This window comes from Rhinoraja longicauda, chromosome 2 (genome assembly GCF_053455715.1).
Source record: "Rhinoraja longicauda isolate Sanriku21f chromosome 2, sRhiLon1.1, whole genome shotgun sequence".
NCBI classification, from domain to species: Eukaryota; Metazoa; Chordata; class Chondrichthyes; order Rajiformes; family Arhynchobatidae; genus Rhinoraja; species Rhinoraja longicauda.
In genome coordinates this window covers 64,957,067-65,078,962 of record NC_135954.1, presented here as the reverse complement: position 1 = coordinate 65,078,962, position 121,896 = coordinate 64,957,067, and the positions used below count along the sequence as shown (strand labels likewise).

Genomic DNA, 121,896 nt, shown 5'->3' with positions numbered 1-121,896 from the left:
ATCTAGAATATGATTCATTTGACCTCAGTAATAATAATAATAATACATTTTATTTATATAGCGCTTTTCATATACTCAAAGACGCTTTACAGAGATTTTGAGAACATAGGGAAATTAATAAATAGATAAATAAGTAAATAAATAAATGAACAGAGAAAGGAGACAGTAGGTGAGGTGACCTTCAGTGGTTGAAGGCAGTACTGAACAGGTGAGACTTCAGCGATGTTTTGAATGTGGTGAGTGTGGGGGAGTCTCTAACGGTTTGGGGTAGTGAGTTCCATAGGGTGGGAGCAGCGATGGAGAAAGCCCTATCCCCCCAGGATCTGAGTTTAGTCCGGATGTGGGGGGATAGGAGATTGGCAGCGGCAGAGCGGAGGGTGCAGGTGGGAGTGTGCCTGTGGAGGAGGTCGGTCAGGTAGGATGGGGCCAGGTTATGGAGGGCTTTGTAGGTTATGAGGAGGATTTTGTACTGGATTCTCTGGGGGATGGGGAGCCAGTGGAGTTTATAAAGGACGGGGGTGATATGGTCACTGATCGAGGTGTGTGTGAGTAGACGGGCAGCGGAGTTTTGAATGTATTGAAGTTTATTGATGATTTTTGAGGGTGCGCCATAGAGGAGGCTGTTGCAGTAGTCCAGACGGGAGGTGATGAAGGCGTGGATGAGGGTTTCTGCAGCTGTGGAGGAGAGGGATGGACGGAGACGGGCAATGTTTTTGAGGTGGAAGAAGGCTGTCTTTGTGATGTGTTTGATGTGTTTGTCGAAGGAGAGGGTTTGATCAAGGATGATTCCAAGATTCCGGATGTGAGGTGAGGTGGATACTGGGAGACCATCAATGTTGAGGATGAAGTTTTGGGTGGATTTGGTGAGCATTTTTGGACCAATGATGATGATTTCAGATTTGTTGCAATTGAGTTTGAGGAAGTTTGATTGAAGCCAAGATTTTATTTCAGTAATGCAGTTTGTCAGTGTAGAGTGTGTGGTGGAGGAGATTGGCTTGGTGGAGATGAGGAGCTGGATATCATCGGCGAAGCAGTGGAAGTTGAGACCATGACGGCGTAGTAACTCGCGCCAGAATTCAAAGCTCAGGTAAGCAGTATTTAGTTGGAAAATGGCAAAGATTTTCAATATGTTTGTCTGCGGCCCTTCAGTACAAACTCTTAATAAGAGTTTCCAGATTTCTGGTTTGATAGTTCTGGTGAAGAAATTTAATGCTAACAGCATTACATTTTGCATAGACAATAGACAATAGGTAAAGGAGGAGGCCATTCCGCCCTTCGCGCCAGCACCACCATTCAATGTGATCATGGCTGATCATTCTCAATCAGTACCCTGTTCCTGCCTTCTCCCCATACCCCCTGACTCCGCTATCCTTAAGAGCTCTAGTTCTCTCTTGAATGCATTCAGAGACTTGGCCTCCACTGCCTTCTGAGGCAGTGAATTCCACAGATTTACAACTCTTTGACAGAAAAGTTTTTTCCTCATCTCCGTTCTAAATGGCCGACCCCTTATTCTTAAACTGTGGCGCCTGGTTCCCAACATTGGGAACATGTTTCCTGCCTCTAACGTGTCCAACCCCTTAATAATCTTATATGTTTCGATAAGATCCCCTCTCTTCCTTCTAAATTCCAGTGTATACAAACCTAGCCGCTCCAGTCTTTCAACATACGACAGTCCCGCTATTCCGGGAATTAACCTAGTAAACCTACGCTGCATGCCCTCAATAGCAAGAATATCCTTCCTCAAATTTGGAGACCAAAACAGCACACAGTACTCCAGGTGCGGTCTCACTAGGGCCCTATATAACTGCAGAAGGACCTCTTTGCTCCTATACTCAACTCCTCTTGTTATGAAGGCCAACATTCCATTGGCTTTCTTCACTGCCTGCTGTATCTGCATGCTTCCTTTCAGTGACTGATGCACTAGAACACCAAGATCTCGTTGTACGTCCCCTTTTCCTAACTTGACACCATTCAGATAATAATCTGCCTTCTTATTCTTACCACCAAAGTGGATAACCTCTCACTTATCCACATTAAACTGCATCTGCCATGCATCCGCCCACTCGCACAACCCGTCCAAGTCACCCTGCAACCTCATGGCATCTTCCTCACAGCTCACACTACCACCCAGCTTTGTATCAATGTACATTATATCAATGTACATTTGTATCAATGTACACTACCACCCAGCTTCATGGCAATGTACCATAGGAAAGGTACATCCATGCATGATAGGTCAGCTCACATTTCACATTTTCATTAATTTGATTAGTAGACAGGGGTAAAACTAACGAACTTCTTTTGGGTATGAGTAGGCCTGGCTCGCCCTTATGTGGACATCGGCGGGACACACGAGCATGGAGGAACCCGTGAGCAACCACTGAGGGTGAGGTGAGTCGATGAGGAGTGAGGTGGGCTGTCGGAGAGTGAAGAAGGCTGTTGGAAGCTCAAGACGAGCCTGGTGGAGCCGTCCAAGAGAGGACCTGGCAGCGACTGGCCGAGGACGGGCCGCATGAGTGCCGGAGGTCAGTTGAGGACAAGCCGCCGAGGGAAGAGAGAGGGGGGGAGGAGGGCTCCGAGAGCGGAGGGGCCCATGTTGGGGGGGGGGGGGGAGAACAACGAGGGACTCATTGAACACTTTGTAACTTTGTTGGCGCCCTCTTCGTGGCAATTCTTTGCATACTTTGTGTATGGAATGCGAAACAAAGAATTTCACTGTGACATGTAAAGAATCAATCATATCACAAACATTGCTTATTAATCCATTTGTATCGATTGCATTTGCCAGTGTTTCTTACTGGTGGATCATACTAATCTATAATTACTTATTTTCACCTCTGCCAGGAATCAGCAATAGCACAGTTCAGCAAAAGGAATTCCCAGTCTGACACTTTCACCTGAGTCTGCCTACTAGCAGGAAATGAATAGTGTAAGAAAATAACTGCAGATGCTGGTACAAATCAAAGGTATTTATTCACAAAATGCTGGAGTAACTCAGCAGGTCAGGCAGCATCTCAGGAGAGAAGGAATGGGTGACGTTTTGGGTCGGGACCCTTCTTCAGACAAATGAATAATCACTTTCAACAGAGTAAGATAGTTGAATTAACATATTCCTTTAAAGTGGTAAGATAGATGAAGACCTCAGGTGTTACAGACTGTAATTGATTTAGACTCAAATAAAAAAAGAATTGAACAATTAAGCTATTTTTTAAAACAGATTTTAGAGTAAGAAATACACTACATTTTTAGTGCAGATAATCTTCTGAGGCAACCTTTTCCTCAAGTCACAATGAATTCATAGACAAACCACAACTTTAATGCTGAATATTCCTGCTATGTTAAAATTGCAATTCTGGAATGTACATGTGAAGGCAGGTTGCATCACTGTTTTCAAACAAAACAATTGTAATATTGTAGATGTGAGTTCTGATGCCCTGCTTATTTTATTTTATCCAGTTTCCAAAGAGATTGGTCATATTTAACATTACTTCATTATCACTATTAATAGGAGCAAATTAACTAGACCATTACGTAAATTGTTCTTTCATTTCGCCAGTTGTTTGAGTTAAGACGGTTGCCCACCAATCAAACAATTGCACGTCTCTGTTTACGCCTGTATTTTTATAAAAATATTTGGTCAACCTAATTTCCCTTGTAAAGCCAGCAAACACATCTTCACTATACTAAAACAAAATTCCAGCTAAAACAATTTTGATACTTTTTACAGATGCACACCATTTCTTCTTCATGCACACCTTCTCAACTGTAATAAAGGAGATATTCCAAATGTTACCTCTGACAGTCGGTTCTATTGACATTATCCACCCACATTCAATGATATAGGTTTTTTTCCTTATGGTATTTCGAATTTGAATAGATACTCACTAATTGACGAAGTTTAAGTGCAAAAAATCTATTTTAAAAAATCTGAATCTATAAACAGAGCTTCAATTTAGATTCCAATACATTCTGCTACACGACTTACTGATTTAAAAAGGTTTGTGTGGATATTCAATGTCACGTGTATCTGACCGTATATACAAGTACAACAAACAGAAATCTGGGAATTATACATTAACTTTTGGAGAAAGATTCATGATCTACATGTTTAGAATACTATGAGGAATTCATAACAACGATCCAAGAAAATTTACAATTAAGGTTTGAGGTTAGAATTGGGTTCCATTTGTCTTACCTACATGAAATGAACTCTCAAGTGCATTTAAAAATGAATGTGTATACACTATATCCACTTTGAATGGATATTCTTTAGTTAGAGGGTTTTGAATCTGTGGAATTCATTGCCACAGATGGCTGTGGAGGCCAAGTCTTTGGGTATTTTAAAAGTGGAGATTGACAGGTTCCCGATTAGTTAGGATGTCAAAGATGATGGGGAGAAGGCAAGCAAATGGGGTTGAGGGAAAGATAGATCAGCCATGATTGAATGGCAGAGTAGATTCAGTAGGCCAAATGGCCTAATTCTGCTCCTATGACCTATGAACTTATGAATGGGGTTGGAGGTTAAAAAAGTAAGGAAATTGCAATATTCTCTGAGCAGTTGCCGCCAGGCGAAAGAAGACAAAGAAAAACTGGACACAATGCAGGATAAAAGGTTAGGCAGAAATTCTGTAAATTGGGGGTACAGTAAACATAAGAATCATAATAACATGATCCAAAGCAGTTATGCTTAAGGGCCTGTCCCACTTAGGTGATTTTAAGGTGACTGCCGGCGACTAGGCTGTTGCTGAATGTTCGCCGGGGTGTCACGGGCATGATCGTGAGGAGTCTTCAATGAATCGTAGCGAATCTCGGCGTGTCGCAGAAAATTTTTCCAGATACAAATTTCTTGGCGACAGCTGGCTTGTCGTCAGGTATCGTAGCTTATTGCGGGCGCTGTCGCATGCTGTCCCCAGGTTTGCTAGGTTGTCGCAGATGCATTTAGAAGCACGTAATATTAAATTAAGAAAAGGCATTTGAAGATACCAGAAGATAGTTTTGTTTAACCAATTTATTTACCATCAGGACATTTGACAGGTAGGTTGGAGGCGACAGTTTGACGGTCAGGTAAGCGTGGGAATTTTGCGATGTTTCCGAACAAGGTGTAATCTCTTAGCCAGGTGCTAGTTTCACAAAAAAAGTAACTTGCATCGACCTGACTCAGCATTGTCATGGTCATTGTTGTAGGGTAAAAGAAAATTTTGGCGATCTGCTGCGACTTTGACAGTCGCCGGCAGTCACCTAAAAAATCGCCTAAGTGGGACAGGCCCTTTAGAATGTTCTTGGCTGCCATTAAGGAATCCTAGCTCATCTGACTTAGGTTAAAGCCAAGGTCCCAAATGTTCTATTCCAGTTCATCCCTCCATTCCCAGATTTCCTACTTTTTAATATTAAGAGACCCTGGTAATTCTATTAATGATATTACAATTTTTCTTAACAGCAATATATGGAGGCATGCAACATATTTTTGTGTGTAATCCAAATTTATCATATTAGAGATTCTCAGATGGTCAGACAGCATCTACAATAGAACTTTATTTATCCCAGGAGGGAAATTGAAGAGAGAAAACGAGTTAACATTTCAAGTTAATTTCCTCGAAACTTGAAACATTAACTTGAAATGTTAACTTTTTTTACTGATACTGGCCTGTGTTTATTTCCAGTAATTTTTAAAATTTATTTCAGATTTCCAGAATCTGCATAATTTTGCTTAGAGTGTGTTTAATTGTGCTTTAGAATGCCATTAAAAGCATGCCAAAATGTAAACTTCAAGACAGAGAAATGTGATCATGTATAAGTCATGGCACAATGCAGAAATTGCACATATTCGTATGTCAAAAGATATCCTTTCCAGGTGATCTGAAAGTAATTCACTGGCCTCAGTTGTTTATTACTGTTCAGTTGCAGGTACCAATTCCAACTCTGGGAAACATTCCTGGATCTCAGGATTTCAGGATCTCAGGATTTGATCAGCTGATCAGGATGATTAGATGCTGTAGGAAGTGATAAATAAATATAGATACAATATGGAGAGTCAAGGGTCCAGAAAATAGTCAGTAAAATATTGAAAATTTACCTTGCTGGTAGTATCCAGTATTATATTCAATACACCAGGTGGCGCCACCAGCACTGACTGCCTTGCTAACAGTCTGTCTGTCCTTTCTACTGTTTTTAATTATTTTATGTATGTGTTAAAGTATGTTTTTGTGTTTCTTGGTTTGTTTTATGTGAGGGGGGAGGGGAATTGGTGGAGACTTTTTTCCAATCTCTTACCTTGACGGAGATGCAATTTTTCTCCATATCGTATCTCCGTCCCCACTGCAGCCTAACATCGTGGAGTGGTGTGACCTTTCCTGGAGACCAGCCAGGCACCAAGCCGCGTGCGCGGCGCGGACTTTAGCATCGTGGAGCTGTGATCCTTTGCCGAGGATCGACTGTGAAGAGCTCCAACCGCGGGGCCTGTGGACTTTAACACCATGAAGACCGTGGTCTCTGGTAAGAAGAGGCCGACTCGGGAGCTCCATGCCGCGGAGAGTTTCAATCCGTCCCGACGCCGGAGTTTCGATCAACCCAACGTGGGGGCTTCGGACATCGGAGCGTCGGCAACGGCGACTATGGATGGTTCAACAGCCCCGACCGCGGGTGAACAAAGAGGAAGTTGATTGAACTTTATTACCTTCCATCACAGTGCGGAATGCGGATTCCGCTGTGATGGATGTTTATGTTAAATTTTATTTTATGTGGCTGTGTGTCTTGTTCCTTTTAACTTAGGGTATGTCTGTATGGTAGCTCAAATTTTACTGTACCTTAATTGGTACATGTGACAATAAATTGAATCTTGAATCTGCCAAGCACCTGAAAGAAATGGCAGCAGTATACATGTTACCAGTCAGGCTGGGTTGTTAAGCACTTTTTTCACATCTATGAAGTAACCGCAGCACAGTTGGACTTTGAGGGCCATGCTTTCACTTTAAATTCAGTGCATCAATTGATCACTCAACATGAACACATGAACAACAAAGAACAATGAAATTTAGTAGAACATATTCATTGCTTTTATCAATCCAACACTACATGATCATGTTTAGAATAAAGGAAAATAACTGAGATGGAAAGAAGATGTGGCATTATTTGGCCTGGAAATTCTCCATTCACATCTTCCAAATGTCAGATTAATAACATCATTAACCCTAGAATATAATATGCTTCATTTAATGCCATTTCACTATACTGGAAAGAGTTAAGTTCTTGTTTAAACTTAAAAAGAAACTTAAACCAAAGCACATATGCCAATACAGTCCAAAGGGAATATGTTATTTCTCAGAAATAATAACAACTGTATTTTTGATTTTTTTGTTTTATTCTATTAATCCTCTCTCAAGAGTAGAACTGACAGCAAAATTGTGCTATAACAATGTTATTTCCTGGCTGATTCCTGAAGAATTACTTGAGCAAAAAAAGAAAGAAAAATCTTCAGGCAAAGTTAGTTGGTTGGATAATATTAAAAGCAAGAAATTTAATTGGAAAGATGAATACTACCAAAATTATTTTTGGAACTGTGCAAGATTGGGGGTAAGCACACCAGACCTTATACTGTTCTTTATATTTTATTTAGTTGAACATCTGCTTACATAAAGTTTTATGTGTTTGCTACACTGATTTCTGATATGCTTTCATGCTAACAGATAATGTAAGTGGGGGTACTTTTATTTATGGTTTTTACTTTACAGTGTGACAGTATCCTGCCTCTGCAATTCATAGGATACCACGTAAAATTACTTTTACAGAGTCAACATTGTTCCTTTTGCTGGGATTCACAATACAAAACTACGGCTACATTTTCTGAAAATAACACTGATACTGCCATTAAAATTAACTTATGTGGAAAATTGGGAAATGTTCTCTGCTGCAGTAGAGAGAACTGCTTAATGTTAGGGATTAAGGTACATAATTAGCGCAGCAGATCTCCGTCATGGCAGGAAAAATAAATATTAAGAGTAGACATCGTTATTAATCATACTATGCAACACTTCTGTTTAATGAGCAGGATAAAATTTGGCAAAATGTCATCCACTTTACTTGCTTGCAAATGTTAATGCAGCCAAAAAGGGAATGTTGGAATAGTGTTGATGTGGTGCAGACGACAGGAAATGATATATTTTGCCTTAAAATATGTGCCACCCATTCCTCCACTCCTGAGGTTGTGGGTTTAGGAGGTTGGCTGCAGGCCTGTTGAGATGGAGTGGGGTGCAAGTTAGCGGTCAGGTCTGAAGGATTGGGATTGGCCACGACTGAAAGGGGAGGGGGATTTGGAGAGGGGTAAGTTCAATGCTATCTGGCATAGTTGTGCTACTGTGTGTAGTAGAGCAGAGGGATCTGCAATGCTGTGATGTCAAGGATAGGGGTATGCAGGGGAGTTGATGTGGGATTGAGATACGTCAAAATGTTTTTATCACTTTTGGTGGGGTGGACAGACGGTTTTCACAGGGTGGGAGTTGTGGGAGATTAATGACTGGTAGTTCAGCTAGAAGGATATTTGGGGGTGGGTATCCTGGGGCCTTAGTGGAGGGCAGATGATGGGATTCAGGAAACCATTGCTCAGGAATTTGGCATGTGCATTACTTCCAATGCAGGCCTTCCAATGTGATGCTGAGGAGCATGTGCAGAGAATGACGTTATCTCTCATGGCCCTGTCATTCATGGAAATCGTGTTGGGGTTGCAGATTTGATACAAGATAGGAAATGTCTGGTTAGTTATATGAGTGAAGCAAAACAACAGGGAAATCGCCACAATGGGGAAAAAAATGTTTTATTGCATAACACTGAAAAAAACCCAAATGACAGTTTCAATGGAACAAAATATTTAGTTCAATGGAACTAAATTGCAGAATATCAAGTGCTGCTACAATTATACCTGTTTAGTGTTAATACCCAGAGATAAATTTCTGGGAAATGTGGTATAAATCTTAGTTTTCAAATCGCTCCACATTCCTGCAATCCCACATTCCTCGTACCATTCAAGTAGCTCTCTTTTGTTCCTTTTCTTGAAATCATTCCAAAAATATAATGCCAAGAATTGGCAATGTCCTCCAATATGTAATGTTTTACAACATTTTTACAATAACCTGCTTGCTTTTTCCCTGACAATTTTTAAATATACGAGGGAGAAATTGCCCATCTCTTTCATACCATGTGCATTCCTATTGGGGGAAGATGGTGTTCACGACCTGAGCACCCATACCACGTGGTCATTTTAAATACACCATACAAAGATTCTGATGATATACTATTGGCATTGTTGTTCTCGAGTGTCAGATTGCAATCTACACCCTCATTAATCCTACACAGCTAAATACGGGCAAACAGTCTTGAAGAATCTTTGACTAGTACAACTAAAGAGATCGTGAGCTATTTGCAGCATTAGGTTTTTAAGTTCTGTTTTTTGGAATGCAGACATTGTGAGAAAGCCCAGTACTTGTTACACATCCCTAATTGCCTCTAAGAAGATTGTAATGAGCTGCATTTTTGAACTACATCAGTCTTTCTGGTATGGCTATTAGGGAATTTGAGGAATACAGAAAAATGAGAGGCTTAATGACAATAATGGGATCACTCCTCCAGGATATATTTTCAAGTCAGAATTTCAATGTGATTTGGAAGGGAACCTGCAAGTGGTGGTGTTCCCATGCTTGCTGTCCTGGCCTTGGTAGTCAAGGCTGTGGATTTGTGAGGGGTTATTGGAGTAGTTAAGATAAGTAACTGCAACTTTACTTTATAGATGGTACAATGTCAGCCACTGTGTATTGCTGATGGAGGGAATGAGTGGTGATCTTGAAGGATAGGATGTCATTCAAATGGGCTGATTTGTCCCAAGCAGTATCAAGCATCCCAATTGCTGCTGAAGCTGCAATTATCCAAGAATATGGAGACTATTCCATCACACTCCTGACTTTTGGGTATCAGGATGTGAGGAATTGCTGCAGGATATCCAGCTTCCGGCCTGATCATAAAATCACGGTATTTGAGTGGTTGGTCCAGTCAAGTTTCTCCACTAATGCAAGTGAATGTCAGGGGAAAGTGATCACACTCTCCTTCCCTGACATTTATGACACAAATATGACATGCCACTTGTTTGCCCAAACCTGAATGTTGTTGAGATTTTGTTGCAATGCAGCATGGATCTTAAGTGATTTAAATAGAAACAGAAACATAGAAACATAGCAAAATAAGTGCAGGAGTAGGCCATTTGGCCCTTTCGAGCCAGCACCGTCATTCAATATGATCATGGCTGATCATCCAAAATCAGCTGTTCATTCCATGTCTGACACAAATTGGGCATCTCAGAACAAGTTACTTGTGAGTAATGGCCACTTGATATAACTATCAACAATGTCTTACATCATTTTACCGATGACTGAGAGCAGATTAATTGGGCAGAGATGAGGTCTAGTTGAATTTGTTCTGCTTCTTGCAGACACAAAGCAATTTTCTATCTTGTCTGGTAGATACCAATGTTGTAACCACACTGGAATAGCTTGGCTAGTGATCTGGGTAGTTCTGCAGTGGGTTTTTAGTGCGACAGCCAGGGTGTTATCTGGTCTCATGAATTTCACTGTATCCAGTGTGTTCAGTCCTCTCTTGACATCACTTGGAGTGATATAAAGCAAATTGTGAACAAGGAATTCCATTATATCCTTATGTATATGTTTATAAACTAATAGTAAATTGAATCAAATTGACTTAAGATTAATTTCGTAATGGCAGGAATCTCAGATAGAAAGCACGATAATCTATTCATCAGACTGCTGACTGAATGCTTGAAATGCAGCATGGATCCTAAGTGATGCAAATAGAATTAAAGGAGTGAACCCCATTTCTGAGAGGAATTTATGAACTAGCTAATGACATTTGGGCTTGGGTCACTATTGCTAAGAGCCTCTGCAGTGATATCCCAGAGCCAAGATGATTTGACCCCCAACATCCACAACCACCTTCCACTGTGTATGGTAGGAGTCTAACCACTGGAGATCATTGAAGTCAGTTTTACCAGGCCTGCTTGATGTCACACTTCACCAAACATTAACCACGTCAAGGACTGAAAGCTTTTCATTGGACCACGGTACACATGACAATAAACTAAACCGAGAACTGAGATTCTCAGCTCATCTCTGAAATGCAGCTGTTCATTCCATGTCTGACACAAATTGGGCATCTCAGAACAAGTTACTTGTGAGCAATGGCCAAAGAGTGGATATGGAGAGGATGCTTCCACTGGTCAGAGAGTCTAGGACTAGAGGTCAGAGCCTCCAAATTAAAGGAAGTTCTTTCAGGAAGGAGGTGAATTTTTTTTAGTCAGAGGGTAGTAAATCTGTGGAATCCTTTTGCCACAGAAGGCTGTGGAGGCCGTCAGTGGATATTTTTAAGACAGTGATAGATTCTTGGTTAGCACAGGTGTCAGAGGTTATGGGTAGAAGGCAGGAGAATGGGGTTAGGAAGGATAGATCAGCCATGATTGAATAGTGCAGACTTGATGGGCCGAATGGCCTAATTCTACTCCTATCACTTATGACATAACATGGTGGCAAATGCTACATCGCATCTTCAGCACATATGCTAGGCCTCATCATCATGAAAAATGGAGACCTGGAGGTCTCTCCTTCAGATAGTCATTTACTAGTCCACCACCATTCGTGATATGATGTGGTGGGAGCAAAGGGCTTTGATCTGATCTACTGGTTATGGGATCACTGCCCTCTGTCTTTTGGATGCTGTCATAGCTGTTAGAATGTATGTAATCTTGCACTGCAGCTTCACCCGGTTAGCACTTTATATCTAGGTCAACAAAATGCTCTTCTAGGCACAACCTTTGCCATTCATCCTTGAATTAATGTAGTTCATCTGGCTTGATTGTAATAGTAGAATGAGGGATTTGCCAATATGATGATAAAAACTGTGCTAGGATGCAGTTCTGCTGCTGAAGGTCCACATGGACACTCAGCTTCATGGATACGCTGTTCTGAGTTACAGTATCTGTTATAGTTCAATTCCATTCAGCATAACAGAAAACACAACACAATGAGGTTGTTCTCAATATTTGTCTCCACAAGGACTGTGCGAAGGTCGGCATGGATCAAGGTTCGTCCCTTGGTCTGCCATTGACCCAGTCTCACAAGTATGTCCACTGGAATTTAACATGCCTCAGTTAGTGATGATACGACCATGCCACTCTTGGTAATGAGCACTATTGCCCCATGTATGAGACTCACTATATATTTGATGTCAGCTTTGTAATACACCTTGGACCATTACAATAAACTTAAAAGAATAAAGTGTTGTGAATGACTAGCTGATTATACATGCATCAAAACACTGCTGAGAAATGCATGCAGTGCTGTTGAATGTAATCTGCCATCATCCCAAACAAGAAGGAAACCTCCATTGCACCATTTCCTCTCAAATTATATTTTCTATTTGAATGTTTGCTCTGCATTAATCACCAGACTTGTCTGCGATTATAAAACATGTCCAACAACTGAAGTAACTTCCTTGCTCCCTTTACATATCAACTTTCAATGACTTATCTCTCCAAAGGACCCTTAACATTATTTTCCTATATGGAGACAAATATATTGTTTAAAATTACATTTATTGAATTGCAATTTACGCATGATGAATATTTGTTTATTATTTGAAATGGCTTGCTGATTTTTGAAGCAAATGATTGTGAAAAGTCTTCAACAGGCTGCGTTTATTTTGTCATTAGTAAGGAAAATTTGCTACATACATACCTGTCCCTTATTCCATTTATCCAGAGAGATCGAAGAAAATGGTATACAAAATAAGCACTATAAAATTTCTCTGCTAATTAATAAACCTATGAATGTATAATTTTGCTTTGTGATTTTGTATTAAAGATGTCACAATTAAGTCAATTAAAGACTGACACACGACATTTTTAAGAAACAAAGTTTATCCTGCTTGTCTGCAGTAACCTGCGGTGAAAGGTCCAAATTCATTTACCTCTTCAGATTTACCTGATGACTATGACGGGGGATTAGGATTAACCCCACAAATAATTGAACCCATTGGCTGAAATTTGCTCTTCACCCTTGCACCCTTCTTTCACTGTGATCATGGCATTGTCTCTTTCTTAGTTGAAACTCCCAAGAAATAACACCAGCAGATCCCAGATGATGAGCTAATCAAGACACCATCTCACTCTGAATGGCAATCACATCCACTAGGTCAAATCCTGCATAAAGAGTAATTTAGAGGTTGGATCTGCACATAGAGAAGAATTAGAGAAACAAAATTGCAGGAGTCCTGTCTGAGGTAAATGAATAACCGTTAGATACAGATGAGGTGCCAGATGACTGGAGTAGAGCTAATGTTGTGCCTCTATTTAAGAATGGCTGCAAGAAAAAGCCTCTGAACAAAAGACTGGTGAGCCTAACATTTGTGGTAGGCAAGTTACTGGAGAGGATTCCGAGAGATAAGATATGAGTGCACTGATGCGTGGTGTGCCTCTTGGATTGGTGCTGGGCCCATTGCTGTTTGTGGTTTATATCAATGATTTAGTTGATAATAGACCAAGTGGACCCGTTGGGCCCAAACCTCTCCTGCATTGGTGCAGCACCCTCTCCCCTCCCCTCCCTCCCTCCCCTCTCCCCCACCCCTCCCTCCCCTCTCCCCCACCCCTCCCTCCCTCCCCTCTCCCCCACCCCTCCCTCCCTCCCTCCCTCCCTCCCTCCCCAGGAGATAGATTTAAACTTTAAAATGTGAATAACTTTAAAAATATAACACCGATTTCAATGAAACTTCTTCCATTAGCACCAAAGGGGAGAACGGTGAGTAAGGTGGGCCTAAAATTGTCGCGCTATCATGTACCGTTTTGGCTGTAGTTCAGGAACAAACAAACAAGAGTTTTAGTATATAGATGTCTAAGGAACAATTAGTATGTTTGCAGATAACACGAAAGGAGGTGGTATCAAAAACAGTGAAGATAGTTATCAAAAATTACAGCCAAATCTTGATTAGTTGGGAAAGAGAGTTGAATAATGGTTAATGGAATTTGATGCACATAAGTGTGAGGTATAGAATTTTGGGAAGTGGCACTGGTGGTTTTCAAAATGATCCCTATGGTTTTGATTGTAAATCCCCCCTTCAGCACTTCCGTCTCCTGTCCAGAGTGGGGAATCATGGAAACTGGATTAGTATCCGTCTTTCCAAAACTTCACTTCTAATGGTACAGAACCTGATAAGAGGCATGCACACCAGTATTGCTCAGGATGAAAGAGTTATGCAAGCTTCCCAGATGTGTGGCATTGACCCAAGGATGTACTGGCAGTATTCACACACTCTCAGCATATTCAGAGAACAACTATTTTTGCAGTTGGTCAACACTTCTAGGTTCACAAAGCAGTTTTCCTACCCCAAATCTTTGGAAAGGCATTAATATGGGAAAGTTTATGCCAGTGCAGCATGATGACCTTTACTTCAATGGTGACTATTTGTACTATCTATACACAGAAGTGAGAAGAGGCAGATGTCAGCCACTACCTGGAATGCTCAGAGGTTAAGAGGTTCTGAGTGATGGTCATCTGAATGGACAGTGATAAGGCATTTTAGCCCAAAGGGCATGCAACCATATTTATATTTCTTCCCTTAATGCTTTTTTTTTTTTTTTTAAAGACTCAAACCTGCTGGACTAATATTGTGTCCAAATACAGTCCAAAAGCCTTCCCATAAAATTAGATAATTGTTTATTGGATAAATAGACTATTACCATTTACAGAAATTAATCATCACAAGCAACTTATAACCTTTTCAATCTGTCAGTGAAATTTGTGAATTCTATTAATATCTTTGTGCTTATTCCTAGTAAAATATTAGTAATGCTGAAATAGTTGAATAGCAATCTTAATTTTTAAAAACAAAAATCAGGAAAATGTATCAAGTCCAGCAGTCACATTGGATGCAATTGGGGTTGGGAGAGGAAGCACTGTGGTGAAGGTTAAAAATGATACACAAATGCAAGTACCTAATTACAGTGCATTCAGAAAGTATTCAGACCCCTTCACTGTTTCCACATTTTGTTGTTATAGCATTTTAAAATGGATTCAATTCATCTTTTTATCATCAATCTACACAATACCCTATAATAAAAAAGCGAAAACAGGTGTTTAGAAATTTTTGTAAAGTAATTAAAAAGAAATAACTGAAATATCATATTTACATAAGCATTCAGACCCTTTACTCAGCACTTTGTTGAGGCACATTTGGAGCGATTACAGCCTCAAGTCTTCTTTGGTATGACGCTACAAGCTTGGCAACCTGTATTAAGGTAATTTCTCCCATTCTTCTCTGCAGATCCTCAAGCTCTGTCAGGTTGGATGGGAAGTGTCAATGCACAGCTACTTTCAGGTCCCTCCAGAGTTGTTCGATTGGGTTCAAGTCTGGATTCTGGCTGGGCCACTCAAGGACATTCACAGACCTGTCACGAAGCCACTCCTGCATTGTCTTGGCTGTGTGCTAAGGGTCGTTGTCATGTTGGAAAGTGAACCTCCGCCCCAGTCTGAGGTCCAGAACTCTCTGGAGCAGGTTTTCATCAAGGATCTCTCTGTACTTTGCTCCGTTCATCTTTCCCTTGATCCTGATTAGTCTCCCAGTTCCTGCTGCTGAAAAACATCCGCACAGCATGATGCTGCCACCACTATGCTTGACCGTAGGTATGGTATTGGCCAGGTGATGAGTGGTGCCTGGTTTCCTCCAAACGCGACGCTTGGCATTCAGGCCTAAGAGTTCAATCTTGGTTTCATCAGGCCAGAGAATCTTGTTTCTCATGGTCTGAGAGTCCTTTAGATGCCTTTTGGCAAACTCCAAGTGCGCTGCCATGTGCCTTTTACTGAGTGCTGCACATATGGTTGTCCTTCTGGAAGGTTCTCCCATCTTCACAGAGAAACTCTGGTGCTCTGTCAGAGTGACCATCGGGTTCTTGGTCACCTCCCTGACCAAGGCCCTTCTCCCAGATTGCTCAGTTTGCTGGGTGGCCAGCTCTATGAAGAGTCCTGGTGGTTCCAAAGTTCTTCTATTTAAGAATGACGGAGGCCACTGTGCTCTTCGGGACCTGCAATGTTGCAAAAATTGTGTAATACCCTTCCCCAAATCTATGTTGCGACACAATCCTGTCTCAGAGGTCTACAGACAATTCCATCGTCTTCATGGCTTGGTTTTTGCTCTAACATGCACTGTCAACTGTGGGACCTTATATAGACAAGTGTGTGCCTTTCCAAATCATGTCCAATCAATTTAATTTACCACTGGTGGACTCCAATCAAGTTGTAGAATCATCAAGGGTAATCAATGGAAACAGGATGAACCTACTCTGAATTTTGAGTGTCATAGCAAAGGGTCTGAATACTCATGTAAATGTGATATTTCAGTTATTTCTTTTTAATTACTTTTCAAAAATTTCTAAACACCTGTTTTCGCTTCTTCCTTCTGGGGTATTGTGTGTAAATTGATGATAATTTTTTTTTAATCCATTTAAAAATAACGTAACATAATGTGGAAAAAGTGAAGGGGTCTGAATACTTTCTGAATGCACTGTAAATCTGTTAATCTAGTACCGTGTCCACAGAAGATGCTGGAGTGGGGGGAACATGGCTTAATATCTGCAGCGAACATTTGGCTTTGACTGCACATCCAACAGTAATGTCCAGAATGGAACGGAACATGAAAAGCTACATTTATTTTTGTTTAGTTTAGAGATATGGCTCAGAAACAGGCCCTTCGGCCCACCGGGTCCTTGTCGACCAGCGTTCCCAGCACATTAACACAATCCGACACACACTGGGGACAAATTTTACATTTACCAAGCCAATTAACATACAAACCTGTACATCTTGGAGCGTGGGAGGAAACCGAAGATCTCTGAGAAAACCCACGCAGGTCACGGGGAGAACGTACAAACTCCGTATAGACATCACCCATAGTCGGGATCGAACCCGGGTCTCTGGCACTGCAAGCGCTGTCAGGCAGCAACTCTACCACTGCGCCACCGTGCCGTTCCGCCCTTTTTAGTGAGGGTTTCAGTGGATTATTCACTAGAAGTAATTCAACTGCACCATTATATCTCACAAAATCAAAAAGAGTTATCTTGTGTTTACATTCTGTTCTTTTTATTGTGTCATGAAGAACAAAACCTCATATCAGTCACTTATTGTTCAGATATTATGTTTTGTAATAACTTGCCCTTTGTGACATTTTTTCCAACGTAACACTTTGTCTATACTTTTCTTCAATACAAGTTCCCTGTTGACTTGCAGTAGTACAGGCAACAAAGGAAAACTGACAATAAGTTGCTTTATGATTTAAGAAATGCATCAGTAAGACTGTTATAGGGATTTTGTTGTTGCCATCTAGTGGCTGGGACAGTACAGCTGCAGTTTGTCTTCCTTCCTCACCAAACAATTTGACTTGAAGGTTTTAAGACAAGGTGGGAATGTGTTCTTGTAATGAAAAAGTGCCTCAATTTCAGAATGCTCCAGCCCTGATCTAATTCATGTAATTATTTCCAGATATTTTTAGCAAAACCAGGAAAGCAATAAAAATGTATCACAACATACGAAATAGGAATATGAATAGACCCCTTATATTTGCTCCACCATTCAATAAGAGCATGGCTGAATTTATTTATTTTCTCTGTGCCATGTTCATGCACTAATCCCATAGCCCTTATTTTCATTAATGCCAAAAAAAAAGTCTTGTCTTTGCATACACCATCCTCAGCAGCCTGCCTGGGTGGTAAATTCCTCAAGTTCACCACTCTCAGGATGCAAAGATTTCTTCTCATCTCAGTACTGAATGACCTCCATTTTTGAAATTGCTTCTAGGCATCATAGCTAGGGGCACATGTACTTCCTTAACGAATAAGACTGAAGAATTATTAGCAGCCCAAAGTATGAACATAGTAATATGAAACATAATGTTCAATTGATTACAATAAGAGAAATAAAGAGGAACATACAGGGATAGAGAGAAAAATATATCTGTTAAAGCTTCAGCAGCAACTAATTCTGAGACATTCGACACTTGTAAAAGTTAGTTTCCAGGGTTAGAAGTGGTCCAAGCGAATTTAAGGCTCACCATGTCATTAAAGGGGCTATCGATAAGCCCCATATTTTTCTGATGAATTCAATACCTTTATCTGATTTCAAGGCTCTATTTAGCCTCTTTTAGACTTTTCAATACAGGAATGGTATTAAGACCATCCTTGTCTTTGGATAATCTTCAAATTTTTCCAGATACCATCTGCAATGAAAAGATAAATGATATGGCTTGAAAATATCAACAGAAATATTTAATGACAAGAATTTCCATTATTTGGACTATATTTTGTGTTTTCCTTAAGTGTTGTAACCCAATGATTCCCAACCTTTTAGAATGAAAGTTCCACTTCACATATAGTTAAATATACCTGTACTTCCCAAATAAATGCTGACTGGTGTCAAAATCAAGATAGTCAACATGATCAAGGACCAACTTCACCCTGGTCATCCCCTCTTCTCCCTTCTCCAGAAAGGTGAAGCTACAATTGCTTGAAAGCATGCACCACCTGATTCAGGAATAGCTTCTTACCCCTGTCATAAGACTACCAAACAGTCGTACCATAAACTAGGGTGTAGTCCCAATCTTTCAACCTACCATATTGCAGAAATTGCACTTTAAAAACAATTTGCACTCTCAGCAGCTGTAATACCATATTCTGCATTTGGTATTTTTCTCTCTGCACTCTCATACTTTTTATTGTATTTGTGTATAGCAGGTCTCGACTGTTATAGTACACAAAGGAAGGTTTTCGTTGTATCTTAGTACACCTGACTAGAATAAACCTATACCAATAACAATGTCACATGTCTAAAACAAAATAGAAAAATGCTGGAAATACTCAGGAGGTCAGACCGCATCTGTGGGACAGATCGGAGACCACACGACAGAACTGAAAAGACAACAAAATAAGCTTGTACTGAACAGCTGAATATTTCCAGCATTTTCTTTTTTTTTTAGATTTCTAGCATCACAGCTTTATTTGTTGTTATATGCTTGTCCTTTCATGGTGTTGGAGGTATCTTAGGAACAAGAATAATTAGCTGCCCAACTTGACATCAATAAACCACTGGGTGCAATGGCAGCCTCGCCAACAGTCTGTCTTGTCCTTTTCTTTCTTTGTTGTTTTTAGTATGTTGTTAAATGTATGTTTTAGTGTATCTTTAGCTTTGTATTATGTGGGGGTTGGGGAGGGGGGGGGGGGAGGGTTGGGGGAAACTTTAAAAAAATCTCTTTCCTCAACGGAGATGCAATTTTTTTCTGTATCGGATTTCCGAGCGCTCTGCGTCCTAACATCGAGGAGCTGGCAGCCTCTTGCTGGGGATCAACTTTGGGAGCTCCAACCACGGGAGCCTGTGGACTTAACATAGTGGAGTTCGCGGTCCCTTGGTTAGGGACCGACTTCGGAGCTCCAAGCCCAGGAGCTTCAACTGCCCTGATCGCGGGAGCTTTGATCGCCGGCTGCAGGAGCTTCGATCACCCCGACTGCGGATGGTTTGAATGCCCCGTCCGCGGGAGAATAAGGAGGAAAGAAGATAAGACTTTATTGTCTTCCATCACAGTGAGGAACGTGGGGGAGCAACTGTGGTGGATGTTTATAATAACTTTTATGTAGTTGCGTGTCTTGTTGCTTTATTTCTGGCATGACTGTATGGTAAATCAAATTTCACTGTACCTTAAACGGTACATGTGACAATAAAGGACCATTGAACTGCTGTGAGAACTGGTAGTTCAACTAAAAAATATATTTATGGTCTTTCTAATCAAATAAACAATATTACAGGTCACATGGATTTCCTGTAACATGTGCATCCCTAAATTACTCTACTTTTCACTGAGCTAAGCTGTAATTTAAAGAGGGAGGCAATTGCTGAAGCCATGTCTTCTCCCTCTTAAGATGCCATCTGCATCTTCTCACCAAGCTGCAGCTGGTTGCTTCCTCATACATAATGTTATACACACAAAATATGTGTTCCTGTCCATTTTCATTACCTGGCATTTAAAGTACGTTAAATTAAGCAACAGACAAGGTAATGATTTTAAACTGAACCTACCGATGATGTTGGGCAGCCCGAGAAGCGAGAATGAGAAATGTAAATATAGCAAATGCTGCACTGGGCAGTGACCAGCATGCTACAGCAAAGCCCATCCATTCCACTATTTCTCCAAGGAAGTTGGCACCGGACACGTATTGAAACATTCCTCCTTTAAAATGTTTCAAAGAAGTTATTTGGAGATATTAAGTGCGAGTTTCTATCAAAGCTAAAAGGCACAATTGATATTTTTCATTAAAAATCACTCACTCACCTCGTGGAATTTTGTATCCTGTTTCACCAGGATTTCGTAGGTTTCTGAGGATATGGTCGGAATGCAGGTTCACTAATAATCCGAGAAACCAGAGTGCTGAGCCTAAAATCAAGAGCTTAAATTTGACACTAACTTCATCAATTTCGCTCAACTGCCCACAGTTTCAACATTGGAAATAAGATTTGGTTAGCAAGGAAAGGTTATGTGCTTTTCCATGTAAAAATGTATCAAGAGAATGAAACCATATTTGCTTTGCAGTGCTAAGAGTAGTCAGAAATTAATTAAAAACTGATCTGTTATTTGTACTATTATGAGTAAAATTTTGGGCTAGATGTTTTTGGACAATACTGTGGTGGCTTTCTGCGGTCATCTTTCTCGTTTTCCCACTTTCACATTGCATGTCAGAAATGAGCTCGAGGTGGGATGTGCCGGACTGGCCCATTAATCTTGAGATTTTTTTCAACGTTCAACTTTATTAAACGTAAATGAGAGAGCAACTGCTAGCAGCTGCATTCAAGCATAGAAATCAAGAAAGTTTCATTCCAACAATGTTGAAACACACCATTCAAATGCAAGGCATGCAGTTAGGGTGTGATTGCCAGTAAATATTATGGAGTGTCGAATTAAGTGTACTGTGTGTGAATTCTGATAGTGTTATATCAACTAACTACTGCCAACTAACATCTGTCATTAAATATTTATACTTAAAAATATGCAATCTCATTCCTTCAGATTTTAACCATTATTGGATGTTTTTAAGAAAACTATTTTTCTGTCTCTACTTTAATTCTCTGCTAATCTTTCTGCTTTTATTTGACATGATTTTATATTGAATTAAATATTTCAGCAGAACTTCCTACTTTACCTTTTGTGGCCCTCATATTTACTCAGCTAAGTGGTGGGAGGGAAGGACTGATAAGGCAAGTGAAATACTGAAATGTACACATCAGCAGCATTTTGATACAGCTACCATAAAGGCACTTTACCTCTGGTTTTGATGCAAATTGGTTGTAGTCAATGTGATATAATTTCAATAATATTTCCAATCTGAAGTTGGAATTTGCCAGAGCTCGAAGTTGGAAGTAACAGCAGTACTACATAGTCAGAGAGAACATAAGAAACCAGAAGCACAGAATAGAAACGGAACAGAAGGTTGTCATATTGGAGGATTTTAACTTTCCCAATATTGACAATAGACAATCGACAATAGGTACAGGAGTAGGCCATTGGGCTCTCTGAGCCAGCACCGCCATTCAATATGATCATGGCTGATCATTCACAATCATCCCGTTCCTGCCTTCTCCCCATATCTTGGAATGTCACAGTACAAAAGGTTTAGACGAGGTCAAATTTGTTCAGGATAGTTTCCTCCAGCAATATGTCGAGATCCCCACTCGACAGAGGGCAACGCTTGATCTAGTCTTGGAAAATTGGGAGGGGAAAGTTGATGGTGTTTGTAGACAAGCCTTTTGGGAACAGCAACCACTGTTTTATTAGGTTTAAGATATTTATGGATAGAGACAGGGTGGGACCACAAGTTAAAATTCTAAATTGGGGCAAGGCCAATTTTGAAGCTATTAGACAGGAACCCACTCAAGTTGATTGGAACTGGTTGTTTGAAGAGAAAAGAACATCAGGCAAGTGGGATGTTTTTAAAAGTGGGCTGACAAGAGTACTTGACATGCATGTTCCTGTTATAGAGTGTAGGGCAGGGCAGACAAGCATAAGGAAGCTTGAATGATGATGGCCGGTCAAATGGAAGAAGGGGGCATGGGGCAGGTACAAGCAGCTGGGATCAAGTGTAGCCCTGGAGGAATTTAGGGAACTGAGGAGTAAGCTTTAAAAATAAATCAGGAAGGCAAAAAGGCAACAGGAGATGGCGCTGGCAGATAGCATTAAGGATAATTTTTTAAAGTGTTATAATTACATAAAGGGAAAACCAGAGAGAGAACGGGACTCCTCAGGAATCAAAGCTGTCAACCCCATGTGGATCCACAGGAGATGGGTAGGGTCTTCAATGAGTATTTTCTCCTCTGTTTTTACACGAGGACCGAGGAACTTAGGGCAGTCAATGGAAGTGGCTTGAGAGCAGTCAGGATTACGATCACGGAAGTGCTGAAGGTCCTGACGTGTATGAAAGTAGACAAATCTCTCGGGCCTGATCAAATATATCTGAGGACACTGTGGAAAACCAGAGAGGAAATTGCAGGTGCCGTCGCTGAGATTTACAAATTAACATTATATTTGGGTGAGGTGCTGGAAAACTGAATGGTAACAAATGCTGTGCCTCTATTCAAAAATGGCTTCAGGGAAAAGCCTGGGAACTACAGGCCAGTGAGCTGAACATCTGTGGTTGGAAAGTTGCTAGAGAGTATTCCGAGGGATATGATACACATGCATTTAGATGAACAAGAGCTGATTAGGATAATCAGCACAGTTTTATATGTGGGAGGTCGTGTCTCCCAAATCTGATTGAGTTTTTTGAAGATGTGACCAAAATGGTTGACGAGGGGAGAACTATAGAAGTTGTATATATGGAATTCAGCAAGGCATTTGACAGGTTCTGCATGGTAGGCTGCTCTGAAACATTAGATTTCATGGGATCCATGGAGAGATAGTTGAATGGATAGAAAATTGGTTTTATGGAAGGAAGTAGAGGATGATGGTGGAAGGTTCTTTTTCGGACCGGAGAACCTGTATCTAGTGGTATGCCACAGGGTTTGGTGCTGAGCCTATTGCTGTTTTGTCATCTATATTAATGATTTGGATGAGAATGTACAAGGCATGATTAGCAAGTTTGTTACTAAAGTGGGCAGTATTGTAGATAGCGAAGGTGGTTGTCAAGAATTGCAGCAGGATCTTGATTGGTTGGCCAGGTCGGCTGAGGAATGGTTGATGGAATTTAATGCAGAGAAATGCGAGATGTTACATTTTGGGAAGTCTAACAAGGGCAGGACCTACAAGGTGGATGGTAGGGTTCTGAAGAGTGTTGTAGAGCAGAAGGACCTAGGAGTGCAGGTACATAGTTCCTTGAAAGTGGCATCACAGGTAGATAGGGTGGTCAAGAAGCCTTTCATCAGTCAGAGTATTGATTATAGAAGGGAGACACAAAATGCTAGAGTAACTCAGTGGGCCAGGCTGCATCTCTGGAGAGTAGGAATGGGTGACGTTTCAGGTCGAGACCCTTTTTCAGACTGATGTCAGGGAAGTGGGTGGGACAGAGATAGAATGTAGTCAGAGACAGTAAGACTGGTGTGAGAATTGGGACGAGGGAGGGAATAGAGACAGAGGGAAAGCAAGGGCTATTTGAAGTTAGAGAAGTCAATGTTCATACTGCTGGGGTGGAAGCTACCCAAGCGAAATATGAGGTGCTGTTCCTCCAATTTGAGCTGGGCCTCACTCTGACAATGGAGGAAGCCCAGGACAGAAAGGTCAGATTGGGAATGGGAGGGGGAGTTAAAGTGCTGAGCAACCGGGAGATCAGGGAGGTTAAGGCGGACTGAGCAGAGGTGTTCAGCGAAACGATCGCCGAGCCTGCGTTTGGTCTCGCCGATGTACAGAAGTTGACACCAGGAACAACAGATACAGTAGATGAGGTTGGAGGAGGTGCAAGTGAACCTCTGCCTCAACTAAAAAGTCTGTCGGGGTCCTTGGATGGAGTCGAGGGGGGAGGTGGGAGGATTATTGATTATAGAAGTTGGGAGGTCATATTGCAGTTATATAAACTGATCATGATCTTAGAGAGATGTACAAAATCATAAGAGGATTAGATCGGGTAAATGCACTGTCTTTTTCCCCGAGTAGGGGAATCGAGAACATAGGTTTAAGGTGAGGGGGGAAAATTTAATAGGAACCGGAGGAGTAACTTTCTTTTTACACAAAGGGTGGTGGATCTATTGAACACGCAGCGGAGTAGGTGGTTGAGGCAGGTACGATTTCAATGTTTAAGAAACATTTAGACAGGTACATGGATAGGATAGGTTTAGAGGGGCCAAATGCTGGCAGGTGGGACTAGTGTAGATGGGGATTTATTCACAAAATGCTGGAGTAACTCAGCAGGTCAGGCAGCATCTCGGGAGAGAAGGAATGGGTGACGTTTCAGGTCGAGACCCTTCTTCAGACTGATCATGTGTAGATGGGCATGTTGGTCTGTGTGGGCAAGTTGGGCTAAAGGGTTTGTTTCCACACTATATGACGATAACTCTCTAAGCAGGTGAAGACCAAGTGGCTCAGTGCCTGCTTTGCCATTCAAGAAGTCCATGCCAATCTGTCACCTCATTGTCTCTTTCCAGCATTAACCCTTGATTCCATTAATATCTAAAGGTCCATCAACCTCTGTCTTGAATGTACTCGTCCAACAATTCTGCAAGTTCAGGTGACTCCAGGTTCTAGGCTTTTCAGCCAGGTGTAACATTAACTCTGCATCTATCCTGTCAAGCCCCACAGAACGTTGAAAGTTTCAATGAGATAATCTCTTATTTTTCTGAAGAAGGGTCTCGACCCAAAACGTCACATTCCTTCTCTCCAGAGATGCTGCCTGACCTGCTGAGTTACTCCAGCATTTTGTGAATAAATACCTTCTTATTTTTCTAGTCATCCTCTATCTTTGGAATTTGTCATACTTCAATCATCATCCTATTCCAAGAGCTGCCTTAGAGAAATGAAGGCATTTCCTCACCTACTTCCTCACCTCCTCACATGGGAGCAGTCAGGACATAGTGAGGAACACTATTTCAAGTGGAAAGTCATGATGGCAATATACCATACAGCAATAGCTACCATATCAATTGGAAGCCACACTAGTTTCATTTAATATTGTACAGAATGATCAATCTCTAGTCTCCACTGTGCCAGGAGTTGAGCTCAAATATAATAACAAAGAACAACTTCAACCAGGCATTGTCCTGTAGACACAGCCTGTAGAAGTTTTTTTCTTCAGCAGCAGTAACAACATCAACTATTTACCTTACCATCACAGAGGCTCAAGTCAGGATACACAGCAATTAGCAAACAAGATTCAGCATTATGACCTCAAATGTTTATAATCTATATTTGGATGAAGAGTTGGCATGTTGTAAGGCGGACAGAAAGTGACTGCAAAGGAATATTGATGGGTTAAATGAGTGGGCAGAAGTTTGGAGACAGAGTATAATGTAGGAATTATTATTTAAACAGTGAGGCTGAAAACCTTTTGGTACAAAGGATCTGATGATCTTAGAACTTTAAAAACAATAAACTAGCATGCAGGTACTGAGAGTGATGTGGAATGCTAATTGAACGATGACAGATATTGAAAAGATTAAGAAACATAAAACTTGGGAGGTTTTGACAGAGCATGATATTGGCAAGATTATACCTTGAGCACAACATAAAATATTTGTCTCTCTATTAATGGAAGAATCTGCTTGCACTGAATGTCCACCAGGTCGCTTTCTAGAATGAAGGGGTTGACGTATCAAGAAATGTTAAGCAGGTTCAGCATATGCATTAGAGAATAGAAAATCAAGAATAATGTTACGTAAATATCAACAATTCTGAAAGGAGTTGAACAAAAACGGATGAGGAGTGAATGTTGGGTGTCCAGAACACAGGGAGGTGGTTTTAGGATAAGGAGTTGTCCATTTCAGATGGAGTTGGGGTATTTTGTCTCTCAAGGGGTCATGAATCTTTGACATTTTCTATCCCAGAGAGCAATGGAGTCTGATTCATTGAATAGATTAAAGATGGAGACTCACATGGGGAGAGAGTAGGAGAATGGTGTTGAGGCCAAGATTGGATTAGCCGTGATATGACTGAGTAGCAGAGCAGATGCAACCTACATCTTTTATTTTAATTGGAAGAAGAGGGTGCAGGTAAATGAGCACATTAAAGTAGCATTCAAAGTCAAAGGCAGAAAATATTGCGGGTTGTATCTAAAAAGGGTATCTGGATATAGAAACATAGAAAATAGGTGCAGATCATCCAGCTCAATAACCTGTACCTGCCTTCTCTCCATACCCCCTGATCCCTTTAGCCACAAGGGCCACATCTAACTCCCTCTTAAATATAGCCAATGAACTGGCCTCAACTACCTTCTGTGGCAGAGAATTCCACAGACTCACCACTCTCTGTGTGAAGAAATATTTTCTCATCTCGGTCCTAAAAGACTTCCCCCTTATCCTTAAGCTGTGACCCCTAGTTCTGGACTTCCCCAACATCGGGAACAATCTTCCCGCATCTAGCCTCTCCAACCCCTTAAGAATTTTATGTTTCTATAAGATCCCCCCTCAGTCTTGTAAATTCCAGCGAGTATAAGCCTAGTCTATCCAGTCTTTCTTCATATGAAAGTCCTGCCATCCCAGGGATCAATCTGATGAACCTTCTCTGTACTCCCTCTACATATGTGCACATTGTCACCTACAATTGTTTCTGACCCTCATGTTTCACTTTGTTCATGAGTGCAGAGTGCTTGTTCAGCACCAGATGCTCCTCCAGAAGTACACTTCGTGTGCCTGGACAAATATCTCAGAAGTTCATTGTTCCAGACAACAATTGCTGTTACCTTCTCATGAAAGAGAGAGGTTAAGGTGTTAGTGAATGTTTCTTAATGCGCCCGTGGGACATAGCTGCTACGATGGAATAGCTGCAGATATCTGACACCCAGGAAAAGAGTGTGGAAAGTGAAGCTTTGGTGAGCGTACAGGTGGAGTGCAACAACAAGCAACACGAGGACCAGATCTGCAGTACCTCACCCACAGCATTAATTTCTCTAGTGGTACTTAATCTCAGCAGCAGGGTAGTGCCTGCTCTCTACCTCTGCAGCCTGGATGTTCAGGTCATTGTTGTTAATCCAGGGTGTTGTTTGGGAAATGCTGGTGTTCCCACTTGGTAGATCATTTGTAGCAGTTTGTTCAGCCCAAGCTAATTGTAGTTCTCCAGTGATGTTTGACCAGTGGTTAGCTTCTCTTTAAGAGATGGAGCTCTGATGTCGATTACTGTTAGTTCAGTTCCACAATTGCAGGAACTGGGGAAACAATGTGTTTAATGTGCATTAATCCAATAATCAGTACCCCTATGTTTTAAATGCACAAACACTCACTCTATATCCTCGAAAAATCCAGGATAAAAAGCACCATTTTATATGTAACACCACGTTTACAAATATTTTTATATGGGTGAAAGAATTTCAGCCCACTCAGTCTCTCCTTCAACTGCAGATTAATTTTGCAGTCTCTTAAGCAGCGCCTACACTGGCAGATTTTTGAGCACAGCTATCAGATTGTTTAGCATTCAGATCTATACAGCTTGTTTCCAAAAGCTCCCACACTTCCATCTTCCTGATATTAACAATATTTCACCACAAATTATTTCTACAGTAAAAAAAACTACCATGATAATACCACAATTTAGAAAAGTGCCTTTAAGTTAACTCTAGCCCAAATGATCTGACATTAGTTTTAATCAATTGCAAAAGTGTTGAAGTGAGCTCAAACTATGTATCACCAACATTTTTTTAAAAATCAGATTGAACATTTAACAGAATAGCATGTTGAGTCTGTGTTATGACTGCTACATGGTTGAGAAAAATGTAAACCATATTCTGAACTTGTAAGACCACCAAGTCAATAATAATGGTATTTACATTTTGCTAAAAGTGTGAAAATGTCAATAGATACAAATTTTAAATTAGCAAACCAAAGCCCAAATCATTCCTGCTGTGCTGTAAATATCTTTTATTTCCTGTTATCCTTTAATGGCTATGGCAACATTGTCATTGTCCTCAGTTTTCTGCATGGTCCATTGTGTTGTAATGGTAAAATAAAGAAAACAACAATAACATCAATTGGAAAATATGTGGGATAGGTACCAACATTCTGCACTGAATCACTCTCATTTTTCCTTCCAGCAAAGTCTGCAATTTTGATCTTTCCTGTGGATATTGCAACAAATCTCTCGGCAGCCCAGCACAAACACAACCCTACTAATACAAGTACCATATCCCATACTGTAATTATTGGCTGCTACCTTATTACACTCACTGGCTTTTGAGCTAACAGCAGAAGCATCCGTGAAACAGATCTAATGAGAAAAAGTTTTGCAAAATGAGGAACTAAGAAATAGTAAAAGTTACAAAGGCAACAATAAAAACAATATTTGCAAGTGAATGAATGAGGGAATGGCGAGTAATAAAAAAGATTACAAGAAAATATTAAATGCAATTTTCTCTGTAAAACTTGCCATGAGAAATAGCAATTACATAATAAGGTTATGTTTAGTTTAGAGATAAAGCATGGAAACAGGCCCTTCGACCCACCAAGTCCGCATCAACCAGCGATCCCTGCACACTAGCACCATCCTACACACTAGCAACAATTTTACCAAAGCCAATTTACCTACAAAATGTGGGAGGAAATCGGAGCACCCAGAGAAATCCCACAGGGAGAACGTACAAACTCCATACAGACAGCACCAATAGTCACGATCGAACCCGGGTCTGTCGCGTTGTAAGGCAGCAACTCTACCGCTGTGCCACCGTGCCGCACTTTAACCAGGGTATGGCGAGTCTGGAGGCTTGTACTTTGTTAAAGAAGTTTATTGCGGCAGCAATATTCAATTACAGAGGATAACAAACGAGATTACAGACGACCATTAACTCAAACTGTTCACATCGAAGTTCTCTTCCCACTGCCTGGTTTTTGGGCCCCAAAACCACCACCTGACCTAGCTGGCCAATCAGCGGGTTCAACTCTCAGGACCAATCACTATGGTCGCACCACCATGTGACCTTGCTGGCCAATCCGAGGGTTCGACTCTCAGGACCAATCCCTATGGCCGCTACAAGGGTTAGGAAATGAAGAACTATTGACTTTTGCATTATAACCTCTGCGGGAGACTTTGCAACAATCATTTGTAAATTGTAGAAACAAAGACAGGTAATAAGCAGATGATTAGACAAAGGCTAGAGATAAAAAGACAGAAGGTGTGAGGCAAAAGGAATGAAGTTCCGAAGTGTGAAGCTAGAGGATGTAGGTGAAAGGGGAATGGGAGGGAAAGGTGGAGAAAAGGTGCGTTCAGGTGGGGCAAAGGGAAAAGGAGGTGCAGGGGGAGAGTTTTGCAGTTACATATAATTGGAGAATACAATGCTCATTCCTTTGGGTTAGAAGGCTATCCAAGCGGAATACGAGTGTTGTTCCTCTAGTGTGTGTGTGGCCTTACTCTGGCATTGGAGGAGCCCCCAGAGAGAAAGGTCAGTATGGGAATGGGAAGAGGAGTTAAAATGGGTAGCAACCAGGAGATCCAGTAAGCCTTGGTGGACCAACCGCAAATGTTCGGTGAAATGGTCATGAGTCTACACTTGGAACCTTATCTTCTAATCATCTGTGAATTGTTGCGATTGGCTAGTAGGTGGAAACAGGAACTGGCTGATAGATCATCTATGATGAACTCAGTTTGAAAGCTGATCAGGGGTCAAAGAAAATGTAGCTAAGATTTCCTAAAAATTCTTCATGTATTTAAAAAGAGTTAAAAACAACATCCAGTTACATTTCTAGGGTCTCTTCTATCCCTGGTTCCTCATCGCACTGGGAAAATTAGTGGAGAAACTATAACAAGTTAGCTTCTCTAGATTGTTTACATTTCATCAAGCCAGTTAATGTAATTAGAGCCCAAAGTAAAAGAACGCCTTAAAGAATGTTCCTACTGCTCCATGTCAGGCATCAAATACAGTAAATCAGACAATCCATTTAATTTGAAACTGATAGGCAAATTACCATTACCATATTTTTGCGAACTCTAAAGGTTGGTCACTAGGGCTGCCAACTGTCCCGTATTAGCCGGGATATCTCGTATTTTGGGCTAAATTTGTTTGTCCTGTACGGGACCGCCCTTGTTCCGAATTAGGCCGGGGGGGGGGGGGGGCTATGGACCTGGACACTGTAGGAAAAAAAGTGCAGATGCTAGTTAAAATCAAAGGTAGACACAAAATGCTGGAGTAACTCAGCGGGACAGACAGCATCTCGGTAGAGAAGGAATGGGTGACGTTTCGGGTCGAGACCCTTCTTCAGACTGAAGATTTTTTTGTGAACTAAAATACTTTATTTCTGAGTGTTATTTTGCACAAGCCAACCTTACCCTTCCCTCCCCACCCTCTCCCCAGCCCCACGACAGTCCCGACTGAGATTAAACGTCCCCTGTAACGCACGGCTCAGTATGGGCACGGCGATCTGCGGGTGCGTCTCGGTCCCCGGCGCTGTGCAGGCCGCTCCATCCCAGCTCAGTGAAGCTTCCAGTCCGGGCTCCGGCTTCTCCTGCAGCCACTCCGCCTCTTGCTCCCAGGGGGCCCCCTGACGAAGCCCCAGTCCTCGCTAATGGGCTGCCCGGCCAGCTCCAACCCGTTCAAACCCTCCATGGCCGCCTGCATCTCCTTGTAGGTCTCGTACTCCACAGAGCGTAGCCCTTGAGGTAGCGCTGCGCCGGTCCAGGTTGAGGTGCAGGTTCTTGATCTCACCGTACTCGGCAAACTTTTCATGGATGTCATCCTCGGTGGCTTCCTCGCGGACCCCGGTCACAAACAGGATCCACCCCTCCACTGAGCATTGAAGGCCTGGTTCGTCACCATCTTGCTCCACGGAGTCGACCCTTCTTCAGACTGAGGAAGGGTCTCGACCCGAAATGTCACCCATTCCTTCTCTCCTGAGATGCTGCCTGACCCGCTGAGTTATTCCAGCATTTTGTGTCTACCTCCAGACAGTGTAGGCCCAGAGGCCCGGGTGCCGCCTAACGGAGATTGCATAGCAACCCGCCTCCCGGCCCAGGTGGTCACCATTGGTGGAGCGAGAGCACATGGCCGCTGGCTGGGTGAAGTCACGTGGGGCATGGGGCGGTGACGTCACCTTGTCCCTTATTTGGGAGTGAGGAGGTTGGCAACCCTATTGGTCTCCCTCAGGCAGTAACAGAGGAATCTACATACTCAAACTCTTGTTTGTTGTTTGTTTGTTCCTGAACCACCGCTAAAACGGTACACGATAGCCCGACAATTTTAGGCCCACCTTACTCACCGTTATCATTTTGGTGCTAATGGAAGAAGTTTCATTGAAATCAATGTTATATTTTTTAAGTTATTCACATTTTAAAGATTTAAACTATCTCCTAGGGAGGGAGGGGGGGAAGGGAGGGATGGAGTGGGGGGGGGGGGGAAGGATAAGGGGGGTTGAGGGGGATGGATTGGGGGGGAAGGGGGGAGGGGGATGGAGTGGGGGGGGAGAGGGGTGTGGGTGGGAGGGGGGGAACGGGGGGGAGGGGGTGACGGGGAGTGATGGGGGGCAAGAGGGGGGCAAGAGAAGAGGGTGCTGCACCAATGCAGGAGAGTTTTGGGGAACGGGTCCACTTGGTCTAGTACGTAGCTAAAAGGGGGCAGTGCAATGGCAAGTCATTGCAGATCAAGTGATAAGTTTTTAAGTAAGTATTCTTAAACAGTTTTCTCATTTACACAAAATATCTGTCAGAATCACACTACATCCTTTTTAAGCTGCTGCTCTGCTCTTTGCTACAAGTTCAGCTACCTTTTCTCCGACTGTTCATAGAAGCATCCAACTGATTAATATTCCGAGAGACGCCTAACATTGCAGACAGAGTTTAGAACGTAGAACAGCACAGCACAAGATCAGGCCCTTTGCCTCACAATGTCTGTGCCAAACATGATGCCAAGATAAACTAATCCCATCTGCTTGCCTGCGATCCATATCACTTCGTTTCCTGCATATCCACGTGCCTATCTAAAAGCCAGTCAAATACCAGTATCGTATCTGCTTCCACCACCACCAACAGTGCATTCCAGGCACCCACCACCCTCTGTGTAAAACAAACTCGCCCTACACATCTCCTTTAAACTTTGTCCCTCGGACCTGAAAGCTGCGCCCTCTAGTTTTTGACATTTACACCCTGGGAGAAAAGCTTCTGACTGTCTACCCTATCTATACCTCACATAAATTTTACATACTTATATCGTCTCCCCTCAACCTCCAATGTTCCAGAGAAAACATTCCAAGTCTACCCAACCTCTCCCTCCAGCTGAAACCCTCTAACGTAGGCAGCATTCTGGTAAACTTCCTTTGCACCTCTACAAAGCCTCCACATTCTTCCTGTATTTTTTAAATGGAGAAAATAAAAGCTTAGTTTATCGTTGATAAGTTGTTCACTGGCAACAAATGGATTGGCTACCTAACCATGAAGCTGAATATCCAAATTAACAGAAGTAAACATTTACAACAGAGTAAGATTACCTGTGAGGAAGCGTGGATCAGTTATCCAGTTTGAGGTGTAAACAGCATAGTTGATTAGGTACCTGGCCTGCAGATATCCATTATATGCGCAAAATGTGAAAGCTATTGCAAAAGCAATGAAGGGTGATGGTTTTCCTCCTCTGATTAAAAACGGGAACAACAGTGACCTGCAATGACCAAGAGAATAGTTCATCACTTTTTCTCCCCCTCAAAAAAAGTATTGCAGGGAAATGCTAATGAATCTAGCTAATTAACATATAATTCATGATATTGATGGGCGATATCTATTGCTTCTCATTTTCATAAAGTAATTTTACTTAAAAAATCAGATTTGTCCATTTTCTAACAGGCCCGAGCCCTTGAAAGGTTAAGCCTATTTAAATGTAATATCAGAGCAATACAGCCGTTTCCAGTAACCCACTCTCTCCTAAAAGCCCTGCACGTGGTTTCATTTTTAATAATTATATTAATGCTATTCAATATCTTGCGAATTATGTAATTGAATCTGTCTGCACTTTATAATGCATTCCAGACCATAACCACTCATTATGCAAAAAAATTAAAATCCTCATGCTAGTCACCCACATTCCATGACCTTTCCTAATTCTTGACACATCTGACAACCGGTAACATTTCTAATTTTTCACATCCTTCAAGGTTTTAATCACCTCTATAATATTCCTCCTACCTCAAAACATATTTTGTTGTGAGAACACCCCAGGTGCTACATCTACCCAAATAACTGAAGTTCTGCCGTCCTGAAATCATTTCAATTAACCTTCTTTGCAGTTTCTCTAAAGCCTTGGCTCTTCCACACTTGGTACTTTATAAGTCACATGTGTTAGGTTATTGGTTCCTCAATGTCTCACACCTGCATAGTTGTTGATCAAAGTGATCCCCAAGAAGGTCTAAAGCAATCACATAGAGTTTATAGGCCACAGGGCTATTGAGGGTAGGTCAATGATCACTTGTAGTCTGTTGGCCATAAGTTGTGTGGGTTGTTGTGATCAATGGAAAACTGCAGATCATGGCTGCGATAAGGAGGTTCAGAAAGAACACTTTTGGGGCACTCCTACTGGAGTCAACAACTCCTATCTTCATTCTCTGCGGAATTTCCTAACCAACAGGAAATCAATCTATCATCTTTATTGTGGGTTTCTGATTTGTAAGTCGTTTAGGAAAGATTCCATTGTATATTATTTTGAAACAGTTTCGCTCTCCATTGGTGCTGTCTACTATGATGACAGTTTTCAGCATTTTCTGTTTTAATTTCAGATTTCTAGCATTTGTGTCTGTTCCTGCTTCTTTGTGGCACTTGTACTGCACTCATGAGATGACAACAAACCTGGACTAGTCAGACTGGGGGGGAAATTGCACATCACAGTTTCATACCAATTGGTGGGCAATGTGGATTGATTAATTACACATCTTCTATAACCATATACTTTTTCAGTAATGGAAAATGAGTTACTTACCACCCACTTACTAAGTCTTAAATAAAATATGATCACTATCGACTCAATGTGGTCGGTCATTATAAATTCATTATGACCTTGCATTTATACACTTGCAGGCTGTGCCACTTAATCTCCTGGTTAGCGCCCCCGGCACCTTTAAAATGTTAGAATCGCTTAGAACATATTCACAAACTTATCATTCACCCATCTGATATCTGGAGGGAGCTTCCCCTTACATTCCCAATTGTTTTTGAAGCAGTATCCGTGCCACTGTGGTATCTGCATACTATGCCGAATATTACTATTGACCTACACATTTTCCGCCAGCATTGTTTGGTAACGACACACGCAGGCTTACCTGTGGATGTAGTGGCAGATGAACATGCCGAGCAAGAGTTGGTTGGGAAGTTGCACGGGTTTGTTGCCAGCATTGATAAACAACAAATACAGTGGGATTGCCAAGGATGGGATCTCTTGGATAAACCAAGCAGCCTTCACATTGACCGAAAATCCGAATTTACTAGATGTATATCTCCCATAAGGCATATCAATGAACTGCATGGCCAAGAAAGAACAACCACCCATAAGGATGATTAGCCATGACATCGTTTCTATGAGCAACTCGCCTTCATTGTTCACATCCAGAAGAAACTGAAACATAGCTTGCGAGAACATGATGGATAATTATTGCCAGTTGCTAAGCCTTTTATTTACATGGAAAAATATGCCCACAATCAGTCCAGCAGGACTGACATTCTACTGCAAAACGTAGTGCTGATGAACTGAATGTTGTCCCGAATTAAAGGGCGGTTCTTAACCCAGCTCACTGGAAGGGGAATTCCGTCTGAACCATTCAAGGGCGGCCCTTCAATGGTTTGAGGGACGCTGCGACGACGTTGCTTTGGCAGTGCCCCGGAACAACACAAGTGAGCGAATGGGAGGGGGACGGCAAGCAAAAGAACCATTCACAGTAGAGCTATATGTTCAGCTTCCCCGTCCAAACTCAGGGACTGACAGAATGTTTATTGCTCTCGATAAGCTGCGAGGCATGTTGGCGCTTTTAATTGAGACACAAGGAACTGCAGATACTGGTTTACAAACAAAAAGACTCAGAGTGCTGGAGTAACTCAACTGGCCAGGCAGCATCTCGGGAGAACATAGATAGGTGACATTTCGGGTCGGGACTCTTCTTCAATGTGATAGGGAGGGAATTGGGGGGAGGGAGGGCAGAGGACGTGCAGGGCAGTCTGGCAGGTAATAGGTGTAAGATCACCTGGCAGGTAATAGGTGAAAGATCACCTGGCAGGTAATAGGTGTAACTGCAGATGCTAGTTTACGCCGAGACACAAACTGCTGGAGTAACTCATGGGAATGGGTGACGAATCGCGTCGAACCCCTTCATCAGACGGTAGACACAGGTAGAGGGGTGGGGGATGATTGGCAGATGTTTGTTCAAAGGCCAAAGAAGAAAAGACAAAATGTATGAGATAGGGATAGAAGAGTTGAAGATTGTGAAGCCAGAAAAAGGAAAATAGTTGGATGGGAGAAATGGATGCAAATCCAGGTGAGGCGCGGGGATTAGCAGGGGAGAAACCCACAAGTCTCTGGTATGTTAGAACACCTGGAGGAAATCCATGTGGTCACAATGAGAATGGAGTCAGGGGGTATGGGGAGAAGGCAGGAACGGGGTATTGATTGTGGATGATCAGCCATGATCACAATGAAGGGCCGAATGGCCTCCTCCTGCACCTATTGTCTACTGTCTATTGTCACTTATTCCAAAAAAATGAGTTTTACAAAATAGTCATCTTCGATCCTGACGAACTGTTGAAGAAGAAATAGAACGGCAAATTGCCGCAGAAAGTAAAGGTGTGGATATTGTGAAATATGAGAGGAACATTATTTTCCCAGACTTTGCTGAATATTGGGGGTGCTGTGCCGGCAGCTGTGTGCAGGAGGTCTCCGAGCATGCGCAATGCCGGCGGTAGAGCGCCGCCAGCTGTGTGCGGAGGTCTCCGAGCATGCGCAATGCCGGCGGTAGAGTGCCGGCAGATGGGTGATGCGGAGGTCTCGGAGCGTACGCAATGCCGGCTGTAGAGCGCCGGCAGCTGGTTGAGGCGACCTCGGAGCGTGCGCAATGCCGGCTGTAGAGTGCCGGCAGCTGGGTGAGGCGGTCTCGGAGCGTGCGCAATGCCGGCGGTAGAGTGCCGGAGTCTCGGAGCATGCGTGGTTGCGAGCGTCGGCCTTCCTCCCCCCAGCGGTTGCTCCACTCTGGTGCCGAGCTCTTCTCTGACTGTTGGTGAAGGCGATTCCGTCTCTTGTACTGAAGTTGCACCGGGCCAGCGGGATCAGCACGTTTCCTCGGTCCATTGCTCTGCTCCGCACGATGGGGAGAAGGAAGAACAGGCCCAGAAACCGGGAACACACGGACCACAAGCCCATAGCCGTAGGTATTGTATTAACCCAGTAGCCCGGCCCAACCCAGCCCGGCGCGGCGACCCTTGCTTCAATCCGCCCGGCCGGGACACGCTTGATCTGCCCCCAACAACTTTCATAACGGTTCCCTCTAAACCTCCAAGTAAATCGACCCGCAGACAATAATTGGAGATTACAGTGGCGTATTTTATAAACTAAATTGTTTGGACTCAAGGTGCGATTTGGCTGTCTGCTTTAATGCAAGAGCATGTGCTTTGCCTAAACCTTTGTGGTCGATGTATATTTTAATATATTGGTCATCTCTGGTGCCATGCAAAATATGTTTTACACCATGACTATGATATGGTAAAGATTGGAGCATTTACTTTGTAATTGAAAATAATTGCTATTTCCTTAAAGTTGGCGATTCTTTGATTCTGCAGGGTTGGGGAGCAGGCTACCAAGAAATTATTAAAGAAAATAAGCTATATGAAGAATATTACCAAGGACAAAAGATTGTTCCTGAGGGAGAATGGGATCAGTTTATGGCAATCATGCGGGAGCCATTGCCAGCCACTATTCGGATAACTGGATACAAGAGGTAACTGAATAGAAGATAAATCACCTGAATTTTGCAGTTGCATTAGCAGCAATGCTATTAGTAGACACTATTATTAAATTAGGCTGGATGTCAATACCTGCATCCTGTGCACACTACGTTAATAGAAAATCAATGTTTCTTTCTGTGCTGGCCTGCTCTGTCAAAAGCAAAATTACACATGCTCAAATTCTGTAATCAAAACACTGGGCGGCATAGAGGCGCAACTGGTGTAGCAACTGCCTCAAACGCCAGACCTGGGTTGTTCCTGACCTTGGGTGCTGTGGAGTTTACATGTCCAAGAACTAGTGTGAATAGGTGATTGATGGTCAGCCTGGACTCAGTGGACTGAAGGATGTGTTTCCATGTGTAGGAAAGAACTGCAGATGTTGGTTTAAACCAAAGATAGACACAAAAAGTTGAAGAAGGGTCTTGACCAAAAAAGTCACCTATTCCTTTTCTCCAGTTGCTGTCTGACCTGTTGAGTTACTCCAGCTTTTTGTGTCTATGACCTGTTTCCATGTGTCTAGGACCTGTATCTTTCAATTAACAAAATGCTAGAAGTATTCTGCAGATTAGGCAGTATTTGTAAGAGTGGGAAACAAAGTTAACATTTCATTGACTTGATTGCCTTCATTCCACATAACCTTCTGCAACAACATTTGCCCAGGGCATTCAGTGGAGAGTGTCATTTTAAATCCAAAGTCGAGTTAGTGACAAGAAACTCAGGTTAACGGTCAATCAGGAACGATGGATAGGCTAGTTATGTTTTTTTTTGTAATAGAGGAAAATTATTTGAAGTGTATAAAATTCAGACCAGATGAAGTAAATATGAATGGCATAAGGAACTGCAGATGCTGGAATCTTGAGCCAAAACACAGAGCGCTGGAATAACTCAGTGGGTCAGGCAGCATCTGTGGAGGGAATGGAAATGGATACTGTAGGTTATCCATTCCCTCCACAGGTGCCACCTGACCCACTGAGTTACATCAGCACTTTTTTGTTAGAGTGAATGTGAATGGCAAGTTTCTCTTTGACAAGGTGACAAAAGTCAGAGGGTGTGGATTAAATTCAATTGCTATCATGGTTAGAGGGGAGATGACGAGGATGTTTTCACCTAAAGGGACTGGAACGTTGTCTGAAAGAGTGATAGAGACAGAAAACCTCACCACCTTTCACAAGAATTTTAATGTTCAAATGAAGACCACTAACCTGTAAACTACGAACATAATGCTGGAAGGTATGGTTAAGCTGGGGCCATTTCATGAACAAGTATAGATGGGGTGGACTGTATTGACTGAGTGTCCTAAATTTTGTACGATTCTGAGGACAGTTAAAATCATGGACATTTTTGCAACTGTTTCAACATTTTTCTCTATTCCTCTTTAAAGTCACGCAGAGGAGATTTTGCATTGCCTCAAAAACAAATACTTCAAAGAACTGCAAGATTTAGAAGTGGAAGGGCAAAAGATTGAGGCTCCACAGCCCTTGAGCTGGTAAGAAATGTACAAAAATATCAGTGCCATTGAACTTGTCCACTTGAGCAAATTGATTAAAATGAAAATTTCTCATGCAGGTATCCCAGTGAATTGGCTTGGCATATGAACATTAGCAGGAAAATGCTGAGGAAGTCACCAGTCTTGGAGAAGTTCCATCAATTCCTTATTAGCGAGACTGAGTCTGTAAGTATTCAGGAATTATTCACTTCACTAAGATGAAGGGCAAGTGTACAAGAGAGTGAAATTTTCAACGATCCTGCAAAAGGTATTGGGGTTGGATTCCAAAATAACCCTCTTAAAAAGGTTGAAATTGAATACACCAACATCTTGCTTAGCTATGCACAATTAAGCACTGATTTGTTATATAAGAAAATAACTGCAGATGCTGGTACAATTCGAAGGTATTTATTCACAAAATGCTGGAGTAACTCAGCAGGTCAGGCAGCATCTCAGGAGAGAAGGAATGGATGACGTTTCGGGTCGAGACCCTTCTTCAGACTGATTTGTTATAGCACTCTTGATATTGTGAACTGAACAATCACTGGTATGTAACTCCTCTCCCATCCCTTCTCACCTATAATCGAGTGTAGAGTGAGCCATAAAGCAGCGTGCAGAGTTTGAGGACTGGGGTGAGAGATGCGGGAATCAGTGATGCAGCCTGGCTAGCAGTGAGTGCCAGGAACCGACAGCGGCTGGCTGCTCCATGTACTGACAAATCTCTTCGGTCCTGCATCTTGATGGAGATGACAGAAACTGCTGCTCTCTAGCATTCTATGTTTGGCTGCAGGGCTCTCTGGCCCAGAGATATTTTGATTGTAACACGCTCAACAATGATGAGCTCACCGTTTATTATTACTAGTTTTATTATTTTGGAAGTGCTAGTCGAAGGTGGAGCCCTTACCAGACGCATCTAGAATGATTGAGCAACTGGGGCAATATGCAATGGCTGCCTCCGAGCGATGATGTTGGGATTGGCTGGGAAGTATAGTGTGGCTCCACATAACTAAGATGTGTGGTTGAGGCTGGCACTCTTACTGGCAGAATTAATGGCCATTGTGGTGGACTGACAGTACTTGCCCTATGTGTTGCCAGAAGACATGGGAGAGCTGTTACAGTGCCAATTGTGTGGACCTGTGTTCCTTCTCATTTCTGGGAATATACCCTGAGTGATAAGTGAAGTAAGTGTATACATGTGAAGGGAAAATTGCAGTATTATGGAAAGGAACACTGACATGTGAAACACATTGTGCAAATTTTACAAAGAACTGGTATTGCTTTCCTCTGTGATTTTTATAACATTGCAACATTAAATATGCATGGAGTGAAGTTAAAAATGTCGATATCCTTTCCAAATTAACTTAATACCGTATAACCTTGATAATGTACCTCTTGTCTTTTTAGTTAGTTGAGTGGATCTTAGATTGTAAAATGTTTTCATTAAGATAATTGTTGCCTTCTTTCTCCAGGGAAATATCAGTCGGCAGGAAGCTGTCAGTATGATCCCTCCTTTGCTGCTCGATATCAAATCTCATCATAAGGTACGAAGGATGGAATCTCTCGGCTCAGAAAGGAACCCTTTGGCCCACCTGTCTGTGCCGACCATCACATGCTTGTAGACAATACAATTTTTTCCTTTTAAATTCCAATCAGCTACCATTCCCTGGCCAAGAATCTCCCATAGCCAATTAACCCAATAACCATAACATCTTTGAAAAACAGGAGAACATCCAAATACCCTTTCAATAGAGAGCTAGATAGAGCTCTTAAGGATAGCGGAGTCAGGGGGTATGGGGAGAAAGCAGGAACGGGGTACTGATTGAGAATGATCAGCCATGATCGCATTGAATGGTGGTGTTGGCTCGAAGGGCCGAATGGCCTACTCCTGCACCTATTGTCTATTGTCTACCCAAATCAGTCTCACAGCTTTGGAGCCAAGATGCAGCAGTGCTAACCGCAGTGACAATGTACTGCTTTTTTTGCTGTTCTGGAACACCTTTATACAGTATAGAACATAGACCAATACAGCACAGGAACAGGCTCCACTGCCCACAATGTCCGTGCTGAACATGGTGCCAAGATCAACCCTTATCTGTGAAGCTATGACACCTATGGCCTTTTCCACGTGCTCTGTTCAGTTTGATCAAATAGCAATCTTATTCTAGTTTGGTCCAATTTTAATTTAAGAAGAGTGGTCAGCATTGAGAAAATTTGCTCCAAATGTATTGCTGTTAAGTTGCATTTACCTTGGTTCGTAACAATGTTCCTGGTTATGTAAGAATATGTAGCAATGTGCAAAACATCGCTCTTGCATGATATAGTTGCTAACTGGATATTTGCTCCAAATCTGTTCTGAAATTATTGACACGATTCTACAGGTCCGATTTCTCAAAGTGATAATAGTAAAACTTCCCCAGGATACGTCAAGAAAAAATGTTCTCTGTTCTACAAAATATTTATTTAAAAATGTAAATTGTTGCATTGTTTTTGTGCATACCTGTGTATTTGTGTACACATTAGCTGAATTATTTTGTAAATTCATTCTCGTGACACATATTTGTTCTTGTTAGATTCTTGATATGTGTGCAGCACCTGGATCAAAGACTGCTCAGCTGATTGAGATGTTGCATTCTGACATGAGTGTTGCTTTCCCAGGTAATAATTTTATGATGGCTGTTGGTTCAAATTTCACAGAAGTAGGAAAAATCTAATCCTAAGCAATAAACAAACCGGTGGAGCTCAGCAGGCCAGCCATCATCTGTGGAGGCTGTCTGACAGGATGAGTTCCTCCAGGTTTGTTTATCTTTGCTCCAGATTACAGCATCTGCAATCTTTTATGTTCCTATTTTGAGTTCTAGATTAACATGAAAAGGCAAATTTTCACAGCCGCTTGCATTCCAAAATTTAAGTTTAATTTTAGTGTTTGTGCTGTAGCTTATAACACACATTGATTTTATATTTCAAAAATTGCATTAAAGTTGTCATTTTTAAAATGGTTACAGTACAAAGCCCAGCGACAAAAGGACAGTCAAATATAAAATGTTTTTTGTTCATGAATTAGAGTAAAATCACTGGAGTTTAGAAGGATGAGAGGGGATTTATAGAGACATATAAAATTATAAAAGGACTGGACAAGCTAGATGCAGGAAAAATGTTCTCAATGTTGGGGGAGTCCAGAACCAGGGGCCACAGTCTAAGAATAAAGGGGAGGCCATTTAAAACTGAGGCGAGAAGAAACTTTCACCCAGAGAGTTGTGAATTTGTGGAATTCTCTGCCACAGAAAGCAGTGGAGGCCAATTCAGTGGATGAATTTAAAAGAGAGTTAGATAGAGCTCTAGGGGCTAGTGGAATCAAGGGATATGGGGAGAAGACAGTCACAGGTTACAGATTGTACCTCCTGCACCTATTTTCTATGTTTCTACGGTCCTGGCGCAGGTTTCAGCTGGGGGATTGGTTTCAACCACTTATGCCTAGCTGCTTGCAGCATGTGAACTGTCGCAGGAGGAGACAACCTGTTGTTCTCACAGAACTGCTTTGATACCCAGTACGGTATTTATTCACAAAATGCTGGAGTAACTCGGCAGGTCAGGCAGCATCTCAGGAGGCCTCCAGCATTTTGTGCTCCTGAGATGCTGCCTGACCTGCTGAGTTACTCCAGCATTTTGTGAATAAATACCTTCGATTTGTACCAGCATCTGCAGTTATTTTCTTACTCTTGATACCCAGTAAGGCCCAGTGCTCAGGTTCATCAGCTGTCAATGTTACTAAGTGTGTGGACACCGTTTACATTCACAAACATTTAGAAACATTAGGAATCTGTTAATAAAACTTTGTGTTTTAAAAATTGATTTTTATTGATTGGCCATAAAGAACTACTGAAAATACTTTCACACTGAAAATCATAATTTTAAAAAACTCCTCGGTGGGGGCGCTGGGGAGCAAATTGGAAAATAACGCCACTTTCTCATGGCAGCCACTTTGTCCATTTTGAACAAGGATTGTCATACTTGGGCAGTTTTTGCCTGATGGAGGCTTTCTATCCTGACATATGGGAAGCCTGTGTAAGCCTATTGGACGACATGAGGTGTCCACTGGAACCGCTTCAACAGTGGCAAGGTGCACTTAGCACAGTTGGAAGGCATGAGTTGCGGGTGGGCTCCTGGGAAACTCCTGCCAGAATGGGTTCATAAGATCTGCCACAATGAATTTTCAATGAACATTGTTTGCTGTATTTCACATATAATGTAAATTGCTTTAGTGAAGCAATTGTTGATGACTGGTGGAAATATTAGCAGGCCCTTGCGTTTCCAGAATAATTATCCCTTCCTAATGCTACTATTAATAAAATTAGTGATCTTGCTGTCAGAATATTTCCGATATTGCTATTTTATTGTGCCTGGGAATGTAAACGGGGGAAGCATAAAGTTAAAAATTCATGCTGAATCTTGCCTGACAATTTTCAGGTGTAATACTTTCAATAGTTTCTAAGCACCCCATTTTTGGTATTGCATTGCGTTGAATGCTTTGGAATCTGACACTGGAATAATGTTGTTGGGAATGTTTAAAGGTTGGAATAATCAATGGAGCTAGAATCTGAAAATATAAATCTTGAACAGTTTATTCAATATTTGCTAACTTGTAATTGTTCAATCTTGGCAAGTATGGGAAGCTTCTGCTATTGTTTCCTTTTTGTTTTTAGAGGGTTTTGTAATTGCAAATGATGTGGATAACAAGCGCTGTTACCTGCTGGTTCATCAATCAAAGCGATTGCATAGCCCTTGTATTATGGTAGTTAATCACGACGCATCAAACATCCCAAGGTTGCATCTGGTAGATGCTGAAGGCCAGCGAAACATTCTCTTCTATGACCGCATTTTGTGTGATGTCCCATGCAGGTACTTTTATATGGTTTGAATACTATTAATCTTTTAGTCTTCCTGTCTGAGAATGATACTTTCAGTGCAGCTAAATATCTATTCTAGTGCATGTCATGTAAAAAAACTTCCTGTAATGATTTATTTCTCTCAGAACCTCATCTCTGCGTATGCTAATTACTTCTCTTTTATGAGATGGAAGAAATGTGTTAAAGTAGATTTTGGCTACTATACCTTGCACTTTTTATAATGTTTCAAAATTGGACATGAGTCCTTATAAAAGCATGCTTGCTTTGGATGGTGGAGTTTGAAAGTGAAATTCCAACTGAGGCAATGATGCCAAATAATTAGTTATTTATGAATGTTAAAGGCCATCAGTGGATTGTTCGTAGGTAATGGAGAGAGGTGAATAAAGGCAAAAACTCGCCCTCTAAATATTGTACCAGATATTGACTTTACTGTGGTGCTGAACAGAGTTTTCATTTCCCATTAAATTATATCTCTCTCATCCTGAAGAAAGTAAAGCAGTCCAGGTAGATAAAGTAGTTGACAAATTACGCAAGCTGCTTTCCTTAATTGGACAAAGCACAGAATATAGGAGGAGGGAGGATTTGCTTGAGTTGTATATTGTGTTTTAGGCTGCACTTGCAGTTGGGTTTAGTTTTGGACACCATATTACAATAAAGTTATTTCGCTGAATTGGATATGCATCAGTTTTCTTTGGAACAGAGGAAGCTGGGGTCTGCGTAATCGAAGTCTAAAATCATGTACTGCTAGAGCAAATAGGAAAACGTCCCTATTTCTTTTAGTTGAAGATCAAAACTTGGGGCTGAACTAACTAGTAATTGTGAGAAGGGGGGGTGAGTTTTTTTCCACATCTGAAACACTGCTGGAAAGAGTGGGAGAAATCAAGAACCCTCAGCACATTTAAAAAGTGCAAAGATTTAGAACAATGAACTTCAAGGTTGTGGCCCCAGTATTGGAAAGTGCAATAGGCTGGGTAGAATTTATTCCTTCTGGCATTGAAATAATGGGCCAAATGGCCTCTTTAACCTTGTATGATTTTTTCAATTTGTATATTTTGGTAGAACTTGCTCACTTGAGTGGAATTCAAATAATAGTTTTAAATTTGGGTTTCTGCACTTGTGTGTCTGTTAACAGTTCCTTCTGAATTTTGAGAATACTCTTAATGATTACAGTGGAGATGCAACCTTAAGAAAGAATATTGATGTGTGGAGAAAGTGGACAACTAGCAACAGTCTACAGCTGCATGGGTAAGGCAGCTGCCTGTGAGGAGCAGCTTGATTCATCTACATTTATTTCTAAAATAGTTGGGCTCTTCAATCCAATACATTAGCACCAACGACAATTGTACAAAGTTCTCTGAGGATGCAGTTATCTGTTTTAAATATGTCACATCATATTTTGGTCTTTGGAAGATCATTCTGTGCTTTCAGCTGATCTCATGTACTCTCCTTACAAACGTATGGTTAAATGAAGATAGCTTTTTTACCCATAGTATATGCTGTTGTAAATTAGACTAAATAGGACTCACTAAAAACAACGGTTGCTTCGCACAAAACAGTTTTCTTCCCTGGATTATGTAAAATAACACACTTGGATTTTATAACAGCAAGCTGGCTTTCAGACGTGTAAGTTATAAAAATCATTTATAACCAATTGACAGATTCACCAGCAACACTAACTACATTAGGGAAGCTTTTATCTTTTCAAAAAGTCGTAATTCTGCTTGGATTTTGTTTCATGCTTTATGTATTGATCCTTAATTTTTGTATGCTTCAATCGGGTTAATGGGTAATTCGTGAAGCAAAATTTTTAACAGCTTTTTTTTAACTTGCTGTCCAAGTTTACAGCAGAGAATTGTAATCCGTGGTGTGGAACAGTTGACAGTTGGAGGAAGGATGGTCTATTCTACCTGTTCTCTGAATCCTATTGAAAATGAAGCTGTGATAGCAGCTATTCTTGAAAAGAGTGAAGGTGAGCTTTTCCACTGTTTATTGGATTTCATAGTACAGTTGTGAAATGTAAAGTTGTGGACTGGTCTTGTCAGCTAAAATTCTGTATTCGAGCTCAACTTTAAAATTGGTGCAATTTATCTGAAAAGAATACTTGCATGTAGAAAAATATTATAACTCCACAAATTTAAGTTTTCCTTATTCAGTTCTTAGGATCTAGAACCGGTAATTAAACATATTGCATTATTAATGGCTTGAGATGAGGGAAGAGAGCTTACGTGTTAATTTTTTTTCAGGTTTTGTTGGGAATATCCATCATTGACCTCTGATAACTGTGTTTATAAAAAACAAAAAATGCATGCTTAATGATGTTTATTTAATTTGAGAGATCAGATGACAAGTGTTATTTGTTACAGGGACTCTGGAGTTGGTTGATGTTTCATCTGAATTGCTAGGATTGAAACGAATGCCTGGTTTAACAACATGGAAGGTAATTCTACAGAGCTGAGAATCTTTCTTTCCCTATTCAAGATGTGTTAAAGCAATATGGCATTTTTATGTAAGCTGTGAAAACGTTGTGGTCATTAATTAAAGCTGGGTTCAGTGAATATTGGAAGGCAATGTCTTCTAAACTTGCCACTGATGAGAAGGCTTACATTTGAGCTCCATTCTTGACTGATTGGTACTTGCTTATTCTTAATGTTCTTTCACCGTGTTGGCAATGGGGTATTGGGAGAGAATGGGTGGCGGGGTACGTGTAAATGAGGAGCATGGAGGCTTTGTTTTTGTTTTATTTTATACTGGTTCACACATTGAGAGTTGTTTCTTCGATTGTATGATCATAAAATCTATTTGCTGTCAGGTAATGACAAGAGAAGGTCATTGGTATGCTGAGTGGTCAGACGTGCCAGAGAACAAACACACCCAGATCCGCCCTACAATGTTCCCAATCAAAGACCCTCAAAAGCTCAAAATAATGAATCTGGAACGATGGTTAGTTGTGGCCAGTTCTTATAATACTACAAGTACAATTTATACAATATTTAAACATGCATGTAAAATTATAACTAATTGAAATTATAATATCTCCTAAGTAGGATGTAATTCATGTATTTATTTATTTATTTGAGCTTGAAACTAACCCTGGCCATGTCCATGATTAGCAAAAGCTTCAATCACATTACAAAAATTAACAAGGGGTTTTCATCCACCTTGTCATTGCTTTAAAGTGAATATGATGTAACAGTGCATTAATTTAAAATAAGACTAATTTAAAATACGGCACTATATGGAATCATCAATTTTTAAATACTTTTGAATCACGTACCTAAAGCTGTTAACTGTTCATGCCATTTGCTAATTTCTGTTAAGTTAAAAATCACATGTATATAAATTAAAACATTACCCTGGTCTTGAGTTTGCCAAAAATGTAATTTCAATATTAACATTTTGCTGTAAATGCTTGAATTAGATTTTGGCATGCATTGCCATGTTGAAGAAAACTGAAATTGGACAAGTGAGTGAATGTTTTTGTCAGACAGAATATCTAAAACTCCATGGTTCTTTTCTACTTGATTGGCATTTTGATTGCGTGAAGATCATATGAAGTTTTTGTTTGTATGTTTAAGTATTAGCAAGAACTTTGAAAAGTTTTGCATAATCATTGGCTTACATTAAATAAATCGTGGAGCCAGATTCAAATTTCACTTATCCAATAATTCAATTTTCTGGTAGCATTAGGATTCTACCTCATCATCAGAATACTGGAGGCTTCTTTGTAGCTGTTCTGGAGAAAAGGGCGCCAATGCCATGGAACAAGAGGGAACCAAAGGTAACTGTTATCTCTTAGTTAATCTTGGAGGCCATTTACATTTTTTTTTAATAACTCTAGTCCAGCTTATACTGATCCACTAAAATGTCCTTTGCTTACCATTGCTGGACAAAATGTTTTGCAGTAAATTATAGTTACGATTTTCCAATGTTCCCAATTAGAGGAAACTTTCAATCAATCAATGTTACTTGTTAGACAAGCAAATGGGAAGTTTGGAGTTGGTAGAAAGTTCAAGAGAAGTGACAGTGAGGTAGTTTATCATCACAATGTTTGTGGAAATTGACACTACTTTTCGATGATGGTAGCTTGGGACAGCATATCATTGGATGATAGGAACCAAAAATTGATCTTTAGAAACATCCCCTGTAATGTTATTGCTGATGATCAACTGGCCGCAGCTGGTTAGAATGGAGTTGAATCTGATGAGTATGTTCCCATTCACCGACAAGATTGAGAAGTGTTGGAATAGAACGTTTTGTGCAATGTTTGAGATGTTATATGCAGGTTGAGAAGTACGAAGTGGGATTCATTACTTGTGTCACAATATTTGCTCTTGGTATGATGCAGTTGTTGGAATTGCAAAGAAGGGTGGAATTTGGATTGGAGCGATTCATACAAGTGGTTCTTAATAATGTGGGTGCTGATCTGAGGACATGAAGAGGAAGAAGAAAACATTTGTGGTTTGATGATGGCTGACAGGGTAGAAGTTCTACATTTTGGTTTTGAAAAGTACAGTGGTGACTGCACTTTGAAGCAGATGGGAAGCAATACCTGAGGCCAGAGAACCTTTTGCAAAATCTGCTGACATGAAAAGCAGCCAGGTGGTCAGTAAATTAGTGGGAATAAGGTTGAGAGAGTAGAAAGTGGGTTGAAAACAAAATGAGTGTCAAATAGGCAAGAGGATAATTGGAAAAAAAAACAAAGTTGCAGGATTAATATTGCAGTTTGAGGTTGAGTGGGTAATAAACATATATTTTTTAATTGTCCAGTATGCCAGGGCCAGGAAAGGAAGTGACATGAATTCATTATTAGTGACAGCAATCCAAGAGCTCCTCATACATGTAATTGGGAATGGAGATAGAGTAGATTGATATTTTAAAATAAGTAGGGAACTCAGCAATTCCAGATAATCCTGAAATGGCAGTTTGGGAAGATTGGACCAGAGATGAGTTGTGCATTGAAGCCCAATGAGAGATGACTGAGTAGAGGAGCATGTTGTCTGATATATTATGAGAGTGATGATGAGGCTCGCGAGGCATGATGACAGCCAGAGTGAGAGCGAACAATCCTTCAATAAACTCTACTGCAAAAGCTTGAAATTTTGGTCGCAAACAAAGGCCACGAGAGATTTTTGAAAGTAGAAGTTTATATCAATTAGAGTGATTGAGTCATACAGCATGGAAACGAGCCATTCAGCCCAACTAGTCCAGGCCGACCAAGATGCCTCATCTAAGCTAGTCCCATTTGGCTCGTATCCCTCTAAACCTTTCCTATCCATGTACTTGTCCACGTGTCTATTAAATGCTGTTATTATTATACCAGCCTCAACCTTCTCCTCCGGAGCTCATTCCATGAACCCACCACCCTCTGAGTGAAAAAGTTGCCTTTCAGGTTCCTGTTAAATCTTATCTCGGTAAAAGACTGTGCATTTCCCCCTATCAATTTCCCTCATCATTTTTGTACATCTCTAAGAGCACCTCTTAGTCCCATGCACTACAGAAACTGGCCCAACTCGTCCATGTCAACCAAGATGCCCCATCTAAGCTATTCCCATTTGCCTACATTTGGCCCATATCCATGTACTTGTTGAAATTTATTTTGAATGCTGTTATAGTATTTGCTTCAACTACTTCCTGTGGTTTGCTCGTTCCATCTCCCCACCACCCTGAGTGATAAAGTTGCCCCTCAGGATTGTATTAAATCTTGTACCTCACACCTTAAACATCTTGTTTTTGATTCCCCTCACGGTTTCATAGATATCTTTAAGATCAACCCTCGGCCTTGTGCTCCAAAAAATATAGTTCAAGTGTGCACAATATCTTCCTAGAGCTCAGGCCCTCAAGTTCTGGCAACATCCTCGTAATCTTTCTCTACACTATTTCTAGTTTAATGACATCCATCCTATAGCAGGCTGGCCACAACTGAACACAATACTCCAAATGCAATCATAGCAGCTTCTTGAACAACTGTAACATAACATCCCAACTTCAATACTCAATACCCTGATTGGTGATGATCAATAAACCAAAAACCTTATTTACTACCTCTCTACCTGTGATGCCACCTCACACTTGTCTGCATTCAACTCCATTAGCCATTCTTCCACCCACTTGCTCAGCTGATTAAGATCCTACTGTATATTTTGATAACGATCTTCACTGACTATGCTACTACCTACTTTGGTGTCATCTGCAAATTTACTAATCTCTACTTACTAATCTCTACTAACTAATCTACCAACTTGCACATTGGCATCTAAATCATTGATATAAATCACAAACAGCAATGGGCCCTGTACCAATCCCTGAGGTACGCCATTAGTCACAGACTTCCAGTCTGAAAAACAACATTCCAATACTGTCTGCTGCTTCCTTTCATGAAGCCAATTCTGTATTGAGGCAGCTAGGTCTCCCTGGATGCCATGCCATCAAACCTTCCTGGGTAGCCTACCATGCAGAACCTTATCATAGGTCTTGAAAATTCCATAGACAACATCTACGGCCTTGCCCTCATCAACTTCTTGGTTACTACAAAGTTTTTGAGGGGTTTTTAATGATCACATTCAAAAATAAATAGGATTGGTATGTGGAAAGAGGTGGAATATATTAGGAAATGTTGCTTGTGATGAATTCCTCAGGCATTTTGGAGGAAAGAAGAGTGACTCAAGCAATCTACATGCTTATCTAAGAGGGTAGAAGCTGGAGAAACTAGGCGTGCATGGGTGTTGAGCATCATTCAAAATTTTATCCCAAACAGTTTAACATGTTTTTGTTTTTATTCAGTTACGACAAAAAGTAGAAATGGTTAATCCTTCAGCTGAAGGTGCTGATGAAAAATCTGCAGCAGTGGATAAAACTGAAATAACTGATGGTGAAGTATCATTGGACAATAAAGAGAGTCTTTTTTGGTAAGTTAGATACTGGCGCATGGAATTAATCAAGCATTTTGTTTCAGTGTCTATTTTGTATGTTTCAATATTGATTAGAAACATCGCACAGTATCTGGAACCTTTTAAGCACTGGGAAACATTTGTACTGACGTTGAATGATGTGATATTGTGCACTTTCAATCTGAGCTAACTCGTCAACTTTACATCGGACAGAGACAAATCGTAGAAACTTTTACGGTGTTAATAAAAGTTAGGGTGAAATTCTTTAGCTGCTTCTTTGTAGTGGCTTGTTTAAGAATATTTTTCAGGTAATGCATCCATGTTTGCGTTTATAACTTCTCATTTTCAAATATTTTTAACTCCATATGCTATTTGAGTCTGCAGCCATTTTAAATTTAATTTATTTAAAAGGATTGAAAAATGAATCTTTGTTCACGGTCAAAGGAATAAACTGGGAGATAAAACTGCAGATTTTTAATAAATATCTCAGTATAATGCCTGTGTATTTTTTTACTTTTTTACTTTAGTCCACCACCATCAAAGAAAATGAAATTGTTTGGGTTCAAAGAAGATCCGTTTGTCTTCCTGAATGAAGATGATCCAATATTTCTCCCAATACAGTAAGAATCTTTTGAAAACTGTAGTCCTGTTTTACTGAAAAGAATGGGCCAGTGATTAAATTATTTTGTTTAGAGTCACATTGCATTTTATTTGTCCATCTAATTCACTTTCAACTGGTATAGTTCAAAATAAATTGATGTTTTGGTGAAAGGTCATCAAATTGAAAAGTTAACTCTGTTTCTAACATATAACATATATAACATATAACAACTACAGCATGGAAACAGGCCTGTCCGGCCCTACCAGTCCACGCCGACCATTCTCCCTGACCTAGTCTCATCTACCTGCACTCAGACCATAACCCTCCAATCCCCTCCTATCCATATACCTATCCAATTTACTCTTAAATAATAAAATCGAGCCAGCCTCCACCACTTCCACCGGAAGTCCATCCCATACAGCCACAACCCTCTGAGTAAAGAAATTCCCCCTCATGTTACCCCTAAACCTTTGTCCCTCAATTCTGAAGCTATGTCCCCTTGTTGGAATCTTCCCCACTCTCAAAGGGAAAAGCCTACCCACGTCAACTCTGTCCGTCCCTCTCAAAATTTAAAAAACCTCTATCAAGTCCCCCCTCAACCTTCTACGCTCCAAAGAATAAAGACCCAACCTGTTCAACCTCTCTCTGTAGCCTAAGTGCTGAAACCCAGGCAACATTCTAGTAAATCTCCTCTGTACCCTCTCCATTTTGTCGACATCCTTCCTATAATTTGGCGACCAGAACTGCACACCATACTCCAGATTCGGCCTCACCAATGCCCTGTACAATTTCAACATTACATCCCAACTTCTATACTCGATGCTCTGATTTATAAAGGCAAGCATACCAAACGCCTTCTTCACCACCCTATCCACATGAGATTCCACCTTCTCTCTCCACAGTTGCCACCTGGCCTGCCTATTTCCAATATTTTTTGTTTTGCTTTGTATTTCCACCATTCTCGGTATTTTACTTTTGAAATGTCATCAGCATTTAATGTGATCCATAATGCATTGGACTACTGGGGGGAAGAAATTAGGCCCAAACCTAACACCTGTTGAATCTACTTCACAGCTCACTTAGATCATTCCCAATCTAGTTATCAACCCATTTTCTCGCCTTTGCTTCATTTGGCTTGACCACAGACATGCATCAATCTTTTGGGGAGATGAGGAGGGGAGGCACTGAAGAGAGAGTTCCAAATTCCTTTGATTCATCTTGGGGAGAAATCACATTTTGACTTTGGACAGCTTTTCGATTTCTATATATACTGTCAAAGGTCCTTCTGAAGTGAATATAATCAGCAGACTAGGCATAGCTGACTAAACATACTGAGATATAATTGTCTATTTCAATTTTGCATGAAGTGATTTGAGTGAGCCATGGATAGGTTTGTTTTATGTACTGGTGCCCTGATGGACTATTTTAAGAAAAATATAAACATATATTTGTCAAAATGTGATTTTTAACAGGAATTTTTATCAAATGGATCCGTCATTTCCAAAGAAGAATGTCTTCACAAGGACACATGAAGGGAAGAAGCGTAATCTGTATATGGTTTCCAAGGAATTGAGGAATGTGCTTCATTATAACAGTGAACGAATGAAGGTTTGTTTGCAAATTTTCCAGTTTACTTTAAAATTCAGCTTGCATTGCACTGGTAGCCTTTGGAAGATTGAATACTTTAGTTTGCCATGGCACATTTCTGTTTTTAGTGTCTTCATTTGTCTGGTGTGTCTGATGTTCGACTAGAATTATTTTAAGACTTAAAACAAAATAAATTGCTGAAATCGATCAGCAAGTCAGATGGCATCTGTGGAAAGAAAGATGGAGTTAATTTTCCAGAGCAAGCTGCCTGATTGTTGTTTCAGATTTCCAGCACCTCCAGATTCTAATTCAGTTATTAATTTAAAGCCCATTTTAGATGTAATAAATTATAAATGTAAGCCTAAAAATATTAAATTAAATCTTGCAAATTTACAGTTTAAAAAGGGCCATTTGGTTCCTGAAACCCTTACTGTCTGGAAACACTTGCAGTCTAATCCACCCCTCCGACTTTTAACATATAGCATTAAAGTGCTCATTAAATCTTCCTTGCTGCCTGACAGAGTTCCAAGTCTCCACCTCCATCTAGAATAAAACTAAATTCTCCTTGTGCATTCTAATTCTTCTGTTAACTGCCTTAAATCTATGGCCTCTGCCATTGACCTCTCTTTGAATAAATAAAAATAATTTTCCTTCATTTCAATTTTATGCATCTTAATTAAATCTCACAACCTCATTTTAAAAAAAAATGTAACTGTAACTAACACATTTCTCCTCTGACTAAAATGCAAACACACTTCTTAAAGTTTAACTTCTGTGCCCTTTATTCTATGCCTCAGCCAACAAAGCACAATATCTCTGTGTACCTGGTTAACCACTCTAGAGTCATAGAGTGATGCAGTGTGGAAATAGGCCCAACTTGCCCATACCGGCCAACATGTCTCAGCTACACTGGTCCCATCTGCCCACATTTGATCCATATCCCTCCAAACATGTTCTATTTATGTACTTGTCTAACTGTTTCTTAAATGTTGGGATAGTGCCTGCCTCAACTATCTCCTCTGGCAGCTTGTTCCGTACACCCACCACCCTTTGTGTGAAAAAGTTACCCCTCAGATTCCTATTAAATCTTTTAACCTTCACCTTAAACCTATGTTCTCTGGTCCTCGATTCACCTACTGGGAAAGAGACTCTGTGCATCTACCCGATCTATTCCTCTCATGATTTTATACACCTCAATAAGATCACTCCTCATCCTCCAAGGAATAGAGTCCCAGCCTTGTCAACCTCTCCCTATAGCTCAGAGTCCCTAGCCCTGCTGACATTCTTGTAAATCTCTGTACCCTTTCCAGCTTGACAACATATTTCCGACACCATCTTTCCTACAACATGGTGCCCAGAACCCACAAGACCCTGTGTTTGTTGGCCTTTTTGCCTTCTGGGGTGTGTAGATGTGCGCTCCCTCTGCTTCACTACCTCAGTACTTATGCTTGGGTGTATTTGCTTTTTCTGCCAATCAATTTTTCAAATGGAATTCCATTAGTTCCTTGCTGGAGTTTGCAGCTTTTCTCCTCAGCATTCTGTCTGCTCCTCCCCACTTGTATCGACAGTAGATTAAAGGGGAGTTGAGAATTTATTTCCTCTGAGTTATGCACGCCTGGAACTTGTTGGTTGAAAGTAAATGCAGACAGCCCTCAACACATTTTAATGTGTTTATAAAATGTAAAACTAGTAAAGGGAAAGATTGACAAGCATAATTGAAGCATATTCGTTGTTTGGACTTTATGGCTAATACATGAGTAAAACTATTCCTGATGAGTTGTTTTCTCATAAGTTTTCTTTGGCATCTAAAAGTTGAAAATTCAAACAACTTTCTGTTTTCCCCACATAGTATCTACATGCGTGCGTTTGCATTTTTAAGTGAGCATTCAATTTTTAATGTTGAGCATGCTGTGATTTTTGCTAGGTGATCAACACTGGAATTAAAGTTTTGAGTCGCAATAATGATGGGGAGGAGTTTGGCTGTGCCTTCAGATTGGCACAAGAGGTATTGTTAATTTGTCATGTTTTAACATTTCTGTGATAATATTGCTATTTTAGAGATTTTTTAAAGCTGTGAATGACAACTTTAACATTGAAATATTTAGCTTGTCGTGTATTATCAATACAGGTTGGGTTTTAAATTATGATTTTAAACTTTTCTAAAATCTTAACAGAATAAAAAATTTGACGTGTACTCGTGTACAATTTCAACTTCTCTGTAACCAATCTTTGCAATACCTGTAAATGGTGTTATGATTGTGGTTTTAATTGCCTAGAACATTACATTAATTGCTTCATTGGTATACCCATAGGTCTACCATTTATCCTTCTCCCTAAATTCATTCAATATGTACTTTATGGAAATAAAAGAATGACTTAGGATCTTTGGCAAAGTAACAATTGCATGACGAGAATTGTCTTTTGGTCTTGATACTTCAAGTTTACAATCTATAAGAAATTACAATGCTTGTTGAATTTAAATTAGCGATAGTGATAATAATGTTAGATGTAATGATTTCCATGTAACCATGTAAATTTTCAAATAATGCTGTAGAATCTTCTAAATTAACCAAATAATTTTCAAAGTTAATTGTGCCTCAAAGCAAAACTCGGCCGTATTTTCTGTGGTGTCTGATTCAATCCTATAATGCTACTTGGATTCTAGCCAAGGTTTGCATTTGTGGATCTATTTTGTACTGTGAACATAAACGTGATGGGACATGGGCAGAGATTGCTCAATTTCTGGCAAGGAAAGTTCCTGCATAAGGACGATTCGAACTGATGATCAGAGTTTCAAGGAAACCATGCCAGAGAGTCATCAATCAGTATTAAGCTTTAGGAAGGCTATGAGCTCCAATTTGAATGCATTTAAACATTGACCCTATCACCTTCATTTTATGTTGTTACATGTTTGAATTGCACTATTGAGAATGTTATGTTACTAAGTGCCTCTGACTTGCAAGTTACTGACAAATTGACAATTGATGTAACAAGTTCAGTTTTGCCTGCAGTTTAGCTGGTCAGATAGAGGATGTTAGTTCCACTTAATTTTCAGCACAATGGCATCACATGACCAAAACTAACAATGAGATTGCAACTGTCCAATTTGTAGCTTGAAGTTTTATTTCAGCTTTGTTGCTCCTGAAGCTGATAGTTCAGTCTCATATGCACTTGTATGTTTTTTTCCATCCTGTTTGTTTTAATCATTTGTAGGTGGACTTTGGAAAACTACTTTTTATAATGTCATGTAGGAAAATAACTGCAGATGCTGGTACAAATCGAAGGTATCACAAAATGCTGGAGTAACTCAGCAGGTCAGGCAGCATCTAGGAGAGAGGGAATGGGTGACGTTTCGGGTCGAGATGTCATAATGTCAATTTATAATGTCATTGTCTGCATTCTGAAGCATTCAATTCTGTTGCCATCTGCAACCTGCCTTGTGTAGCTCTGACTTCTATTGTTCAGAGTGTTGTATGATACAAAGGAAAATCTGTATAAATAAATCTAGAGTAAGAAGAGCTAAACATGACTTTTGTTTCTTCAGGGTATTTACACTATAAATCCATACATTAATGGAAGAATCATTAAGATCTCAGTTGAAGATGTTATGGTATTGTTGACACAAGAAAATCCATTCATCGGTAAACTTACAAGTGATCCCCAAAAGCAGGCCAAGAAGCTGAGTATGTTATTTTGGCAACTTCTCTTTAAGTGAGAGGGCATTTATTTAAGATTATAAATAATTGTTCTGGTCACATATGGAAGAAATAAGTGAATGGGTATGGTTTTGCTGCTGTTTGCATTTTTGTTTTTGCATTACTCGCATGTTATAGGCAATGATTAGCTAAAATGTGACATGGGCCACTGCTTGCATCTTACAGAATATACAGTCAGTTGCAAGCTGACTGTTCACTCTTGTTCTACAAAACTATTTCAAATGTATCCCTATGCAGTTCCCTTGGCAGGAAGCTGCTGACAGAAGCTGGAATGTATCTTGGTGATGAGGCTCCCCAAGTCAACTATGCCGTCTGGGAAATGGAAGAAGAGAAAGCACAAACACTGTCTTCAACAACCCTCCATGGTCTTGAGCTTGCCTGTTGCCAGGATCTCTGAATGTTTCTCACATTCGCTATTTGTTATAAATTAACTCAATGTCAATTTTCTATCTTTAAACGTTCAAAGAAATATGGAAGCATTTGAGTAGCCATTTAAAAAAAATCTAAAACGTTACCATTTAACTACAAGTGCCTAACAACTGTTCTCCATTGATTTCAATGGACAAGAAATCCATCCGAGATTGTTAAATCCAATCCAAGATTGTTAAAATGAATTTGTTACATTAAATGGTGGTGAATCGCAGTCAAGCACCATGTATCAGTGTTTCTCTGCAAAATCAGACCCAATGTATGTAAAATTTAGATGCTTATTGAGGAGAAAATGTCAAGTGTTCACTCACAATGAGGGAGCTTACATGCTGCTAATTTCTTTGAATAGAATAAAAATGTATGCAGTAAGGGAAGCCAATGTGCTAGTGAATTATTGACATAGAATCCAAGACATGCTGATGGAAATTTAGCACGTTTGCAGAATGCTGCTGCTTTTATCTTCTGTCTCTCACCAGTTTATTACATTTTATATCACTGGTTTTATTGTAGCAATGCAATTCAATGCATTAAGATTCGACACAATGTTTATTGATGCTAAATATCAAAAAGAAAATGTAACCTAATGGAATTAATACGTGCCAGTAAATATACAGATAATCATGTAACTATTTCTTTGTTTTATAAAACAGGTATGGGAAGCATTGTGCTGAAATATGACCCCGATCCTTTGTAAGTTTCTTTTCTTATTGGAACTAAATTATATGTCTTTTGATATGTTCAAATTCTCCTCTTTTACTGTTGTTGAGGTAGGATCTGTGTACATCTGCAACATGTCAAGTTAAGTTTATTATCATATGGCACCTAGACTCATTGAAACACAAAACAAATTCTACATAAATTAAGCAAGTTCTAAAAGAAGCCTGACAGTACAACAAAAGGCATCAGTCCAAAAAGATAATTAGAAAACAAACAAGTCCATGGTAGTGCAAGAGGTGGGTTGTGGTGTTCCACTGTAGTCTTTCCTGAATCTGGTGATATAGAATGGATGGCATTCGGACCTCCTATCCAGTGGTAGCAGTGAGAAGTAGACATGCCTGGATGGAGGGGATCCTTGATGGTAGGTGCCACTCCTTGAGGCAGTGCCTCATAGATGCTTTCAGTAGAAGGGAGGCTGTCCACCAGTCTCTGCAGCGTATGGCATCACTGTGTTGGGCTTGCCATACTAGGCCATGATGCAACCAATCGGGATACTTTCTACATTACATTACAGTATTTGGAGGCATACTAAATCTCTGTAATCTTCCAAGAAAGTAGAGAAGCTGGGAAAAGCTTTTCACTGTACCTTAATAAACTAAACTCCTTTTTCATGATTACTTCTATGTGTTGGGTCCTGGGCACGTCAATGGAGATGTAAATGCCCAGGAATTTGAACTTTCTCCACCACCAACCCACCAATGCACATGGTCTCCTGACTTCCCTTTCTGAAGTTAGTGATTAATTCCTTGGTCTTGGTGACATTGAGTGAGAAGTTATGTTGTGACACTATTCAACCAGATGTTCTATCTCCATCACCACCAGTGATTCAGCCAACTACAGTGGGTTGTTGGCAAATTTACAGATGCCATTTGAGGTGTGCTGAGCCACACAATTGTGGGTGCAAAGAATGCAAAGCATGGTCCTAAGCACAGGGCCTGGTTGGTCAGTGAGGGGATATTATTACCAATCAGTATTGATTGAGGTATACTGATGAGTATGTTAAGGATCCAGTTGCAAAGGGAGTTTCAGAGGCAGAGGCCGTGGAGCACAGTGGTGGGTTTGGAGGGGATGATTGTGTAGAACGCCAAGCTATAGTCTATGAACAGCAGCTTGGCGTCTATTCCTGTTATTCAGGTGGTGCAAAGCAGAGCCAGTGGCTTGGCACAGTCATAGTACTATGATCAGAATGACAGGTGTTATTCATTGGAAGACAAATGGTGACAGTTGGATTTTTAAAAATGATTGTCACATTTCCTTATTTTGTTCATTTGCAACTTGAAATTCACAACCTGCAAGAGAGGAATTTGAAGTAGTAATCTCTGCTTTGCTGGTTCAGAATGTTAATCAGCCTGCCATAAATACTGGATGAATTGAGAATGTAAATTGGCACACTCCGCTCCTGTATTCCCATCCTTCTGTGAAATATTGGCAGGTTGCATCAATAACCCTGTGTGCTACCCATCTCCCCCCCCCCCCCCCAATTAAAAAAAAACCCCATAATTGCTGAGATCTTTGACAGTCTCAATGAATGTGTGGTGCAAATCTCTGATGTTCTTGCTGGTTTCTTCGTCCTGTCTTCCCCTTCCCCACATCCATATGATACAGATTACAATTAATCCAAAATGACACAGTTCATGCGTTTACCTGCACCAGTGCCTCATTTTGTCCTTGCTCAGATTATAACCCTACCAGATCTATTTCCAATTTATTACCTGACTTTAACTGCTTGTTTACTGTGTGTCCTACTATAGTTATTTACCCTGTGTGTATAACCTCCAGACAGTTGATGCTTGTCATTAAGCTTATTCCTTGTTCCATCCCTTGGAAAATTTCTCTACCTTCTAACCTGCTTTGATATATTTCCATAACATGATTTGCTTTGACTATTAGCTATTATTTTTAAATTCTTCCTTCCTCATTCACCTTTATGTGAAACACTGATTTTTATTTTCTCTCTCTGCTGTGTTCACATGTATTTAGCATGGGGGCTTATCTCTAACTTTTGGCAAAACTGCAGATCAAATCTGCAATGATATATGTGGAAGGCTTAGACTTTGTTCAATCACTCTGTTCAAGTTATTTGAAGCAATGTTAACTTCTATCATAAAAATAAACATTGGGTCAAAAGTGTTTGGCAAAAACTTATTCCTCTTCCAATGAACCATTCAGGACCTAAAGACTTATTCCCTCCCCCACACCCTCCCTTTTCCTGCTCTTACTTCAGTATTTTGGAACCTGTGTACTGGCCTTTTAATTTCAACTGTCCCATTATTAGAAATGGTGAGAAAATCCCTTTATAGATATAATAACTAATATGGGGTAATTCCCTCCATTACCTTCTGCGCAACCTCACCACGTGGAAAATACAACTTGTCCTTTAGACCGACTAATTACTTTTCCCTTTTGATATTTTCTCAACAATTCTGTCTGCAGAAACACGGAAGGTCCAGAGTGCCCGATTGTATTGTGCGGCTGGAGAGGAAAGAACTCGATCCGTGCTTTTGTCGCCAGGAATGAACGTTTCCATTACCTACGAATGTTGGGAGTGGAGGTCTTCCGAGATGGGAAAAAGGGTGAAGGATCTAAAAAACTGGTTGTAAATTCTGAGAAAAATGTGGAACCGATGGAAGAAGGCATATTGAATGTACAGGGAGAAACTGAAAATTTGAAACAAGATACTGAAGGCTCACAAGAATCTGATAAATATGATGAGATCTTGGGTGTGGAAGAACCTGAACAAAAAGAAGTAGAGCATGTACAGATAGAAATTAGTAATTCACAAGTAATGCAAGCATCAGAATGTACTGATCCATTTTCAAAAATTGAGAAAACTGGAAATGCTACTGTGACATGTCCTGATGAAGAAAGACCTGAGGTCGAGTCAAAGCAAGTGATAAATGTGGACTGATGTAGATTGCAGGACAAGAAAGCTAGCTGCCAAATTGTTTAAAGAATATATAATTTACATGCAATCCACACTTTAGTATTTGAATGTCCTCACATCTTTAATTACTGGATATAAAAGCTTAAAAAATTGGTTACACTTATTCAAGAACTCTAAATCGACCTCCTGACATAAATATCATAATTTCTGTTGTTCCGTTTGCCAGAAATTTCCTTCATGGGAAAAGGATGAAGCAAATGTGTTCACGGGGAAAAAGAGCTGTTTCGTGTTCAAGGTGATATCATTTGGCGGGTGGGGGGGGGGGGGGGAAACGAATGAATGAATTTCAACTTCATGTCTTTCCAAGTAGTTTAACAACCCATTCTCATGAAAGCAATACTTTTAAAATTAAGTTTTGTGATGTGTTTGGTGTCATTTTTATTATTACCTAGATGATGTGGCAATTTTGTTAAGTGTTCTGTGAATCCCATTGTTACACGTTATTTTACATTTTTGATGGTTGAATTGATAAATATGAATTGCTAAATTTATTTTAGTGTCCTCAAGTTTTTGGATAATTATTCCCATGACTGTTTGGATGGTTATATGGATGGAACAGATTGCCTAAATTTTATTTTCTCGCAGTTGATTCCCCAAGTGATGAAGATGATAATTTCTCCCTTTAATTCAAAAGTTTTTATTCTGCAAAATATTTACTAAGGGAACAGTTCTGTATTTTTCTTAAAAATGGTTACATATGTCAAGACGGTTGATTTTCAGTTAAGATGCCATATTTTGTCTGTTAAATAATAAAATATGATAAATTTTCATTGTCTGGGTGTTGGCTTGTTCTATTTGATTTTGTTCACTAATGGTTCCTGGTGACTATCCACAAATTGACACTTGCTGAGATACCAACCTTACAGGTGCGTAACAATATAGATCTTGGAATCTGTAATCCAATCTTCTGAAGTTTGTTCACCTAGTGCACTGAAGACTGCTTGGTTGTTACTGCATTAGTGTTGAATTACTGTCATATGTTGAAAGACTGGAGCGACTAGGTTTGTATACACTGGAATTTAGAAGGATGAGAGGGGATCTTATCGAAACGTATAAGATTATTAAGGGGTTGGACATGTTAGAGGCAGGAAACATGTTCCCAATGTTGGGGGAGTCCAGAACCAGGGGCCACAGTTTAAGAATAAGGGGTAGGCCATTTAGAACAGAGATGAGGAAAAACTTTTTTAGTCAGAGAGTTGTGAATCTGTGGAATTCTCTGCCTCAGAGGGCAGTGGAGGCCAATTCTCTGAATACATTCAAGAGAGAGCTAGATAGAGCTCTTAAGGATAGCGGAGTCAGGGGGTATGGGGAGAAAGCAGGAACGGGGTACTGATTGAGAATGATCAGCCATGATCACATTGAATGGCGGTGCTGGCTCGAAGGGCCAAATGGCCTACTCCTGCACCTATTGTCTATTGAATTGGAATATGTTCTTTGTTTACATTTTAGTCAAAATACTTCAAATATAGGGTGCTGAGTATGGGCACTAAAAGATTTACCTTCATTGCAGGATACCCTTCAAGATGGATAAGGATGTTGTAAAGTTTGATTTGAGTGGGTGCAAAACTACACTTTGGGATTTTTGTAGAATGTGATTTGGGATCAAAATTAACATTGACATTTTATTTATTTATTAAAGGAATTAATAAAAAGGTTAATTAGAAAAAGGTCAAGCTAATTTTGTCAAATATTCCTATGATTTGGGCAACCACACAATGTTACAGAAGGGTTGCAGATTTAAATACTGGATAAAGGTGAAGATGAAAACAATGTTTTTAATTTTATAGTGAACATGTTGCTATTCAGTTCGTTTTTCAGTCTGCAGCTATATAAAGAGGAGCCCATCAACCTATAATCTAATTTCCCTTTGTTGTTTAGCTCTTCCCCTCCATTAATCTGTTCTGTGATGGAACCATTGAGGAGAAGAGAAGGAGGTGGCAAATAAGTTTCAAGGTGAATGACAGAAGGAGAGGAAAATTAAATGAATATTGTTTATCAGTGCATCTGTTTACCTGATTAAAAAATATATATAAAGCCAAAATAGATATTTGGAGAAATGTCTTAAGATTTTCTCTCACATTTGTGTCCCAGCTATTTTGTTTTTACAAATTTGTAAAGCAAAGCAAGTTATTTGATTTTTCTCATGGTTACCTTTAAAGCAATATACCATATGTCGCTGGCGTGTGGCTATTCGGGGCTACCATGGACATATTTTGAGCACATTAATGGTATCCACACCACAAACTGCAGTAAGGTCTTTAAATGACATTGTAAAATGGCAGTCTAATAGCAGCTTGCTAGTTGCTCTGCTGCAATGTCAAGGTGAATGCAGCTTTCAAGTCATCTGGTGTCTGTCATGCATTTGATGACTATTGCTGCTGCCGCTGGTAATTAACTGATTGAATAAACGCATAGTTGATTTCTATCCCCTGCCTTGTACAATGATGCAGCTTCATTCTACATTAACTTGCAAAAATAAAATACTTTTTCACTCAAGGTTCGAAAGTTGAAACGATGGGTAATATAGCTAGAATTGAAATTCTTTATGAATGTAGCATTACTCTTGTAATGTTTTACAGCAATGTACATCATGCTGAATAATGCAGAGCTGTTTGGCACAGTTTTAGTCAGAAATGAACTGTCGTGAAGTACATAAAACCAGGGATTTTTACATGTCATTATGCAGCCAGCTAAATTTGATATTTTAAAAGGTAAAATGCATTTGACATTTTCTTTTTGGGAGGGGTGGGTTTATTTAATAGGGAGTTGATCTTTGCTTTTAAATGATAGTTGATCTGGAAATATAATTCCAATGATCTAAGTTGATTAAAGTGGGCAAGTGTACAATTTAGTACTTGATTTATTTTAAAATATCCAAACTCATTTTGAGGATTTGTTTTGAAGATGAGTGCAAAATTACAAATTGCAATGGTCAGTACAGTTTACTCGGGTGAGGGATCTTTTGCTTCACTGGTAGCATTCCACTGAATCGGGATACATAGGTTAATTTGAGGGAGACATTTGTCCTTTGATGTGGGTGCATTATTCGATTTATGTCCCCTCCTTCATGAAAATCATCCTGGGACTGAACTGTTTTCTAGTGCAGTACAAAGATAGCTGTGATGTTAACGCCTATAAAAGGAAGCTTGTGAAAATATATACACACTGTCACACTAGGGTGCATCCAGCAGGGGTCAGCAAATAGGCGGAAATACAGCTGGTTTTACCCCTGTCCCCTAATGTATGACGTTCAGTGTCGGTGGTCACTGTCTGCCGTTGATCAAGTTGAAATCTGCTTCAAACAAATGGGACTCAAATCCACAATGTACTTAAAATAAATACATCAATATTTACAGATATAATTGAGCTACGATTGGGTTCCATGTAATCTTTCATTCTGCATGGAAAACTTGGAAATTGTGCTTTTACAAATCCCTACTAGTGATTTTATTTGCTTTTTTGATTGTGCATTAATGGCATGATCAATTAAACAATGCAAATGATTTGGGACTACCAATTTGCTTTGACGTATAATGGGATGACAACTTCATTTCCCAAATTAGGAATTTGTCATTATGTTTTCACTCCCAAAATATCACTGAATCTAAACCAACTCCAACCCACCCTACCAACTTCTCTAACCTCCTTTGTAATGCAGCAAAAGGAAACAGATTAAAAAGATCTGGTATATAAAGCCAGTCACAGAAATAGTCAGCGCATTGGGTAGCGCAGTGAGAGGAACATTTTCAGATCAATAACCTTTCATCTGAAATTAAAAGAGCCCTGATGAAAAGTTACTGATCCAAAATGTTAACCATTGCACCTTAGACTCAAATTGACCTGTGTTCTTATTTTGCACCATGCAGGTCTTTCATTTCCATCTTACCCATAGCTTGTTCCCCTGCTGACCATCCTCCAGCAATATATCAATTCCTTGTTGTCAGCAAATTCTTAAATAGACAGCCTCTACTACATTGTTCACAATCCAGATTAAGAAACAATTTTATTAACTTTGAATAAAAATAATGTGCATTATTTTTCTTACCCAGCTCATTGCGTTGGACAGTTGACGCAAGTCTAATTGTGTTTTGGAATTAGAAACTTTAATTGTTTAGAAAATGCTACTTATCAAATGAGGTTTGTATTAGGAAAAAAAACTGCAGATGCTGGTTTAAATCAAAGGTAGTCACAAAATGCTGAAGTAACTCAGCGGGTCAGGCAGCATCTCGGGAGAGAAGGAATTGGTGACGTTTCGGATCGAGACTGAAGAAGGGTCTCGACCCGAAAGGTCACCCATTCCTTCTCTCCCGAGACGCTGCCTGACCCGCTGAGTTACTCCAGCATTTTGTGTCTACCTGAGGTTTGTATTAGGATGATTTGCATACACTTTTCTAAAGTATAAATGGAAGACCACCTTAATAACCAGGGGGTGCCGCACGATGGCTGCCTCGCCTACAGTCTGTCCTTTTCAAACTCTTTTATTATTTTTGGTAAATTTTAAAAGTTTGTGTAATTGTTCTCTGGTTTGTTTTATGTGGGGGGTTGGAGAGGGGGTCGGGGGAGACCTTTTTTTTCAATCTCTTACCTTGCCGGAGATGTGATTGTTTTCCGGATCGTATCTCTGGTCGCTCTGCGGCCTAACATCACGGAGCTGGAGGTCTTGCCTGGGACTGATCTTGAGTCCCCACAGGGGCGTGGACTTATCATCTGAGCCTGCGATCCCTTGCCTGGAATCGACGCTCCAATGCAGCCTGCGGACTTTAACACCAGGAGCTCGCTGTCTCGTGTTGAGACCGGTCGGGAACTCCAAAAGCTGCACGAGGTTCGACTGGTCCCGAGCCGGGGTAGATCACCGGCGCGGGGAAGCTGAGATCACTGGCACGATGAAGGAGCTTGATTGCTCCCAACAGGAAGGCTCGCCGCCGGCTGCAGGATTAAGATCATCCCGTCAATGGAAGGTTAGAGCCCCCGACCGCTGGAGGACAATGAAGGGAGAGATTGAACTTTTTTTTCACCTTCTATCACAGTGAGGAATGTGGAGGAGTCACTGTGGTGGATGTTCATGTTAAAATGTATTTTGTGTGTCCTGTTGCTTTTTATTGTTATGACTGTATGGCAAATGAAGTTTCTCGTATGTCGCACAACATACTTGGCTAATAAAGTTTTATGGTGATTGTGATAACCTGCACATGTTCTGTTCTAATGGCTGCGTCTTCATTCAGAATAGGGCGAATGGCCTTCAACTAACCTCCAGCTACAGCTTGGCTTCAGTTTGGCTGAGCTCCAGCAAAGCTGATGTACTTGGATCTTTCTACCAGTATTACATTTCTGTTTGGTTGAAGTCTTGCATGCATAACTGTAATTACAGATGGGACCTACTGAAGAATTATAGGATTTTTTAAGATAAGAAATGTTAGAAGTGTTTAAGATGATAAAATGTTTGAGACCAATGGAGTGCCTGGAATCAATGCCAGGCCCATTGCCGTTTGTCATCTATATCAATAATTTGGATGTGTATGTACGAGGCATGAGTATATATAAGACATGAATAATTTTGATGGTGAGACTAAAATAGGTGGTGTCATAGACAGTGAAGATGATTATCAAGAATTATAGTGGGATCTTGATCAGCTGCGCAAGTGGACTGAAGCATGGTTAATGAGGGTTAATTCACATTAGTGTGAGCTGTTGTATTTTGAGAGAATAAACCAGGGCACAACCTTCATAGTGAACAGAATAGAGCCCTGGAGAGTACATAGTTCTCTGAAAGTGGCATTGCAGGTAGGGTGGTGAAGAAGACCTTTGGCATGCTGGCCTTCATCGGGGAATTGAGTATTAAGTTGGCAGTATATATCACAGTTGTATAAAACCTTGGTGAGTCTGCAAATACGAGAGGGCATAGGTTTAATGTCAGAGGGGAAGGGTTTAATAGGGACCCCGAGGGGCAACTTTTTCATGCAGAGGTGGTGAGTTTATGGAATGAGCCGCTTGAGGTAATTGAAGCAGATACAATAACATTTGGACAAGTACATGGATAGGAAAGGTTTAGAGGGATATATGGGCCAAACATCGGCAAATGGAACTAGCTTAAATAGGGCATCTTGGTTGGCATAGACAAATTGGGCCAAAGGGCCTGTTTTCATGCTGTGTGACTCTGACTCCATTGACTGGGAGGGTTGATGGCAGAGGTGAATATTTTGAAAACTTGTTAACAAAATTTGAATTGCATGGGATGGACTGGACGATATGGACACACAGATCAATAAGGATGTGGGAATATAGGTGGAGGTAGATTCACCTGTAGAATTCATCTATATATATTTGAAATGAAGGACTTTGTGGAGCTGTGGGATGATAACATGTGAGTGGGACCATTTGTAGTATTACATGGAGAACTAATGGATTCAACAAGCAGAATTACTTCTTTCTGTGTATTAACCATTCTGGGGTAACTCATCGGAGAAAGGAAATGGGAATTCAGTTTAATATTTCATCTAAAAGACAGCACCTTGATCAGTACAGCACACGCCTTGTTCTACATTTGGACTCCAGTCTGAATGGATCTGAAATCAGAACCCCCCTCCATTAATATGCAGAGGAATATGAGATTCAATGAGAGTGATCATGGACCTTAACTGTTTGTAGGAGTTGTGTTTTTATGGTTGATTTTCGAAACTTATGGCCACTGGGCAGCATAGCCATATGGAGCTTAATCATTAGAAAAGAAAAAATATCCACATGGAAAAGCTATGGAATTTTAACCAATCCAGTGGAGTTTTGAACAATCTTTGACCATCTGACATAATGCTTCTTAGACAATAGGTGTAGGAGTAGGCCATTCGGCCCTTCGAGCCAGCACCACCATTCAATGTGATCATGGCTGATCATTCTCAATCAGTACCCCGTTCCTGCCTTCTCCCCATACCCCCTGACTCCACTATCCTTAAGAGCTTATGCCAAATGGTGTCCATGTCTTCAAACTAGAGGAGAGAAAGGACCAAGGGTAGTACAGCGTGGAAACACCCCCTTCGGCCCACCGAATCTACGCTGACCAACGACCACCCGTCCACTAGTTCGATCCTACTCACTAGGGACAAATTACAGAAGCCAAGTAACCTACAAACCTGTACGTCTTTGGGATGTGGGAGGAAACTGGAGCACCTGAAGAAAACTCACGAGAGTCGCAGGGAGAATATTGTTAACTCCGTACAGACAGCACCCATAGTCAGGATCGAACCGGGTCTCTGGTGCTGTAAGGCAGTAACTCTACCACTGCGCCACTGTGCTGCTGATAAACATCACATGCGAATAATAGGCTGCCACAGGTCGTGCCTGTGAATTTTGAAATAAACACATTACTTACCTGAAGTGATGGGTTAATTGGCAGTGAGTGAGGAAAAGCATAATGCAGCAACTTGTCTTCACTACCAGTTACATTCTCACACACAGAAAGACCAAGTAAAAGGAAGCTAAAATTAAAATTGTTGTCACCATTTGATCATTTAAGAGGGCACTCCACAGTTGTGCACATAACTGTGATAAATTTAAACCAGGTAATCCTATTTGTGCACCTCATTATTCTGCACAATCTATATAATTACCAATGGGAAATCATGAGCCAGACTGCAATGTGAATATTGTAAAACGATCAAGGTGCTGGAGTCAAATAATAAAATTCAGTGAGTCTGTTCAAGCAACAACTTGAGTGGAGATCATCATGTTCAGAGCCTATTGGAACAAGTTCAAGATGCTTGTGATCCCCTGATCATGCATCTGCCAACTTATTCAGTTCTTGTGTGAGACTGCATTAAATTACCAGTCAGATACATATGCTGAGCTTTTGTTTGCATTTGCAGCAAAAGGTTACACACAGCAGGTGATCTGGATCCATCTGATGTAATTCACAATCGCTATGTGGTCAGACTTGCTGAGCAGTTGAACAAAGCAATGGTGAAATGGTCCCTGTAAATAGCAGGGTCTGAGGAACTGAAATCACTCAATATACTGGCAGACTTTGTCGGTGTGATTTTAACTATTTACTGATGAAGTCCAGACCTTTCACATGTTTTACTATCATTGTCTGCAATTAAGGACGAGGATCAGAAGAGAAGAGAGTCTAAGAATTCCCCACTGAGATGGTCACATCAACTGGGCGCAACAGGAGTTGCTGCCTTACAGCGCTTTCAGCGCCAGAGACCCGGGTTGGATCCCGACTACAGGTGCTGTCTGTACGGAGTTTGTACGTTCTACCCGTGACCGCGTGGCTTTTCTCAGAGATCTTCTAGTTTCCTCCCACACTCCAATGATGTACAAGTTTGTAGGTTAATTGGCTTGGTATAAATGTAAATTGTCCCGAGCATATGTGTTGGATAGTGTTAATATGCGGGGATCGCTGGTCGGCGATCCCTGATCCCTGTCGAAGGGCCTGTTTCTGCGCTGTATTTCTCAACTAAACTAAACTATCAACTCAGGACTTAGTGCAAATGTTAATGGAAATGATGGGATGGCTATCACCATCTGCAGTTGATGGCATTAACTCAGTTAAATGACAGAGTCCCAGATCTCCAGGCACTGTTAAAAGCATCAGTTAGTTACCTACAGATGGCTTTGGAAGGCTGGATCCAGAAACCAACAGTGGAACTTTGTCTTGGAAATGCCAAACAATTACCTCTCAGGTAACCGGGCCAGGTTCAACCTACCATTGCCTGGTTCTATAAATTTTATGCCTAAGAATGAAGGAAGCTGCAGAAAGTAGTGGAAGTTGCCCATTCCAACATGGGGACTCGCCTCCCCACCAGTAAAGTGATCTACAGAAAGAACTGCCTCGAGAAAGCAGCTCATATCATCAAAGATCTGCACCATTCTGGCCACACCCTCATCTCATAGATACCACAGAAGGTACAGGAACCTGAGGACCGTTACCTCCAGGTTAGAGAACAGCTTCCTCCAATATCTATCCTGCTGCAGCATGTTAATCTTCATCACTCTCCACACCACCAACACCTTTTGTGTTATCTGCGGACTTACTAATCATATCTCCTACATTCACATCCAAGTCATGTAGAACTGGGGTCTCAGCATTGATCCCTGCAGTACACTGCTGCTCACAGACTTCCAATCAGAAAAAATTCCTTCCACTCCTACTCTCTGCCTCCTATCACCAAACCAATTTTGGATCCAATTAGCCAGCTTCCCTTGAATCCCATATGTCCCTTGACCTTTTGGACCTTCCTACTATGCAGCATCTTGTCCAATACCTTACTAAAATCGACAGACATCATCTACCACCATGCCTTCATCAGTCCATTTTAACAATGTCCGTTGCCTTGTCCTCAATCATTTTTGATATTTGAATTTTCAAAAAATAATAAAATAATTGACTAGGAATTCATATAGAAGCAAGGAACAGTAGATGCCGGTTTACAAGAACAGCACATAAAGTGCCTGAGTAACAGCTGGTCAGGCAGTCGCTCTGGAGAACATGGATAAGTGACGTTTTGGGTCAGGACCCTTCTCATCTACATGCTATATGCTAAACATATAGCATTCCTCATCTTTGGAATCATTTTTTTAATAAACTCCTTCTACGTCATCTCTGAAGCCATTACATTTTTCCTAAACTGGCATCCAGAACAGGATAAAGATATGATTGTGGTTCCATGCACCTCCATGCCCCAGCATTGCAAATGATGATCAACCTATCTGCCAATTCCATCAGCCTGTTCGCATCTACTTGAAGGCTATTACTGACCTCCTCACAGTTCATTCTGCTTTCAACTTAAGTGGTATCTGCGAATTTCAAAGTTGGAATGATTGTATATATTAAGAAAAACTGTGGTCAGGGGCCAAATGTGTAGAACTCCATTGTACAATCTGAAAAACAATGTTTTAGTATTGTTCCTTGTTTCCTGTAGCTGAGCCAGTTTTCTACTTACACTCATGCAATCTATTTTTATTCTATAGCCTTCAGTCTTGTTGACAAGAATAATATGTGAAACCTTCTTAAATTGCCTGTGCAAATTTATTTGTAGCACATTTCCCTTGTTTACCCTTTCTGTCACTTCATCAAACAAAACACAGTATGGTTAGTTGAGCATGATTAGGCTTTAAGCAACTCTACGAGACTTTTCTAATCAATGCATACTTGTCCAAGTAACTGCCAATTCTGTCCCTGATTACTGTCTCTTGAAATTTTCTAACTACTATGTTTAAACTGAATGGTCCATAGTTAAAATGTTTATTGCTATAATTTGTTTGAAACATTTGCAATTTGCTGGTCCTTAGACACCAATCCTGAAACTAATGATACTGTGAAGACTGAGAGTCAGGAGAGAGGGGAAAATGGAGATATGGAAGGGTACAAAGAGAATGGAAAGTGTGAAAATGACAGATTAAAGCAGATGATGGTCATGGAGAATGGTTCATTGTTTGCTGATGAGAAGGTGATATGAAGGCATACAAACAGAAAAATTAATCATGAGAGAAGCTAATCGGAGAACGAGGGTGAGGGAGCAACAGAAAGAGAGGAAAAGCAAGGGTTAAGAGAAGTTAGAGAAATCAATATTCATCTGAGGAAGGGTCTCGACCTGAAAGGTCACCCATTCTTTCTCTCCAGAGATGCTGCCTGTCAAGCTGAGGTACTCCAGCATTTTGTGTCCATCTTTGGTGTAAATCAGCATCTGCAGTTCCTTCCTACATGGCACTGTGAAGACCGTGGACAGAGCCTTTGCCATTTCTACCCTTTCTTCCCTTAACAACACAGCATGTATTCCATTTGGACAAGACAATTTCTCGACTTTCAGCTCCTCTTCACCATGAAATCTCAACGACATCCTCTTTTGCTGAGACATCAGCAACAACTTCCCCGATGAAGGCACGTTAGCATACTGATTCCCTTTTTGTCTCTGATCAGCCCCATGTTTCCTCATACAACCCTGTTCCTGATCATATGCCTACAGAATATTTTAGGATCCCCATATATATTTGCCGCTTCGGTTTTCTCCTCTTTCCTATTTTACCACCTCTTAAGTTTCTGTACTTTCTTTTCATGATGCTTTTATTGTAAGATCACCAAAGTTCAGAGGAGATTGGAATGTTCCTCGGTGGGTCTAACTGCGACTGGGTACGTTCACTTCAGAATCCACTCTGCGCACCTAACTTTGGGGTTGGGTCTAGAACAGTACCCCAAAAATTAGAACAAAAAAATAGGAGCAGAGGTAGGCCACGTGGCCCCTCAAAGCATAGCATAGCTGATTAGCTTCATCTCTTCTGTGCCAGTTCTCCATCACTGTAAATTTCCTGATCTTTCAAAGATTTATCTAACTCCTTTTAAAACATCTCCAATGGGTTTTGGCTTCACAACCCTCCAGAAATTCCAGAAATTAAATACTCTCTTTGTTTGAAGTTCCTATGCATCTCAGTTTTAAATGTGCAGCCCACTATCTTGTCATTCTGTCTTCTCGTTCGAGATTCTCCTATTAGTGGAAACATTTTGACATCTAGAGTCAAGAACCAAAAGTGTTAATTGTCATATGTATTGACAATGGAACAATGGAATTCGTACTTGCATCAGTTTAACAGGGCCTTAAATGCCATGTACACAGGTAAATGTAATAATAAAAAAATCAATAAATTAGTAACCATGATACTAGTGCAAAAAAAAACAAAGTTCATAGTGCAACCAGAGACAGTCCACAGAAGAACATAGTTGTTGAGGTTAGTTTTGTACAGTGTTATAGAGCCTGATGGTTGCCAGAAGGAAGCTATTCTTAAGCCTGGTGGTCATGGTTTTCAGTCTCCTGTACCTTCTTCCCGATGGGAGGGAGGAAATGAGAACATAACTAGGGTGGTATGGGTTTTTGTTGATATTGGCTGCCTTTTAGAAGCAGCACATCCTGTAGATTCCTTCGATGGTGGGGAGATTAGTACCTCTGATGGACTGGGCAGTGTCTACCATTCTCTGTAATCTCTTTCATTCCTGGGCATTCAAGTTACAGAAGCAGGCCAAGATGCAACCAGTCAGTATGCTCTCCACTATACATTTGTATAAGTTTAATGGGACATTCATTCACTTACCTAATTTCTTTAATCTTCTAAGGAAGTAGAGAGACTAATGAGCTTTCTTAGTGATTGCATCAAAGTGCTGGGCCCAGGACAGATCTTCTGAGATCAGTGTGGCGGCACAATGGCGCCGTGATAGAACTGGTGCCTTACGGCGTCAGAGACCCGGGTTCGATACTAACTATGTGTGCTGTCTGTATGGAGTTTTTACACTCTCCCTGTGACTGTGTGGGTTTTCTCAGGGTGCACTAGTTTCCTCCCACACTCCAACGATGTACAAGTTTGTAAGTTAATTGGCTTATGCAATTTGTAAATTGTCCCTAGTGTGTACGATAGTGCTAGTGTATGGGGTGATCGCTGATCAATGTGGACCCGGTGGGCTGAAGGGCCTGTTTCTACATGATTCGCTAAAGTAAAAGTCTAAAGGTATGCACGTTAAGGAACTTAAAGCTATTGCCTCTCTTTACAGCCGTCCTGTCGATGAAGATAGATTTGTGGGTCCTCACCTGTGCCCTCCTGAAATCCACAAATTGGTCTTGCTGACATTGAGAGAAAGATTGGTATTCTGGCATCATTCAGACAGATTTTAATTTTCATTCCTGTGCTCGAACTCATCATTACTCATTATTGTCCAACCACAGTGGAATTGAGGGCATATTTAAAGACGACTTTGGAATTGTGTTTGGTTGCACAGTCATGGGTATAAAGTGAGGGGAATGAACACGCAGCCCTGAGGTGCTCCTATGTTAATGATAGTTATAGAGGGAGTGTTGTTGCCAATTCTTCCCTCATGTCCCCCTTCGGATCCTCTAGTTTAAATAAAATCACACCTCCATCTTCTAAATTCCAAAGAATGTAAATCTAATTTCTTCAACAGTTTGTCATAAGTCAACCCGAACATCCCAGCAATTAGCCCAGTGAATGTTTTAGGGATTACCTCTAAATGTGGTCTGCTACACCTTTTTGTGCCAATGGATATCGGCACCAAATGGGATCTCCGTGAATGCAATTGAAATCCTTAAACTCACCTGGAATGTCAAGGGCAGCCTCTCATAATGATACCAGAGCTCTGCAGCACAGATGTCTGGCAATACTACTGCTGCTGCTGCTGTGAGGATCAGGAGCAGGGTTGTTCAAGGAACATAAAAATGGTGGGATAACTGACCCAGCAAGTGGTCGCAATGAGAGTGACATTAACATCTACATCAAACCAAAATGGCGGCGCTGCCCTAGCAGCTGCGGCTCACCTGCGGTCCATTTGTCTTTGTGTTTTTGTTGTTTTTGTTGTCTTAATTGTAGTTGTGATGTGTTGTTTTTGTGTTTGTGTACTATGTGTGTATGTGGGGGGAGGGGGGGAACTGTAACATTGTAAATATGTGTCCCTTCCGAACGGAGACCCGACCTTTGTTTTCTGGGCGGTGTCTCCGTTCCTGCTGCAGCCTACCATCGGCCCAACTCCTGGAGCTGTCGGCCTCCAGGGCTCTGGTTCGCAGAGCCCGCGGATCGGACTTACCATCACCGGAGCCGGCCGTCTTCGGAGGCTGCGGGAGCGGCTGCGACTCGCCTTAGGCTCGGGCCGCGTGGATGCCGACATCGGGAGCTCCAGCAGCGGCAGCGGGTTCGCCCGCCCCGAATCGCGGGGCTTGGGCCGCGGACATTTCACCGTCCGGCGCGGCCTAAGATAGGCCGCGGGATATTTCTCTGCTGGGCGGGGGCTTCAATGTCGGGAGCCACGACCGCCCCGACGTGCAGCAACAGCGGCAGCAGCGTGTTCGCCCGCCCCGGATCGGACTTATCATCGGCGGAGCCGGCCGTCTTCGGACGCTGCGGGAGCGGCTGCGACGCGACGCGCCTTGGGCTCGGCCCGCTGTGGACCGTCCGGCGCAGCCTGCAACCACAACAACCTGACTGCGGGCGAGGACAGCAGGAGAAGGGAAAGACATTGTGGCCTTCCATCACAGTGAGGAGAGAGAGGACTGGAGGAGACTCACTGTGATGGATGTTTCTTTGATGGATGTTTCTTTTTTGTGTGTTTTTGGGGTTGGGTAATTTGAATGCCTATTTAATGCTTTTATTGTTGGACTGTGTTTTTGGGGGTTTTTGGGGTTGTGTAATTTGAATGCCTATTTAATGCTTTTATTGTTGGACTGTGTTTTGGGGGTTTTTGGGGTTGTGTAATTTGAATGCCTATTTAATGCTTTTATTGTTGGACTGTGTTTTGGGGTTTTTTTGGGGTTGTGTAATTTTAATGCTTATTTAATGCTTTTATTGTTGGACTGTGGGTGACTGAATTTCGTCCAATATTGGATGACAAATAAAGCTATCTTGAATCTTGAATCTTGAATAACTGTTTTGCCTAATTTAAGACCCAATGTTGCTGATTAGGTACAAATGTAGTAGACACAAAAAACTGCAGATGCTTTAAACTGAGCAAAAAACAAACTGTTGGAGACACCCAGCGGACCAGGCAGCATATGTGAAGGCAATGAAGACATGATGGTTTCGGTTGGGACCCCTTGTCAAAGTATAATAGACATTTGGTGCAGGGAAATAAATCTCATCTCATGCTTCCCATAACACATCTGCTCCATAACACTTCTGATAAGCAGTTCTAACACAAGGTGAGGAACAATCACAGGTGGCGGCAAACATAAAGTTATCACAGCTGTTACATTTAGGATTGTATTGTGAAATAAATATTCCGATCAACAAGCTAGTTACGTTCCTGTATATAAATTCTTGCTGTTTCTTGAACCCACATGGAAGCTGCAGTGTTCAAGAGGAAGATACATTGATGAGGGAAAACAATACCGATCTCCAAACAAATTCCCCAGCAACTCTTCCTGTCGCAAATGCAAGAATCTAACTTCAGGAAAGCATCAGATGTGCCAGAAGGATGAGTGGATATGTGTGTTATCAAGTAGTAGGTATATTGTGCATATTTTTGTCTTTCAGGAGGAGAATTGGCAGAGATTGTGTGCTTTAAGTCAAGTCAAGTCAAGTTTATTTGTCACATGCACATACACGATGTGCAATGAAATGAAAGTGGCAATGCCTGTGGATTGTGCACAAAAAAGAATTACAGTTACAGCATATAAATAAAGTTACTATAGTGTAGACAAAAATTTAGTCTCTGGAGTTATAAAAGTTAACAGTCCTGATGGCCTGTGGGAAGAAACTCCGTCTCATCCTCTCCGTTTTCACAGCGTGACAGCGGAGGCGTTTGCCTGACCGTAGCATCTGGAACAGTCCGTTACTGGGGTGGCAGGGGTCCCTCATAATCTTACTTGCTCTGGATCTGCACCTCCTGATGTATAGGTCCTGCAGGGGGACGAGTGTAGTTCCCATGGTGCGTTCTGCCGAACGCACTACTCTCTGCAGGGCCATCCTGTCCTGGGCAGAGCTGTTCCCAAACCAGACTGTAATGTTGCCGGACAGGATAACACAGTGTGTTATAAATCTAAAGCATTTGTTTTGGGGAAAAAAGCCCCACATTTTGATTTCAGGCATGCCAGTGAAATTCACAAATCTGGAAGAATTTTACCTGGAAGAATAAATTAAGAAAGGCACTAAGAAACTGCAAATGCTAAAATCTTGATCAAAACACAAACTGTTGGAGAAGCATAGAGGGTCAGGCTGGGATCAGTGTGGGATGTACTAATCCATGAAATCCAAGGTGACATGATAGTTTGAATTCAGATCTGGCTTCCCCTCTGATGATAGTGGTGGAAGGGTGTTATTCTGGCTGGAGGTCTGTGAGCAACAATGTTCTGCAGGGATCTGTGCTGGGACTTCTGTTCTTTATTATATATATAAATGATTTAGATGTTAATGCAGATGAGTTGGTTAATAAGTTTGCAGACGACACTAGGATAGGATTAGTGTAGGAAGTGAAGAAGGACGCAGCAGGATATACAGTAGATCAGTTACAGAAATGGGTGGTGAAATGCAGATGGAGTTTAATTTAAGCAAGTGTGAAGTGCTTCACTTGGGAAGTCACATGTAAGGGGAAAGTATACAGTTAATGCATGGCCAATAACAGCATTGATCTCAGAAGGATCTTGGGATTGAAAACCACAGCTCCCTGAAAGTAGCAACACAAGTAGATAGAGTGTTAAAGAAGGCATATGGTATGCTTGATGTCACTGGTTATGAAATTGAGTGTAAAAGTCAGGGCATGTTGCAGCTTTATAAAATGTTGGTTTGGCTGCTTTTGGAGTATTGTGTGCATTGCAGGAGGATATGACCGGTTAGAGAGGAGGTTAAAGACGATGCTGGTTGGATTATAGGGTATTACCTACAAGTAGAGGATGGACAGACTTGGATTGTTTTCTTTGGAGTATTGAAGGCTGAGGGGAGACTTGACACTATTGTGCTACAATGACACTATTGCAGGACATTGCCCATTTTTTTCTTACTTTCACTAGATTTTCCACACTTTAGCATAGAGCCGACTGAATCCATAGCTTTCAACCCTTATTATTTAATAGACTTTCTTAGTCGCATCTGTTACATGGAAGCTGTTTGAAGCTGAGCCTAAGCATGTGCCCTAGTCTTAATATGAACCTCATCGATCATCGGAATTGGGTGTCTTTCTCTGATTATTGCCTCATTGGCTCTCCTCATGTCCACGCACAGTCTGATATCATTATTGGGTTTCGGCACTATCACTACTGGACTCACCCATGGTGTTGAATATTCAACTGGCTCAATAATGTCCTGATCAATCAACTCCTTGATTTTAGCTTCTACTTTTCCACGAAGTCCAAATGGCGTTCTCCGTACCGGTTGTGCTTTCGGCTTAACAGTTACATCAATGGCTAACTTCACTTGCCGGCCTTTCAAGTTTCCAACCCCTTGGAACACTGAGGGAAATTCCTGCCTCATGTCATCATATGACTGTACTGAATTGACATGCACTCCAATGTGAAGCATTCCCAGCTCTCGAGCTGTACTTCTACTGAGCAGAGGTTCTCCTTTCTCTTCTATCACCACGAATTCTGCATCAGTTTTTCTATCTCCGACTTCTACTTTAGCCGTGAAACATCCAATGGTCTGTAACGGTTCAGTTGCGGTGTATGGATATAACTTCCTACTACACCTCCTTGACCTGCACTTGATTTTCTGCTGTTTCAAGCATTCCCACAGTGATCTGTCGAGTACGTTGCAGTCGCTACCAGAATCTACAATCACTGGCACTAGAATACCTCCGATGGTCACTGCAACTTTCTCCAGATGGCTATCATTCAATGCAAACTGATAATTCCTTTTAATAGCATGCTCACCGTCCTCATCACTTCCGAAATCATCTTCTACGTGACGGACGTGACTCTTCTTTTTCTGCCACGGTCTGTCTAATTTGTCACTGGACTTCACTTTCACCCTTGCCTTAGAAGATTCACTCTTGTAATCACTTGTATTGTCCTTGGCTTTACTTTTACATTTCTTTGCAAAATGTTCTTTGCCTCCGTATTTCCTCCATGTTCTACCTATTGCCAGACAACATGCATCTTTCTCTACGTGACCCATGTTGCCACACTTGTAACACTCAATCTCACATTCAGGCTTACTTCTTTGTCTCCCGTGGGACAACCAATTAACTTGCCCAGTCTTGGAATCTTTCAATTTCATGCTGTGAAATTGTCCCTCAACAGCTTCCAGTGCTGCCGCAATCGACAAAGCATCATTTAGGTTTAACTTACCACCTTTTTCTAGCAGCCTTCACCTCAGCTTGCCTGACCTGCAATGCTGGACAACCTGATCCAATATCTGGTTCTCCACATCAGCAGCCACATATTTGCATCCTACAGACACCTGTCTCGTCACAAATTGAGCAACAGTTTCGCCCTCTTCCTGGGTTGTTTTGCGGAATAAATGGCGTTGAAATGTAGCATTCGGTACCACCACATAATGACTGTTCAATGCATCAACGGCTTTCTTATAGTCATCCTTCATTCCGGTGTCAGGGAATGTTTTTAACATTTCTCGAACTGCTGGCCCCACGGTGAAGAGAAGCAACGTTCTCTGCTGTGCCTTCTGCCCCGGCGTACTCTCATCAACAAAGAGCCCGTGACCGTCGGCGTAGGCCTCGAATTCCTCCAGCCAAGCTTTCCATTTCACGCTGACGGTACTCGCATCGCCCGTCGGATCGAAGTGTGGAACTCCGCGAAGTGCTAAGAAATCAGCTCCTGCGACTGCCATTATGACCTTTTTCTAGCCTTTTTTTCCACAGGTAGTCACGGATTCAGAATCCAAAATATCCAGACTATCCAAAATATCCAGACTATCCAAAATATCCAGACTATCCAAAATATCCAGAATATCCAAAATATCCTCGTCGCCAATGTCACATCTCCGTCTCAGATGTGTAATAATGAAGCAGACACAATCTGTGGGAGTTGCATGACTTAGTTTCTGTGTTTATTGTTTCTCCTGACTGCGACCTTCCAGGCCTTGCAGCATTCAGCACACACAGCAAGCACACCTTCCCGCTCTCCAGTCACCTGATACACACGTCACAATATTTGCATATCAACACCATGACTCATCGTCATGACACTCCTATGAAGTGCCTGAGGATATTTTAATACATAAGAACTCATGCGCAGCGGTAGAGTTGCTGCCTTACAGCGCCAGAGTCCCCGGTTCAATCCTGACTACGGATACTGTCTCTACGGAGTTTGTACGTTCTCTCCGTGACCTGCGTCGGTTTCCTCCCACACTCCAAAGAATTACCGGTATGTAGGTTAATTGGTTTGGTGCACGGGCCTGTTTCCTCGCTGTACCTCTAAATTAAACTAAACAATAAAAATCTGTTATTTTCAGTCAACCAAGCTGTCTTCTTGTGCAAAAATCCAACTACTGGAGGATCTCAGCGGGTCAGTTTAGAGATACAGCGCAGAAACAGGTCCTTCAGCCCAATGAGTCCGCACCAACCAGCAATCCCCACACATTAACACAATCTTGCACACTAGGGACAATTTATGCTTGCACCGAGTGGAGTGTGGGAGGAAACCGAAGATCTCGGAGAAAACCCATGAGGGTACAACGTACAAGCTCCACACAGATAGCACCTGTAGTCGGGATCGAACCCGCAAGGCAGCAAGGCAGCAACTCTACCGCTGCGCCATCTGTAGAATCTGAATGTACTCCCCCAATTCTGGTGCATTGCTCAGTTCTGTGCTCCCTCATTTCTGGTGCATTCCAGACAAGTAGCATCTGGACAAGAAAAAAGACAGACAACGTTTTGAGTCAGAACCCTTTTTCAGACCGATGGAACAGAGGGAATGTAGCTGGTAAAAAGAGGTGAGGGAAGTGGTCGGGAAAGTGCTAAATGGAGAAGATGAAAAGGTACAAATGGTGGAAGTTGAGAAGAAATGTGCAACCAGAGGGAAGAATGATAGCGGGGGGGGGGGGGAGGAGAGGGGAGGAGAGGTGGGGGGGGGGGGGAAGAAATGGTGGATCCTGAGTAGGGAGGGGTGGGCAATGAGTGGATGGAGATGGAGAAAGGAACTGGGTGGTAGAGGGAGAGGGAGGGGGTTACCTGAAATTGGAGAAATCAATGTTCATGCCATTCATGTTGTGGCTTATTCAAACAGGATGAGGTGCTGTCGTTTTGTTACTCATTTAAGATGGTGTCTGCTTCATTATTACACATCTGAGACGGAGATGTGACATTGGCCATGGAGATGGTACCACACATTGGCATTGAATGCTCCAGGGCAAACAAAGTCATGGGGAATGCAGACGCAAAGAACTGCAAATCGGAGTTGGGAGAACAATTTTTTTGTGTAGGTTAGTTATCTGAAATTGGAGAATTCAATGTTCACGTGGAAGGTAGGCACTATGATAAACAATGTTTCTATGCAATAAACAAGTTGATTTAAAAACTTGGTTTGAGAATTTTAAGAATGTATAGCTTTCATGTTTTGCATTGGGACCACTTGCTGTTAGGGTCAGTAGTTGAGTGCAGGATTGTGGTGAAAGAGATATTGGCATCGCATAACAAAGCCAATTGTGCTGCTTCAGCACAGAAAAGGAGAGACTCCCTGCAGAAATGTGAATGTGAAAACGACTAAAATTAAAAAGAGAAGGAGTTGGAAATTATTGTGCATTTGAAAGGGCGTATTTCAAAGCCAGCTGCTGGCTGTCAGCTCGAAACAGAATGTGAGAAGCACTCAACTCCAACAACTGGCTGTTGGCCAGTTCCAAAGGGGATACTTTGAAGAAAAGCAAATAAGTAATTGTGCATGCTCTGTTTGTTGGTTTATTCCAAAACAGTGTACTTGTAGATAGGAGCATCAGACTCAAGCGTTAAATACATTTCATGCTTGTAAACTACACAATCAACTTTGTCACATACTAATCAAATGCAAAACTAATCAGAGATGATGAAACTATCGGTGTCATCATTGCCCACACTAAATCAACTTCCATCTGAATAACAGAGATTTTTTTGACTCCACATGATCTTTTTATAGAATATAGAACAGTGCAGCACTCTTCATCCGACATGTTGGCCTTGCAGTAATGCCCAGATCCTGAAAATGAATCTGGTGAAAAAACACCCTATAATCCACTTTGAATGTAATACAATTTCACTTGGCATCCATTTGCCAAATTTACTTAACTGTATCTTCTTCTGTTATTTAAAATTCTCCTTATAATTAATCACACCTCTACTTTTGTTTTCAATGCAAATTTTGCTGTGGTGTCCCATATACCCATACCTCCATATCTCTAGACCCTGAGCAATTTGACTTTTTATTTTCCTTAGTCATAGAAGTATCAATTACCAACACATACTATACACTTCAGAATTCATTCAGAACCAGGCAAGCCAAAATGTATAAAAATACCCTTTAATAAAATCTGACAATGTGCACTTTAACCACATGTGATTTTTTCTATTACAAATCTCAAATTGTGGAGTACAGAGGCAAATAAATAAATGAAGGGTCTTTGTCCCAAACATTATGGAGAGCACTGTAGCTCAAGAAATCTTTGTGAAACAGGAGCATTTCTAAAACACATTTTTGAATGGGTTCCAGAATGACTTTCAGATCCCTACTGGCATATTAACAGTGCATAATGATATTTAAAGGCTGATGGTTCAATGGTTCAATGGTGCATTATTGTCACATACCCAAACATACAGTGAAATTCTTTTCATACATACAATTCAGTAAGTCATACTTAAGTACAGTGTCCAATTAGAAAAGTGTACCGAAATGATCCACTGAAACTGCATGCATGTTTGGGCTCCATTTTCAAAGTCCAGTCTGCGTAATAAGTCTTATGAACAGCGCCCGAACCAGGCAAGCCCCAGGCTGCTGCAGAGCCTCCAGCCATCACCTTCCTTGGATGTCTGGATCGTCCAGCGAGCCAATGTCCCTCTACTCACCCAACCACCTGTGCCTCTCACAGATAACGTTAAGGGTGCAGTAGGCCAGACCTTGGTTCCCTCTCCTACGGGCCCATCTCCTCATGTCCCTCACATCCCCAAAGGCAGCATCGTGGGGAAGCTGTAAAGTTGCTGCCTTACAGCGCCAGAGACCCAGGTTCGATCCTGACCGGGCGCTTGTCTGTACAGAGTTTCTACATTCTCCTCGTGACTTGCGTGGGTTTTCTCTGGGTGCTCTGGTTTCCTCCCACACTCCAAAGACGTAGAGGTTTGTAGGTTAATTGGCTTGGTATAATTGTAAATTGTCCCCAGTGTGTGTAGAATAGCGTTAGTGTGCGGGGATCGCTGGTCAGCGCGGAATTGGTGGGCCGAAGGGCCCATTTCCGCACTGTATCTTTAAACTAAACTAAAATCTCCAGGCTCTGAGCAGAGGTCGGCTTGGCAGCTTCTCCCTACAGGCCATGGCCCACGGGTCTTGTGCGCCCAGCTATACTGCTCTGGTGATGCTGCTCAGATAGCTTTGCTGGCTCTCCTGGATTTGCCTCAAATGCTCAGGAATTGAATGCTAATGTCTATAACACAATTGCGAATGAACCAAGAGAAAACAAAAATCACAGAGGCTCTCATAATATTTTTACTTATTAGCTATTATAATGCTGGAGTTGGAGAAACAGTTTGTTCACTGGAAGGCAGCACATTTCAAGAACACTCGATGCTGGGTGAGTGAGGGTGAGGAGATTGGATGCTAAAAAAAAACATGCAATAAAATCTTGAAGGATACATATAATCGGAGTTGGTAAATCTGTTCACTGGTACGTGAGCCAATTAACTAGGGCAGCAGCATGGGCAGGAGGTGAGGGGGTGGCAGGATACTTGTGACCAGACCAGGTATCCCCAGAATGACAAGTCTGACTTTGAGTTCAAATCCCACCATGGCAGCTGTGGAATTTAAATTCTGTTTACAAGCTGAAATTTTCTTTACAAAAACATGTCATTAGTAAAAAGAACTGGATGGTTGCACACACTTATTTGGTGCCTGCATAGAAAGAAATCTGTCGTCCTTACTTGGCCTGGCCAAAATGTGACTCCAGCTCTACAAATGTAGTGGCCCAGCAAATCACTCAGTTTCAGGGGAATGCGAATGGAAAAAAAACGCTGGGCACCCAGTGACACCCAGATCCCAATAAACTAATTCATGATCTCATTTTCTAAAGCTAGTCATGGACTTTTTTATGCTTAGTTTTAAACGAAATCATTAATACCATAGCGGAGAAGCATAAAAATTCTTATTGCTCATATCTGTCACAGAACCTCATGGCGTTCAGCAGAAGAAGTCAGCTCATATCAGTCTGACTTTGTGTGATCTGCTGTGCTGTGTGAGCAGCCAAGATGTGTTGTCCATCTTAAGATGTCACAATGGAAGACGTATGTATAGGAAGGAACTGCAGATGCTGGTTTAAACCGAAGACAGACACAAAATGCTGGAGTAACTCAGCGGGACTGGCAGAATCTCTGGAGAGAAGGGGCAGCATCTCTAGACCTAAAACCTCACCCATTCCTTCTCTCCAGAGATGCTGCCAGTCCCACTGAGTTACTCCAGCACTTTGTGTCGAACAATGGAAGAGCTAACTCCTTCAGACTCACAGATGGAGCTTGGCTACATTTGAGACATGGAACGCTGTGCTTTTGCAATTCATTTTTTAATTATGCTGTCCATTAATAGGCATTTTTTCACAATTGGGACCAATCAAAACTAGAAGTGAATCATCCTATGATTTCATTTGCAAAAATGATCCTTCTGATTTGAGGAAGGAAAATAGGTTCAAGGATAAGATGTGCCAGGAACATTAATCAGATGTCAGATTTGGATAATTAATGAGGATGATCAATTAATTTATGAGCTGCATACTATTCATAATTATCAATCTTACATTGAGTTGTGGATTTCTTGTCAGACAACATTAATAAACCTAATTACATTTCTAAAAGGGATTTTTTTACCACGAATAAAATTAATTGAGAAATTAGCATTATGTGAAATGTTTAAAATAAATTTAAATAAATATCTTATAAACAATAATAATGGAGATCTGTGCACAAGGCAATGTGTTGATGTAGACTCAGTATAACACATAATATTTAATCCACCTTTATAGCACAGCTTCTGAAATAGAGTTATACCTTGGATTATATATTGCTAAAGAGGGGGCAAATATTCATTTTCACAACAACAATAAAAAAAACGGCGAAATCTGTTTTGCTTTATCAATATTGCTCGTCCCTGCAAAATACATTTAAAATACATTTCAGTGTAAAGCAGTTGCCTCACAACTCTAGCAACCTGGGTGCACTTCTAAGTCCGGGTACTGTCTGTGTGGGGTTTGTATGTGTTCCCTGTAACCATATTGGTGTCCTCCAGGTATAGACAAAGTGCTGGAGTAACTCAGCAGGCGAGGCAGCATCTTTGGAGATAAAGCATGGGTGACATTTTGGGTCGGGACCCTGAGTTCTTTGTACTATTGTCATAAGGTCATAAGTGATAGGAGAGAATTAAGCCATTCGGCCCATCAAGTCTACTCTGCCATTCAATCATAGCTGATCTATCTCTGCCCCCTAACCGCATTCTCCTACCTCCTCCCCATAACCTCTGACACCTGTACGAATCAAGAAATGTGTTCAATAATATAGTTATTAAAATAAGAGTGTCTGGTGTGGTTAATTGTGTGCTGAATCTAAGTGGCAACAACATGATATTTTCTGTACTGTACTGTTCTCTGTGGATTGTCACTATGTGCATTTCAAGCCTCTATTGCATTCATGTATTGAACCTCTCTGATGGTATGTTTAGCCACTGATAACGTTAGCAACGAACAGGCCGTGGACTTATCTCTTCTGCTTCATCTCTGAGCAGCAATATTGATTTTCCACTCTGTTGGATGCAAATTTCAAACCATTTACATAAACATTGGCCAGCCAACATATCAAAGATAAAGTGAGTGAACAATCATTGGAATACAATGTTAATCATATTGTAAAGAAAGATTATTTGTCTAATGCAGTAAGGTGATCTGGAACCTAATTAAAGTATGAGTGCACTTCATCCCCTGCTGGTACTTTCATTAACAATAGAATAATGGACAATTCTAAATGTGACACAGTGCTATAAAGCAATCATAGAACCATGGCAACATTGTTGGCTGTAATAGCGAATTTCAAATGATTTATGAAGTCGTCTGATCCTGCAGACTCTTTTGGGGCTTTATGGTGGACAAAGACATTTTTTGTGTTTTGATGATTGGCTTTATCTCTGCTGCTGATTATTCTTGCTGTTTGGTTTCTGTTCGGAGCGCCTCAGTATCACATGACACTAATTTTCTGTCAGTTATCAGAGAATTCTTTCTTCTTACTGCATTAATTTCTTGCAGGAACACAATTATATTACTGAAATCTTTGCAGAAGTGTAGAAACAAGACATTGTGTTCTTGTACATTTAACACTATGACCCAGAAACCAGGATATGTGGCACCATTTGTAACATGCCATGTGGCTGTTGTGATGAGTATCCAGTCACTCAGTAGTGGCACTTACGCTTCGGAGTCAGAAAAGGATGGGCTCAATTTGCATTCCAGGCTTTGTGACAGATAAATATTTGAATGAGGAATAGAGGGTTATGGGGGAGTGGACACCTGCACAGATCAGCGGGGCCGCTTTGAAGGCCCAGGCTGCCTGCTCCTGATCACGTGTTCTTGTCCAGTACTGAGTGAGGGCTGCATTGTCAGAGGCACAGACTCCAGGTTGAGGATATGAAATCAAGGCTCCTTCTATTAGACTTTACTTTTGACTTTAGGGACATAGCACGGAAACAGGCCCTTCCGGCCCACCAAGTCCGCACCACCCAACTGCCACCCCGTACACTAGCACTATCCTACACACTAGGGACAATTTGCAACCATAGCTAATTAACCGACAAACCTGTATGTCTTTGGAGTTTGGGGGAAACCGAAGCACCCAGAGAAAATCTACGCGGTCACAGGAAAAACGTACAAACTCATTACAGACAATATTCGTAGTCAGGATCGAACCCAAGTCTCTGGCGCAGTAAGATAGCAACTGTACCACAGCGCCACTGTGTCATCCCTTAGTCTTAGTTGGATATGAAAATGCTTGTAATATTGGAAGGAAGGCAATGTTTTTATTTCAAATGTCCCGTCGAAAAATAATCAACATAACTAAAAAACAATTAATTTGGTCCTTGTCACTTATGTGTGTTCTATTGCGTTTCCAATGTTAAAATAATGGCCACCTTTTAAAAATAAATTGCAGTAAAGTGTCTAACAGCATCCCGAGGTTGTGTAAAGCATTGTGTAAGTGGAGCTCCTCTCTGCATTGAAAACCATTTTGTTTGGACTCTATAATAAGCATTTAGTGCTTTCTTGAAGTGATTGGTATCCCCATTCTCTGGGTCATAAGGGAAACTAATAATCTTTTCCAATCTTTTGGATTATGACCGAACGCAAAAGTCATGTATGCTCCAGCAAGTTCTTTCAAGGGAACAAGTTTCATTAAGTTAAAATGACTGTTGGAACTTTTGCAGAATGTGAGAATGCTGGTCTGGATATTGTGTCCAATGTGATAAAATAGCACTGCAGTCAAAAGAAGTGCACTTGGTCATGTCCATAAAAGATGATTACCTCAACCTTTATTTGAGATAAAGATTTGAGATACACACACAATTCCATGAGTGTGTAGTTATCTGTGTGCTTTAAAGCGATGCAATATTTCCAAATGAGAACTACTGCCAGAAGTCGTGTGAGGATTTGCATTGACCAAAGCTAGGAGTGGTACAAAGGACATGGAGCAGCCACTCTAGTTATCTGAGGCTCAATTTACCTGGATATTGTTATGGAGGCCTCCAGATGCCAGGATTGGTGAGGTCAGTTCCCTGCCACAAAGACAGTTGATGCCCTCTGATGCAAAATGTTGGCACATCTGATCCATTAATGGATTAAAGAATAGTCCACTGTTTCATTAGATTCCCTCCCAGAGATTCCAGGATTATCCTTGGGGAGTTGGAGGGAAAGATGTGCAAAGTTACAAGCGGCCCAATGTTGACTGACCTTGATCAAGCTGAATGGGTTCTGGGAAATAGTTTGCACCATCTAATGTATCGCAATATTGCGTGCATGGCTTCTACATAAATGTAACGGGAATTAAAAAGGATGATAATAACTTTGGGATTTTTTTGGTTTAAAGGAGCCTAAAATAGCTGCTGGATTTCCAATGTTAAAATAATGGGGACATTTTAAAAATAATTTGCAGTCAGACTTCATCCACAAGAACAAAGATTCAGAAAATGTACCAGGAACTTCAGAATTAAGGGACAAAAGTTTAGGGGTAACATGAGGGGTAACTTTTTTACTCAGAGGGTGGTGGCTGTATGGAATGAGCTTCCGGTGGAAGTGGTGGAGGCAGGCTCGATTTTATTATTTAAGAGTAAATTAGATAGGTATATGGATGGGAAGGGATTGGATGGTTATGGTCTGAGAGCAGGTAGATGGGACTAGGTCGGAGAAAGTGTTCGGCATGGACTAGAAGGTCCAAACTGGCCTGTTTCCGTGCTGTAATTGTTATATGGTTATATGGTTATATATTGGAAAATGTGTTCCCATTTGTCAATCAGTTATTAAGCAAATCCAATTCATGTAATTTCAAACCCAAATTTGCAAAGTTAAATTGAAATAGGTCATTATTTTATGGAACGTTGACACCTGTATTTGTTTTTTTTAAAAGCATCTTGCAACATTTAGTTGAAATCCAAGAGTTAAAATGACCTAGTCTGACATTGTGATACCAAAAACAAAACTAAACACTGGGGATATTCAATAGGTCAGGCAGCATCGGTGGAGAAAAAAATCAAATTAATGTTTAGTCATTCTACCTTTCTGACTAATCTACTTAACCTTAATGATTAATCAGTTATTTGTCATAATAAATGTGTAGTTTTATACCATTATGCAAATTTATTTGAAATGAATATAGCACCATCTTGATAGATGCAATAACAGATTCTTTACCAGACAAATATGCTTGAGGTCTGGATTGATAACATGGCAATTTGTGAACGTGAATTCATTTCAACAAGTGTACACATTAAACCGGTTATCTGTAATAACAGTGCTGAAACGGAGCGTTCTTTAGGGAGTACATTCTGCTTTGTTACTAAATTTCTATTGCATTTTAGCTGTCTCTTAATCGTTCTTTGGAGTAGCCTGCAAGATATTCAGTTACGTCACCAGCTAGATGTAACTGAAAAATAAGTTAAATAAGCAGGTACTATCATAGAATTTAAGAGACATTTGGACAGGTACATGGATAATATAGGTTGAGAGGGTTATGGGCCAAGAGCAGATAGGTAGGACTAGTGCAGATGGGGCATGTTGGTTGGCCTGGGCAAGTGGGGCCGAAGGCCCGTTCCATGCGATAACTCTGTCATGCTAACCAACACTGTTATTCTAATTGCTAGGTTTGCAGGACTTTTTAAAAGGCCAAGAACACTTCATATCCTGAGGTCTGTCTGAAAAATGAAAATGATTTTGTATTATGAATATAATACAAAACTGGGTGGCGCTGCGATGGCAGCCTCACCTATAGTCTGTCTGTCTTTTTTTGGTTATTTTTAGTATGTATTAAAAGTAGGTGTTAATGTTCTCTGGTTTGTTTTATGTGGGGCGCGGATGGGGGGGTCGGGAAACTTTTTTTCAACCCCTTACCTTGCCGGAGATGCGATTGTTTTCCGGATCGTATCTCCGGTCGCTCTGCGGCCCAACATCATGGAGCCGGAGGCCTTGCTTTGGACTGACTTTGAGCCCCACCGCGGCCACGTGGACGTACCATCAGAGCATGCGATCCCTTGCCTAGGATCGACACTCCAACTGCGACCTGTGGACATCAACATCGAGGAGCTCAGAGTCTCGGGTAGAGACCGATGTTGGGAGCTCCAAACGATGCAGAAGGTTTCGACCAGCGGGGGAGCTGAGATTTCCACCCGATGCAGGAGTTTGATCGCCCCGATGCGGAGGGCCCAAACGCCGCCGGCTACGGGAGTCAAGATCATCCCATCAATGGAAGGATTGAGGCTCCCGACCGCGGGAGAACAAAGAAGGGAAGAAATTGAACTTTTTTCTCGCCTTCCATCACAGTGAGGAATGTGGTGGAGTCACTGTGGTGGATGTTTATGTTAAAATGTATTTTGTGTGTTCTGTTGCTTTTTATTGGTATGAATGTATAGCAAATGAAATTCCTCGTATGTTGCTAATAAAGTATGATTATGATTATGATGATGAATCATACCATCTATACAGTTCAAGATGAGAGTAAAAATGCAACAAGAGAATCAACTTACACGGGAGCAGATTAAAAAGAGCATTTATTTTCTGTCCAATATGATATTTTCATCCATTCTTCTTTCTTTCTTTCTTTGCCTTTTACATGCCTCTCCAAATACTAGGTCACTAAAGAACTGTACATAAGCGTGATTGACCCCCCACATAGACACTTATCAAACTTGGTATCTTGAAGATTTTCCCCTTCAGTCAGAATACCCGTCACATGCTCAAAAGGCTATGCATTTGGCAAACCACAAATAAATTAAACAGAAAAACACAAATGCCATTACCGCTTGACAAAATGTAACAGCTCTTGACACAGAACAAATGACAGCAACATTCTTTCAGCAAACTAGCAACCACTTATTCCTTAAACATGCAGATACAGTAGGAATTGAAACATCTGAATCATTTAAGACATTTAATTAATGCAGGAATTTGAATTGTATCTCTGCATTGTCTTAAAAGCTACTCCTCTACAATCTATCAAGAGCATGTTGCTTTCCTTACTCCCACACACATTTGATGTACAATTCTACTATTTACTGTGACATTATTTACCACATAGGCACATTAACCCTGTGAGATGTCAGTTTGAATGAGAGGTGACCACCCTTGCTAAAGACTGTTTTTTTTAAGAATAAATAATGTACAGTAGTGCCAATCAACAATGATGCTGAAACATGTTAAACCTTCTACTTTCATCTCACCGGATTTGAAGATAGAACAGTTCACTTTCAGTGATCAATAGCCAGCTACAAGACATAGAATTTAAATTTTTAGCAACAATAGAGCACAGCTCCACACAAATTACGATCTTCAAGTTGCATTGACAACTGACCTGTGAGAAACAGCACAGCAAAATGTCAACCTATGCTTGCCACCTGGGTATTAAATATTAACGGCGTCATTTAAATTTAAATTAGTAGAACGGCGAAGAATGCAATACATGATGTCATTTGTTTATCGTTAGCATGGTGAGAAGCACACTACCAGGACGGGCAAATGATGCAAACATGATGCAGAAGAACCAAATTCACGTGAACTCAATTCCAGCAACAAGCACGTCATTCCCCCCCTAACCCCCCCACCCATAACCCCCTCCCCCCAAAAAGGAAATCCCTTTAGGCTTTTATCCGTAAACATTTCTTTTCATAAATAATGTAAATGTCTCCTTTGTGTTGCCATGTCTAATTGAAGCTGAAATAGAAAGAATGCATCGTAAACAGCACTGAGAGGATGAAAGTGTTTTTGGGTTGGAAAACATTGCGAGCTCTGTGGCTCAGCCATCGGATACAGGGGGGGTGACCCAGCCATACTTCTCGTGCGTCTTCACCAGACTTTTAAATGTCGCTTCGGCTTCTTTGCGAGTGAAGGCTTTCTTTGTCTTCCCCACTTTTCTGCAAATTCGACCCTATGAAGGAAACACAAAATAAATTACACCAGCTATTTATTTCACTTTGTTCATCCAACAGGTAACAACCAAAGATCGCACAATGCTACGTGGGACACTCCCACTGTGCAAGTCTGCCTGTAAACAAAACTTAACCAATCACTTTCTCCAGGGTATGGTGTCCTTTCAGGCCTCACCACAGACCCAGAGGACCTAAGGACCTTGGCATTCATTCAACATTGGGATCCAGTGAGAGGGGCAAATGCACCATCCTTAGGAATTGGACCGACCAAACAACATGTTATTTAACTCAGCGAGACAGGCAGCATCTCTGGAGAGAAGGAATGGGTGATGTTTCGGGTCATGAGAGTTCTTCAGTCTGAAGAAGGGTCTCGACCCGAAACATCACCCATTCCTTCTCTCCAGAGATGCTGCCTGTCCCACCGAGTTACTCCGGCATTTTGTGTCTACCTTCAATTCTGGAGTTCTTTCCTAAACATGTTATTTAAGTTTGACAGGTGATCTGAGCATGTTGTTTCACTGGCAAAGAGGATGACCATACATGGAGAATCTTGCAGGGTGAGGGATAGGCTAATTGGTCGTGGATGTATGAGGACTAAAACTGGGGGATTATTTAGTTAATAGAATAGACATTTCATAAGTAATCCACACTTCAAGATTACATTCTAGAGTCACAATAATTTCCCAATGCAGTAAGGGTATCTGAACATAATCAAAATAGGAGTGCACTTCACCCCTGCTGGAACTTTCATTATCTGCAACTAGAAGCCTGGAAATCTGGCAAAAATCTACCAGCAGGGTTTTATCAATATCACACCTTTAATAAAACAATATGTCCCAAAGATTCACTGGAGCTTTATTAAACAATAAATTGTTCAGCAATACAACATAAAAATATTGGAGCAAGTAATGTCAAGGAAATAAGCTTAGAGAAAAAACGCTATGGAGAAATAAAAACTAGGGAGGTGGAGAGATTTAGGGAAGGAATTCTTTTTTGGAAGTGCCGACACAGCTGCCAATGATCAAATAAACAAATCTGGGGATTTCCAACAGACCAGAATTGGGGGAGCACAGCTTTACCAGAGGGCTGTGGAGCTAGAGATAGTTACAGAAATAAGGAGGGGCAAAACTATGGAAGATTTCAATAAAGGTGACAATTTAAAAATCAAAGCATTACATGATTGAAAACGAGTAAAGCTCATTGTTGATTGGTACAGGTTTGGAGACAGTCAGCCAAGCTTTGGAAGATTGTATCATTCGGAGAACTGGGAAGGGGTAGGGGTGGAGAGAGAAGGAAAGCAAGAGTTACTTGAAGTTAGAGGTCAATGTTCATACCGCTGGGGATTAAGCTGCCCAAGCGAAATATGAGGTGCTGTTCTTCCAATTTGCACTGGGCCTCTCTCTTACAATGGAAGAGGCCCAAGACAGAAAGGTCAGTATGGGAATGGGAGGGGGGGTTAAAGTGTTTAGCAACCGGGAGATCAGGTGGGTTTAGGTGGACTGAGCAGAGGTGTTCAGCGAAATGATCGCCGGGCCTGTGCTTGGTCTTGCCGATGTATAGAAGTCCACACCTGGAACAATGGATACAGTAGATGAGGTTGGAAGAGGTGCAAGTGAACCTCTGCTTCACCTGAAAAGACTGTCGGGGTCCTTGGATGGAGTCGAGGGGGGAGGTATAGGGACAGGTGCTGCATCTCCTGCGGTGCAGGGGGAAGTACCTGGGGAGGGGGTGGTTTGGGTGAGAAGGGACGAGTTGACCAAGGAGTTGGAGGGAACAGTCTCTGCGGAAAGCGGTGGAGATGAGAAGATGTGACTAGTGGTGGGATGGCATTGGGCCAGCACAAATTGGAGAAACAGCACCTCATATTTCGCTTGGGTAGCTTACACCCTAGCAGTATGAACATTGAATTCTCTAACTTCAAGTTACCCTTGCTTTCCCTCTATCTCCATCCCTTCCTCTTCCCAGTTCTCCGCTCAGTCTTACTGTCTCCGACTATATTTAATCTGTTTGCTTTGTTGTTACCTCTCAGCTAACAATGATCTAGAAACATAGACAATAGATAAAGGAGGAGGCCATTCGGCCCTTCGAGACAGCACCGCCATTCATTGTGTTCATGGCTAATCATCCACAATCAGTAACCTGTGCCCAACTTCTCCCCATATCCCTTGATTCCACTGGCCCCCAGAGCTCTATCTAACTCTCTTAAATTCATCCTGTGATTTGGCCTCCACTGCCCTCTGTGGCAGAGAATTTCACAAATTCACAACTCTCTGGGTGAAAAAGTTCCTTCTCACCTCAGTTTTAATTGGCCTCCCCTTTATTCTAAGACTGTGGCCCCTGGTTCTGGACTCCCCCAACATTGGGAACATTTTTCCTGCATCTAGCTTGTCCAGTCCTTTTACAATTTTATATGTCTCTATAAGATCCCCTCTCATCCTTATTCTACATTTTCCTAATCTATTCTACATTTTCCTCAATCTTCATTCCCTTTGTCCTGTTTTCACACCTCCTTATCTATGTATCTTTCCCTTCCACCTGACATCAGTCTGAAGAAGGGTCTCGATCTGAAACGTCACCCATTCCTTCCCTCCAGAGATGATGCCTGTCTGCTGAGTTACTAAAGCATTTTGTGGCGATCTTGTTTAAACCAGCACCTGCAGTCTTCCTACACACTTAGCAGATTAAACTCTTTTACGAAGTTAAAATATCATTAAATGTTTCCACACAATTTGCTACTCGCGTTTTCCTCTTTCCTCTTCAAATCCTGCAATCTCCATTGAATCTTAGCATACTTGGGCATAGAGTCGTAGAGTGGTGTATAGGATGTCCACTATGGTTCACATTACTTTAATAAACTATTCTTAATCATGTCTTACATTGTTGAATGATTAATTAATGACCTACAGACTAGATAAGATAACCAAATAGATTCCATCAATGTTCCTGTAAAATGTAGCTGAATACTTGGAGAGGTATTATACTTGAGGTCGGAGCTAATGATGAATTGTCAAGCACTCTGCTTCACTCTGAATACCAACTTTATCTGTACAAATAATTACACTCTCCCTCAGAAAAAATCTGTTGGAAGCTTATACCTGCATGGGAATATGTGAACTCATAATAGTGAAGGCGTAGAAAGATACTGACCTAGAGTGTATAATTAGGATTAATATAGATGGGGACAAAGGTTTGCATTAACTTGGTGAGCCTTAAGGCCTATTTCTGTGCTGAACAACTTTATGATCTAACATTTCATGTTAATTTCATTTTATCTTTTCTGATTTTATTGTGAACTCATAAAAGTGAAGTCAAGGCCATACTTCCAGTTAGATATAGATTTCAAAGAATAAAACTGTCTGCTGCTTATGATTATGTTTGTGACTTGTTTTTCTTTTAAACTCCCAATATCCCTGGTATTTTAATTAGAACATTGACCAGCACAGCACAGGAATTGTCATTCGGCTCACCTTGATGCCAATATAACTAATCGCATCTGGTTACACATGATTTGCATCCCTCCATTTCCAGTCCATTCAGGTGACTGTCCAAATGCCCCTTAAATATTTCCATTTATATCTGCTTCCTCACCTCCCTGGCAGTGCATTCCAGGCACCTATCTCTCCCTGTGTAGTAAAATAAAATAAAAACTTGCGCCCCTTATCCACGGACACCTCACCTAATAATTATAGATAAATATAATATTCCCACCCATAGAAAGTTATACTGACCATCTATGCCTCTCAATTTTATTCTTCTATCAGGTCGCTCCTCAGCCTCTGATGCTCCAGAGAAAACAATTCAAGTTTGCCTTATCTCTTTTTTTACCAGTGACTAAGTAGCTGCTCCTCTAAATATATATTTTTAAATATAGACAGTCCTCAAAGAAATGTTATAAAGAATACAACTGATTTCTGCAACATTACTTATCACTTCCTTGTGATAGAATATATATATATTGAATATTTGCAAAATTTCAGTTTATTTGTCCAATAAATTAAAAACAAATGTTAGAAACACAAAAAAAATTAGGGCATGTATTTTCCAGTCCTCAAGAAAAATGCCAGTGGAGTCAACTTGATGTGATTGCATAATTCTATAATATTTTCACTCCATTTTACAGGGTGAACAAGCAATAGAAGTAATTAAACAACAGATACTCAAGAGGGTGAGTGATGTAGCAGGTCCATCATGATACACGAGTACTAATAATGAAGTAAACAACATATGCTAGATCACAGCACTAAACTGTTCAGTCTCCAACTTGAATTCCCCACCAGGAATCTACCTGCTGGGATCACATATTGAAGATGTACACACGCACTGTGCATGTCTCTTTTGAGTCATTTATCGTTTGTGTCATATGTCTGGATTCCCAACAACTATTTCTGTTGATCAGAACTCTCAAATGTGAATACGTCAGAAAAATGGTGCTGTTGAAACCATTCACTCATTGGAGAGAATATGTTACTCTTGGGCGGCACGGTAGCGCAGCGGTAGAGTTGCTGCTTTACAGCGAATGCAGCGCCGGAGACTCAGGTTCGATCCTGACTACGGGTGCTGCACTGTAAGGAGTTTGTACGTTCTCCCCGTGACCTGCGTGGGTTTTCTCCGAGATCTTCGGTTTCCTCCCACACTCCAAAGACGTACAGGTATGTAGGTTAATTGGCTGGGTAAATGTAAAAATTGTCCTTAGTGGGTGTAGGATAGTGTTAATGTGCGGGGATCACTGGGCGGCACGGACTTGGAGGGCCGAAAAGGCCTGTTTCCGGCTGTATATATATGATGATGATGATATGATGATGCAAAATGGTTATCATTTTGGTTATACATCATTATAGACATGTTTTTGCTCCTAGCCAGCAGAGTAAATTTGGAGTTCTGAGGGAGAATTGCTACAAATTGAACACCGTTAAAATAACTACCTTCCTATATGGGAGGATGCAAAAAAATGTATTGGTGACAGCTGGAGAAAAGATATTTGGCCCCTTTCATCACCATCATGAAAATGTAGGGGGGTTGAAGAAATCACCTATAGACTGGTAGGCCTGGTTGTTAGGATGGTTGGGACAGATCTTCCACAGATTTGTGTCTGGATAAACTGAAGTATCCTAACTCCTTTCACAGTGTGAGCTGTGAAAAGAGTTAGTCCCAATAGCTCTTTCTTGGGTGGCATAGACACAAACATTTGGTACCACTAAGAATAAAGGGGAGGCCATTTAAAACTAAGGTGAAAATAATTTTTTTCACCCAGAGGGTTGTGAATTTGTAGAATTCTCTGCCACAGAAGGCAGCGGAGGCCAATTCACTGGATGAATTTAAAAGAAAATTAGACAGAGCTCTAGGGGCTAGTGGAATGAAGGGATATGGGGAGAAGTTGGGCACAGATTACTGATTGTGGATGATCAGCCATGATCACAATGAATGGCGGTGCTGGCTCAAAGGGCCAAATGGCCTCCTCCAGCACCTATTCTCTATGTTTCTATGGTGCTGTGGATTTCTATGATTCTCAGTTTGTACTCTACACATATTGTGAAATGCTGCAGTCGGATGAGATCAACATTTTCCCAAGTTTATACCTCATGTCTCCTCTCAACATACTTCAGCTAACAAAGAGTGCCTACTCAGCCTTTTGAGTCAATGCTGATTCTCTAAGCAATCCATCAATCCTATTTGCTCACTTATTTCCTGTAACCCACTTTCTTCCATGTCCATTAAGACCTGCTCAATTGTTCTACCACTCTCCTACACCCAGGACAATCTGCTGTAGCCAATTTACCTACCAACCAGCACATCTTTGAGATGTGGGAGAAAACTGGAACACCCGGAACAAACCTTTTCTTGTTGAGGTGCAACACATCTGACTTGCACAGTTTTCCATCTCCCCAAGAAATGATCCTGATACCTCTGGAATCTAATGCCGATCTTCTTACATCATTTATCCAGCCACACATTCATCCATTTCATCTTCTTACTCCCATACTCAACAGCATGTATATACAGTGCCCTCCATAATGTTTGGGACAAAGACCCATCATTTATTTATTTGCCTCTGTACTCCACAATTTGAGATTTGTAATAGAAAAAATCACATGTGGTTAAAGTGCACATTGTCAGATTTTATTAAAGGCCATTTTTATACATTTTGGTTTCACCATGTAGAAATTACAGTTGTGTTTATACAGTCCCCCCATTTCAGGGCACCATAATGTTTGGGACACATGGCTTTACTGGTGTTTGTAATTGCACAGGTGTGTTTAATTGCCCCCTGAATGCAGGCATAAGAGAGCTCTCAGCACCTCATCTTTCCTCCTGTCTTTCCATCACCTTCAAAGCTTTTATTGCTGTTTATCAACATGAGGATCAAAGTTGTGCCAATGAAAGTCAAAGAAGCCATTATGAGACTGAGAAACAAGAATAAAACTGTGCCAAACAAGCTTACCAAAATCAACTGTTTAGAACATCATTAAGAAGAAAGAGAGCACTGGTGAGCTTACTAATCGCAAAGGGACTGGCAGGCCAAGGAAGACCTCCACAGCTGATGACAGAAGAATTCTATAATAAAGAAAAATCCCCAAACATCTGTCCGACGGATCAGAAAAACTCTTCAGGTGTCAGGTGTGGATTTGTCAATGACCATTGTCCACAGAAGTCATCATGAACAGAAATACAGAGGCTACACTGCAAGATGCAAACCACTGGTTAGCTGCAAAATTAGGGTGGCCAGGTGACAGTTTGCCAAGAAGTACTTAAAAAAGCAACCACAGTTCTGGAAAAAGGTCTTGTGGACAGATGAGACGAAGATTAACGTATCAGAGTGATGGCAAGAGCAAAGTATGGAGGAGAGAAGGAACTGCCCAAGATCCAAAGCATACTACCTCATCTGTGAAGGGTGGGGGTTTTATGGCCTGGGCATGTATGGCTGCTGAAGGTACTGGCTCACTTATTTCCATTGATGATACAGCTGCTGATGGTAGTTGCATAATGAATTCTGAAGTGTATAGACAAATTCTATCTGCTCAAGTTCAAAACTCATTGGCCGGCGGTTCATTCTACAGTAAGACAATGATCCCAAACATACTGCGAAAGCAACAAAGGAGTTTTTCAAAGCTAAACAATGGTCAATTCTTAAGTGGCCGAGTCAATTTCCCGATCTGAACCCAATTGAGCATGCCTTTTATATGCTGAAGAGAAAACTGAAGGGGACTAGCCCACAAAACAAGCATAAGCTAAAGATGGCTGCAATGCAGGCCTGGCAGAGCATCACCAGAGAAGACACCCAGCAACTGGTGATGTCCATGAATCGCAGACTTCAAGCAGTCATTGCATGCAAAGGATATGCAACAAAATACTAAACATGGCTACTTTCATTTACATGACATTGCTGTGTCCCAAACATTATGGTGCCCTGAAATGGGGGGACTATGTATAAACACTGCTGTAATTTCTACATGGTGAAACCAAAATGTACAAAAATTGCCTTTATTAAAATCTGACAATGTGCACTATAACCACGTGATTTTTTCTATTACAAATCTCAAATTGTGGAGTACAGAGGCAAATAAATAAATGATGGGTCTTTGTCCCAAACATTATGGTGGGTACTGTAATGAGATCCTTTGAGGTCCAGCAAGGACCTGCTTTTTTTTCCCTAGCACTGATCTCTGCTTACAAGACTTCATCCCCTTTTCTACTTTCTACTAATGTACTTTTCCAGTTTAGTTTAGTTGAGAGACACAGCGCAGAAATAGGCCCTTCAGTTCACAGTGTCCGAGCCAACCAGGGACCAACCCGACACTAGTATTACCCTGTACAGAAGGGATAATTTACAATTTTTACCAGCCAATGAAACTACAAACCTGTGCATAGAAACATAGAAAATAGGTGCAGGAGTAGGCCATTCGGCCCTTCGAGCCGGCACCGCCATTCAATATGATCATGGCTGATCATCCAACTCAGTATCCCGTACCTGCCTTCTCTCCATACCCCCTGATCCCTTTAGCCACAAGGGCCACATCTAACTCCCTCTTAAATATAGCCAATGAACTGGCCTCAACTACCTTCTGTGGCAGAAATTCCACAGATTCACCACTCTGTGTGAAAAAAAACGTTCTCATCTCGGTCCTAAAAGACTTCCTTCCCCCTTATCCTTAAACTGTGACCCCTTGTTCTGGACTTCCCCAACATCGGGAACAATCTTCCCGCATCCAGCCTGTCCAATCCCTTAAGAATTTTGTAAGTTTCTATAAGATCCCCCCTCAATCTTCTAAATTCCAGCGAGTACAAGCCGAGTCTATCCAGTCTTTCTTCATATGAAAGTCCTGCCATCCCAGTAATCAATCTGGTGAACCTTCTCTGTACTCCCTCTATGGCAAGAATGTCTTTCCTCAGATTAGGAGACCAAAACTGTACACAATACTCCAGGTGTGGTCTCACCAATGCCCTGTACAACTGTAGTAGAACCTCCCTGCTCCTATACTCAAATCCTTTTGCTATGAATGCTAACATACCATTCGCTTTCTTCACTGCCTGCTCCACCTGCATGCCTACTTTCAATGACTGGTGTACCACGACTCCCAGGTCTCGTTGCATCTCCCCTTTTCCTAATCGGCCACCATTCAGATAATAGTCTGCTTTCCTGTTCTTGCCACCAAAGTGGATAACCTCACATTTATCCACATTATACTGCATCTGCCATGCATTTGCCCACTCACCTAACCTATCCAAGTCACCTTGCAGCCTCCTAGCATCCTCCTCACAGCTAAAACTGCCCCCCAGCTTCGTGTCATCCGCAAACTTGGAGATCTTTTTGAAGTGTCGAAGGAAACCAGAGCAGCTGGAGAAAACCCACGTGGTCACGGGGAGAATGTACAAACTCCGCAGAGACAGCTCTACCACTGCACCAATATGCCACCCTCTGATGAAACGTTAACTGTTTCTCTTCCCGCAGAGGCTGCCTGATCTCAAATCAAATCCAATCCTGCTAAGTATTTCTATCATTTTTGTCTTTGCTTCTGCCGGCATTTATGATTTCCTGTCAAACAAATTCTTCTATTTCATTAAAGTAATATTCTGTAGTTTCCGATTGTTGTTGCTCTTTGAACAAGCTGTCAACTATTTCTCTCCACAAGCAAAACATGAAACAACCTGTGCAGGAGCTTCTCCTCCCCCCTCCCCCCTCCCCCCTCCATATAACCAAAAATTCAAGAACCATTTCTTGATTAGGTGAACTTCCTATTTTTGTTCTCCAAGTTGGCATATCCAAAGCAAACTAAGAGCCCAGTGCCTTGGAGCAGGCAGGAATTTAAGCTGCTTTAACTTTGATAACTGCTGTTGAGGTCTACTGCCTGCTGTCTGTAAACTATGATCAAAACCAATTTTGGTCCAGAGAGATTACAAATGGATTGACTTTGCCCCTGTTGTGCTTGTTATCCTTGGACAAGATGTAGTGCATAAGATCTAAGAGTTTGTGTGCTCTTTAAACAAGAGCAAAGTTTGGCAGAATTTAGCTTTTCTGCTTCATGGCAATTTTGAGCACCACAGTGACCTGCTGTTCGGTGCCCTTGAAATATGTGTTCCACACTTTAAAGAAACAAAAAAATACTTAACGCGGCAGGGGTTGGTCACAAAAGGCGGACTATTAACATAATTACAATCTCCAGTTCTTCTCTTTAACATGTTAACTAGTTTTTATCCGTCTTCCTATTGATCGACAATTTGCATGTCTAAAGGCAAACTCTTCCCAATAGAATCCTCAGCTTCCTCCACACCAGTATCCCTCGCCATTTGTGCCATGTCTAACACAATGCCTCCAAGCACATCTTCCAGCAACAAATAATCCAGTAGAGAAACTCAGAGGGTTGAGCAACATCTGTGGATGGAAAAGAATGATCAACACTCTTGGACAAAACTTTGCACCAGGACTAAGAGTGGAGAGGGAAGATAGTATAAAGAGAGGGAGTGGCGAGACAAGTGAGAGGTGACTGGTGGACCAGTGAGAGGTAAAATATATCAGGCATATGGAGCTAGATAGGGGAGGGGATGGATAAAATTAGGAGCAGTGCCTGGAGATAATGAATAGAGCCAGACAGAAAAGAGGGAGAAAAAAAAGAGGCAAATGGGGTGAGAAGAGGGTGAAGGTAGAGACTCTTGCTGGTAGGTGATATGCTTCACCCCTCCCAGTCCACAATCACCTCTCATTTCTGTCTTACCGCACCCCCTCTCCTTTTGATACTGGACATCTTCCCTCTCCACTCTTAATCCTAAGAAGTTCTTCCAGCACACTATTTGTTGCTCCATTGTCTAGCATCTGCAGTCTTTTCTCTCCAAGCATAGCCCTCCACTTTTGATAAGAACTACTTATCCTACTTAGCACAATATCCTGGATTACTTATCCGTTATTCCATGTCCTGCTCTCCTGCTCATTGTCTCTTCCCCTGCTAACAAAGCAGATGCAATACCTGTCCTTTCACTTCCTTTCTTTCCACTGTCAGGACTCCAGCATCTTTGCAAGAGAAACCCGATACCATGCCATATTAAGAGCCTGTCTGAAGGGTTCCGACCCGAAACATCACCTATTCCTTTTCTCCAGAAATGCTGCCTGACCCGCTGAGTTACTCCAACATTTTGTTTCTATCTTCGATATAAACCAGCATCTGCAGTTCCTTCATACACCCTTCTGCATTTGTTCATCACTGTGCTCCTCTTCATTGTTTTGTGATTGGATCCATTCAGTCTGCAAGCATGTCTGTGAGCTTCTGTTTGCATGTTACCCACTCTTTTTATCCCTTGCATCTTCACAATGAAATTCAAGTGAAGATTAGTGAATAGCACTTGACGTTTCATTGTTGTTTTATTGATTCAACAGTGAGGCTAGCTGTTAACATCTTCTCCCTCCATTTTTTCCTCAATAACTAGGTATGGTAATGGCTCCTCCAAATTGACCTTTTGGATCTTGTCAAAAAAGCACCTCATTGTTTTCCCTTTCGTCGTCAGGTTTATTGTCACAATCATTGCCTAAATGCCTCCTATTTCATTCATCCCATTGATGCCTGCTTTCCTGTCTACTTATGTAAAACCCGTCACCTATGCATTTCTTTCTCTGTTGGGAACAGATCATTAGTTGTTTCTCATTCCAAAAGCTTCAGCTGAGCATTTTCAGTTTATATTCCTTCTCCGTGTCATTGGTATATAATTTTCGAGCATTACAAATATTGATCAACATAATTTTAATGAGTTTTTGATCTGCCTCCCTGATCTCCGTGACATTCTGTAATACAGGAGCAGGACAAAAGTAAAAATTCTGCTCATTTTGGGGAGGACCAGTCTAGGGTCCTTCCACTACTGGACATTGGGGGCCTGAACCTGGAGAGGACATTCAAACAAGGGAAGAAATATCAGCCCAGGAGTAGCAAGGGTGTGATGTGTACAAAAAAGGGGAGGTGCTGACACTACTGAATATATTGAGCGTTTTGTCCACCTTCTCCATGCCTCCTATAATTCTAGATTATCTGGATGCCCCTCAGCCTCCACTGCTCCACAAGAAATGTCCAACCTCACCCTATTTCAGGCAACTTGGTACCAGACGATTACTTTGGCTTGAACTCACTGTTCTCACACCTATTCTCTATCACCCTAGCATAATCATTCCAGCATTACCCACATAAGGCAGAGACTGCTGTGTCCTTTTGTTTCAGTGAAATGTGGCTCAGATCTGACTTACCTGACCCTGCTATACAACCTGAGGATTTCTCTAATTATTGTATGGACTGTATGGAAAATCTCAGGCTTTTTCATCAGTACTTTGTGGGGTACTGATGTGACAGACTTAGCTCAATTCTATTCCTTTGACCTGGAATACCTGATATTTAAAAACACCTTTTTTTATCTACTGAGGGAATTCACCTCTAACGTTTTGTTGACCATCAACATACCATACCAGCCAACGCCAAGATGCTACTGGACAAGTCAACTCTCTTGAGACAGCCAATCCTGATGCACTATTCATCATTACCGACGACTTCAAGGAAGTGGCGGCGCTGTGCAGCAGCTGTGGCTCACCTGCAGTCCGTTTGTCTTTTGTGTTTTTTTGTCTTAATTGTAGTGTTTGGATGTGATGTAGTATTTTTTGTGGTTGTGTGCTATGTGGGGGGGGGGGGGGGGGGGGGAACTATTAAAAATTCCATACGGTCTCTTCTGAACGAAGACGTGACCTTTTTTCTGGGTCGTGTCTCCATTCCCGCTGCGGCCTACCATCAGCCTAACACATGGAGCTGGAGGCCTCCAGCTGGAACCACCTGGGGCTCTAGTTCACAGAGCCCACGGGGAGCTGGCTGCCTTCGGAGACTGTGGTGGCACTGCGACTCGGCCTCGGAGGCTTCTGCCGTGGGCCGCTTGGACGTCGGAAGCTCGCAGGTCCCTGGGTGGGGGCCGACTTCGGGAGCTCCAGCAGCGGCAGCGTCTTCGTCCGTCCCGAATCGCGGGGCTTGGGTCGGCCTGCTGCGGACCTTTACCGTCCGACGCGGCCTGGAATAGGCCGCGGGGTTTTCTCCGCTCTGCGGGGACTTCAATGTGGGGAGCCCCGACGTGGCAATTTCAACAGCCTGACCACGGGAGAAGATGGCAGGGAATAGAAAGACATTCTGGCCTTCCATCACAGTGAGGAGGTGAATGGAGGAGACTCACTGTGATGGATGTTTTTTTGTTTTATGTTGGTTTTGTGATTGTGTGTTTTATTGCTTTATTTTATTTATTGCTTCTTATTGTTGACTGTGGGTAACGGAACTTTGTCCAAAAACATGTTTTTGGATGACAATAAAGGCTATTCTATTCTATTCTCTTCAACCAAGCAAACTTCAAGAACATATTCTGCAAATACTAACAGCAGGTCTCCTGCACCACTTCTACATAACCATCTTGCTCCATCCCATGCCCTCATGTTGGCCAGTCTAATCATCTGCAGGAGCTACTCCTGCTGCCTTACAAAGATTGAAGCACAAGGTACCAATGAATTGTAATACAACAGCAATCCGTGGATGCCAAGGGTCTAATTCATGACTGCCTCGAGTCGGTGGATTGGAACATGTTCAAGACCACTTCATCCAGCCTGAATGAGCATATCTCAGTCATCACCGGTTTCATCAAAAAATGCGTTGACAATTGTGTTCCGATGTGGTCTATCATAACCAGAAACCCGAGATGAACATGGGGACTAAAGTCCAGATCTGAGGCTGAAGATGGTTGACCCGTACTTTACAAGAAAGCCCAGTATGATCATCGTAAAGCTATCGGGGATGCCAGGAGAACTCCAGAATAGGCTAGAGGCTCACTTCAAATACGCAATTGCCAGATAACTGTGGTAGGGTCAGTGTATCATGACAGACTACAAGCCAAAATCAGGGGTGATCTCTGGCAACATCACATCTCCACCAGATGAGCTCAATGCCTCATGTCCATTTTGAGCAGGCAAACAAAGTTCCACCAAGGTGTATATGACAATAAACTAATTTGACTGAAAAAATCCTGCAGATGCTGGAAATATAAAACAAAACCAGAAAAGGCTCAGTGGGTTAGCCTGCATTTGTGGGGAAAGAGTCGATGTTTCAGGTTAGAAAGATTTGCCTTCTTGTAACTCATTAAACCTGTAACTGTTATAGTACGTGTATTTTTGGACCAAAACTTGACCAATTTCAATTGCAGAATTGCTTTACTTCCAACCAATGGTATGGATTGGCAGGTTTAGATAAACCCTTTACCCCAAAAACTCTTTATATTTAAAGCATTCCAAAGAAAAGGTAAATTGCACAAAACAGATATGATATAGTTCTTCAAACTGTCTTTTCTAGATCTCCCAACAATTTGGTTTTGACTATACTGCCCACTGCATATTTATTTTATTTTAGTTTAGTTTAGTGCTACAGCGCGAAAACAGGCCCTTCGGCCCACCGAGTCCGCGCTGACCAGCGATCCCTGCACATTACCACTATCCTACACACACTAGGGACAATTTACATTTATGCCAAGCCAATTAACCTACAAACCTGTACGTCTTTGGAGTGTGGGAGGAAACCGAATATCTCGGAGAAATCCCACGTGGTCACGGGGAGAACATACAAACTCCATACAGACAGCACCCGTAGGCAGAATCAAACCCGGGTCTCTGGTGCTGTAAGGCAGCAACTCTACTGCTGTGTCACTGTGCTGCCCTTGTTCATTTTCCTTCAGAAATCCTTCAGAGAAATTGATGCTACTAAGTACATTAATTTAAGCTCCCATAGAAATGCGGTTCCATGTTTAATAGCTTTGTATTTTGCATGTTATTTAGGTTTATTCTCCAGTTTTTGGAATTTTATCGGTTCTTACCCTATCCCATGTACACTAATTTACATTTTACGATCAACAAATTATGGGTACAGTCCACAGCCTGTCACCCCCACTCTGTCCTTCAATAAATTCATGATTGAACTCTGTGCAACCCCAACACCACCTCTCAGCTTACCCCCTGCATCCATCTGTACACATGCATAACAAGAATATCTGATTTTGCAGTTTCTGCATTGTTGCTCAAACACTGGTACATTTGTTCGACACTGATCATTGCTACAATACTGATACTGCCAGCATGAAGCTGCAGAGATCAAACTTCGCAGCCCGACGGGGAGCATAATGTGCCAATTGATTTCAATGCAACTTCCACACCCATGCCAAAGTGCCTGCTTATTTAAAGGTTTCAGAACCCAGGCAGCACAACCCACATTGTAGACATTGAACAAATCAGCAGGGTGTTGATACCATTGAGTGGCTAGATCCGGTTAAAGCTAGGCCTAAATATTCAAAGCTAGTAAATATTAATAGTGGAGCTAATAAATATTTAAAAGCTTAAGTATTCAATATCCCTTAAAGGAGAATTGCACCATGGTTTGTCCAGTTGTTGACAACCATCCTACAAGAGGTGAAGCTGAACAAGCAGGCTGCAGGTTTTACTTGTATAACAGACAAAACACCAAGACGGAGAGATTCTTGTATCTGCATGACATCAGAGGACACTTCAACATATCCCACGAGGGCAGAGGAAGCAGACTGCAGAGGAAGACAATCCCTGAGGTTAAGCCCTCGACGACCTAGCTATGGTATCACAAGAAGTTGAATGACCTCACTAGAGTAGAACAAAAACAGATTCCATTAAAAACAGCCAGCGGGGCAGACTGCATCTGTGGGAAAAGAAACAGAGACAATGTTTCAGCCACAGACCCACCTTTAGAACTGAGACAAATTAATTCCTGACCCGAAACGCTGCCGATCCATATTCTCCAGAGATTCTGCCTGACCTGCTGAGTTACTACTGCAGTGTTTTTTGCTCAGGATTATCTGGTCAGTGAATGAATGGGAGCAGTTGTAGGGTGAGAACATAAACAAAATAATATGGAGTTATGAAATACAGAGCTCCCAATGGCGGCAGCGGTAGAGTTGCTGCCTTACAGCGAATGCAGCACCGGAGACCCGCGTACGATCCCAACTACGGGTGGTGTCTGTACGGAGTTTGTACGTTCTCCCCGTGACCTGCGTGGGTTTTCTCCGAGATCTTCGGTTTCCTCCCACACTCCAGACGTACAGGTTTGTAGGTTAATTGGCTTGGTAAATGTAAAAATTGTCTCTAGTGGGTGTAGGATAGTGTTAATGTGCGGGGATCGCTGGTCGGCGTGGACCCGGTGGGCCGATAGGGCCTGTTTCCACGCTGTTCTAAACTGAACTAAATTTAAAAATAAAGAAGCAAAACTGACATGGACCATTAAATCAAGTTACCTGCAATTGTAGAATTCAATGCTGAGCCTATAAGTCTGCAACCTGCCTAGGGGTAATGTTCCTCAAGTTTGCATGGCCTTCACCGTTACAGTACAGTAGGCCACAAACCGATAGTTCAGTGAGAGTGAGATGAAGGGCTAAAGGGGCAGGCAATGGTAATTTCAGTGTCACTCTTGCAACTGAACACAAATGTTCTGTAAAGTGATCACTCAACTGCATTTGGTTTCTCCAATAGAGATTGTTCACCACAATGCGAACACCAAATGCTGTACACTAGCATCGAGTTATTTTGACCTCACTGGACTGCCCAGTGCACCCCTAGACTCAGATGTAGCTCACCTGTTTATGATCTCCACCTATCAGGACACCTGCCCATGATCTCCATCTATCAGGACACACACCTACTGTTTACATTCTCCCCTCAATGACACACTTGACTATGTTGCAGGCTTCACCTACATCCAGGTTTCACATCCGGCCAGCTAACCACCCAAGGCAGCATATCACTTAAGCAGACTGCATGTCACACAATCATCTATCTTGCAGGACGATATTTTTAGCATAAAGTTCAATGGCGGTAGGTTCATAGGCCTATTTTAATCTCGGTGAAGAGGACAGTACTGGCCTTTACTGGACAATGACTGCAGGGTCCATGGTCTGGAATTCAGTTGAAACCATTGAAGATGATGGCACCCTCCTTCTCCTTACATTCTAACATGACCTCGCAATCCACATCCTCTTTGATTAATACGATTCAGATAGTGTAATTATGCGTTTCTAACCTTCTTATATACTGGCTCTGCAACAAATTACTTCAATGATTTTAATAAGGCAGCTGGTGAAGAAGCTGACTGTCATTTACACTGAAATATTTGGTCCACAATTGGCAGAAAGGCTGGGTTCAATTACAAGAAAAATGGAGGGAGGGATCTGGCACCAACCCGACACTGGGTTTAGGATCGGAATGGTACTCATACTTTCTGGTATCTGATGCTTGTCAGCTCACACTTCCAACAGAATGCTACCATTATGGCTCTGGATTAGAGTGGAGAGTGACGCTTGGAAGGGCAAGGTACAGGTCAGACAGGATTTGTTGGAGTCGAGGTAGGGTACGGTTTTTAACTGATTTAAGAGATAAAATAAGGAACAATGGAATGGCCTGCAAATTCCTTTTCTAAATACTGAACAAAATGGTGCTGTGCAGTTGAACGTTGGTTTAACCTCGAGTAGAGCAAAGCTGCATTCATGCTGGCCTCAATAAATGGCAGAAAATTTGTCCCGCCTATCTGGTGGGGTTTTGTTATTGCTCGGCAATGCGATTCTGGGTTGAGGTTTCTTCAAGTAGCACCATTAGAAGAGCACCAACTTAATTTTCATCTCCAGAGTAATTTTCCACCTCACTGGACTGAAAAGCGACAGTTCTTGTTTACTCTCAGAACAACCAGCTTTTGTTAACCAGTTTCCATGAAATGGTGCCACTTAAAGAGCCACCAACAAAACTGCATTGTTTTCCAGGACTGCTCCACAGCACTCTTTAATCCCACCGCTCACTCTAAAAACAGCTCAGGCTTAGGACTAACAGCATGCCTTACACCTTCAATGAATTTTCTGCACACAAAACTACCCTTCCCCTTGTTGACAGGGATATAGATTAATTATAAGTCCCAGGTACGTCACAGGCAACCACAAGCAGATCATGTGGGAAAGGCATTGAGGGTTCATTACTCAAGAACCTATAAACCCAGAGATTACAGGGACCCATATTCATTGCTAGAACTCTCCAGAGGAGCTATGTCTAAACATACTAGACTTCACCAAGTATGTGAATATTTGGTGAAGCCAAGATCACAGATCTGTGACCTCACATGCATCAGGATTGTTTTGCCCTTGGAGGTCAAGGCCATTGTCATGCTCAGCCTTCTAGTCTCAGAATAATGTCAGGCTTCTACTATTGATCCAAACTACACAGCTTGCTGCTCATTTCTGCTTTAATGAATCCACCAAGCTTCAAATGTCGTCTGTTTTCACTTCCCACCTGAAGCAAGGGTAGCAGGTACAGGGATTTTCTAATATTGTAAGGTTCATGGATTTGGGACTGCGTTCATGCAGTATAACTCCTTGGAGAGAGCACTTGGTTGAAGGCAAAAAGGGTCTTTAGACTTTTGATGTTAGAGATATACAGCATGGAAATAGGCTATGCTTGGGCAGTTCAATTTACACGTCACAGGGAGAACGTACAAACTCTGTACAGACAGCACTCGAAGGCAGGATCGAACCCAGATCTCTGGCACTGTAAGGCAGCAACTCTACCACTGTGCCAACTCTACAGTCCCATCTTTTACACAGAGCGTGCCACGTTATGGTGGTCTGTGTAGTTCCTTAAGAGGGCCTGGGAACTCTCTACTTCCCTTCTGTGTCATGGCAGCATGCATTCTTGAAGCATCAACTCTCTCCATTAGCTGGCAGAGTGTCACTTGTTTATGTCCCCGTATAGTACCTCAAGGTGGCAGCTATGAAGCAAAGTGCTGGTAATTGCAGGGTTTTGAGGCAGTTCAAAATAACTGTACAAGCTGAATCTGACACAGCTGGCCCCAACAAAACTGCTGTAAAATCCACTCATTGGACAAATCACGAACATTTTGAGACTTAAGGATAATTTTAGCATGACATAAAACACCATTTAACTGCCATCAGAAAGCAGAAAAAGAATTTCAAAGCCAATTAAATGCTGCATATGTCAATAAAATTTATTGCAGTATATTTTTCTTTAAAATATAATGGTTGATATGGTTAGCAATTAAGTAATATTGACAATTTTAAACACAGAGCCATAGATTGCAAAGAAATGAAGGAGTTAAAAATATTTCAGTGAGCTGCTAATTTCCATTGGGAGGAAGTCTACTCGCCACTAATTATGTCTCCATTATTTTAAATAAGTGCTGTCGTCATTCCTTTCCTTTCATAAAAGAGAAAATGTCGATACACAATGTTCTTGCTGCGTTACCCTTGAGGAAATGATTGCAAACACAGTAGTCATGAACTGACAATGGTGATTCTAAATTGTCAAGCAAGTCTTCAGATCAGAGATAAAAATGTGAATCAGTGGATTCATTTATTTTGCTGCATGGATGCTCCACCGTGACATGGCACTATATTGACTTGGTAATCAGGCCTTATTCCTTTTGTTTATTTTGTTAAGAAAATCAATTAAGCAGGGAGTGGAGAGATTTAAGTCATTTCGTCAGTCGTGAGATAAGTCTTGGGATAAGATTCAAATTTTCAACCACCATTGCTATGGTTTACTTTCCTGGAATTGATAATGTAGACTTTTAGTGCAAGAGCCATACAATTCAAAATGATAATAATCAGTCTAAACTTTATCATGCAGGTAATATTTCCATAATCACATTCAAAATTAATTTCAGAAAAATCTGATGAATGAACTTGTTCAAAATGTCTTCCGAAATTAAAACGTAGTTCCTTCAACGCGTGTCATGTTGTTCGGTCGCCTTCCTGAGAATTATTCTCAAATCATAAACATTGATGGGCAGTCTGGAATACAAACTCAAATCCAACAGAATAGCAAGAAAGCTAGCCATTTCTGTGACTTTGATTTAGTGCTCTTCAGATGCAATGTTAATGCTTTATTGCCTGAGCTACAGGATGTAAGGAAACACCAAGGAAAACAAAATTGATGGACGTCATTCTGGGTCAGGACCATTCTTCCCACTCAGAGAGCTTCTCCAAAGTGGGTTTACTTTGAGAAGATTTTGCAGTGGAGCAGAAAATGGAGACAGAAGAGATTGTAGATGATGAAATTGTGATCAAAAAACCAAACTGCTTGAGGAATTCAGTGTGTCAGGTAGCATCGGTTGAGGGAAATGGACAGCAGACATTTCAGGTCCTCAGAGTTCATCAGATGCTGTCTGCCCCACTGTGTTCCTTCGGAAGTTTATCTTGTTTACTCAAGGTTCCCATATCTACAGTCTCGTGTGTGTCTGCAATATGATACGTAACAGAGGGACAAGCTATTTGACCTAATCTGTCTATGCTGGCGTTTAATCTCCCATTTTTCTTCATTTAAGTCCATCGACATCACCCTCTATTCCTTTCCCTCACCTGCGCCTGCCCAGTCTCTTATGTTTGTATATCTTGTTTAATCCACTCCCATCCCTGAAAACGTTATTTAACTAAATTCTTACAATTCATTCTCCCCACATTTAATCAATAATGTATTCTAAATGTTATACTCTATGCGTGTCTGTTAAAATCATGAATGGTCTACTTTTAATATTGTAAATTCAAGTTATTCACATCTTTCTACCTCAGAAAACAGAAAAGGTCTATATTTAATAATTCAGATCCCTTTTAAAAAGATATTCCAAAGCTTTATTCATTTAACATTTTTCTATTTGCAATATTTCATCATTTTTCTATGTAAGCATGGAATGTTGCCTGCTTCTGATCCTAACATTGGCATTAACATTATTCAGTCATGTTTACATGGAGTTTCGTGATTCAGGTCTGTATATCTTAACACAGCTCCTTGTAATTATGCCAAAGGAAATTCCATGAATATATCAGTACCTTCTTTGTAAAAACAAAATCCAAAAATATTTCTTATTCACATAAAAGTATGTTAAATGTTGTGAACTTTAAAAAAAATATTGATTGCAACACTGCCAGGTAGTACCAAAAATAAATGAATATATCTGCATCATCTACCATTTTTGTTGAGGGCAAATTTGGCATGTAGGTTTAGGTTTGTGTTTATTACTGCCACGTGTCAAGAGGTGTAATGAAAAGCTTTGTTTTGCATGCGATCCAATAACAGTTCAGTGATACCACACATAAATACTATCTGTGACCTACATAGTAAAATGATAATTAGCTCGTCAAACTACATTGGTGGTTTTGAATTAAGCCAAGATACTGAGAAAGGCACCAAGAGAAAACTAATCTTCTTCAAAAATTATCAAAAAAGCAGACAGTGGCACAACAAGGCAGCTCCCAAGTGAGATAAAGTCAAGATCAGGAGCTGTAGCTGCTTTATCCACTGGAGACAAAATGTCACTCAGTTTAAAAAAAATCATAAAATAGAATTAAAAATCCTTTAAAATAATAAATACAGTCCTGCTAGTATATTCATGACCATGACTACTCACGCGAAGCAATAATCACTTGCAAATCTATTCAGAAATTAATGAGAAAATTATCTGCATGTTAGGTTAAGAAGGATGGGTGCATCTCAATAGGAACAAAAACTTTCAATCTGATCAGTTTCTTGCAAAGATATTAGTGGTGGACTTGTTGAGAACCACCAATCTCATGGAGGTCCTGATCCTAGTGGTTATTGCAGGTCAGACCATTACATATTTGCGTTGGCCTCTGTAGAAATGTATTTCTACTCCCATCACTTGAAAGGTCAGACAAGGTGGGACTGGAGGATGAGGAAACATATTCTCATCAATCATTGATGATCACACGCATATTAGAATCTTAAGGTCATAAGTGATAGGAGCAGAATTAGGCCATCCGGCCCGTCAAGTCTACTGTCATTCAAGTGGCTGATTGATCTCTTCCTCCTAACCCCATTCACCTGCCTTCTCCCTATAACCCTTGACACGTGTACTATTCATGAATCAATCTATCTCTGCCTTTAAAATATCCATTGATGGCCTCCACAGCCTTCTGTGGCAAAGAATTCCACAGATTCACCACATTTTTACCAAAGAAATTCCTCCTCATCTCCTTCCTAAAGGAACGTCCTTTAATTCTGAGGCTATGACCTCTAGTCCCAGACTCTCCCACTAGTGGAAACATCTTCTCCACATCCACTCTATCCAAGCCTTTCACTATTCGATAAGCTTCAATGAGGTCCCTTCTCATTCTTCTAAACTCCAGCGAGTACAGGCCCAGTGCCATCAAACACTCATCATATGTTAACCCACTCATTCCTGGGATCATTCTTGTAAACTTTGTCTGGATCCTCTCCAGAACTAGCACATCCTTCCTCAGATATGGTGCCCAAAATTGCTCACAACAATCCAAATGCGGCCTGACCAGCGCCTTATAGAGCCTCATCATTACATCCCTGTTTTTGTATTCTAGCTTCTTGAAATAAATGCTTGCATTGCATTTGCTTTATTGATCATATTTACATTGTCTTGGATTGTATAGTTAACGTAATCATTCAATGATTTATTGATAGATTATCAACTCTTGTCTAAATTCACCTCCATTGTTTTATCAATCCAAACGTGTGTATATTCAGAATATACCATAAAATAATGTTGGAATATCAGAGGTTTTGACAGAATAACTCCCCTGTTTCTCACATCCATCTGTCAAAACCTAATCCTAATAAATGCATAGCTTTGTAAGACCTGGCCAGTGTTTTCCCCACTTAAAACAATGGCAAAGAGGTTGCCAGGCAAGGCTTCTGTTTACCAAACAATATCTTCAACAATACAACACCAAAGCATTAGCATTATCATTATTTTTATCACCCCATCTTTGGTGGTCATCCTTTCCCTCTGTCTCCCCAGCACTTTTGCCTCCTTATAATGTTCATTAAAACCCAATTCTTTAATCAAGCCTTTGGTCAGTTATTCTAATATCTCCTGGTGTAGACTAGTGTCTAAACATAGACATAGAAAATAGGTGCAGGAGTAGGCCATTCGGCCCTTCGAGCCTGCACCGTCATTCAATATGATCATGGCTGATCATCCAGCTCAGTAACCTGTACCTGCCTTCTCTCCATACCCCCTGATCCCTTTAGCCATAAGGGCCACATCTAACTCCCTCTTAAATATAGCCAATGAACTGGCCTCAACTACCTTCTGTGGCAGAGAATTCAACAGACTCACCACTCTCTGTGTGAAGAAATGTTTTCTCATCTCGGTCCTAAAAGACTTCCCCCTCATCCTTAAGCTGTGACCCCTGGTTCTGGACTTCCCCAACATCGGGAACAATCTTCCCGCATCTAGCCTCTCCAACCCCTTAAGAATTTTATATGTTTCAATAAGATCCCCCCTCAGTCTGCTAAATTCCAGCGAGTATAAGCCTAGTCTTTCCAGTCTTTCTTCATATGAAAGTCCCGCCATCCCAGGGATCAATCTGGTGAACCTTCTCTGTAATCCCTCTAAGGCTAGAATGTCTTTCCTCAGATTAGGAGACCAAAACTGTACACCTTCTGTTTGACCATCTACCTGTGAAACAGCCTGAAATTGCTCTGTAATTAAATGTTGTTGATTGTTTTTTTGTACTCAGAACCCCTAGAAAATATCCTGATACCATAAATTTGTGAATCTAAAGTTACTGAGCCAAGCCAACAACAATTCAATGTAAAGGGAGGGTCTATATGCAAGACATTATTTTTATAGTCAGCTTTTTGTTTCAGGCTGTGAGATGGAACACACTCAAAACCCCCAAAAAGTGCTTCAAATTGCTGCAGAGTGAAATATCATCAGTGATACCCATCCCATAACAGATACCTTCTGGCACCATTTCAATCGAGTGACAGTAATCATTGGCACAGCTCTGCTGAGAGAAGCGCCCTGCTGGCTAAAGGAAGCAAGAAATTCTACAATGGGGAAAGGGTTAGGGAAGTTGAACGTAAACAAGATGTTGCTCAACAGGTTTTAAATATAATATTCAAATTTCTAGAACATAACTACTCCCGATTGGGGTAATATTAGCCCAATGTTGCCTCGACCAAATTAGAATGAAACTGTGCCAAAGCACTGAAATAAATGGACCTGGCAAACAATTATAGAGGGAACTGTTGACATTTCAGTTGGCGTTGAATTTCATTAATGCATTTGCATATTTTCATTCAGCATGAAACGGGGATGAGCAAGGCGGGGTGGATGTTGATTTTAATCCATGCATAAGCATGGATATTTCACTAAATGTATAGAGAACTGAAACAAAAACAGAAAATGTTGAAAATATTCAGCAGCTCAATCAGGATCTGTGGAGAGAGAAACAGAGTTAAGGATGCAGGTTGATATCTACCACTGGGAATGGAAAAAGATAAAGATGTAACTGGTTATAAGTAGAGACAGAGAAAGACAGGGAGGACAAAGGAAGAAAAGGGAAGACTCCTGATCGGATGGAAAGGATAGATTAAATCACAAAAGATGACGATGCAGGAAAAAATGAGTAGTAAACAGATAAGTAAAGAAACAAAGGTTTGTCCAGAAAAGCTCTATAGCAGAATATAACCATTGTTAATAATTCAGCAAATATCTCCAGTTTTAATTAAAGATAATTGGCGGAGTTAAAAAAAACAGGAATCACAATTTTGCTTTAATATGAATAAATTAAAATCAACTTAGTTTATGTTGAACAATCACCAAACTGAAATGCCCAACGGAACCATTTGGCACAGGAATAATTACATCTCCAGTTGTGAGTAATTGCAAAGTAGATGCAGTAGGTTAGAACGAAACAAATCTAGTTCAACAAAATCCATTCTATCTCTCTTGACATTGAGATTCCAGCTGAGAAAGGATTTAATTTAGATGCAGTAGTATTAGGTTTATCAGATGTTCATAGCTAACAGCACAAACAATTGAAATGAAACCAAAAATTGCTAAGAACGGCAGCAATACAATTTGTCTTTAAAGAAAAAACAAAACTAGTAATTTTCCTAAAATGGATAAACAGTAATATCAGGAAATTTTATCCTTCAACCTAATATACACCTAACGCTTATTTAATTTCTGTTTTATAGCAGTAATATACATTTTCTGTCTTCATCATTAAGAAGAAAAAAAAGAAATGCAATAAATGAAACAGAATTGAAACATCCAATCAGTTTTTGATTTTATGCTCAATCTGCACGAAAATCATTCTACTTGCACCCAGACACATACTTAGCTGTGATCTAGATGCAACACCGTGCACTCTATCATCCATATGGTTTAAGGTAAACATAATTATGAGGCCTGGAGCTTCAAAAAATCCCATTGTTGTACTGGCAAAATGATACTTATTTTTGTACTCAAAGTGCAGCTAATGAGTTTTCTAAAATGGTATCTCTACATCAAGTTGCCACTATCTCGTTAATTTGAAAAGCTAATAACTGGGGGTGGGGTCCAATGTCTTAAAGCACTCAAGATGATGTCTAACCAGACTACAGCTGATTTGGCAAAGTGAATGTGAACAGCTATTGTTCCTTCTGTATCTTAATGAGGTGGATTCTTGGCATCAATTCTTGCTAAATTTGGCAGTCTATTATATTATATTGAATTTTGATGGATTTGTAGTGGAAAAAGTAATTTCTACTCTAACTCATCAGTCGACCCTGAATATTTTCAGTTTGAAATATTCCAGAGCTATACTGCAAAAATGTTGTTGACATCTATAGAAAAACAAATTTTCAGCCAGATCTCACCGATTGTTTGTTAAAATTTCTAATCTTAAGTTAATCAGGTAGATCATTTTATTTAAATTTTTTGATATGCTTTGTAAATTATGGAATTTGTGTGAGAAAATAATGCATTGACTTTACAATTGCAGTCAAATGATAAAATTTCATCAATTTTCGCATTAGCTAAGCTGACTTCAATAGATCATTTCCATTGGGACATAGTTCAGTCCAGAGAATGTTCATTATTAAAACCCATGGAACGGGAATAACATAAATAAATATTTTCTGCTTCCCAATACAACTATTACAATTTTTACACGTTGAGCAAAGAATATCGTGCGTGTTGGCAACTGCAATTATCAACCTGAGACGTTACAGATGTGGACTCTATCCACCGATGCCGCCTGACTCATTATTTCCCAACAAATATATGTTTAATTACAGATTTACAGCAGCAGACGAATGTTGCTTTTGAGATGCTAACCGTTGACGCCCGAAAGTCTGGGGTTGATTACCTTGTAATATATTAAAGGGAAAATGCAACGGGAGCCAATAGTCGGCATGGTTAATTCTGCTGGTGGTGGCTTGCGTCGGAGATGTTGATGTTGTGTCGGACCTTACCTGCCCCTTGACCAGACTGGCCGCGAACTGCCTCATGACCGCTTCCACGGTGTAAGCGCTGGACCAGCCCCGCGGGGTCAGCAGCTCCATGCAGATGGCCCCTCCGTCCAGCACGTAGCCATTCTCCAGCCGGGGGGTCAGCACCCGCATGAAGGGCGGCGAGAAGGGGAAGTTGTCGGGGAAGTTGAGGTTGAGCAGGATGCACTCGGTGCTAGTCTCCTTCATGTCCTGCCACAGCGCAGAGTCCTTGTCCACCTGCAGCAGCTTGACGTTCCACTCGAACAGGTTGTCCTCCACCAGGTCCACGCTGATGAAGTGGTCGGTTAACTTGCGGATGTCCTGCAGCTCCTTCATGAGCCTGCGGCTGCGGACCTGTGCGCAGTGCTGCTTGTTGGGAGGTTGCCCGGGGACGGTGGAGCTGCTGCTGCCGCCCGGGGGCACCTTGTTGCCGGTCTGCTGCTGCTGCTGTTGCTGCGGCTGTGGCTGCTGCTTGTCCTTGCTGGCGTCCTTGGAGGAGGGTTGCTCGCACCTCTTGTGGCTGTGCGGGAGCTGCTGCTGGTGGCTGCTGCTGTTGCTGCTGTTGTGGTAATGGTGGTGGTGGTGGTCGGATTGCAGCAGGATACTCTCGTTACTCGAGGCGTTGCATTGCTTACCACCGTTCTTCTTGCTGGCCTTGCGAGAGCCCTGGTGCTTCGCCCCGTCCGTGTCCCGTTCGTGCAGGCGGATCAGACCGATTTTCCGAAGTAGGGTGGCCATCTCTTGGCGAGCTGAGTGAGACCGAGTTGCAGTGCCGACCGATGTATTTATTATCTGTCTGTATCTTCTCCCCCCTGAGCCTTTCTAAAGCAATCTACGCGAAGGAGTGCAATCCGATTGCTGTTTGGAGCAGCTCATCAGCACGATGTCGTTTGTAGAATCCCAGTGTTAGGAGGGTTGGGGATATCAGGTTTGTGATTTCCTTAAAAACTAAGACCTCCGGCGTGAATTGTCGGTGGGTAAAATGACCGCTCCTTTGGCAGCTACCGGCTGCAACACAATGGCAACAAAACCACAATCCTTTCTCTCTCCCTCTCTCTCTCCTCCCTCTTTTTGTTTGCAGCTCTGCCAAGGTCTGCTGCGTGTTCTCTCCGGATCTTGCGAAATGCATTAAAAAAAAAATCACTACGATTTCTTTTTGGCCAGGAAATTTCTTTCTTTCTTTCTTTTTAATCCTCCGTTCAGCCTGGGCCCGGGGCCGTGCCTCCTTGGACAGGAGGTGAGAGAAGACGTGTGTTCAGCAGCTCAGCTCTGCTCTGCTTCTGGGCGGCCCTTACACGCTTGTCATTGCGCTAAAGCGCTTTGCAACCTCCCTCCGCTGCGAAGCTGCACTCACTCGTTCACTGGCGCTCCGGACCTGACGTCCACTCCAGAACTTTAATAAACACACACCGAGCGCACGTCAGTGTTCCTGCTGCTGGCGACGTCAACCTCACGTCGAGATGGATCACCAAGACCAACGCATAATAAAAGCGGCGCTTGCTCCCATTTAAATTCGACAGCATCTGTCTCCTCGGCGTCAGCTCGGTCTTCAGTGCACTGGTTTTAAACAAAAAAAAAGGCATAATCCTGCCCCTTTGTGCCATTTCTACCAATTTCCATTATTTCTAAAAACCATCAGTTTAACTTTCAGGTCGCATTGCTTTCGTGGGTGGCAGCAGTTCAAGTCGAAAAAAAAAAGGGCATTTCCATCAGGATTTGACCAAAAATACAAAACCGGTTCTATTCTATTTAAGTATTCTATTTTCTATTTCAAATTCTATTTTCATTTTCAAAATAGGTGTTCAGCAGTCCTTAAAACACAGATCAGTGCAGCACAGAGACGGGCACTTCGGCCCACAATGTCTCTGAACATGACATGACTCCAGAGATGCTGCCTGACCTGCTGAGTTACTCCAGCATTTTGTGAATAAGTACCTTCGATTTGTACCTTCGATGACAAATTAAATGAATCCCTTTTGCCTGCAAATGATCCATATCCCTCAATTCCCTGCATATTCGTGTGCCTACTGAAAAGCCTCTTTAACGTCACACTTTTATCTGCACCCAATACCACCCATGGCAGCATGTTCCAGGCACTTGCAAATCTCCATCGAAAAAAACATGCCCCACACATCTCCTTTAAACCCGAGATAGACACAAAAAGCTGGAGTAACTCAGCGGGACAGGCAGCATCTCTGGAGAGAAGGAATGGGTGACGTCAGGTCGAGACCCTTCTTTAACCCCTCACCTTAAAGCTATGTCTTCCAGTATTTGACCTTGGGGGAAAAAAATTCTGTATCTTTGACTCTCGTCATTTTATAAACTTCCCACCAGCCTCTGATACCCCAGATAAAACAATCTAAGTTTTTACCAACCTCTCATAGTTAGACTGTCTAATCCAGAGAACATTCTGGTAAACCTCATGCACCCTCTCCAAAGCCTCCACATTCTTCCTGTAATGGGGCGCCTAGAACTGCTCATAATACTTTAAATTCTGCCAAACTGAAGCTTTATAAAGTTGCAACACAACTTCCTGACTCTTATACTCAATCCCCTGACTGATGAAGGCCTTCTTTATGACTGTCTACTTGTGATCCTACTTTTAGGGAACTCTGGACTTGGACGTCAAGATCTCTCTGTACATCAACACTGTTAAGGCCGGAAAGTCTCTTGTTGACAATAGTGTAATATCTCAAAGGGAAATGCGGACCAATAACAAATTAAGACCCTCTGTATTGTCAATTCTACTGATGTGCATCGTGGCTTGCAGCAGATGTACTTGATGTTGATGTGTCAGGCCTTACCTGCTCCTTGACCAGTCAGGCTGTGAATTGCTTTATCTCTTGCCATTAACTGCATACTTAACCCTCACATTTGACCTCCCAATGTGCAACACCTCACACTTTCCTGGATTAAACTCCACCTGCCATTTCTCCATCCATATCTGTAACTGATCTAAATCCTAACTATTTTTCTTTGACAGCCATCCACAGCGTCCGCAGCTCCACCATTTTTTTGCGTGATCTGCAAACTTAATAAACAACTCATCTACATTTTTATCCAAGTCATTTATAAAAGTCATCACAACAAAAGGACAATTAGGCACAGATTCCTACTGAGCTTCACTGATCAGACCTCCAGCCAGAATAACACCCTTCCACCGTTGCCCTATCTTCTATAGGTAAGCCAGTTCTCAATTCAAACTACCAAATGGATCCCAATCCATTTGTTTATAACACACAGAATGATGCAAATCCTTCCAAATGCTATAATAATTTGTATTAACTCAACTGTAATTTATGTCTTTTATGTTTGTCTTTCTTACCCAGAAAAAAAGATTTAATGAAACATGGTAAAATGCCATTCTGTAAATTGACTTCACCAGATGTCTGTGACCTGTCGTATGCTGCAGGGATTGATGCAGCAACTCTTGTTAAAAAGTTATTTATATAGGTATGGTTGATCTCAGCAACTGCCCAAGGACCTGCAGGTCAGGAACAGCTTCTTCCCAACAACCAACAGGCTATTGCACGCTACAAACACCGCTTGAACTATGAACTACAAACTGCATTGGTTACTATAGGTATGTTGGACTTTTGTTTTGTTTTGAGCTAATATTGTTTTTTTATTTATTGATTTTTTTTTTGTTTGTTTATGATGTTATCAATGGAATACTGTGTTTACAGACCTGTTATGCTGCTGCAACTAAGAATTTCATTGTTCCATTTCAGCACAAATGACAATTAAACTGGAATCTCTCTTGACTCTTGAGATACTTTGACAAAAGAAACATAGAAAATAGGTGCAGGAGTAGGCCATTCGGCCCTTCGAGCCTGCACCGCCATTCAATATGATCATGGCTGATCATCCAGCTCAGTAACCTGTACCTGCCTTCTCTCCATACCCCCTGATCCCTTTAGCAAAAAGGGCCACATCTAACTCCCTCTTAAATATAGCCAATGAACTGGCCTCAACTACCTTCTATGGCAGAGAATTCAACAGACTCACCACACTCTGTGTGAAGAAATGTTTTCTCATCTCGGTCCTAAATGACTTCCCCCTTATCCTTAAGCTGTGACCCCTGGTTCTGGACTTCCCCAACATCGGGAACAATCTTCCCGCATCTAGCCTCTCCAACCCCTTAAGAATTTTATATGTTTCAATAAGATCCCCCCTCAGTCTTCTAAATTCCAGCGAGTATAAGCCTAGTCTATCCAGTCTTTCTTCATATGAAAGTCCCGCCATCTCAGGGATCAATCTAGTGAACCTTCTCTGTACTCCCTCTATGGCAAGAACGTCTTTCCTCAGATTAAGAGACCAAAACTGCACACAATACTCCAGGTGCGGTCTCACCAAGGCCCTGTACAACTGCAGTAGAACCTCCCTGCTCCTAAACTCAAATCCTCTTGCTATGAATGCCAACATACCATTCGCTTTCTTCACTGCCTGCTGCACCTGCACGCTTGCTTTCAATGACTGGTGCACCATGACACCCAGGTCATGTTGCATCTCCCCTATATATAAGAGACATTTAAGCAGGCATTTAGATAGGCAAGGCATAGAAGGGTACAGACCTAATGTTGTCAAATGGAGTTAGTATAAATGGATAAAGAGGTTGGCTGAAGAACCTGTTTCTGTATTGTATAACTTTATGGCTCCACCACCATCATGGAGATCCTTGCATCAACATATTGGATGTAATCATATATCAGAAACTTGACAATTTACATTAACGCTGAGGCTGTAAGGGTGAAACAGAGAATTAGTATCCTGAAGTGAATAATGACTTTTCTTCTGAATCTCCAATACCTATCCACCATCCATTTGGCCCATAACAGGAGTATAATGGAATTGTTTCCACTTACTAGTATGAATGCAGCTCCAAAAAGAGTTCAATCTTTTGTCACAAACCAAATCAAAATAACTCACTTGATTGCCATCCAATCTATTATTCTATAAATATTCACTCACTACCTAAAGTACAAAAATACATTCCTTCCAGGCAATATCCGCAACAATACACAAAGATTCTTTGACTTGGAGACTTCTAACGCAGAGAGAGGTGAGAGAAACATTTATGGAAATTCTACTGCCTGCGAGTTCATTTCCATGACATGGACTGACTAGACTTGGAAATACATCATCATTCCTTCATCTTCACTGGGACATAATCCGACTGCTTTCTGTGCAAAACCATCAGTGAAATGTTCATCACAAGGTCTGGAATAGTTCAAGAAGGCATTTCACCAAGGTTTTAAGGGCAATTAAGGATTGTCAATCAAACCTGACCTCATCAAAATGCATAATTCCACTATAAACAAAAACATCGTGTAATTGATCAAATATAGCCTGTATTTAAATAGCACCTTTAACATTAAAAAAACAAAGGCATAT

The 121,896-nt window shown here is 41.3% G+C and overlaps 3 protein-coding genes across 4 annotated transcripts; 1 reads left to right on the top strand and 2 right to left on the bottom strand.

Annotated features, from left to right (window-relative positions):
* Window positions 1-16,554: 16,554 nt before the first annotated feature.
* srd5a1 (steroid-5-alpha-reductase, alpha polypeptide 1 (3-oxo-5 alpha-steroid delta 4-dehydrogenase alpha 1)) lies at window positions 16,555-34,945 on the bottom strand. The gene is made up of 5 exons (XM_078420195.1): window positions 34,488-34,945; window positions 32,673-32,839; window positions 20,413-20,514; window positions 20,160-20,310; window positions 16,555-18,309 (listed from the first exon to the last, which is right to left on the bottom strand). The coding sequence occupies exons 1-5, from the start codon at window positions 34,802-34,804 to the stop codon at window positions 18,243-18,245; spliced, it is 804 nt and encodes a 267-aa protein (XP_078276321.1). The 5' UTR covers window positions 34,805-34,945; the 3' UTR covers window positions 16,555-18,242.
* Window positions 34,946-36,353: 1,408 nt separating this feature from the next.
* nsun2 (NOP2/Sun RNA methyltransferase 2) lies at window positions 36,354-61,150 on the top strand. Of its 2 annotated transcripts, none has more exons than XM_078420177.1 (19): window positions 36,354-36,575; window positions 36,988-37,145; window positions 38,534-38,638; window positions 38,719-38,824; window positions 40,108-40,179; window positions 41,209-41,293; window positions 43,339-43,534; window positions 44,713-44,787; window positions 45,381-45,511; window positions 45,906-45,979; window positions 46,352-46,482; window positions 47,224-47,320; window positions 50,323-50,447; window positions 50,957-51,049; window positions 52,503-52,638; window positions 54,542-54,622; window positions 56,162-56,300; window positions 57,413-57,452; window positions 59,913-61,150. In XM_078420177.1, the coding sequence occupies exons 1-19, from the start codon at window positions 36,516-36,518 to the stop codon at window positions 60,385-60,387; spliced, it is 2,379 nt and encodes a 792-aa protein (XP_078276303.1). In that variant the 5' UTR covers window positions 36,354-36,515; the 3' UTR covers window positions 60,388-61,150. The 2 variants fall into 2 exon arrangements, with proteins under 2 accessions (XP_078276303.1, XP_078276311.1); XM_078420185.1 differs by having other exon boundaries at window positions 36,354-36,579.
* Window positions 61,151-89,295: 28,145 nt separating this feature from the next.
* ube2ql1 (ubiquitin conjugating enzyme E2 QL1) lies at window positions 89,296-117,892 on the bottom strand. The gene is made up of 2 exons (XM_078420163.1): window positions 116,485-117,892; window positions 89,296-90,685 (listed from the first exon to the last, which is right to left on the bottom strand). Exons 1-2 carry the CDS (start codon window positions 117,238-117,240, stop codon window positions 90,554-90,556), a joined length of 888 nt encoding a protein of 295 aa, XP_078276289.1. The 5' UTR covers window positions 117,241-117,892; the 3' UTR covers window positions 89,296-90,553.
* Window positions 117,893-121,896: the final 4,004 nt, after the last annotated feature.

Bases quoted from the DNA above. Each gene is read 5' to 3' on its own strand.
- ube2ql1 (XM_078420163.1), bottom strand. From the start codon at position 117,240: ATGGCCACCCTACTTCGGAAAATCGGTCTGATCCGCCTGCACGAACGG. The intron at 90,686-116,484 runs GTAAGGTCCGAC...TTTCCTTCATAG, and splicing joins CCAGTCTGGTCAAGGGGCAG to GGTCGAATTTGCAGAAAAGT.
- nsun2 (XM_078420177.1), top strand. From the start codon at position 36,516: ATGGGGAGAAGGAAGAACAGGCCCAGAAACCGGGAACACACGGACCAC. The intron at 41,294-43,338 runs GTAATAATTTTA...TTTTGTTTTTAG, and splicing joins CATGAGTGTTGCTTTCCCAG to AGGGTTTTGTAATTGCAAAT. The intron at 45,980-46,351 runs GTAATTCTACAG...ATTTGCTGTCAG, and splicing joins CTGGTTTAACAACATGGAAG to GTAATGACAAGAGAAGGTCA.
- srd5a1 (XM_078420195.1), bottom strand. From the start codon at position 34,804: ATGTTCTCGCAAGCTATGTTTCAGTTTCTTCTGGATGTGAACAATGAA. The intron at 32,840-34,487 runs GTAAGCCTGCGT...TGGTCATTGCAG, and splicing joins ATCTGCCACTACATCCACAG to GTCACTGTTGTTCCCGTTTT. The intron at 20,515-32,672 runs GTAATCTTACTC...TCTTGATTTTAG, and splicing joins TGATCCACGCTTCCTCACAG to GCTCAGCACTCTGGTTTCTC.